We start from the raw sequence: 144179 nt of genomic DNA, 5'->3' as shown, positions 1-144179 counted from the left end.
CCCTACATCTCCTCATCATCTCTGTCTACCTCCCTACCCGTCCTCTCCACAGTGCTGCACCACCCTACATCTCCTCCTTATCTCTGTCTACCTCCTTACCCTTCCTCTTCACAGTGCTGCACCATCCTACATCTCCTCGTAATCTCTGTCTACCACCCTACCCTTCCTCTCCACAGTGCTGCACCACCCTACATCTCCTCATCATCTCTGTCTACCTCCCTACCCGTCCTCTCCACAGTGCTGCACCACCCTACATCTCCTCCTTATCTCTGTCTACCTCCTTACCCTTCCTCTTCACAGTGCTGCACCATCCTACATCTCCTCGTAATCTCTGTCTACCACCCTACCCTTCCTCTCCACAGTGCTGCACCATCCTACATCTCCTCATCTATGTCTACCACCATACCTGCCCTCTCATGATTTTTATCTGATTCTCCTGTCATAAAGATGTTTTTCAGGCTGCATCAGTTCCCTGGAATGCACTACCCCAGACAATCAAGGTAGTTAGAGCCCCAGAAACGCAGCACCTCGCTAATCCAACTCTTCTTGGTTCTCTTGTCCTACATTAAGATCTGTTCTGTCCTTTCATCTGTTCCCCACACCCTCTGTGCCCCCAATAGCACTTTGTATCTGCTGTGAGGGGTTGACCCGCTTAGCTGCTTCTTCAGGTCACACGGAACACTGTGGTGGCGAAGCACCTGCTGGTTTATTGGAGTCAGCATGCAACAAGGCAGGATTCATAAAACAAAGCACAGCCTTTCTGGCTTAAGGGAAAAAAACAAAAACAAACCAAGGGTAACAGAGTCCTTTCCTCTGTAGGTCTCAACCTGCAGGCACCTCCTTGGAGCTATGTGGGAGTACTTCCTCTCCCAAGACACCACACAGACTGTCTCACATGTCCAGGTATTTAACCAGGACCATGTCATGATCACGTGATTGTGACATCACCGCAGGTCCTGCTAGTACCCCTGCCGGTGTCGGCTGCAGGAAGAGATGTGGTGAGCACTCTACCGCCCACTCTATGAATGCTCACATAAAACCAGCCCATGTATGCAGCCTACTTTTACCATCCCAACACTTAGTGTTCTGGAGGAAATTTTCCTGGTTTCATACCACTGACACCACATGCGCAGTGACACAGTGACACATATCTCCCCTCGTACACTGTGCCAGTGACCCTGTCACACTGCACATAGACAGGTCTGACTGCCCGGTGATCAGTTCATGCAGATTTATATGAATACCCTCATTTATTATAAAAGATGTCCAGACCATATAAAATAAGAACTTTTTACCTCTGCAACATCATCAGAAAGTTTCACCTTCCAATATGGAAGTCATTGGTGCTAAAGAACCTTCTTAAAGGGATTTTTCACAAGTTTTTTGTCACCTAATCTGAGAGCAGCAAGCTGTAGAGACATAGACCCTGATTCCATCAATGTGTCACTTACTGGGCTGCTTGCTGTAGTTTTAGTAAAATCACTTTTTTATTAGCAGGAGATTATAACCACAGGACTAGTAAACCTGCTGTCCTCCATATTTCTGAGCTCTGTATAACCCCGCCCCCACCAATGATTTCTGCCTATGTACAGTGTACACAGGGAGAGGCCATTCAGTGGTGTGGGAGGAGTTATACAGAGCTCAGCATTTAGAGAACTGGACAATCTGCAGCACAGAAAGCAGGGATTTTACCAAAACTACAGCAAGCAGCCCAGTAAGTGTCACATCACTGGAATCAGAGTCTCTGTCTCTATATTATGCTGCTGTCAGATGGGAAAGCAAAAACCTATTGAAAGATTCCCTTTAAGCAGTGCTACAGGAGACTGGGCACCAAGATTTTGGGGATCTCAACAGCTAAAAAGCAGCGATCGGTGAATAATGTTGTATATGAGTCTTGCCCCTTCCCGTCTCCTCTGGCCAGTCCTGATGCCGCTTGTTATGGTTACTACTATTTGGCTGGGGATGGACCAGCTGACGCGTCGCTCGTGAATCGGTAATATTAAAACTTGTTCTCAGAATGTGCTGAGATAAGCGACTTCAGCCGGATAAGTCCTCAGCGATGAGGCTGCGGTGACGGATTTCCTGCTCGATGCTATAGGACCGTCCATCCAATACTTCTTAGAAATGTTCCTGTCAAGTTCTGATGATGCAACTTGATGAAGCGAGTCACAGACAGGATTATAAATCTTACTGCATGAAAGCCGAGAGCGAGGGTGATGTAAGCGGAGGCCATGAGTATCGCGGTCATACATTCTCTGCTGGATACAGTGTATCAGGAGGTCACTGACGAAGGTTCACCTGGTGAATTAGGATATAATCCAAAGTTCTGCAACTTTATTCTAAACTTTGTGTTTTTATTCCTGACCTTTGTGAGTGACGGGGAATATTCTTCTTTACATCTAAGCTGGAACTTGTTCAGACCTAAGGCTCTGTTCACACGTTTGCATTTTTGGCACATTTTTGGCACATTTTTGGCACATTTTTGGCACATTTTTTCTGCACAGATTTCTCACAAACCCTGAAGGATTTCATAGTATCACAAATAAAGTTTTGTGCACTTGTTGCTCATTTTTTTACTTGCAGATTTGCAGCAGATTTAAACCTACAGCGTCAATTCTTTCACGTTTTTCTAGCAGATTTCAGCCATACTAACGAGTAGGGAACAATCTGCAACAAAAAACACGTAAAAAACACGTAAAAAAATGCGTCACGGAGGCATGTATTATATGCTGCGTTTTGCCTGCCGATACATCAGTATTTGTAGCAGATTTGCAGCAAATTTTTCTGCTGGAAATACTGAACATGTGAACATTCCCTAATAGTTCCCACAGCTGATGGTCTGTTACAATTGTATCCAGTTTAGACAATCCTCTAACAACTTGATCTCCTGACTGATATATTTTATCTGCGCAAAATCATTGCTGCAAAGTTTCAAGGCAAAGACAGAGGTTTGTGCTGCTGATGTATTTTAGACTAAGTAGGGGTGTAATGATTGTGGTCGTAGAGGGTGGAACCCTGACCGTGCCAGTCTGCCGCTGATAGCGCATATTTCAGCTGGATGTATGTCCTTGGTCACACACTGAGCCTGCCGGGTCCCTGCAGCGCAATACAAGCTGCAGCCGATCAGAGGCTGACAGATGACGTTGGCGTGCAAACAGGGTCGGACTGGCCCAACGGAGAACCGGAGGTTTCTCTGGTGGGCCCAGGCACTGACACCTGCTGGCATACAGGGCCAGCAGCTGCCTAGGGCCCCCGCTGCTCCAGGGGCCCCCCAGCCAGTGTCGTGTTGCTAATAGCGGCACACCACGCAGCTGCTATGGGGGCCCCTGATGCCAGCAGAACAGCAGCGGGTGACAGGAGGCAGAAGTCAGCTGCTGCAGCTAAAGCCTGACCCCGCTGCTAAAAAAAAATAAAATTCACCCTTCCCCATGGGCGCGGACGGGGGTAAATATTCATTTCACTTTAATAATAACACTGACTTTTTTATGATTTTTGAGGGATCAATGATTTTATAAATAATTCTGTGCTGCTTATCTTTAAGAACAAATGTCGTCTTTGAGGCGGCCGCCAGGTGCAACATGGAGAATGGCAAGATTGCCATGCATGAGAACGCCGCTCCATTCATTTCTATGTCAGCTATGGAAGCGGCCAGTCCTCCGCGGAGACATCTCCATTCACCTTCCACCGCGACGTTGCGGCCACCTCAATAATCATAGTGTTTCATAATTAGGCAGCTTTACGCTTAGGCTAGCCTTGTAAAACTGTGACAACCCCTAAGGGACTTGTAAGGTTCTCAGTAAATATTGAAGTTTGTCTTTAGACCAGCGCTAATTTGGGATGTGGGGATTTTGAGCAAAACTAAAGCAGGAAAAAATAGTAAAAATGCATTATATATATATATTTAATATTATATAGTTATGTTTTTAATATCATGATATATATAGTATATAAAAAAAAGTAAACATTGTATTCTATTTTTATATAAAATGATGGCTAGCTCTGGCTTATAGCACGTGTGAAGTCTGGGATTTGTAGTTCCACAGTTCATCAGTGAGTCAGGAAACCATGAACTACAGATCCCAGATCTAGTCTTGTCCCCATTCGCCCCATATATGACAACCTCACCATCCCGCGTAGGACAGGACCTGACTGTGGCTCGTATTGTAACACATCGAACGCATTAGTTCAGTTTACATGTTTCTTCTCTGATGTCACAAAAATAACAAAGGAGAGGGCCGTGTTCCTGATTTTACATGGGGCCTTAATGGCTGGCCAAAATATTATTAGAAAAATTAGAGCCACATTTTAAGTGTTGTCTTTATCCTGGAAAGTAACAATGTTTCTAATAATGTGACTTTATCTAGAAAAAAAAGACCAATGACTCAGATCTGATTCATCATGATAAATACACAGGGATTCTGGCTTCTGACAGCAAAACAACCTGCGCCGAATATCATTGTAGCCGCAGTCTGAAAATGAGCCACACACATAATGCAAAGAAGAATAAACCTTCATTTGTTCGCTTGGGCAGAAGTTTGTTCTTCAGAGCAGCTCTTCATATAGGAAGCTGCAGGCAGAGTCAGTTGATTGGAGCCTGTGAAGCTTTATGGTCACACATGGACCAGCTGCCAAATATCAACTGCATTACTCCCCCGAGTAACGCTCCATCACATCATGTATGAAATGGGTATTCTCCAATGAAGCTAGGGAGGACAAGGCATAGAGCCTCTGTAGATGGATGGTGATAAATGAAGAACTAGCTAATAAAAAGCGACTCTTTCCTTCTATTTTGGGCATTAGTAGATAATTATGTTACACAGGGAAAATCCTACAAGGGCAACTCTGGATATGACATTGTCACAATGATTATAGCTTCATAAAATAGAATATAGAGAGCTCCCCCTAGTGGTGGCTGCAGACAGGATCTTATTATGTATCTCTGCATACAGGGAGCTCCCCCTAGTGGTGACTGCAGACAGGATCTTATCGTGTATCTCTATATACAGGGAGCTCCCCCTAGTGATGGCCGCAGGCAGGATCTTATTATGTATCTCTGCATACAGGGAGCTCCCCCTAGTGATGGCCGCAGGCAGGATCTTATTATGTATCTCTGCATACAGGGAGCTCCCCCTAGTGGTGACTGCAGACAGGATCTTATCATGTATCTCTGTATACAGGGAGCTCCCCCTAGTGGTGGCTGCAGACAGGATCTTATCATGTATCTCTGTATACAGGGAGCTCCCCCTAGTGGTGGCTGCAGACAGGATCTTATCATGTATCTCTGTATACAGGGAGCTCCCCCTAGTGGTGGCTGCAGACAGGATCTTATCATGTATCTCTGTATACAGGGAGCTCCCCCTAGTGGTGGCTGCAGACAGGATCTTATTATGTATCTCTGCATACAGGGAGCTCCTCCTAGTGGTGACCGCAGACAGGATCTTATCATGTGTCTCTGTATGCAGGGAGCTCCCCCTAGTGGTGGCTGCAGACAGGATCTTATCATGTATCTCTGTATACAGGGAGCTCCCCCTAGTGGTGGCTGCAGACAGGATCTTATCATGTATCTCTGTATACAGGGAGCTCCCCCTAGTGGTGACCGCAGACAGGATCTTATCATGTATCTCTGTATACAGGGAGCTCCCCCTAGTGGTGACTGCAGATAGGAGCTTATCATGTATCTCTGTATACAGGGAGCTCCCCCTAGTGATGGCCGCAGGCAGGATCTTATCATGTGTCTCTGTATGCAGGGAGCTCCCCCTAGTGGTGATCGCAGACAGGATCTTATCATGTGTCTCTGTATGCAGGGAGCTCCCCCTAGTGGTGGCTGCAGACAGGATCTTATTATGTATCTCTGCATACAGGGAGCTCCCCCTAGTGGTGGCTGCAGACAGGATCTTATCATGTATCTCTGTATACAGGGAGCTCCCCCTAGTGGTGGCTGCAGACAGGATCTTATCATGTATCTCTGTATACAGGGAGCTCCCCCTAGTGGTGACCGCAGACAGGATCTTATCATGTATCTCTGTATACAGGGAGCTCCCCCTAGTGGTGACTGCAGATAGGAGCTTATCATGTATCTCTGTATACAGGGAGCTCCCCCTAGTGATGGCCGCAGGCAGGATCTTATTATGTATCTCTGCATACAGGGAGCTCCCCCTAGTGGTGACTACAGACAGGATCTTATCATGTATCTCTGTATACAGGGAGCTCCCCCTAGTGGTGGCTGCAGACAGGATCTTATCATGTATCTCTGTATATAGGGGGCTTCCCCTAGTGGTGACCGCAGACAGGATCTTATCATGTGTCTCTGTATGCAGGGAGCTCCCCCTAGTGGTGACTGCAGACAGGATCTTATCATGTATCTCTGTATACAGGGAGCTCCCCCTAGTGGTGGCTGCAGACAGGATCTTATCATGTATCTCTGTATACAGGGAGCTCCCCCTAGTGGTGACTGCAGACAGGATCTTATCATGTATCTCTGTATACAGGGAGCTCCCCCTAGTGGTGAATGCAGGCAGGATCTTATCATGTATCTCTGTATACAGGGAGCTCCCCCTAGTGGTGGCTGCAGGCAGGATCTTATTATGTATCTCTGCATACAGGGAGCCCCCCCTAGTGGTGGCCGCAGACAGGATCTTATCATGTATCTCTGTATACAGGGAGCTCCCCCTAGTGGTGACTGCAGGCAGGATCTTATAATGTATCTCTGTATACAGGGAGCTCCCCCTAGTGGTGGCCTCAGGCAGCATCTTATTATGTATCTCTGCATACAGGGAGCTCCCCCTAGTGGTGACTGCAGATAGGAGCTTATCATGTATCTCTGTATACAGGGAGCTCCCCCTAGTGATGGCCGCAGGCAGGATCTTATTATGTATCTCTGCATACAGGGAGCTCCCCCTAGTGGTGACTGCAGACAGGATCTTATCATGTATCTCTGTATACAGGGAGCTCCCCCTAGTGGTGGCTGCAGACAGGATCTTATCATGTATCTCTGTATACAGGGGGCTCCCCCTAGTGGTGACCGCAGACAGGATCTTATCATGTGTCTCTGTATGCAGGGAGCTCCCCCTAGTGGTGACCGCAGACAGGATCTTATCATGTATCTCTGTATGCAGGGAGCTCCCCCCTAGTGGTGGCTGCAGGCAGGATCTTATTATGTATCTCTGCATACAGGGAGCTCCCCCTAGTGGTGAATGCAGGCAGGATCTTATCATGTATCTCTGTATACAGGGAGCTCCCCCTAGTGGTGGCTGCAGGCAGGATCTTATTATGTATCTCTGCATACAGGGAGCCCCCCTTAGTGGTGGCCGCAGACAGGATCTTATCATGTATCTCTGTATACAGGGAACTCCCCCTAGTGGTGACTGCAGGCAGGATCTTATCATGTATCTCTGTATACAGGGAGCTCCCCCTAGTGGTGGCCTCAGGCAGCATCTTATTATGTATCTCTGTATACAGGGAGCTCCCCCTAGTGGTGACTGCAGATAGGAGCTTATCATGTATCTCTGTATACAGGGAGCTCCCCCTAGTGATGGCCGCAGGCAGGATCTTATTATGTATCTCTGCATACAGGGAGCTCCCCCTAGTAGTGACTGCAGACAGGATCTTATCATGTATCTCTGTATACAGGGAGCTCCCCCTAGTGGTGGCTGCAGACAGGATCTTATCATGTATCTCTGTATACAGGGGGCTCCCCCTAGTGGTGACCGCAGACAGGATCTTATCATGTGTCTCTGTATGCAGGGAGCTCCCCCTAGTGGTGACTGCAGGCAGGATCTTATCATGTATCTCTGTATACAGGGAGCTCCCCCTAGTGGTGGCTGCAGGCAGGATCTTATTATGTATCTCTGCATACAGGGAGCCCCCCCTAGTGGTGGCCGCAGACAGGATCTTATCATGTATCTCTGTATACAGGGAGCTCCCCCTAGTGGTGACTGCAGACAGAATCTTATCATGTATCTCTGTATACAGGGAGCTCCCCCTAGTGGTGACTGCAGACAGGATCTTATCATGTATCTCTGTATACAGGGAGCTCCCCCTAGTGGTGACTGCAGGCAGGATCTTATCATGTATCTCTGTATACAGGGAGCTCCCCCTAGTGGTGGCCTCAGGCAGCATCTTATTATGTATCTCTGTATACAGGGAGCTCCCCCTAGTGGTGACTGCAGATAGGAGCTTATCATGTATCTCTGTATACAGGGAGCTCCCCCCTAGTGATGGCCGCAGGCAGGATCTTATTATGTATCTCTGCATACAGGGAGCTCCCCCTAGTGGTGACTGCAGACAGGATCTTATCATGTATCTCTGTATACAGGGAGCTCCCCCTAGTGGTGGCTGCAGACAGGATCTTATCATGTATCTCTGTATACAGGGAGCTCCCTCTAGTGGTGACTGCAGACAGGATCTTATCATGTGTCTCTGTATGCAGGGAGCTCCCCCTAGTGGTGACCGCAGACAGGATCTTATCTTATGTATCTCTGTATACAGGGAGCTCCCCCTAGTGGTGGCTGCAGACAGGATCTTATCATGTATCTCTGTATACAGGGAGCTCCCCCTAGTGGTGACTGCAGACAGGATCTTATCATGTGTCTCTGTATGCAGGGAGCTCCCCCTAGTGGTGACCGCAGACAGGATCTTATCATGTATCTCTGTATACAGGGAGCTCCCCCTAGTGGTGACTGCAGACAGGATCTTATCATGTGTCTCTGTATACAGGGAGCTCCCCCTAGTGGTGACCGCAGACAGGATCTTATCATGTATCTCTGTATACAGGGAGCTCCCCCTAGTGGTGGCTGCAGACAGGATCTTATCATGTATCTCTGTATACAGGGAGCTCCCCCTAGTGGTGACTGCAGACAGGATCTTATCATGTATCTCTGTATACAGGGAGCTCCCCCTAGTGGTGGCTGCAGACAGGATCTTATCATGTATCTCTGTATACAGGGAGCTCCCCCTAGTGGTGGCTGCAGACAGGATCTCATTATGTATCTCTGTATACAGGGAGCTCCCTCTAGTGGTGACTGCAGACAGGATCTTATCATGTATCTCTGTATACAGGGAGCTCCCCCTAGTGGTGGCTGCAGACAGGATCTTATCATGTATCTCTGTATACAGGGAGCTCCCCCTAGTGGTGACTGCAGACAGGATCTTATCATGTATCTCTGTATACAGGGAGCTCCCCCTAGTGGTGGCTGCAGACAGGATCTTATCATGTATCTCTGTATACAGGGAGCTCCCCCTAGTGATGGCTGCAGACAGGATCTTATCCTGTACCTCTTTATGTAGAAAGCTATTGGTGGCTTCAGGCAGGTAACACTTTATGTCTGTGAAGGAGACTCGAATTTCTGTGTCAGATATAAAGCTCCAACCACTATAATGGTATCCAGTAAGAATAAGCCAGAATTTTTACATATTTATCTAAACAATTGGTGATAAAGGCGGGTATTCTATTGAAGATGACATTTTTGGCTTCTCACAGCTCAGCTCTGTTGTACTCCCTTCCCTGGTGATAACTGTGTCCCGAACTATCTGGTCACAACCTTAGACAACAGCAGTAAACAGAATCTAACGCCATGCAAGGAAGCTACAGAAATAAAGCATTGTATTTAGTAAAGGTCACAGGATGCAAAAAAAAGACCTTTGTTTTTTTTAATTTTTTCATTCTCACAAACTTTTTCCTTAGAACGAGGAAAGGTAAAGTCATTGAAATGGGTCCGAGAAGACAGAAATGGACAGTTTGATTGGACGGCATTATAAAGAGGAAGCTGCTGAATACATTATGACATTGCCGCTCCTTCACAACCCTTTCCAAAACAGAAGAAAGCAAAGGCCGACGGCCAGGAGCAACCAAATGTCCATCGCTCTCTTGGCATCACTATGCGCAGCTATGGCAAGAATGATGATGATGACAGATGATATACTGTACGGTTTACAGGGAGGTCACAGCCCGCTCCACTGCCTTGGGTTTCAAGGAAAGTATTGCTCTGTGGAGAGGGAATATAGTCTGCATATAGAAAAAAATGTGTAAAAGGAATTGTGAAAACAAAAACAGAAGCCACATCACACAGAATAAATCATTGCTTCCTCCTTGGTGGAACATGCCGAGTGGGGGACGGGTGCAGTCGTGCCAAAGGTGTGCAAAAATAATGATGGAGGTGGCTCTGATGGAGCTGAAATCTCGCATGACGTCAAGGTCTATGGCAATTATTAACACAAAGAAAAAACAAAAAGTGAGTACATTTCCATATTTAATAAGGCAGGCGATATTGAGAGATATGCTAGGTGCAAACATGTACAGTAACTTTAAAGGGGAGCAGAAGATTGGAAAAAATGTTTACTTACCTACTAAAACAGCGCCACTCCTGTCCGCAGGTTGTGTTTGGTATTGCAGCTCTGCTATATTCACTTTCCCTCCTACTGCAATACCAGACACAACCTGTGGACAAGTGTGGCGCTTATCCTGGAAGAAGCCGTCATGTTATTCTAAATCTATCAATCCGTTTAAGAAGTTTTTCCATATTAGTAAATAATGGCAAATTTTTAAAGAACTCACTAAGCTTTTCCTTTTTTTTTTTGTAACATATTTTTCTTAAATTAGTGAAACTGTCAGGACTCTGAACATTTTTTACCTTTTGTGCATTACTGTCCTTTTCCAAGAGGGCATCTTTGGTCTCATGTGCACTGTGTCTTCCTGCTATAAAACTCCACCCCAGCCTTCAGTCTGTGCTACAGTATTCTGCCTTGCATCCAGCTCCTGACCTCTGATTACTCCCTGGCTATATACCTGCTCCTGTGAACCTGTGGGGTTATCCTGCTACTCTGCTCTGAGTTCCTGCTGCATACACAAGTTTCCAGTAATCCTCCTTCATCTGCTGCTCGTGTTTACTTCATCTGCATTTGCTGGACATGTAAGTTGCTGCTGCTCTGCAATAACCTGAGACTATTAACCAGGCCTCCCTGGTTGAGCTAAGATATTATTTGAACTGCCTTATAAGCATATCTATCTGTGTTTGGACTAAGACAAGGATTTATTCGTGTCAAGTTTCCTCAAGAATAACTGTGCTTCATAGACTTTCTGCTTGATTGCATTTTCCTCTGAAGTTTCCTATAGACTGCTAAGCTGCGTTTAATATTTACACCAAGTGTTGTGGACTTGAGTTTCTCTCTGCACCTGTTTAAATCACCGTGTGATAATATAGACTTTACCACTTATAAAACTGTGTCCTGTAGTTGTCTTGTTCCACGCAAAGAGTCTCCTGAGTTATCCCCTATAATTATTACGGGATACTCTAGCCATAAAAAAAAGGAGACTGCTGGAACAATGACTGCAGAGAGCAGATTAGAGCAGGTGTTTTCCATAATTAGATCACTGCAGAAAGATGTGGAAGGTCTGCAAAAGAAGTTTGGAAGCTTTGAACACAATCAACAAGTGTTTGAACAGACTTTGCAGGACTTGAGCAACCGCATGGCAGCCCAGGAAAACAAACTTGCTGGCATGGAGTCCCAGTATGGACGGGCTTTTCAGGACATAAGCACGCAAATAGCTGCACAAGTGACTTTACCCTCTGGGCAACCGCCACCAGCTAGCCCACCTAAGTTGCCCCCATTCTGATTTAATGGTGATCGCGACAAATTTCGTGGCTTTGTGATTCAATGTATGCTATATTTTGATGTGCATGCTGACCGTTTTCCTACTGATAGATCCAAAATATTGTGTGTAATAATGCTACTGACCTCACGAGCGCTCGCCTGGGCGAATCCGATGATTGAGTCTCATGACCCACGGTTAAATAACTTGGATGAATTCTTGGCCGCTATGGCATTAATGTTTGATGACCCTAATCGCCGTGCAACCGCTGAATCTGCTTTGTTGTCTTTACGTCAGGCTAAAAGTTCTGTTATTGAGTATGCCACTGAATTCAGGAGATTAGCGGTAGATACCAATTGGGACAGTTATGCACAATTGCCTATTTTTAAAAGGGGTCTGTCTAGTATTGTAAACGATGAACTAACTCGCTCTGAGTCACCACAAGAGCTAGATACATTTATACAGCATTGTGTGCGCATAGACATTCGCCTTACTGAGCGTAGGCAGGAGAAATTTGCTGCATATAACCGTGTTTCTAACTTTTCCCTTCCTTCCAAAGAGCCTGCAGGTAAAACCTCTTGGGAGGTGGAGAAGGTGCCCATGCAAATTGATTCCATTCAGAGGCGTGAGATCAATGAGCGCCGGGAGCATCGCCTTCGTGAAAGTCTATGTTTCTACTGCGGCCAGTCTGACCACTTTTTGATCAATTGTCCTAAGTGTCCTAGACGGCCTAACAAGGTGCTAGCAGCAATAGGGGAGTATGACAACTGTGATGATGAATCTGACATCTCTGAATGTAGCCTGCCTTTAAACGCTGTATTCCATTCACTTTCTATGACTTCACCCCCCAAGGAACTTAAGGAAAAGAACTCTCACTGTTCTCTCCCTATTAAGATCCTGTGTTCAGGACAGTGGATTTCCAGTTCAGCTATGATTGACTCTGGTGCAGGTGGCAATTTCATGGATATCGCATTTGCCAAGGAACATGGTATTGAAATTCAGCAAATAGCCTCTCCAATTACCATGGAAACAGTGGATGGGTCACCTTTAATCTCTGGGCCTGTGGATCAGAAGACCGTACCCCTTGAAATTTTGTTGGAGCCTAATCATCAGGAGCAACTTTCTTTCTTGCTAATTTCTTCTCATTTTCCTGTGATTTTAGGCATTCCTTGGTTGCGTACTCAGAACCCAATTATCGACTGGGAGACCAAGGAGATTATCTTCCCAACAAGGAGCAACTCAGCGCTAACAGAAGCTGTCCCTGAGTCCACGGCTATGGAACCACATGTACAGGTATTTTGTTTACCTCCAGCATATAAAGAGTTCTCTGACATCTGTGACAAGAAGAATGCAGATCAGCTTCCTCCACACAGGCATTATGACTGTCCCATTGAGTTGCTTCCTGGGGCAGCTATTCCTTTTGGTAACGTATACCCTTTGGTGGCACCTGAGCTTCAAGCCTTAAAGGAGTATATTGATGAAAATCTGGCCAAAGGCTTCATACGTCCTTCTTCCTCACCAGCAGGGGCACCTATCTTTTTTGTAAAGAAGAAGGATGGGACCCTGAGACCCTGTGTTGACTATCGGGAACTCAATAAGGTAACCGTACGAAACCGTTACCCTTTGCCTCTGATTCCAGAATTACTGGAAAGAGTCCGCCATGCTAAGGTGTTCTCTAAACTGGATCTTCGTGGGGCTTATAATTTGGTGTGTATTTGTCCAGGGGATGAGTGGAAGACAGCATTCAGATGCCGGTATGGACACTTTGAATCTTTTGTGATGCCCTTCGGGCTTTGTAACGCCCCTGCAATGTTTCAACACCTTGCTAATGACATTTTCAGAGATTTGTTGGACCAGTTTGTAGTGATCTATTTGGACGATATACTAATCTTTTCTGACTCTCTACAGGAACATGAAGAACATGTCAAAACTTTTTTAAGACGTCTGAAAGAGAACCATCTGTATATTAAGCCGGAGAAATGCGAGTTCCATCGTTCTGAGATACAGTTCTTAGGTTATATCATCTCTCCCCAGGGGCTGAACATGGAATCTGGTAAGATTCAGGCTATCCTTGACTGGCTGGTACCCAAGAACGTTAAGGTGGTCCAACGTTTTATTGTTTTGCAAATTTCTACAGACGCTTCATTCGAAATTTTTCTGATATTGTCCATCCCAGTACTTCCTTGACAAAGAAGGAAAAGCCCTTTAAGTGGTCATCACAGGCTCAAGAAGCTTTTGATCGGCTGAAGATCTGTTTCACATCAGCACCGCTGTTGATGCACCCAGATCCAACACATTCTTTCATTGTGGAGGTGGACGCTTCTGATAATGGTTTGGGGGCTATTCTCTCCCAAAGAACTGGAGAAAAGGGTCTGCTACATCCTTGTGCTTTCTTTTCCCGTAGACTAACCTCAGCAGAGAAGAATTACGACGTGGGAGACAAGGAATTGCTGGCTATTATTGCGGCTTTCAAAGAATGGAGGCATCATCTGCAAGGAGCTGCACAACAGATCATAGGGCTAACTGACCATCGCAATTTAGAGTTCCTTAGATCCGCTAGATGTCTTGTCTTTAAGGGTGGCATGTGGTTCAGAGATCGACATATCTATGTCCCTGAGCTGATCCGTCTGCAGATCCTCACGTTGGTACATGACTCCAAGTTGGCTGGTCACAGGGGGGTACAGAAGACACAAGAGTTCCTGAGCTGATTCTTCTGGTGGCCAACTTGCCTGAAGGATACCAAGGACTATGTTCTCTCTTGCGAGGTATGTGCCCATTACAAGACTCCTCATGTGGCACCTACGGGTCTTCTACAACCATTACCTGTTCCGTCCTGCCCTTGGAGGTCTATATCAATGGACTTTATTGTGGAGCTGCCTACATCGGTGGGCATGAATACAATCATGGTGGTAGTTGATCGCCTGACTAAAGCTGCTCATTTCGTTCCGTGCACCGGCCTCCCCTCAGCTAAAGATACAGTGAACTTGGTTATACAGAATGTCTTTTGGTTGCATGGGGTTCCGGATGAGATCATCTCTGACCGTGGAGTACAGTTCACTTCAAGATTATGGAAGGGGTTTTGCTCTGCACTCAATATTAATGTCTGTCTCTCTTCCGCTTACCATCCCCAGACAAATGGTCAGACTGAGCGGACCAACCAGACGCTGGAACAATATCTAAGATGCTATGTCAGCCATCTCCAGGATGATTGGTTGGAGTTGCTGCCGTTAGCCGAATTTTCATATAACAATTCTCAGAGCGCCTCCACTAAATTTACACCTTTCTTTGCCAATCTGGGTTATCATCCGTGTATCTTACCTAGGTCTCCAATTAATTCTCCGGTTCCGGCAGTGGAGGAAAGGCTGACTGCGATGAGACAAAATCTGGAGGTTCTGAAGGAATCCCTGACCGCAGCTCAAGAACGATATAAGAGATCGGCTGATAGATTCCGTAAACCTGCACCCATGTTCAAGGTAGGAGATTCCGTGTGGTTAGCAACTAAGAATCTGAAGTTAAACGTTCCTTTACAAAAACTTGGACAGAAATTCATTGGCCCTTTCAAGATCAACGGTATTGTGAGCTCTGTGGCCTGCCGGCTGAAGCTGCCTAGGACTATGAAGGTACACCCAGTTTTTCATGTATCATTACTAAAGCCTGTATCTCCTAATACCTTCTAGGGACGTGTTGTGCCACCTCCGCAGCCTGTGGTGATTGATGGGCAAGAACAATTTGTGGTGGAGGAAATTATTGATTCCAGGATTCGCAGGAATCGGCTCCAATATCTGATAAGATGGCAGGGATATCTCCCTGAGGAAGACTCTTGGGAACCTGTGGAAAACATCAATGCCCAACAGAAGATTTCTCGTTTTTATCACAGGAAAGAAATATATCTGGGTACCGTGTTAGCCAGTAGATAGAAAAATATTTAGAATTGAGAGTCCTCAGTGGTTGATACCTTTTAATGGCTAACTGAAAAGATGGTAACAAATTGCAAGCTTTCGAGACTACACAGGTCTCTTCATCAGGCAAAGACTAAAACAAATTCTGAAGAATCACATATTTATGCACAAGACAAGATATTTAAGACAAGTGACATGAAGCAGAAATCAACTGTATATCACCCATGGTAATTCTGCTTCATGTCACTTGTCTTATCTATGGTTTTTCCCCCTTTTTTTTTTTTCTATGCTGTTGTGCATAAATATGTGATTCTTCAGAATTTGTTTTAGTCTTTGCCTGATGAAGAGACCCGTGTAGTCTCGAAAGCTTACAATTTGTTACCATCTTTTCAGTTAGCCATTAAAAGGTATCAACCACTGAGGACTCTCAATTCTAAATATTTTTCGTTTTTATCAGAGATTCCCTGAGAAACCAGGTCCAGGATCGTCCTGAGGCCGCTTCTAAGGAGGCAGTAATGTCAGGACTCTGAACATTTTTTACCTTTTGTGCATTACTGCCCTTTTCCAAGATAGCGTCTTTGGTCTCATGTGCACTGTGTCTTCCTGCTATAAAACTCCACCCCAGCCTTCAGTCTGTGCTAGAGTATTCTGCCTTGCATCCAGCTCCTGACCTCTGATTACTCCCTGGCTAAACACCTGCTCCTGTGAACCTGTGTGGTGATCCTGCTACTCTGCTCTGAGTTCCTGCTGCATACACAAGTTTCCAGTAATCCTCCTTCATCTGCTGCTCGTGTTTACTTCATCTGCATCTGCAATAACCTGAGACTATTAATCAGGCCTCCCTGGTTGAGCTAAGATATTATTTGAACTGCCTTATAAGCATATCTATCTGTGTTTGGACTAAGACAAGGATTTATTCGTGTCAAGTTTCCTCAAGAATAACTGTGCTTCATAGACTTTCTGCTTGATTGCATTTTCCTCTGAAGTTTCCTATAGACTGCTAAGCTGCGTTTACTATTTGCACCAAGTGTTGTGGACTTGAGTTTCTCTCTGCACCTGTTTGAATCACCGTGTGATAATATAGACTTTACCACTTATAAAACTGTGTCCTGTAGTTGTCTTGTTCCACGCAAAGAGTCTCCTGAGTTATCCCCTATAATTATTACAGAAACATGTGAATACATTAAGCTTTATATTATTTTAGAGGGGAATATGGCTTCTTAAAACCTAGGAAAAGTCCATCTCAAACTGCAGTAATAGAAGACAGGGGTGAAGGAGGACAAGGAGGATGAAGGAGGACAAGGAGGGTGCAGCTGCAGCTTCCCTCTCTCTGAGACTACCTGCTGTGAGTGTGGAGGTGGAGCAAGTGTAAGGAGACATCTGATTGGCTGACAGTGCTGAGCCCCCAGGAACGGAGAGAGAATATGCATCTTCAGAACACAAAGTAGCAATATGGACAATTGTCGGAGATTTGATCTCTGAAACTTTCACAATACCTAGAATTAAAGGGCCACATCCCCTTCAAAAGTGCATCATTACCATCTACATGAAGAGTTGAAGAAACTGCTGGAGGCCGTGGCAGCAGTGACTATTGATTTTGTATTTGAATCCTAGCCCTGTCCTTGACTTTGTCATGCATTTTGCCTACCCCACCCCTTGCTTTGCTTCTTGGTACCTCTTCCTCTTTTCCCAGTGACCCATGGTCCATCCTTAGACCTTGGGTCCATCTTATTCCCCACCATCATTATCGCTTTCTTTTTGAAGACTCCTTCTTATATTTTAGGCAACACCGCTGTCCTCGCAGAGCTACGGCTGCCACTCGGTGACTGTTCTGGGCTCGAAACCTGGGATTCTCCAAACCCCACTTAGGGTTAATGGAGTATTATTATCATGGACATTTATGGCATATCCACAATGTATGAGATTACTGTAAGGGTCCCATCTCAGGGACTGCACCTAGCTCCAGAATTGGGTCCCTGAATCGTATTCTCTCCATTCACTTCTATGGGCATTCAGGATACGTTCCATTGGAATCTCCATTGAAGACAGTAACGAGAGCCTCCTGGGCTCGGCCACCTCTCCACTTGCTCCTCGCACTTGTTTTACTCTGTTTGGAGGCGCTAGTCAGTTTTTTGGGTTTTGTAGCAAATGCTCGGCCACCTCTCCAATCACCCTGGATAGGGAGACCCCTAATCTGATGTGGGGCACACAGGTGGTCTTACATGTTTACTAATAGAATATTCCTTTACAGGGAACATATGGGAAGATTCGTTAGCGTTCACTCTCCAGTCCGTCCAGCTGAAAACCATTAGAGGGTTTTCGTCTCTGGTGAGAAAACTAAAATGACTTTTCTGTTATTAAGGGGGTCTCCGCAGACACTTCCTGGAGTTTATTTTAGGTTAGGGTGGGAATGTTTAGAAACAAACTGAATATGCCAGAAAACTGCCCAGAACAGTAGGAGCTTGGCTGTTACATGTCTACCAGCTTGCTGACTGTTTCCAGCAATAACCAGAATTGTGAATGTAGTTTTTTCACATAATACCCATAATATATATATATGTATATATATACAATATTGTTGCAAATAAATCACAAAATCAACTGTATGTTTCTGATGAGACAATCCCTATAAAATGGCTGTGGTGTATACAGTAAGCTGAATTGCTGGGGAAAATTCCTGCAGGGACATTTGCAGCAAAAAACGGCACCTAATCCTGTGGATTTTGTCGCTGCTTTCTCTGCTGACTTGTTGCAGCAGATAGGATTGGACGGTATAGTCTCCTCCTCACCTCTGGATATTCCTCGCTCTCTTCCCTGGTCTTCTGCCAGTCTGAAAAGGTCACAAAGTCACCGGCAGGTGGGCGCTCACAAATTGACCAAAAATGTGCAAAATGAAGTAGTGTCCAATGCTGCAATTTGTTACCAGCTTTTCAGTTAGATATTAAAATGTATCAACCACTGAGGACTCTCAAATCTGAATATTTCACTAAATCCTGACATTTATAAGTACGGTCTGTACAGCAGTAATGCAACAGAAAATCTGCAAATTCAATGTCTGCAAAAACTTTAGTGCACGCTGCAGACAGTCTGCTGCCAGTCTCTGTACAACCTCAGCAGTGATGTCTCATCCCCTCACTGCAGCCAATCACTCTGTTCACATGAGATATCATCAGAGGATGCAGTTTGTACAGAGACCAGCGAAACACCAGCAGCAAGGAAGGCGAGTGCACTTGTTTTCCTTTTGTTTCCAAACTTGCAAAAAGTGTTTTTTTTCCTTGTTTGAGCTTTGCAATGGGGGCACCCCCCCCCCCCAAGATGCTGCTGTAATAACCAATCTGGATGGAAAATCTGGGGTGCATCTGCCCTAAGTGGACATATTCTAAGAGTGAAGTTCTCTGCTGACACCCTGAGTAACCAGAGCTGTTTATCTGCTGAGGGTTTGTTACTTTCTCTTTCCTACCAAATCAGTTTTTGAATTTTTCTGAAAACCATCTTCTCCATGGACCGCTGGCCGGACGTTACACCTCCAAACTCAGGAGTCTTTGCAAAGAATTCGATGCTAAACTCTTCAAACTTGGTTAATAATTTAGGGTCAAAGTCAAATTAGAAAAAGATGATGAGTTATTGTTTTTTCATCATCAACTATAAAGACTGGGAAATTCCAAGATGCAAATTGGATGAAGGACTGGAGACCTCCGCTCGCGAGGAGATCAGACCTGGTCTCTCAATGTTGGGATGGGAATTTTTGCAATTAAAAAAATTGCTCGGTCATCAACCCTCGTCCCCTCCCGGCTCTTCCACTCTCATACCAAAACACCCTTCATAATCATGGCCCCAAAATGTTCCCATGAAGCCAGCGCCATCCTACAAAACACATATCCATGGGTCATGTAACATATTATATCGTGTAATATCTCGCTGTGTTTAAGATTCTTTATAATGAAGGGTTTTTTTTCTTCTTGAGATGATGATACAATAGTGATATTATGCCACCAAGGAGCATCACAGCTTCTGCAGATGAAATCCAGAGTCCGACCGAGCACGAAGCCACAGTCCATTGTTTCCACCTCATTAGTAGCCTATCAGTAGGAGGTGTTGTATTTCAGGCTTCCATTATTTCAGATCATCCTAGTGAGATTAATGCTTGTACAGTTCCTTCTGCAGACATCACGAGACGACACATGGGGTCTGCCATTGTTCTCTTCTCCTGCGTGTTGACATGACTCGGCCGGAATGTTCTGTCGATTGTTGTCTAATTTATGTAAACACTCAAGTTGTCATCGTTTCTTTTAACTTGCTGTCCATTTGGAGATGTCGTGTTCCCAAAGTGTGACATCACTAGACACAGTGTCTGCCAGCAGACATAAGGTGATATCATAGCATGACCCTGTTCCTCCAATCATATGGAAATGTACAAGATAGGATGGAAGAATGTGCCCAGGATGGGGTCAACAACGCTTGGGGCTCTTCCATAGGAGGCCCGTGGTACCGACAAACTGGAGGTACACATTAGGACAACGTTGGGTCAAACTGATTTGGGCAGGAACGGCCAACCTTCAAAAATGTATGGGCTTTGGACTCTTCCCTGACAGACGATGTAGAGGAAGAAGATCAGGCATCGTGATTTTTAATTTCAGACCCATTTGTTCCCAAGGGAAAAGCCACCACCAGAGATATCTACCAATGGTCTAATCCATTAACACTTGCATGCTTGGACCAGCCTAGTGTGCACACTGCCCTCTTGAAATTGCCCAATGGCCATTGGAAGAACTCTCCCTCGTCTTTTCAACCTCGGACCTTGAGGCATGCGGACCAGGCTGGGGTGCATGTCATCCTACTGGAACTGCTGCTTGGTGGTTCAGGAGACCTCTTGCAGTCCTCCACCTCAGTATTTGATGCATCTAGACAAGCCAGGGGTGCATGCCGCCCAACTGGAACTGCTACCTGGTGGTTCAGGAGACATTTACAGTCCTCTACCTCAGTATTTGAGGCATCCAGACGAGCCAGGGGTGCATGCCACCCTATTGGAACTTCTGCCTGGTGGTTCAGGAGACTTCTCGCAGTCCTTCACCTCAGTATTCGATGCATCCAGATGACCCAGGGGTTCATGCCGCCCAACTGGGAATGCTGCCTGGTGGTTCAGGAGACCTCTCTCAGTCCTCTACCTCAGTATTTGAGGCATCCAGATGAGCCAAGGGTGCATGCCGCCCTACTGGAACTTCTGCCTGTTGATTAAGGAGACCTCTCACAGTCCTCCACCTCAGTATTTGAGGCATCCAGACGAGCCAGAGGTGCATGCCGCCCTACTGGAACTTCTACCTGGTGGTTCAGGAGACCTCTCCTAGTCCTCTACCTCAGGATTCAAGGCAGAAGGATCAGTCTAGGCGCAAGCTGCCCTCTTTGGCTAACAGCTGTTCCTTTTGAACCCTGTCGTAAACATGCATGTTTGGATAGATCAAGCTGGGTACGGATGTGTATAGAAAGGAAAGCATGGAAAGTTGTAATCCAAATTAGTATTTGGTTGCCAGCTATTAGATGTGTACGGCCAACATTAGGGCCATTATCCATGGTTGACTTTTCCATTTTTGATGGAACATCAAATCTTGATCTTGCCCAACAGAGATTTGTGAAACCAGATCATTAAAATTCTTTCTCAAGGACCAACCACCATTAATTGCACGAATCAGCCTGCAGGATAGGAGATGAGAATCATTGCATATGATCACACAAACTTTCCCAAGGGTCAATCATCGCACTCGCCCTCCAGTACATAATCCAGTCTTGGTTTTCCATCTAATTGACGTTCGTTGGGTTGAAGGTATCAAACTTCTTAAATTAGTTTTTCCTCCCAACGTAGTTAATGGGTTTTTTGGCTGCCCTGCTATAAATAATACGCGGAAGGGCGGCCAGTGATGGAGATTCAGGTAAATGGATCCCAAAATAGATATAGAAAACCAAACATAACCCTTATCTTATCTGAACTGCATCGTATCATTCATATCATTTCCTTCCTGTTGCTTTCTACGTACAGGATATTTCTGCCTCCACAACCGTGACTGGTTGAATAACAAAAATAAAAAAAATTTGGAAATGACTGACTTGGGTGGAGAGAAAAGAAAGAAAGAAAACGGGAAGTGTTTGGAGGTAACTTCTGTGACCGGGTGACAAAAGACACTTGTCCATAATTTCCAACATGGCGGGTAATTCTTCAAATTGGCAGCAAAAAACGATTGCAAATAGTTTATTTCAACGGTGAATTTCGTTACTGTAAATTATTCTCTATTTTTCAATAACTGAATGAATGGATATGCTAACACAGATTTACACAATCAGGGGAAGTGAGCAAAGCAGCTGTCCTCCAGGAGGTAGCCCTCCCCATAAAGGACAGACATGGGCTTCTAGTAGAGTCGTAGTTACCATTGTCTTCACCTTGGGCGCAGGTTCCGTTCACTGTCCGTACCCTATGGTTGGCTGATTGGCCCCCATGCTCCGGTAGCCCTCCTGCACTCCTGGCTTAGAGGGTAGACAGTTTTCTTCCTTTTCTCTAGCTTGTATACTTTTTTTTCCCAGTAGATCTCCCTATACAAGTAGGATTTTGGGATCTCCGCTAAAGAAAATCAGTACCTTCCATGATCAAGGCGGATATTCATCAAGTAAAAAGAAAGTTTCCATTCATTAATTACAAGACAATATGAATAAAACCAAGAGAAATAAATTCTTAAAGTATCTTGCAAAGTTGCATAACTGTTCATACCCTCGGTTTATTAAGCAATGAAGAGAGACTGGATGAATGTCAGGTCAAGACACGAAATGACAACTATCCCGTGTGCCGGGGAAAGAGTAAACTGTTATCTTCCATGATTGATGCCTTCCTGTAACCTTTAGGATAATTCTTCTTCATTGTTCTGTTTTCGACCACCCAAAGATTATCCGGGCCACTGCCCGCTCCGCTTAGCGGTCACACCTTTGATTGCACCAATTTTATCAGCACCCGGTCTCCCATGTCCTCCACGACTGGTGAAATCTTAATAGATGGAACATATTTATTCTTTACGCCCTGTACTCCACCCTCCATATCAGCTACCTGTCTGTCTGTGTAGCTGCTGACGTCCCAAATCTGGATGAAAAAAGAGTGTATGGAGTTCATGCCCCCGGAACCCAGACCACTGAGTGGAGAAACTCGAGGAATTTTAAAGAGTTTTGGTTGAGTCCTAGAAGTAATCGTGTTTATATTAGAGACCAGAACACTAAATTACTTTAATGTATGGAATTTAAAATTGGGTGAAGCATTGAGCTTCAATGGTGTTGGAAGACGGCCGGCCGTAATATATGTATTTTTAGCAATGTGCAATGCAAAGTATGTACAGTATGCAGAATATACAGAGGAGAACATACACAAAGGCAAAATCACTCCAAAAAAGCAATGCAGAAGAAACAGCTCAAAAAGAGATGAAAGAAGGGAAAAACGTCTGGGAATTTCATGCTAAAAAAGGAGAAAATGTACTTGTTACATTCAGAATATTAGCCTGTCCGGTATCGGCCTGATGAAGGAGCTGGATCGGCTCCGTAACGCGCAGCTCAATAAAACATGCTTTTTAAACCAAATCTAAATCTCCCTGGGGCCTTGGCAGCGATTTTGGAAGCCAATTTTTATTATTTTTTATTTTCTCTTGAATTCAGAATAATATTGAAAGTGTAATTTCCAGGAGACTATGGATGACTTATCCTCCGCACAGTTCACCAGTTCACCAGATCTCACCCGTGATACTTGTACATATATACATTTTTTAGCATCTCTTCCAAGCCCCATGGTCCTAAAAAGGTCCGCGTCACATTTCTTGGCCATCATGACAATAGATTGTAACTTATCTCCACTTTCTCCAGCTGCTGGCCCGGTCTAGTTGGTGGGAAGCCACCAATGTCTTCGACTTTCTGCCCTGCCCGATCTGGCCATAACTCTGTTCTGCTGCACAAACATTGACTTGGGTTTGTAAGGTCAACAGGGGCTACTGTATGACGCTGGGTCCAGTTCATCAGAGCTCCCGTTAGCTACTACCCTTTACTTAGAAAATGTGTATGGACTGATTGACTCCTCCTGAATCAGACCCTGACATTGACCTTCTTCCTGGATTATGTTTCTGCTTCTCTCTCTGGACTGTTCGGCCGGTAACTGTTCTACTCCTAATTCCGACCCATTGATGTCTACTGACTGCACCTCCATCTCATCCTCTGTCCTGGGGCATCCATTCTCCAGGTGACAACGCTTGGCTCCATTCTCGATATTCTACAGCTCCATCAATATTTCTGTCTGACACCGATCGGTGATCATTTTGGAGACCACCATCTGGAAATCCAATCAGAAGGGTACCCATCTCTGTGTGGTGTTTAAGGGAGAAGAATGGGGAGATTACATAGACCCTTCCTTCCTATGTACCCAAATAGATTTGGACTTTGAACATTCATACTGCCCACTACACTTAGTGGAGCCACCGGCACACCAAGACCAAAGACAGATACCACTGCTCACAGCATGATACAGGGATCCAGTGCCCTATTATCAGTGGGGATGACGGCAGTTCCCTGAAGGCTTGATTTCATTAGCTCCTTATAAGCATCTTCTTAGATACTGGAAGGCACCCCGAGTCCGACCCTATGGTTCTCCATATTGGCTTCTACAGTCAGGAGTGTAAGAAAAACAGGGTCCTAGTATAATAGAGACTCTATGTTATTAATGTGAAAACGATGCAGTTAAGGTTTGAAATAAGAAAGTGGACGAGGTCTTGTCCAGATCCAGAATTTAGAAAGAGGGCAAAACGTTTTGTAACGAGAGCGACCATGAAGTAGTGGACCACTACTGGCGGGTAGGACCAGAGGTAGTCTCCGTAGATAGCAGATTACTATACAAGAGTATCAGACAAATTGTTAAGCTAAAAAACGTAGTTAAAAGTCCATTTTCAGGGGCATAAAATACTAAGGAAGAGAGAAAAGCGCAATCGGATCTTATCAGGTTAAAAGTTGATAGACCGAATGAAGGTTAGGCTAACCTAATTATGTCGTGATCACACAACATTACAAACTCGTAGACATAATAGAAACCTCAGAGCGTATTTTCCACTTTTTTTTCCTTTCTACACATTTTCAGGGGCAGGAAGAGCTTGCTCAATTTGGTAAAACAAACAAAAGGTCAGGGCAGGCGGGAGACAAAAGACAAAGTCAAGTACACAGGCTGGGTCAATAAAGCTTATCCAGACTTGATAGAGGAACCTTTGAGGTCTCCTTAATAATTGGGGCATGAGCAGAATTGATTGGCAAAAAAGACTCTGAATGTGTAATGGCTGCACTTACATGTCCTAAGAGGAGGTCCCGGTGAACAGGGGCCTTAGGTTTTTGGAGCCTGAGCCTCTCTTTACTGCATGCACTTAGTGCCAAGTGAGGAGGTCTGGGAATTACTTCACCTGGCACTGCAACTGAATGGGCTGCATGAGCGGGGGCCGACATATCACTGGAGCAACCTGTGCAGCCGTACAGGGGCCCAGGAGGTCAGGGGGCCACATCACCTCCAAGGCAGGTGGAATTATGCAGGTGGCATTATTGGAGTGCACAGAGCCCAGATATTACTGCAAAGACGTCTTCATCTGTCTATTTCTGCCCATGCAGGAGCAGAAATGCACGTTATTGCTGCGTTTTTTACTTGCGTTTGGTGCAGATTGTTCCTCATTAACATGGGTGAAATCTGCAGCAAAAAACGATGAAAGAACTGACAGCAATTCTGCAAGTCACAAATCAGCACGGTGGGCACGAGACGTCAGGACCCTCATTCACTTTGCTGCATCAGGAATCAGGCTTTGGGACAAATCTGCACTCAGAAAAATGCAGTAAAAACACAGAAAAAACACAACGTGGGCACATGGCTTTAGTCACTATGGAGTAGATTTCTCATTTCAGATTTACAAGTGGAGCTGATGATGCAAAAACTGAAAACTCCCTTTATGTGACAACAATTACATCTACTTCCTAATTCCCACGTTCTCCACCCAAAGCAGAGAACAAAGTGCACCAGAACAAAGTAAAAAAAAAGTGAGAATAAGAATCACATGACTTTATGAAATCATTAGGCAAATATTGCCTCTTCCCGATGCAGCCCCCTACTAGGACCCTCTTCTGACTTCTCGTTCTCTAAGTTTTCCAATGTGCTGCACCTATTTTTTTTTCCATTTCAATAAATTTTTATTTATTTTTCCAAAAAGACAAAAAAAAAAACCCAAACCCCTTTTTTTTAACAATAATAACAAGCAGTGCATGTGGCATATCACATCTATCTTTTAAGTATATCGTCTCTTAATATTTTACTATACTTAAGACATATTATTTATGGTAATGGAAGAGAGAGGCAGGGGAAGGGCAAGAAGGACAACAGCACATTTTATTAGGGCTGTCCCACACGTCCAGATAATTCCGGTACCGGAATAAATCGGTACCGGAGTTATCCGTGTCCGTGTGCCTGGGAACTCACGGAGGCCATACGTGCGGCACACGTGTGCCGCCCGTATGGCGAGTGGGTACCACACGGAGCGTGTAGTACCCACTCTGCATGGTGCTGAAGCTGCGATTCATATCTTCCCTGCAGCAACGTTTGCTGTAGAGAAAATATGAAGAATAGTGTTAAAAATAAAGATTTAGGTGTCCGCCGCCCCCCCACCCCCCCACCCCCTGTGCGCCCCCCCGCTGGTCAGAAAATACTTACCCGCTCCCTCGCTGCTTCCTGGTCTGGCCGCGGCTTCTCCTGCATGCAGTCACGTGGGGCCGATCATTTACAGTCATGAATATGTGGCTCCACCTCCCATAGGGGCGGAGCCGACTATTCATGATTGTAAATGATCGGCCCCACGTGACCGCATACAGTAGGAGGCGCGGCCAGACCAGGAAGGAGCGAGGGAGCGGGTAAGTATTTTCTGACCAGCGGGGGGGCGCACAGGGGGTGGGGGGGCGGCGGACACCTAAATCTTTATTTTAAACACTATTCTTCATATTTTCTCTACAGCAAACGCTGCTGCAGGGAAGATATGAATCGCGGCTTCAGCACCATGTGGGGGGGACAGCGCTTACTGTAGCGCTGTCTCCTGCACGCACACGGACCCCAGACGGAGAATGTCCGTGTGAGGTCCGTGTTTTACGCGGACCCATTGACTCTATTGGGTCCGTGTAAAACGTGCGCTCCCACGAACACTGACATGTCTCCGTGTTTGGCACACGGAGACACGGTCCGCAAAAAATCAATGACATCTGCACAGATGCATTGATTTTTATGGGTCTACGTGTGTCAGTGTCTCCGGTACGTGAGGAAACTGTCACCTCACGTACCGGAGCCACTGACGTGTGAAACCGGCCTTAAGGAGGGTAATCAGAAGGGTAAACGGGTATATCCAAATCTAGAATAAAAACAAGAGTAAATGCTGTATAGTCCATTTTATAAAAAAAACAAAAACAAACAAAAAACAATGAAAATATCTATCTGTTTAAACAGTTATAAACATACTATGATCTATTATTAATTAAAGAAAATACATTTATACCAACTTTATATCCTCCAATAATACACAATATGTTTACTTCTACTTACGTTTCTAATAATTTTACATTTAATAAAACAATCTCTTTTATTCCAAGCCTACATTTATGTTGCAATTGTTAATTCTCCCATTGCACAGGAGGGATCCTTGTCAGCCACCCAAGGACTTGTACTGATTTTCTTCTTTTTTTTTCCTTTTTCCCTTTCTCTTTCCCTCTGTCCCGTTATTAGAGGGGAGTTGGTGAATGGTGTTGTGAATTCTTTATTCCTGGGGGGCAATTTTTGGATTATTTGGGGAATCTTGTGCATAAATATGTGATTCTTCAGAATTTGTTTTAGTCTTTGCCTGATGAAGAGACGTATGTAGTATCGAAAGCTTGCAATTTGTTACCATCTTTTCAGTTAGCCATTAAAAGGTAACAACCACTGAGGACGCTCAATTCTAAATATTTTTTTGGGGAAATCTATTGTGTCTTACGGTGTGATTACATTCGTGCTCATTATGTGTAGCGATTCTTTCTATGATGTCCTCTATTTTTGGAGGGTCTTTCCTTTTCCGATGGGATGCAATCAAATGATTTGTTACCATTATTATATGGGTGAATATATAGATACTTTCTTTTGGTATATCATTTATCCCTATTGCTAGAATTTAAGAATTGTGTGTGTAATCTGTTGTATCAGTTGTTCCACTTTTTTCCATGTTTCTGTAATCGAGGTACATTCCCAAAGGATATACTTGATTCTTTTTCATTCCTTCAAAGACAATGCTGACTGTGCTGGGAAGGTTTTATTAAGTCTAACTGGGGTAAAGTTCCATCTTGTGATCACTTTATAATAAATTTCATGAATGTATTGGATTCACATTCTTATTTTTATTCCTTTCGCGTTGGGTAGAATCGTAGGTATTTTTTTACATCCGTCAGTGCTACTTTCAGTGATGGTCCGTCCGGCTTTGTTATCTTCTCCCCAGCAACCTACATTCAGACAATTATGTAAAATGATGGTGTCACCGCCCTTTGGAAAGAATACCTCTTTTGTTCATCTGGAGAACCAATCCCTCCGTTCCCCCTACTGTCATAAGCAGAATTTCTGCTTGAATACTCAGCATCTTAAATATCTTGGACATTGTGAAGACCATTGTGCCTCCCTATGGGATCCTTTTTGGGACCCCCACTGGATAATCATCTCTTAATTGTCTTAATTGTACAAGTTTAAATACTCTTATATTGTGTTTGTGCCGCTTTGTAGCCGTACAGTGTCCCTATTATCTTCCTGCATCTCCCGGTAAACACGGCCTGCTGCGGTGAAGGCCTTTTCAGATTACAGATAATTGGATATGATCAAACATGCCAGGAAAAATACCCCCAAAAACTACATGTAGGTGGTGGGATCATACTGTGCTGTGTTCCAATTGTCCCAATGTGTGGCCTTTTTTCTACATAAACAGTTTCTATGTGTAATCATATTCACTCTAATGAGGTAAACTGTGCCGAAGAGACGTATGGGTCATGTCTACTGGGAAATGAATAAAACTGTGCACAAAGATGAAGCCAGGTCGTGTTCAGCTCCACAAAATTTCCAAAAGGCAAGCAATGGACTCAAGAGTATTTTATAGTAAGCCGTAAGACATCTGACATACGACCATCCCGGGCAAGGGACAAATGGGTCGTAGACCACACTATAAATGGGCTTACATTCCTGTGGCTAAAGGGGGCAGCATAGTCTGATTCTGTTCCAAAAAACTCCTCCTTGTGCAGTCAGTGTTACCAACCGAGAACACAACCCAACTCCATGGAATATTCCTTCATTACTCTCATAAAGCTGAGAATTGTATCATAAACCAACAATCCTTTCTCAGAAACTCTAAGAACTTGAAGCAAAGGCCACAAACCAGAGGAAGTCCTCGGGAAGTGTCCTGAGTGCTGAGGGGGCACCAACAGAACTTTTTGCCTTACTCAGGGTATTTAGAGATGAATTTTGTCTCAGTGGAAGGAAAGGGTAGGTAAGACTTTGCTAAAGTTATCCATAAACCTGAAGGTTCTGTCGCCTTTTATGGACAAGAGATTAATATTTATGTTTTTTTTAGAATCAAGTAATAATGGCTTAAGTTTAGAAAGGACTATTAGTTGTGACTGTCGAGGGTCCACCATCCACTGCGGGAACTCAGCTAAATTAATAGAAGGGAAGGGCCACGGCACACCCTAATTAGTAGCTGTTCCTGAGATTGTGGGCGCACGATACATATGGCCACGAGCCTACAGATTTGTCCTTTCCTACCTTTCCTCCAGGCACGAGAAATTCTGAGAAGAATGGAATGAGATGACCAACATAAAAATAAAATTAAATGGTGGGTTTCTCACAGCGGCCAACAACACTGGCACCACTCATCTTGGAATCTCTTCAACCTAAAGATAAAGAAAAAAAACACATTATATATAGGTTAATGTTTGCCGATCTAATAGTGCTTTTAGTTTACAGACATTGCCATAGAACTTCAGAAAAAACTACAGCGGAAAAAAGCATGTACATGACCAACACTGCTTGATGCCGCAACTTCTGATCTTCGTGGGCCATTTAATGAATCCTCCAGTTGGAAATGTTGAGGGCATACCTGGAGATCAGTTTTGTAATACTTAAGAAACTTTTTAGAACATATCGACCAAAGAAGACAAAGTTGAGTAATATTTTCCAAGAAAACTACTAAGACACCTGTCACAATTTAGCTTTATAATGAAGTGCAGAAAGTTGAGCCACGAGACAGTCAGCACCACGTTCCATATATTTAAGGTGTGTGAAACTTCATTATCTCTGTGAATTGTATGGAATTTACATATGCTCTGCCAAAAATACCTGAACAGACTAAAATATGTGTGAGCGTGAGCGTGGTGCTCAGAATGTAAAAGTGACTGATAGGGAGACAGTCCTTATCAACAGCAATGTTTGTAGTGAACGTGCCAAACCCAAGGAAGCAGCGGATTATTGCAACTGCTGCTGTATCTCACAGATGTATTACATGGATTTCCTGTTCATTTAGCTCACACTCAAAATGTAAGTGCATACACCCATGGCACACCCAGATATCTGACTTATGTTTATGGATATATCCAAAGTGGTTCGGGATAGAGATGGATAGATTTGGGACTGAAGGATCTAGTTGGCTACTGGATCACCCAAGAGGCTCCTCTCCTCAACGTGGAGGATCTAATGGGACCTTTTTGCCTAAGCTGGTTCTTCTTATCCATCTCACTTATTTACTAATGAAACCCTTGGCTATGACTATTACATGGTGTGATGGGTTTACTCATTTACAGAGGTAAACACAGGAATGCTTCTTAGGTAAGTCACTTACTGATTTATTATAAGAGAACATAAACTATGGCAGGGTTTAACAAAATAAACATGGCCTTTCTGGCATAAAGGCAAAATAAAAAATAAATCACAGCCTTAACCACAGTCCTTATGTCTGAGGGGTTCGCCCACTCAGACCACCATACATCTTCAGCTCCTCCTGGAGCCACATCTGGAGACTTTCCTCTCCAAACACACAACATAGAGAAACAAAAACAGTGGCTGAATATTTAGCTCCCCAGCCACAACCTTGTCACATATCTCCCCCCTCTGCCCAAAGCCTGGAGTTTTGGCACCTTCAGACACCAAACAGGTTTCGGGAGAGAGCATCCGTGTTACCATGTAACTTGACTGGCCTACACTCTACATGGAACCTGAAATCTTAGAGGGCTAAGAACCACCTAGTCACCCGGGCATTCTTACCCTTCTTTTCCCTTAACCATCTCAGAGGGGCATAGTCTGACACTAGCTTAAACCTACTGCCTAGTAGGTAATACTTCAGTGTATCCTCGACTCATTTTATGGCTAAACACTCCTTCTCGATAATGGCATAATTTTCTTGCAGGCAGATAGTTTCCGGCTCAGATACAGGATGGGATGCTCTCCCCCATTTATTTCCTGAGACAGCACAGCTCCCAACCCAACTTCTGAAGCATCTGTCTGGAGCACACATTCTTTGGTAATGTCAGGTTTAACCAGATGTTTACACAGCGCCTGCTTCAGTTCCTGAAATGCCCCCTCTGTATCAGTAGTGCATTTAACCATAGTCAACTTAGTGCCCTTAAGGAGATCCACTAGTCCCGTGACAAATATGGTGAGACTTGCGATAAACCACCAGTAATAGCCCACAATTCCAAGAAACCCTTTCACTTGCCTATTGGAAAGTGATTGTGTCCACTTCTCAATTGCCTTGATCTTTTTTAACTGTGGCTTGATTTTGCCTCTCCCAGTGACGTACCTTAAGAATACATTGTAGGAGAACGTGGTCTCTTGGCCTCTTCCTTCCCTATGGCACACTTTTTCAGATTTACGATGCACCCAGCTTTTCTCAATGCATCCAGGATCAGCTGTACCTTTGGAATGACTACTACAATCAGGGCTAAAGACCACAATGTCATCAAGGTAGGCTGCAGTATACTTCCTATGTGGAGCAAAGATCCAATGCATAGCCCTCTGGAAGGTAGCTGGGGCCACTTGCAGTCCAAAGGGCATTCTGGTGTAATGGAAACACCCATCAGGCATCGAGAAGGCCGTCTTCTCCTTGGCACTCTGGGACATAGGGATCTGCCAGTAGCCCTTTGTCAGCTCAAGGGTTGTAATGTGCCTTGTGGGTCCAAGTCTCTCAATGAGTTCATCCATGGGATGCATCAAAACTGGACAATTCGCTCAGTCTGCGGTAGTCATTACAAAACCGCCACTCACCGTCAGGCTTCGGTACGAGGACGAAGGGACTTGACCATCTAATTTTTTACTCCTCTATCACACAGAGGTCTAGCATTCTCATAACCTCATTTGATATTCTCTCCCAGCGTGCTTCGGGAATTCTATAGGGTTTGAGGTTCACCCCTACATGCGGTCTGTTAACACGTTATAATCCACCACCTGTGTACGCCCTGTCAACTCCGAGAATAGGTCCCAGTTCCACTGCAGCAGTTCCCGACACTGTTGCTTCTGGGCCAGCGTTAGAGTCTCTGCAATTGTCATCTCCTCCACTTTGGCTTCAGGACGGATTCACAGGCAAGGAGCTTTCAGTGATTCCTGAGCTCACCATGGCTTGAGCAATTTCAATTGATAAACTTGGTGTGGCTTCCTGGTGTACCTTGTAATTCACCTCACCCAGTTTTTCCACCACCTTGTATGGGCCTTGCCACTTGTCTAGGAACTTAATCTCCACCGTGGGGATAAGCACTAGCATGCAATCCCCGGGCTGGAACTGCCTCAGCCTTGGTTACATACCCTTGCATGTGCCTTCTGTGCCTGGAGAAAATGCACCTTCATGATAGGGATTAATTTTGCCATCCTCTCCTGCAACTCAGCGACATGCTCAATGACACTCCAGTGTGGCGTGACCTCGGCATCTCAGGTTACCTAGTCGATGTCCAAGAGTCCTCGAGGATGTCGACTGTAGAGGAGCTAGAATGGCGCGAAGTCAGTGGAGGCTTGAGGAACTTCTCTGATGTAGAAGAGCAAAAACGGAAGCAGATAGTCCCAGTCTTGACCATCCTTCTCAATGATATAAATACGAAAAAAGTAAATTCAGCTCACCCATTAGAAGTTAGATCGCTGTGGTGGTATCATCTGAGCACGGAAAAGACATCTCTGCCAAGACGTAGAATATATGAGTAGAAAAAATGTAGGAATCCAGCTCCAGGATGTAAAATATCAAAAAGATTATTTATTCAAACATTAAAAATTGGAACAAGGGCATACAAATGACCAGCAAAAATAGTTAGGGAGCAGCCATGAGCGACTGAACGCGTTTCGAACAACTGCTGTGTTTTTAGTCTTCAGTACCCACTGAAGACTAAGAACACAGCAGTTGCTCGAAACGCGTTCAGTCGCTCATGGCTGCTCCCTAACTATTTTTGCTGGTCATTTGTATGCCCTCGTTCCAATTTTTAAGGTTTGAATAAAGAATCTTTTCGATATTTTACATCCTGGAGCTGGATTCCTACATTTTTTCTACTCATCCTTCTCAATGACCTTCTTGAGCATGGCCTTTAAGGTGTTATTGAAGCATTTTACCAGGCTGTCAGGCTCTGGATGGTAAACTTAGGTTCTCAGCTGGGCAATCTGGAGGTCCTTACACAGCGCCCTCATCACTTTGCTCATGAAAGGGGTTCCCTGGTCCTTCAAAATCTCCTTTGGCAGGCTGGTCCTAGCAAAGATATGGCCAATCTCCCAGACAATACTCTTGGTGATACTGCTTCAGGGTACCAGGTCGCATAGTCCATAACCACTAGGATGTACTGATGTCCCCGTGCAGACTTAACTAGGGGATCTACTAGGTACATGGCAATCCTCTCAAATGGGATCTCTATTACAGGTAACGGGACTAAGGGACTTCGAAAGTGAGAAGAGGTAGCGGTTATCTGGCAGATGGGGTAGGAACTACAATAATTTTGGATCTCTGCATAGCATCCCGGCCAGTACAACCTCCACATTATCCTCTCCTGAGTTTTCTCTACCCTCAGATGTCCCTCCCAAAACTTGCAAATAGGCCATGTCTAAAACCTTCTGTCAGAGGGTCCTGGAACCAACAGCTGCTCTAACTCATCTCCCCCAAGTTTGGCCACCTGATAAAATAACTCTCCATTGACTGCAAAGTGTGGGAACCTGGCGTCAGCCCCTGGCTCTTGAGCAGCCCCATTGGATACAGTAACATTATCAAATGCCCCCTTTAAGGTTACGTCCCTAACTTGAGCAGTCTCAAAGTTCTCTTCGGGCCCTTCTAACACAGGGAAGTTGGGCTCCTCTGACACCGCCTCGCCCCCATCTCCAGAGAGGACACATAGGGGAAACTTCTCCATCTTTGATTTTGATGGAGTCTCTTCCCAAGGGATTTGGCTTTTGTCTGAGACACTCTGTACAGCCCCCTTTTTCCACAAGTCCCAAATTAAGGAAAAATCTCGCCCCAGTATGACAGGATGTATCAAGTCTTTTACTACCCCAACCTCATAGGACTTATTACCACAGTCTGTTCCCATGGCTATTCTGGCCACAAGGTAGTCCTTGGCATCACTGTATATGCAGTGGACGCCCACAAACTTATCAGGCATCAAGTGGTAGGGCAGTGTAGCACTAATTAGGGTCACTAGACTTCCAGAGTACAAAAGTCCAAGAACCAGTACCCCATTGATGGACACGGTACATGCCGGCTGCCCCTGGCCGGGTTGACAGTCCCCACTGCAGGCAGGATAGGTGTAATAGGAACAGCGCCTGCCTAGGCTGCAGTCCATTGGTTCAGGGGACATATGACACCGGGTGGCTACGTGTCCAGGATTGTGACATCAATAACACTATAAGCTCCATTACTACCACTAACACTACGAGCTCCACAAGACCAACTAACACTACAAGCTTTGCTACTACCACTAACACTACGAGCTCCGCTACTACCACTAAAGGTACCTTCACATGAAGCGACGCTGCAGCGATAGCGACAACGATGCCGATCGCTGCAGCGTCGCTGTTTGATCGCTGGGGAGCTGTCACACAGACCGCTCTCCAGCGACCAACGATGCCGAGGTCCCCGGGTAACCAGGGTAAACATCGGGTTGCTAAGCGCAGGGCCGCGCTTAGTAACCCGATGTTTACCCTGGTTACCAGCGTAAACGTAAAAAAAACAAACACTACATACTCACCTGCGCGTCCCCCAGCGTCTGCTTCCTGACACTGACTGAGCTCCGGCCCTAACAGCACAGCGGTGACGTCACCGCTGTGCTTTCACTTTCACTTTAGGGCCGGCGCTCAGTAACTGTCAGGAAGCAGACGCTGGGGGACGCGCAGGTGAGTATGTACTGTTTGTTTTTTTAACTTTTACGCTGGTAACCAGGGTAAACTTCGGGTTACTAAGCGCGGCCCTGCGCTTGGTAACCCGATGTTTACCCTGGTTACCAGTGTAAAACATCGCTGGTATCGTTGCTTTTGCTTTCAAACACAACGATACACGGCGATCGGACGACCAAATAAAGTTCTGGACTTTATTCAGCGACCAGCGACATCACAGCAGGATCCTGATCGCTGCTGCGTGTCAAACTAAACTATATCGCTAGCGAGGACGCTGCAATGTCACGGATCGCTAGCGATATCGTTACAAAGTCGTTTCGTGTGAAGGTACCTTAACACTATGAGCTTCACTAGACCAACTAATACTACGAGCTCCACTACAGTATTACCACTAACACTACGAGCTCCACTAGACCAACTAACACTATGAGCTCCACTACTACCACTAACACTACGAGCTTCGCTACTACCACTAACACTACGAGTTTTGCTACTACCACTAACACTACGAGCTCCGCTACTACCACTAACACTACGAGCTCCACTAGACCAACTAACACTACGAGCTTTGCTTCTACCACTAACACTACGAGCTCTGCTACTACCACTAACACTATGAGCTCCACTACTACCACTAACACTACGAGCTCCGCCACTACCACTAACACTACGAGCTTCACTAGACCAACTAACACTACGAGCTTTGCTTCTACCACTAACACTACGAGCTCTGCTACTACCACTAACACTACGAGCTCTGCTACTACCACTAACACTACGAGCTCCAGTACTACCACTAACACTACGAGCTCCAGTACTACCACTAACACTATGAGCTCCACTAGACCAACTAATACTACGAGCTCCACTACAGTATTACCACTAACACTACGAGCTCCAGTACTACCACTAACACTACGAGCTCCGCCACTACCACTAACACTACGAGCTTCGCTACTACCCCTAACACTAGGAGCTCCACTACTACCACTAGCACTATGAGCTCCACTACAGTATTACCACTAACATTACGAGCTCCAGTACTACCACTAACACTACGAGCTCCACTACTACCACTAACACTACGAGCTCCGCTACTACCACTAACACTACGAGCTCCGCTACTACCACTAACACTATGAGCTCCGCTACTACTATCACTACGAGCACCACTACTACCACTAACACTATGAGCTCCACTACTACCACTAACACTACGAGCTCCACTACTACCACTAACACAACGAGCTCCACTAATAACACTAACACTATGAGCTCCACTACTAACACTAACACTATGAGCTCCACTACTACCACTAACACTACGAGCTTCACTACTACCACTAACACTACGAGCTTCACTACTACCACTAACACTACGAGCTTCACTACTACCACTAACACTACGAGCTTCACTACTACCACTAACACTACGAGCTTCGCTACTACCCCTAACACTAGGAGCTCCACTACTACCACTAGCACTACGAGCTCCACTACAGTATTACCACTAACACTACGAGCTCCAGTACTACCACTAACATTACGAGCTCCAGTACTACCACTACCACTACGAGCTCCGCTACTACCACTAACACTACGAGCTCCGCTACTACCACTAACACTACAAGCTCCGCTGCTACCACTAACACTACGAGCTCCGCTACTACTATCACTACGAGCACCACTACTACCACTAACACTATGAGCTCCACTACTACCACTAACACTACGAGCTCCACTACTACCACTAACACTACGAGCTCCACTACTACCACTAACACTACGAGCTTCACTACTACCACTAACACTACGAGCTTCACTACTACCACTAACACTACGAGCTTCACTACTACCACTAACACTACGAGCTTCACTACTACCACTAACACTACGAGCTCCACTACTACCACTAACACTACGAGCTTCACTACTACCACTAACACTACGAGCTTCGCTACTACCCCTAACACTAGGAGTTCCACTACTACCACTAGCACTACGAGCTCCACTACAGTATTACCACTAACATTACGAGCTCCAGTACTACCACTAACACTACGAGCTCCGCTACTACCACTAACACTACGAGCTCCGCTACTACCACTAACACTACAAGCTCCGCTACTACCACTAGATGAAACACCCCAACTCGCTTACTGTAATCTCTGGGGATTTTAATCGGGCTAAAATTTCAACTGCTCTACCTAAATTCTATCAATTTGTTAAATGTACAACACGTGACAACATTATTTTGGACTTACTCTATGCGAATGTCAAGAATGCTTATTCATCGTCTACCCTGCCGCCCTTGGGGAAATCTGATCACAATCTTATACTATTGTCACCAGTCTACCAACCTGTTGTTAGAACACAGCCTGCTACCATTAAAACAGTTAGAATGTGGAGTCCAACAAATGAACAGGCTTTGCAGGATTGCTTTCATCTTACAGACTGGGATGTGTTGCTTGGGACAATGGATGAGTATACAAATGTTAATGAAGTGGTTGGTAGAGTGACTGACTACATTAACTTCTGCACTGATATGCTGGTGCCGGCTAAAAAGATTAGGTGTTTTGCAAACAACAAGCCATGGATAACAAAGGAATTGAAGCATTTGCTCAACAGGAAAAAAAAGGCATTTAAATTAGGCGACAAAGAGGAAATTAAAATGATACAGCATGAATTGAAGTATAAAATAAAGGAGGCCCAGAAAGCCTTCAGAATTAAACTTGAAAAGAAACTGTCCCACAATAATACCAGGGACGTTTGGTCAGGAATGAAATTACTGACTGGGCTTAAGGCAAGGTCTGATCACGGGGGAGGAAATCTGGACAAGGCTAATGAGATGAACGAGTATTTCAATAGATTTAGCAGTACATGTGTACTGCCAACTGGAAGTGGAGGGGAATTGGGTGCAAATTCTGCAACATCGATATTGGAGGAGGAGCAGACTAATTTTAGAGTTTCCGAAAATGATGTGAGGAGGCAGTTTAAGTCACTTAACATTGGTAAAGCTGCTGGACCTGATGGACTCAGCTCACGTGTCCTTAAAGTTTGTGCAGACCAGCTGTGTACTGTCTTTACACTCCTATTTAATGGAAGTCTACAAACACAGAGGGTACCTGTGTTATGGAAAACTTCCTGTCTGGTGCCGGTACCCAAGACTTCTTCTCCTGCAACCCTAAATGACTATCGTCCGGTAGCCTTAACATCTCACGCTATGAAGGCCTTGGAAAGATTAGTGCTTGCTCACTTAAGACCAAGGGTCAATGCTTTTATCGATCCCCTTCAGTTTGCTTACCGACATAGATTGGGGGTGGATGATGCTATTCTTTGTCTGTTACATAGTGTACATTCATTTCTGGAGACTGACGGAACCATGGTGCGAGCGATGTTCTTTGATTTCTCGAGTGCATTTAATTCCCTGCAGCCACCTTTACTACACAAAAAGATGACTGATATGAAGGTGGAGGTGGGGATGAGAAATTGGATAATTGACTACCTATCAGATCGGCCACAGTTTGTACAGATGGGAGCAGTTGTGTCAAGCAGATTATTGAGCAGTGTAGGTGCCCCCCAGGGAACGGTGCTTGCACCCTTTCTATTCACACTGTATACATCGGACTTTCAGTATAAATCTGATCTTTGCCACCTTCAAAAATTTTCGGATGACTCCGTGGTTGTGGGATGTATTAGGGGAGATCAGGGGGATGAGGAATATAGAAGGGTGGTGTCGAATTTCGTGGATTGGTGCAATGGTAACTATCTACAACTAAATGTTAAGAAAACCAAGGAGTTGGTGGCCAACTATAGCAGGATAAAGATGGAATGCTTACCGATCACTATTGCTGGTCAGGAGGTAGAGCAGGTGGAGAGTTATAAATATTTGGGGGTCCATTTGGATAGCAAACTGGACTGGAGATGCCACTCAGAGACTGTCTACAAGAAGGGGATGAGCAGATTGTATTTCCTAAGGAAACTGAGGTCTTTTAATGTGTGTAGCAAAATGTTAGAAATGTTCTACCAATCTGTAGTGGCAAGTGCCATCTTTTTTGCAATCATATGCTGGGGTAATAGTGTGCGGGCCTCTGATGCTAATAAGCTGAATAAGCTTATCAAAAAGGCAAGCTCTGCTGTCGGCTGCAATCTGGACTCTCTTGAGGAGGTAGTGGAGAGAAGAACTCTGAAAAAGTGTATGGCAATTATGAACAATAATGCACATCCATTATATGAGCTATTCATGAGACAGAAGAGCACCTTCAGTAACCGGCTAATATTTCTGAGGTGTAAGAAGGAAAAATTTAGGAAATCGTTTGTGCCAACTGCTATGGGGATGTACAACAATAACATTAGGGTTAAATCATAGAGGGGATTGTCTACTTTATTTCTTCTACTTTTCAGTTCACCCGCTGTGTTTGTCCTATTCTAATGTATAATGTCCTTCTGTCAACAAACTGTTATGTCAATTATGTAATTCATTTTATGATTCTTATGATGTAAGTTGTGCTGCTGTGATACCATAATTTCCCACGGGATCAATAAAGTGTATCGTATCGTATCGTATCGTACTATCACTACGAGCTCCACTACTACCACTAACACTATGAGCTCCACTACTACCACTAACACTACGAGCTCCACTACTACCACTAACACTGCGAGCTCTACTACTACCACTAACACTATGAGCTCCACTACTACCACTAACACTATGAGCTCCACTACTACCACTAACACTACGAGCTCCACTACTACCACTAACACTACGAGCTCCACTACTACCACTACGAGCTTCACTACTACCACTAACACTATGAGCTCCACTACTACCACTAACACTACGAGCTCCACTACTACCACTAACACTACGAGCTCCACTACTAACACTACGAGCTTCACTACTACCACTAACACTATGAGCTCCACTACTAACACTACGAGCTTCACTACTACCACTAACACTATGAGCTCCACTACTACCACTAACACTACGAGCTTCACTACTACCACTAACACTATGAGCTCCACTACTACCACTAACACTACGAGCTCCACTACTAACACTACGAGCTCCACTACTACCACTAACACTACAAGCTCTACTACTACCACTAACACTACGAGCTCCACTACTAACACTACGAGCTCCACTACTACCACTAACACTACAAGCTCTACTACTACCACTAACACTACGAGCTCCACTACTAACACTACGAGCTCCACTACTACCACTAACACTACAAGCTCTACTACTACCACTACCACTATGAGCTCCACTACTACCACTAACACTACGAGCTCCACTACTAACACTACGAGCTCCACTACTACCACTAACACTACGAGCTCCACTACTACCACTAACACTATGAGCTCCACTACTACCACTAACACTACAAGCTCTACTACTACCACTAACACTACGAGCTCCACTACTAACACTACGAGCTCCACTACTACCACTAACACTACAAGCTCTACTACTACCACTAACACTATGAGCTCCACTACTACCACTAACACTACGAGCTCCACTACTACCACTAACACTATGAGCTCCACTACTACCACTAGCACTACGAGCTCCACTACAGTATTACCACTAACACTACGAGCTCCAGTACTACCACTAACATTACGAGCTCCAGTACTACCACTACCACTACGAGCTCCGCTACTACCACTAACACTACGAGCTCCGCTACTACCACTAACACTACAAGCTCCGCTGCTACCACTAACACTACGAGCTCCGCTACTACTATCACTACGAGCACCACTACTACCACTAACACTATGAGCTCCACTACTACCACTAACACTACGAGCTCCACTACTACCACTAACACTACGAGCTCCACTACTACCACTAACACTACGAGCTTCACTACTACCACTAACACTACGAGCTTCACTACTACCACTAACACTACGAGCTTCACTACTACCACTAACACTACGAGCTTCACTACTACCACTAACACTACGAGCTTCACTACTACCACTAACACTACGAGCTTCGCTACTACCCCTAACACTAGGAGTTCCACTACTACCACTAGCACTACGAGCTCCACTACAGTATTACCACTAACATTACGAGCTCCAGTACTACCACTAACACTACGAGCTCCGCTACTACCACTAACACTACGAGCTCCGCTACTACCACTAACACTACAAGCTCCGCTACTACCACTAACACTACGAGCTCCGCTACTACTATCACTACGAGCACCACTACTACCACTAACACTATGAGCTCCACTACTACCACTAACACTACGAGCTCCACTACTACCACTAACACTGCGAGCTCTACTACTACCACTAACACTATGAGCTCCACTACTACCACTAACACTATGAGCTCCACTACTAACACTACGAGCTTCACTACTACCACTAACACTATGAGCTCCACTACTACCACTAACACTACGAGCTCCACTACTACCACTAACACTACGAGCTCCACTACTACCACTAACACTACGAGCTCCACTACTAACACTACGAGCTTCACTACTACCACTAACACTATGAGCTCCACTACTAACACTACGAGCTTCACTACTACCACTAACACTATGAGCTCCACTACTAACACTACGAGCTTCACTACTACCACTAACACTATGAGCTCCACTACTAACACTACGAGCTTCACTACTACCACTAACACTATGAGCTCCACTACTACCACTAACACTACGAGCTTCACTACTACCACTAACACTATGAGCTCCACTACTACCACTAACACTACGAGCTCCACTACTAACACTACGAGCTCCACTACTACCACTAACACTACAAGCTCTACTACTACCACTAACACTACGAGCTCCACTACTAACACTACGAGCTCCACTACTACCACTAACACTACAAGCTCTACTACTACCACTAACACTACGAGCTCCACTACTAACACTACGAGCTCCACTACTACCACTAACACTACAAGCTCTACTACTACCACTACCACTATGAGCTCCACTACTACCACTAACACTACGAGCTCCACTACTAACACTACGAGCTCCACTACTACCACTAACACTACGAGCTCCACTACTACCACTAACACTACAAGCTCTACTACTACCACTAACACTACGAGCTCCACTACTACCACTAATACTACGAGCTCCGCTACTACCACTAACACTACGAGCTCCACTACTACCACTAATACTACGAGCTCCGCTACTACCACTAACACTACAAGCTCCACTACTAACACTACGAGCTCCACTACTACCACTAACACTACAAGCTCTACTACTACCACTAACACTATGAGCTCCACTACTACCACTAACACTACGAGCTCCACTACTACCACTAACACTATGAGCTCCACTACTACCACTAACACTACGAGCTTCACTACTACCACTAACACTACGAGCTCCACTACTACCACTAACACTACGAGCTCCACTACTACCACTAACACTACGAGCTCCACTACTACCACTAACACTATGAGCTCCACTACTACCACTAACACTACGAGCTTCACTACTACTACTAACACTACGAGTTCCACTACTACCACTAACACTACGAGCTCCACTACTACCACTAACACTACGAGCTCCACTACTAACACTACGAGCTCCACTGTGACCATTAACACAACCACTACTTTTACTACCATCGCCCCCACCATCATGAGAACCATGACTGCTATCCCCACTGCCAGCAGCACCATCTCTACATTTCTACTACAATTACCTAGAATACGACTATTCCAACCATCTCCATCTACATTGTCTCTATTGCCAATGGGCCATGAGGAACAACATGAGGAGCATTAGAAACATTTAGGAAATCACTTGTTTTATTTTGCATCTTTTGAGCTTCCCAAATGATGGAGTCTCTTTTACTTTTGCTGCAGTGTAGATGGATGCAGAGCATAAAATATACAACATCATTATTAGAGATCTGGATTGTCACTAATCATGAACGATGGCCGTCAGTAACGCGACCACAAGACACTTTATTGCAAAATTGGAGGAAATGAAGAAGTAAACCACTATGAAAAATATACTAATTCTTTATATGAAGCATTCTGCCATCTCTAACAGCCGCTGATTGTCACACTAGTTTAGGTCCAGCTTTACAGACCTGTTTGGACCTTTTTTATATAAAAACAAAGCCAATCTATGATCTACGAGCGAACTCAGATTGTAAAGACTTGCCCGACATAGAGCTGTGTACAGAACACTTTACGGAGCACTTAAGAAATTGTCTTTCTGTCCTGGAGAGCGGGAGATAAGCAGAAATTCTCCCTCCAACACAGAATATAAACTGTTTATCCTCAATAGCAAAGTTATTGGACCCAAGTCACAAAAGCTTTTACCACCTGATGGTCCTGCCCTGCAAGCAGAGTAATGACGTGGCAGAGCCCATGTGTCATATTCTGACATCTTTATATAACCTTTATGTTGATATAATAAGTTCATGTCATAAAATGAGAGGTTTCAAGAGGCGTAAAGTGACATGGAAAGTGCCGAGCGCAGATATTTATGGTATAAGACAATGTATAGTCTGAATGGTGTGACGACAGTGCCGCATAGGGGCAGTATTATAGTAGTTATATTCTTGTACATAGGGGCAGTATTATAGTAGTTATATTCTTGTACATAGGAGCAGTATTATAGTAGTTATATTCTTGTACATAGGGGCAGTATTATAGTAGTTATATTCTTGTACATAGGAGCAGTATTATAGTAGTTATATTCTTGTACATAGGGGCAGTATTATAGCAGTTATATTCTTGTACATAGGGACAGTATTACTGTAGTTATATTCTTGTACATAGAGGCAATATTATAGTAGTTATATTCTTATACATAGGGGCAGTATTATAGTAGTTATATTCCTGTACATAGGAGCAGTATTATAGTAGTTATATTCCTGTACATAGGAGCAGTATTATAGTAGTTATATTCTTGTACGTAGGGGCAGTATTATAGTAGTTATATTCTTGTACATAGGAGCAGTATTATAGTAGTTATATTATTGTACATAGGGGCAGTATTATAGTAGTTATATTCTTGTACGTAGGGGCAGTATTATAGTAGTTATATTCTTGTACATAGGGGCAGTATTATAGTAGTTATATTCTTGTACATAGGGGCAGTATTATAGTAGTTATATTCCTGTACATAGGGGCAGTATTATAGTAGTTATATTCTTGTACATAGGAGCAGTATTATAGTAGTTATTTTCTTGTACATAGGAGCAGTATTATAGTAGTTATATTCTTGTACATAGGAGCAGTATTATAGTAGTTATATTCTTGTACATAGGGAGCAGTATTATAGTAGTTATTTTCTTGTACATAAGGGCAGTATTATAGTAGTTATATTCTTGTACATAGGGGGCAGTATTATAGCAGTTATATTCTTGTATATAGGAGCAGTATTATAGTAGTTATATTCTAGTACATAGGGGCAGTATTATAGTAGTTATATTCTTGTACATAGGGGCAGTATTATAGTAGTTATATTCTAGTACATAGGGGCAGTATTATAGTAGTTATATTCTTGTACATAGGAGCAGTATTATAGTAGTTATATTCTTGCATATAGGAACAGTATTATAGTAGTTATATTCTTGTACATAGGGGCAGTATTATAGTAGTTATATTCTTGTACATAGGAGCAGTATTATAGTAGTTATATTCTTGTACATAGGAGCGGTATTATAGTAGATATATTCTTGTACATAAGAGCAGTATTATAGTAGTTATATTCTTGTACATAGGAGCAGTATTATATTAGTTATATTCTTGTACATAGGAGCAGTATTATAGTAGTTATATTCTTGTACATAGGGGCAGTGTTATAGTAGTTATAGTCTTGTACATAGGGGCAGTATTATAGTAGTTATTTTCTTGTACATAGGGGCAGTATTATAATAGTTATTTTCTTGTACATGGGAGCAGTATTATAGTAGTTATATTCTTGTATATAGGGGCAGTATTATAGTAGCTATATTCTTGTACATAGGGGCAGTATTATAGTAATATTCCTGTATATAGGGGCAGTATTATAGTAGTTATATTCTTGTACATAGGGGCAGTATTATAGTAGTTATATTCTTGTACATAGCGGCAGTATTATAGTAGTTATATTCTTGTACATAGGAGCAGTATTATAGTAGTTATATTCTTGTACATAGGAGCAGTATTATAGTAGTTATATTCTTGTACATAGGAGCAGTATTATAGTAGTTATATTCTTGTACATAGGAGCAGTATTATAGTAGTTATATTCTTGTACATAGGGGCAGTATTATAGTAGTTATATTCTTGTACATAGGAGCAGTATTATAGTAGTTATATTCTTGCACATAGGGGCAGTATTATAGTAGTTATATTCTTGCACATAGGGGCAGTATTATAGTAGTTATATTCTTGTACATAGGGGCAGTATTATAGTAGTTATATTCTTGTACATAGCGGCAGTATTATAGTAGTTATATTCTTGTACATAGGAGCAGTATTATAGTAGTTATATTCTTGCACATAGGGGCAGTATTATAGTAGTTATATTCTTGCACATAGGGGCAGTATTATAGTAGTTATATTATTGTACATAGGGGCAGTATTATAGTAGTTATATTCTTGTACATAGGGGCAGTATTATAGTAGTTACAGTATATTCTTGTGCACAATACTAATATTATAGAAGATGTAGGTTGTAACATTGTTGCCTACATGAAAGGTTTCAGGTTATTTCTGTGTTTCACTGATTGACCTTCTGCCACTTCTTTCTCCTTGTCAGTATTATGGGTGCACATTTCTCTGGGTCCATTCGCTTTAGTCCAGCATCCTGGTAATATATTACTACACAATAATTATCTGTACGCTGAAGTCCTCTTCCGGCTTCTTCTTCTCCACTGATTTGCTGAATTCTGGGCTGAATTCCATAAAAAGTGATATTAAAATAGACGCTTATCTTGCAGATCAGTACATGGATTAGCGGCTTCACCTCCCAAACACATGCAGGCGGATCCCAAGGAACAGCATGCAGGTGGTTATCATTGCCTTATCAAGTATTCAAGCTATATTTGACTTTTTTTTGTTTATAGTATGAGAAATGAATTCCTTCCACCACTGGACATTCTACAATAAATCCAAAGCAAAAGTAACATTATTTATTTAATTCTGAAATGATTTTTTTTTCTCCATTAAATAGGAATACATTTAAATAGCTGATTAAGGAAAACAAGATCTCTTTTAAGTTGATTCCCATCCCTGCTTACGACACTGGATCGGATCATTTTTATCATTTTCATAGGTGCTAGTCTAGTGGACGAGGCCCGTGTTCTGGCCATTAGTGGGTTACATTAGGAGAGAAATAAGGCACTAAAATATGATGTTTCTCAGCCTCTTAGACCCTTGTAAATAAATGGAGGGTGGGAACGGACCTTATAAATGAAGAGAACCGAGATTATTCATAATAACCTATTATCTTGTACCTACTATGTAGTGACTGGTGAGAAGCGGATAGATGGCAGCCGACAGGTGGGAATCAAAAACTGCAAGTTTCTTTACACTTTTTGCCCAATTCTTCCGATTTGATGCTTGCACTCCAGTCTTGCACTGGAGTAAGATGTTAGTAAGAGTTGTGCTCATGAGACTGGAGTTCAGTTTTGTCGCAATCTGTGCCGCTTGTTCGGCACAATTTATTATTCATGTTTTGGCCCCCGCTCGGCCATGTCTACTCCCAGTTAAGCTCTGACAACTTTAAAAAAAAAAACAAAGAAGGCTTAAAATTGCACAGTTTTGCATAACTTAAAGCAGCTTTTTTGTGCCAGAATTCTTGGTAAAATGTTTGCTGAATTGGAGTTTTTGGCATTGAAGAGTTATGGAAATATACTTATTCCAGGAGCGCGGTAAAATCTGCAAAACGTTACATGCAATCGACCGAGTGTAAGATCCCAGGGTCGTCCGAAGAGTCGGTCACCGGTGTTACAAGAATATCTGTTAGTTCTCTGCCCTCACATCTAATACGCCCGGAATATGCAGAGAATTATCTCATTCATTGTTGTTGTAAGTTTTTCTTCAGTCTTCGACAAGTTGAGATGACGAAGTTTCTGCCATTTCCATCTTTCCCACATCTGATGAGTCTTTCATGGACATCACAGCTGGGTCTCTGGAAACACAATACAGTTCTGGCACCACCAGCAATAAACACTTTAGAAAAAAAATGCTTTTCCTCTTGGATCGTTACTTTGTAATTGTCGCAGTTGGAGTCATCCCTGTTGCGGCTGCAGGGCAGGTTATTTTTACAATCTTTTTTATTCTGTGTGACCTAATGCTAGTTATTTAATTATCTGTTTTGGAGAGTTTAGGATTTAGTTTGGACTCATAATATGAGTGCATCTGTCTCTGTCCTAAGTTTCCAAGTGTCATCAGTTCACAAACTTTGTAAGCAATGGTGCTTAAACGTTTCTGAAGCCTTTAGAATTTTCCACATTTCTGCATTAATTTGACCTGGAACTTTCACACAAGTCCTAACAATAAATAAAGAAACAAATCAAACAAATGAAAAATATTAGATTTTTGTAATTGAGGAAAATAATCCAATAACACATGTCTATGAGTGGTAACAGTATGTGAACCCTTTACTCTCAGTATCTGGTGTGACCGCCTGTGCTGCAAATACTGCACCTAAACAGCCCCGGTAATTGCTGATTGGTCCTGCACTTCGGGTTCGGGGAATTTTAGCCCCTTGTTCCTACAAAACCGCTTCACCTCTGCTATATTGGTGGTTTTCTCTCTCCTTCCACATTTCTATGGTATTAAGGTCAGGACTGTGACTCGGCCATTCCAACACTTTACCTTAATTCTTCTGTAACTACTCTTTTGTAGAACGACTTGTGGCTCTTGGTCATTTGGTCGTCTTCCTGTATGACCCACATTATCTGGGTCCAAGTTTCAGCTCATAGGCAGATGTCGGAACAATTCTTTTTAGAACGTGCTGGCATAATTCAGAATTGATTGTTCCATCAATGTGGGGTTTCTCCTTGCAATCCTGACATGCACACTCTGGTTGTACAATGTCCTACTGATAGACTCATGAATATTAACATTAGCGAATATAAGAGAGGCCTTTAGTTACTTAGAGAATACCTTGGGTTCCTTTGTGACATCACAAACTAATATATGCCTTGGTTTTGGAGTGATCTTTGATGGTCGGCCACTACTGGGGAGGGTAATAATGGCCGTGCAGTTCCCACAGTTGTACAAATGTTATGGAGTCATAATTCTACAGAGATGGTTATGTAACGTCTTCCAGCCTGATAAGTACCAACAACTCTTCTCCTGAGCTCCTCGGAAGTCTCCTTTGTTCTGGCCATGAGACACTTCTACAATGTGTGGTAAACATTAGACTTTGATAGATTCTTGTTCTTTAAATAAAACAGGTCACCCACTCACACCCGATTGTCATCCCATTGATTGGAAACATCAGATCCTAAATTCTGCTCCAAATTATCAGATAATCTTAAAGGGTCACATACTTTTTCCACTTACATACATGTTATATTGGATCATATGCCCCCTAAAAATGTCTAATATTTTTGAAGGATTAGATTCTCTCTATCTACTATGAAAATTTGATGACATTTTAGGTCAAATTTATGCAAAAATATGGATAATACTGAAGTGTCCACAAACATCCAAGTGTCATTGTCTTGATCCTCCACACCTCATTGTCCTACGGTTCAGACTTTACAATACCCTTATTCCATTGTCCTGATTCTTTATTTGTAGTTATTACTAGGTATTTTCATTTTGTGATAAAGTCTTCATGCTCCAAGCATCATTGTGCCCTTGTCTCGCTTCCCTTAGTATCATTGTTTCACAGTGTTGGTACTCCAGAGAGACAGTTGGACCGCCACTTTAATAATATGGCCGCCTCTCGCTCTCAGCCACCACTAGAGGGAGCTTACTGTATATTAAACTCAGAAAGCAGTGAGCTCCCTCTAGTGGTGACAGCAGACATGCACAATTCTAAAACCTGGAATCGTGTGTCACGCAGAAGATTTGGAGCTTTGTATCAGAAAAAAAAATGAAGCTCAAGTTGCTATAAAGATAAATTAGGAATCCAATCATTACAGTATGTGCACCGGGTCTCAAAGGTCTCTGCTATTTTTTAATGCAATAAATAGCTAAACTATAGCTCTGTAGTATGCAGCAAATGGTCGCAGTATCTATACACATGGAACTATGTGCTAAGTATTGTTTAACATCCACAAAGTAACTTCAGCCTCAATAATAAATGTGGCTGCATAGTTTCCACTCATGACACATGCACCTAGGGTGGGTATCATGTAACCTCAGTGGATTGGAGTTTGGACCAGTAATTTTGCAGGTAAGGGGTGTAACGTAAAACGCTGACTTCTGGCATCGGCTGGTGACACCGGGTTCATTAAGCAGCAGGGTCCTGACTAAAGCCCTCAATAATTGAGCAGACATGCCATGCTGGGGCAGCGTAACCGATATCTGACGCGCTTCTTAGCAGCTCGCTACAATCTAGTGCAAATGTCAACCGATGCTGTCGGCTTAATGAGATTCTTTGCGACCCATCAATCAAATGAAACACAAAATTAGCAAGACCTATAACCTGTCAGGGACAAAGTGGAAACCCCCCGGATCAATTTCCATGGCGAGTCCAGAGAGCCCAGCCGCTTTGCTCGCGGGTTCCAGCTCCACCAGGAATCACGACGAGCCGCTCCCCTCGCCCAATGTGTTTGTATCTCAGGCAATAAACACCCATAGTTCTGCAAGACTTGGCAATGCAACTGCTGCTAATCTTAGAAGGGAGATTTAGGAATATATATATACATTAGTTGCCAAGATTTTACTTTTTTTTTTTTGCTTGCTGACATTAGCAGCAACATTTTTTTAGCTCAGCACCAAAAATCTTCCGCTCCAGTAGTCTGGTGCAATACCTACAATATAACTACCTGATGATCCACAATGACGTAAATCTTATAGACAAAATAGAAGATACAATTAGAAGAGAAAAAAGTGGATTCATTCATGATTAGTAGGGGATCAATAACATGATAATTAGCAAGTGGCTGCAATATGACTTGCTCATTATCTTTGGTGCCATATACTCCGCCCAGGAATTTAGCAATGGGAGCAGTAGAAACATCTGTATTCTGTTACCAAAGGTTTCAAAAAATGCTTCTCTGCCACAAAGAAGCTGGAACTCTGGTATTATAAGAACCCGTGCACCTCTGCAGTCATGGCTCCATACAAAGTAACCATAATATGGCCACGAATGTGGGACAAAGGGTCTATTGGGTTATTTCTTGCCCCTTTCTTACATATTGTCATTATTATTTTACCCGATGCTTGCTAGCTCTCATAGAATTGTTCGGGGGGCTCCAGATACAAGGAGAGACCACCTGTGGTGTATGTTGACACCATTGGGTTTGGAGGAAGCCTCAGTCAGCGCTCCCCATAGGCACCGATGCCGTCATGATGGCTACCACCTAGGTGCACGCGTCCATGTCACAGAACACTTGACTTTCCTGTTCCTTATCTGGAAGCGAAAAAAACATCATTGTATCATTCACATATTTCTTTTCAGGTTTTGGAATTATTTTCTAGCACAAAGTCATCATTCATGAGCACCGCGTCTGCCCGATGGGAAGTAGGGTATATTTTTAACTTTCTGCCTGTTTTACCAGTGAATGCAAACAGAGCTGGTGATGAACTATTTCTACAGCTGGAATGCACGCTTCCTAGGCAAAGTTTATATGAACTTGTCTGTTATGTCAGACTTCTGCCGTTACTTTTATGGTCGGAATTTTAAAACGAACCGCACAGAAGATTGCGTGGCATGCGAATTATGCCGTTTTCCAGCATTGCTGGCTCAAGACTCAGGTTGCCCTCAACTCGCTTATTCCAGAGTTTGCATATTAATAGTTCATAAAACAGACTTTATACAAGTCCGGCAAAAATGCATTCTATGTTGCTTTGGAGGAAATCTCATCGAGGTTCACAAACTTACTGGACAGCAAACATCAGCAGATGAACACATGCGAACAACAGGTTGTGATGTCATAGTTTGCAGTGGAAATCTGTAGCAAGATTATTCTAAGTTACACAAAATTGTATAAATAAAAACCATCACTGGTCACTGGGGAAGTTTGTTGTCACGGGTTTACCATGACAGAGAGGGGCCAGAAGACCGCGGTGTCTGTGTTCTCTGACTCCTGCACTGATTAGAAACACTTCACCATCACATCAAACAGTGTAGGTTTGTGCTAGCAGTGTAGGGGTTAATCTGTTCAGTTGAAGCTCTTGGAGCTTTCCTGCTTTGATCTCTCAGCTGTTCAGTGTTGGCCACTCCCGTCTGCTATATATACTGGCCAGGGATTGCCAGTGTTAGTTTTATACTGCCTGGTTCTAGAGTTGGAGGTGTTGGTTGTTTGAGAGGTGTTTGGAGTGTTGTTCAGAAGACTGTTGCTTGTTGATTTGTCTGTGTGCATATCATCATCCTATCCTATTTGGTTTTCCTACATTTATTTCCCAGTATTGAACGCTGTTATTTGTGCGTGCATATTTGTATGGTTGGTATTTTCATTTATCGCTGTAAGTCCTCCCTTGTTAGTCTGGTTTGTGTATACTTTTACATTGCTACTCCACACATCCCTGTGTGTGGGAGGGAGACAGATAAGGGCTGATTTAGGAGCTCTGCAAGGTACGTGGCCCCCACATCTTCACCATTAGAAGTAATCCGGGGAGCAAAGATAGCTAAGCGCCCCTAGCTTTAGGGATAGTGAATGAGCCTCTAACACCAGGATATCTGGCAATAGTGCAGTGACATTTGTTTTATTTTTTCTCTTTTTTCAGCTCTATCCAACATTTCCCGAAATAAAATCTGCCCCATGTGCAAGAATATAACTACTACAATACTGCCCCTATGTACAAGAATATAACTACTATAATACTGCTCCTATATACAAGAACATAACTACTATAATACTGCCCCCTATGTACAAGAATATAACTACTATAATACTGCCCCTATGTACAAGAATATAACTACTATAATACTGCTCCTATGTACAATAATATAATTACTATAATACTGCTCCTATGTACAAGAATATAACTACTATAATACTGCTCCTATGTACAAGAATATAACTACTATAATACTGCCCCCTATGTACAAGAATATAACTACTACAATACTGCCCCTATATACAAGAATATAACTACTATAATACTGCCCCTATGTACAAGAATATAACTACTATAATACTGCCCCCTATGTACAAGAATATAACTACTATAATACTGCCCCTATGTACAAGAATATAACTACTATAATACTGCTCCTATGTACAATAATATAATTACTATAATACTGCTCCTATGTACAAGAATATAACTACTATAATACTGCCCCTATGTACAAGAATATAACTGCTATAATACTGCTCCTACGTACAAGAATATAACTACTATAATACTGCCCCTATGTACAAGAATATAACTGCTATAATACTGCCCCTATGTACAAGAATATAACTACTATAATACTGCTCCTATGTACAAGAATATAACTACTATAATACTGCTCCTATATACAAGAATATAACTGCTATAATACTGCTCCTATGTACAAGAATATAACTACTATAATACTGCCCCTATGTACAAGAATATAACTGCTATAATACTGCCCCTATGTACAAGAATATAACTACTATAATACTGCTCCTATGTACAAGAATATAACTACTATAATACTGCTCCTATATACAAGAATATAACTGCTATAATACTGCTCCTATGTACAAGAATATAACTACTATAATACTGCCCCTATGTACAAGAATATAACTACTATAATACTGCTCCTATATACAAGAATATAACTACTATAATACTGCTCCTATGTACAAGAATATAACTACTATAATACTGCCCCTATGTACAAGAATATAACTACTATAATACTGCTCCCTATGTACAAGAATATAACTACTATAATACTGCTCCTATGTACAAGAATATAACTACTATAATACTGCCCCTATGTACAAGAATATAACTACTGTAATACTGCTCCCCATGTACAAGAATATAACTACTATAATACTGCCCCTATGTACAAGAATATAGCTACTATAATACTGCCCCCTATGTACAAGAATATAACTACTATAATACTGCTCCTATGTACAAGAATATAACTACTATAATACTGCCCCTATGTACAAGAATATAACTACTATAATACTGCCCCTATGTACAAGAATATAACTACTATAATACTGCTCCTATGTACAAGAATATAACTACTATAATACTGCTCCTATATACAAGAATATAACTACTATAATACTGCTCCTATGTACAAGAATATAACTACTATAATACTGCCCCTATGTACAAGAATATAACTACTATAATACTGCTCCCTATGTACAAGAATATAACTACTATAATACTGCTCCTATGTACAAGAATATAACTACTATAATACTGCCCCTATGTACAAGAATATAACTACTATAATACTGCTCCTATGTACAAGAATATAACTACTATAATACTGCTCCTATGTACAAGAATATAACTACTATAATACTGCTCCTATGTACAAGAATATAACTACTATAATACTGCCCCTATATACAAGAATATAACTACTATAATACTGCCCCTATGTACAAGACTATAACTACTATAATACTGCTCCTATGTACAAGAATATAACTACTATGATACTGCTCCTATGTACAGGAATATAACTGCTATAATACTGCTCCTATGTACAAGAATATAACTACTATAATAGCTGTATACAGACCCATGTGAGTCGACCAGTATGCACCAACATAGGGAGCGTGTAGAAGTGACCTGGGATCAGATTTCAGACGAGACATGCTTGAATCTGATCAAGAGCAGCCCAGAAGGATTCAGGCCGTGGTGAAAGACAAAATTGAATTTACAAAATAATAACAAAATAATAAAAATGAAAGTGTAGATTTCAATGTAGTGACAAGAATCTGCATAACTAACCATATGCTAAATAGTTGCAAGTCAATCAATGTATGAGATAGCCGAGATGAGTATCTATAAAATGGCGGTAGTCTGACATTGGAATCAGTAGAGGATGGTGGGATATGGAGCCTGAAAGTCAAAAGGTCAAAACATTGTTACCCTTTTGCTCGTCAGTGTAACTACTATAATACTGTTCCCTATATAAAGTATATAACTACTCAGATACAAACTTTTCATGTTTTTTAAATAAAATAAAAAAAATAATTTCAAAACTTATAACTCTTAGCTGTTGTTGATCAGGCAGACCATTATTTACAGAACACTGACTCAAACTGACAGTGTCGCTATCAGTGGTAACATTGTCCTGCGTGGCTGAGACAACTGATATGCCACGTCTTCCATTGCGCCCTCTTCTTCCTCCCCACTACTATAATTAGCAGAGGCAAAGAAGACCAATTATAACCTGTGCTTGGTAGAATTTTGGCTGTTTTTTCTTTTTCTTTTATATGCCACCATGAACTGACACTTTTTACCATACATTTTGTACAATTAACTTTTAAAAATCTCTTCAACCAAAATTATTTCACCCTTTCCAGAAAGGATGTAACAATAAATGCATTGTACGGCCATGTACGGAAAGCAAAATGTGGCAGCTGAATGCAGTATAGGAATAGCGTGTATGGTTATCAAATCAGAATAGTAAAACAGAAGTGCAAAAAAAAAGACATGCACTGTGACATGACTCCATTTTTTTCAGGTTTTCTTTTTTTTAACAAAATTCAAATCTCTTCCCAAAAATGTCATAAGACATGCTCGGTAGGTACAAGGCCAAAAAGTCAGTAGCTGACACATGGCGACGTATTGGTGTGTAGAATTTGACTAGTAAAACAGATATGCAAAAAAAACCCCAATTGCTTGTGATACAGACACTTTGTGATGTAAACAGTTGCAGGTCAGTATCTGGATTCTGAAGAAATTTATTTTGTATTTTTTTAAATCCCTTATTCGTCCCTTTTCCAAAGAATTGCATAGAAAATGAAGAATCTCAGTGCAGACACTTGGGACTTTTGTATTTTCTGCAAAAACTATGGTGCTGTCTTGCTTCTGCTTTAAGTTGCATTAAGTATGAAGACAAAAATGAAGCCAGAGAGATACGAGCTACACCATATCACTGATCAGTCACACTCAGTCTAGTCCGACTCCTCTCCTATCTCTCTCTCCATCAATTGAACTTCTATTATTTGCAGACTACTACTCTCAGCATCCTCAGTGCAGCGGTTGTAGAACATTTTACTCTCTACAGTATTTCTTCAGAGTTTTGCGGCTTTCTTTCCTATTTCTATTGCTGAGCTCTGATGTCCTCTCGCTGTTCTGAATCAGCTGCATTCCCTGCCTTGGCTTTTATAGAGGCTCTTATAATTCTCCCGATTGGCTGGACTATACCATGTGATATGACAGATGACAGGCATTATGGGGAAGCTGCTGTATTGTCAGCTTTCTGTGATTGATGTGGTTTTCTGCAATGTGTAAAATGGCGGTAGGCATTTTTGGGCGATTTGTGCAAATCGAATTTCAGATTGTTGACTTTGACGGCACCTGCAAACTTCATTCATATAGGTGGATAGTGTATCACTCCCAGTTAGAACTCTGATAATGGATAAGTCGACAGCACATTCTCTTGAACAGATGCTTGGGTAAAGATATTCTTGGTATAGTGCTTGTCGCATTGCATCATTTGGGATGTTTTCATTGTTCGGGTTTTCTCGGAAGCTCTTGGCTGCTTTGTTTTTGTTTATTGTTCGTCGCTGTATAATTCTGTTACAGTTTTATTTCTGTATGAGACGACTTCTGCCTTCGTCTTCCCACCACTCCCCGCGTCTCTAATTCTCATTGAATCCTTCAAGGTTCCCGGACGAAAAAAAGTTCCACATTCACTCTTCATGTACTCCTCCGAATTCCTGTTCTATTTAAAGTCGTGTCTGCGTCCTTGGATTGTTAAATTGTACATTAAAAAATATATTATGGTCTCATAAAAGTGTTCTTGTCTCTCGGCAGCCTGCGGTGATCCATGGAGGTGGCCTTGTAACTGTAGCACTCGGTCATATGAGCGCAGCAGACACAACCACATCTCACGGCCCCTATGGTCCCGTCTGAGGACACGGCTCGTTCAGGAAACATGAGATACAAGTATAAATAGGGCTGACCCTATTATGGGATGTCCTTACATGAACTGTATATTTATTTTTTGGGCTATGGGGAAAGGCACGTGAACCCTAAACCCCAAAATATTCCATTTGGTTCCAGGCAGATATAACATGAGCATCTTGTGTATATAATTATATATGTACTGCTGGTATAACCTGGGCATCTCCTGTATATAATTATATATGTACAACTGGTATAACCTGGGCATCTCCTGTATATAATTATATATGTACAACTGGTATAACCTGGGCATCTCCTGTATATAATTATATATGTACAGCTGGTATAACCTGGGCATCTCCTGTATATAATTATATATGTACAGCTGGTATAACCTGGGCATCTCCTGTATATAATTATATATGTACAGCTGGTATAACCTGAGCATCTTGTGTATATAATTATATATGTACAGCCGGTATAACCTGGGTATCTCCTCTATATAATTATATATGTACAGCCGGTATAACCTGGGCATCTCCTGTATATAATTATATATGTACTGCTGGTATAACCTGGGCATCTCCTGTATATAATTATATATGTACAGCTGGTATAACCTGGGCATCTCCTGTATATAATTATATATGTACAGCTGGTATAACCTGGGCATCTCCGGTATATAATTATATATGTACAGCTGATATAACCTGGGTATCTTCTGTATATAATTATATATGTACAGCTGGTATAACCTGGGTATCTCCTGTATATAATTATATATGTACAGCCGGTATTACCTGGGCATCTCCTGTATATAATTATATATGTACAGCTGGTATAACCTGGGTATCTCCTGTATATAATTATATATGTACAGCTGGTATAATCTGGGCATCTCCTGTATATAATTATATATGTACAGCTGGTATAACCTGGACATCTCCTGTATATAATTATATATGTACAGCCGGTATAACCTGGGCATCTCCTGTATATAATTATATATGTACAGCCGGTATAACCTGGGCATCTCCTGTATATAATTATATATGTACAGCTGATATAACCTGGGCATCTCCTGTATATAATTATATATGTACAGCTGATATAACCTGGGTATCTCCTGTATATAATTATATATGTACAGCCGGTATTACCTGGGCATCTCCTGTCTATAATTATATATGTACAGCTGGTATAACCTGGGCATCTCCTGTATATAATTATATATGTACAGCTGATATAACCTGGGTATCTCCTCTATATAATTATATATGTACAGCCGGTATAACCTGGGCATCTCCTGTATATAATTATATATGTACAGCTGGTATAACCTGGGCATCTCCTGTATATAATTATATATGTACAGCTGATATAACCTGGGTATCTCCTGTATATAATTATATATGTACAGCCGGTATAACCTGGGCATCTCCTGTATATAATTATATATGTACAGCTGGTATAACCTGGGCATCTCCTGTATATAATTATATATGTACAGCTGATATAACCTGGGTATCTCCTCTATATAATTATATATGTACAGCCGGTATAACCTGGGCATCTCCTGTATATAATTATATATGTACAGCTGGTATAACCTGGGCATCTCCTGTATATAATTATATATGTACAGCTGATATAACCTGGGTATCTCCTGTTTATAATTATATATGTACAGCTGTATAACCTGGGCATCTCCTGTATATAATTATATATGTACAGCCAGTATAACCTGGGTATCTCCTGTATATAATTATATGTGTACAGCCGGTATAACCTGGGCATCTCCTGTATATAATTACATATGTACAGCTGGTATAACCAGGGCAGGTATTTACTGGTATAACATATGCGGTACATTCTTCTACATAGCGATGTAGTTCTTGCTGGTATAACCTGGGCTTCCTTTTCTCCATGGCACAGTGGTACGTGCACTGATGTTGCAGCAATGCTTCTGCAGATCTTCCCTCGTCCTCCTGACTTTATACAATGTTTCCTTATTCCGGCTGTTTATCCCGCACAGGATTGTTGGGCCATTACCAGACTGTTTCGCTCTTCTGCTCTGTGACCTCCGTTATTTTAATTTTCTCAAGGATGGCCGGGGTTTAGACTACATTCTCTCAGGAGATTTGTTTTATCTTATTAATTTGTCTCGTCTATTTGGATTGTGTGTTTGCTTCTGCTCTGCCGTTTCCCGTCTTAGGAGAAATAGTGTCTGCAATAAAGTATTTGTGAGCGACATTCCGGGATTATTGGAGACAGGAGCGCTGGACTCGGCCGTCTCCCGCAGATAATGAATGGAGCCGCGTTGTGCGTGTACGACCATCGCGCCCTATTGATTTATGCCCAGAGCTAAGAACCATGGGGTCTTGACTCCCTCTTTTTAGGGATCTTTGGGAGTCCTTGAACAGTGAACCCCAGTGATGATGATGAGACATTTATTCTCTAGGCTGTGGATAGGGAATACACATAAGTCGTGGTAAAACATCTTTATTAACACAACGGAGAATTAAAATCTTAATTATCTTTAATTTCACTCAAGTAATCAAATATTCTATTGTTTTGATGCTTCTTGTTTAGGCCGCGTAGGATCCACCATTCTTACATTCTTAGCAGATATAGACCGTAGTTGTCATCCTTGCATTACTTGCAGCACTGGCGCACACTGACAGACGAGGCCCCTGTGCAAAAACAATAAATGGCCCCTTTGGAGCCCAATAACTCCTCACAATGCACAATCCCACCAGCTTTAGAGGTGTCAGTGGCCCCTTTACCTCTTGGGCCCCTGTGCGGCTGCACCAATGATATGTCCGCCCCTGACTTGCAGAATATATTTTTAACAATACAAGCATCTCAAAATGTGCTCAAAATACGCTGTGAACCGGACCTGAAAGAAACAAACAAAAATGAATAAAAATATAAATAACAAAATAGTAAATGAATGAGATACTTTGAGTCACCTGCACCAAAATTATTAACAAGTGCGTTCCTCCAGCAAATCTATTCTATATGAAACCTACTTAACCAATATTATTAAAATAACGTCTTCACCATTACAAGCCAACACTTCATCCTTTTGAACTTTTTTGATATCGTTTATAAAGATATTTGTAACAAAATGATTAGAAAACGTTGGTCAAAATGTATCTCTGACCAGTGATGAAAAAAAACACAACAAACTTTTTATGAATCTTTTTTATGGGTCCATATTTGCAGAGAAGGCAGCACCTAATAAGCGTCTGTATGAAGTGTCCTGTCCACGATGCACTGTATTCTCCACTGGAACCAATGTGGACACTTTACACGTAAACCTTCTATAAAATAAGGTAAAAGCTGTACAAAGATCTAAACTCCAGCTTTAATATTCAACATTTTATACACATTTTTGAGCAATCTTGTCTCCGTATTCAGATGTCTGTCTCTTACAGCTTCTATCTCTTTGACAGGGAACAAATGATTGCGCTTAGTGATCCTCTAAAATTCCAGGAGGAACCTGATGAGGTGAGCCCAGCACATCAGGAAGTGTCTACTGCCAACATGGGGGACAAATGGGCATCCTATATGACCCAATCTTGACCCAATATGACCATTTTCGAGCAGTTGAAGGATTTTTGTCTTGGGACCACCATAAGTGAATGCAGTTGTCCCTTCTTGCCCGATGGTGGCTTCCTAAGGAACAGTTTACCTTACATAAATATCCACAGTAACATTTACTTTCTTCTTCTTTCTTTTCATTTCTTTCTCTTGCCCTCTTGTCCTTTTACTTCTCCACAATATCTCAATAAATTTTTTGTTTTTCCCATGTGAGTTAGGACAAGCCCCACGGCTTGGGTCACCACCGTTCTTCCAAGAAGCAACCTCATCGGGAGGGAAACAAACAGGAGCTTAGTCACCATCCTCCGTCTTTTTGTCCTTGCGTCACTGGAACGTTTCGAGGGACTAAACATAGAATGATTCACAGGATTTAGTGGTTTACTGCAGGATCCGGAGGTGGCGGCAAGACTTCACGGAGCACAGAGAGGATTTCATTTTCAGTTTGTTGTGGAAATGTAAAGATATTACAAAGCATCTGTCCCACTGGCACCAGGCCTTCATTTTTTTTGTGACTTCTGACTAATGTTAGACATGGCTCCATTAATAGAGCTTTTCCTGCCACCCACGCTGTGAACTGCATCAACAAGCCGTTGTCTTCTTGGAAGCTCCACAAATGTAACCATTTACTGCGCCTTTTGTTTTCATGATGAATGGAAACTAAGAGGAGGAAGCATCGATAATACTGAATATGACTTCCTGAGTTACACATCATTTTGAGACAACGCAACATTTCACCCACCTACGGCTCAAACAATCCCCGACAGCACAGTCAGAAGACGGCCAGACTTACAATGTTGGGTTTACTCCTATCTACCACAATGCGACTACAACAAGGTCAGACTGACTGAAGGTCAAGCGATATTGTATCCAATAGATTGTAACAATTGTAACTTTGTATCCAATGGTTTGTATTAGAGATGAACGAATCCGCCAGGAATCAAATTTGTCAAATCACGCAGATTTTACTGGGAAAATCGATTTACATCAAAGTTATTAACTTCGAGTTGAATGTTCCTTATTACAGTTTGGAACACAGAACATAATGATCATAGTATAAGTATAAAAAAAAAAAAGAATCAATTCTGACCTCTCCACCCACCTGTCTTGCTGTCTGGTCCTCCGCGTCTCTTGCCTTCCTTGGTTGCACACGTTTTCTTTGGCCTGCTTCATTCTGGACTGAGACTTCTCGCATTGACAGTAGAAATGGACTCCAGTGTCCGGCAGATGAAAGATGCTCCACTAAGAGGTGAACGCTTCCTGATGAATTTGTTGCATCTTCCTTCAGAGCATTCTTCATCGAAACTTCACTGGCATGTGCGGTACCAGTTCTGGGCAGAAGGACGATGGTCCTCACCACCCCAGCACCAGGCTCACTGTCTTAGTGCTCAGGTATGGTTTCCATATCACATTGTACTGAGGTTTCTCCATCTGGGGAGACCTGAATATTAATACTTCCTAATAACGACTCCTAAAATGAGAGGGGAATATTCACAGCTTGTAGCCTGGAATAAAGACCTATAAATCTTGGAGAAATATTAGAGCCTGAAGTCAGATTGAGATTTTCCTATGAGCCGCCTGCACTGCAGATGGTTTTGCACCGCTGAGGTTTTAGGAAGGGCGCAGCGTGTCCAACGTCTCAGCATTTCACCCTTCAGCCTGATCTTTGCTGCTGATATTTCTTGACAGATCCAAATCTTAATGACTTTCAATCAACAGTTAAGAGAAACTCTCCAGCAACTTCCTGAGGAAAGCAGCTCTAAATTCCTCCTGGAAACCACTTACATCTCGCCCAGGCAGCCACTTTCCGAGATTTCCTGGATGTGCTTGGCTCTGCAACTTGCAGCAGGTGATGAGAAGAAGCCAATATGTGGCCGGTACAGGAGTGCGGAGATTGGGTGTCTGATCCACCTGGGCTATTAGTATTAACATGTACAGTGCAGAGTGATGTGCTGGTGTCAGCGGGGGGCTCCATTAAAGGGACAGCACCCCATTGTCCTGTGCAGTGATTTCTATGTCTGAATCACCTGACGTAGGACAATGGGCAAAAGAGATTTATCTTGGAAAAGAAAACTCTCCCAAGGTCCCCACGGCTGTGTGCATGCACATTTTGCTATTCTGACTCCCTATTACAGCTCATATGTAAGATGAATCTCATCAGGCACCTGCAATTAGGAGCAGCCGTCTGCCACCCTCTACAGCAGTGCACCCCAACTTTTTGCTCTTCAACTCTCGTAAAACTACAACTTTCAGCATGCAGTGACAGGCAGAAGTGGTCAGGACTAGCTGGAGGAGGTTGTCACTTTTGTAACACAGAATTCAGTTTGGTAAGAAGGTAGAACACAGACCAGTGTAGGGATTGCAGCCAATTTTGCCATACAGATCTGAAGGTTTTCTCTAATCCAGCCCTCAGTCATTCATTGTGTGCATAAGACCCCATAGCAGAAGTTCTATTAGCCCCCCCCCCCAAAAAAAAAAAAAAACTTTATTATTGGGTGGGGTCACAGAAGAGCATTTCTTACAACTTTGTAGCCTTTATAAAGTCATTTTCATCCTATATAGTCCTATGTACAGTATTATGGGCACCACATAGTCCTCTATACAGTATTATGGGCCCCATATAGTCCTCCATACAGTATTATGGCCACCACATAGTCCTCCATACAGTATTATGGGCCCCATATAGTCCTCCATACAGTATTATGGCCACCACATAGTCCTCCATACAGTATTAAAGGCACTATATAGTCCTCCAAACAGTATTATGCGCACCACATTGTCCTCCATGCAGTATTCTGGGCACCACATTGTCCTCCATACAGTATTATGGAAATCACATAGTCCACCATATAGTATAATGGGCCCCATATAGTCCTTCATACAGTATTATGGGCACCACATAGTCCTCCATACAGAATTATGGGCACCACATAGTCCTCCATACAGTATTATGGGCACCACATAGTCCTCCATACAGTATTATGGGAATCACATAGTCCACCATACAGTATTATGGGCATCTCATAGTCCTCCATATAGTATAACGGGCCCCATATAGTCCTCTGTACAGTATTATGGGCATCACATAGTCCTCCATACAGTATTATGGGCACCACATAGTCCTCCATACAGTATTATGGGAATCACATAGTCCACCATATAGTATAATGGGCCCCATATAGTCCTCCATACAGTATTATGAGCACCACATAGTCCTCCATACAGTATTATGGGAATCACATAGTCCACCATATAGTATAATGGGCCCCATATAGTCCTCCATACAGTATTATGGGCACCACATAGTCCTCCATACAGTATTATGGGAATCACATAGTCCACCATATAGTATAATGGGCCCCATATAGTCCTCTGTACAGTATTTTTTTTCTTCTCCCTTTAAAGCTGCCCCACCCAAATAGAGGAGAAAGAGAGGGAAAGAAAAAATATCAAATGAATAAATAAATTAAAACTGTCAATCAATGATTTTTGGTAATTTTTCCAAGACTCTTTGTTTATATGTATTATCCCAGATACTAATATATTGGAGCCTATAACTGAGAATAACCTGTCGTTTCCATGCATAAAAGAGCACGTTTGTAGAATTATCCTATTCTTAGCAATAACTACTCTTGCCAATAGTAACAGCAAAGAGATGAGATCCGTAGAGATACAATCCAGCTGTAGGATTGGCACATATAGGAAAATAGAATTACGGCATGTGGCAAAGCAATATTCAGCCTCTCAGCCACGGGATGATCTGATCTCAAAGTGTTTGTCCTTTTTAAGTCTTTTTTTCTATGTGTTCACCTTTTTTTTTTAGTTTAGGATTTCCAGATACTTTCTGCTGATTCATCATCTTTGATTTTCCAGAAAGAGGGAAAAATCCAGCAATCCCATGAAGGAATACAAAAAAAACACATTTATTTCAAAACATAAAAGAAGGAAAAATGGCAGAGGGGAGGAGAAATAGCTAAAATCACACGGATGATGAGCATCGAAACACACTGGTTTTTAATCATAGCCATATTTTTTTTTTATTTAAATCTTTTCTTGATTTTTGAGAAAGTTTCTAAATTTGTTTCAGTATTCCACTAGAATCTTTTTATGTACGTTGGATATTTTTGCAAAAATGTTTGTTTCATTATGAGAAACGTGACTTTTTCAGCTAAAAAAGTCCCAAAGTTTTTTAAGCCACATCTTCCGTATTGTGGTATTCATTGCAGATTTGTTGTTTTGTGCCAAATTATTCAAAATTGCGCGAACGGTTCATCAATTTTAAGCAGTGTGAAAAATAGTCATTGGACCTGTTTCATCATTTGCAGTTTTTTTTAGGTCATTTTTAGTTTTCTAGGACTTTTGCAACAAAATCTTCAAAGTAGATCATGCAGTTCATGAATTATACGCAAAATCAAAAATGTTATTTGTACTTCTCTTTGATATTTTCAGCAACTTTTACATTTGCAGTTTTCTTAAAATGGTGAAAAAATATCCGGATCTACTTCTGCTCTGGAGAATATTTGCGACATATTTTGTAACTTTCCAAGAGTTACAATCGATTAATCAACTGAAAACATCTGGAAGTTGTCAGCTTTGCCTGCAATGGCAAATGTAAAAAACAAACATAGGATAGGAAGCTAAAAAGGTGCAAATAGAAAAATAAATATGACGCAAACCCAAAAAGCACAAAACCCCCCAATAATTCAAGATAAAACACAGGTGGTTATAAAGTAACAAATAGGAACCAACAAGCATTTTTTCCTTTATCTAAAATTCATGAACTGTATGCCCATTTTGAATGATTTGACACAAAAAAGCTAACGAATATCACAAGACAAAAAAGAAAAGCCAACAAATGATCGATCGGTGCCTGAGAATTTACAAATGTTTTTTGAGTGGGTTTATTCCAAAAAAAATGACTGTAAAATGTTTTAATAAATGCTTTCGAGACTCTTCCTTTCTTTTCTAAACCACTCTGTTATTCTTAGTTTCAGTGTTTTGAGCATTTTTTTTTACTTTAGGTTTTGAAAAATGGCCAGTGTAAAAAACGAGGATGTAGTCACTCCTACGTAGCACCGCCTGATGGAAACCACTCCAAACCAGGCAGTGTCCCATCGAAAGGCTGAAAAACTGCTTCTGGAAATGAAAAATTCACCCAAAAACTCCTCATTTTTGACCACATCAAAAATTTCCATCTGCTCATTCCCTTACTCGCATGGAAAACCGCTCACCATCGAAATGCCACCCATGTCTGACAGCTGTTCTGCAGTGATGAATGTTTCAACAATCCTCAGATAACCGCTGCAGCCAATCACTGGCCTCAGTTGTGATGATAGCACAGTCATTATTTAAGAAATGAGGCCCGTGGGACCACCGGAACAGCAGTGCTGGAACAACAGGAAAGTTACTAGGTGACTAATGGGTTTATGGGTATCCACTGTTTTCTGTCCATTTTTGTAAAATTTTGGACTGACCCAAAAAATTGAACACGTTCAGCCTCAGGATAACAATTTCCATTTAATTATAACAAGACGAGATCTTAAAAATAATGATAAAATTAAACAATGGGGAAAATTTATTGAGCAAAATGCTGCAGAATTCTTGCACAATTTGTGTAAACTAAAAGTCTTTGATTTGTGTGACAACAATTATGAATGTTAAACATTTTCTGCACTTATCCAACAAGGACCGTGGCCGACAAATGAGCAGCAGCCTGCAGTAGGTGCCAAAATTGTGTTTTTATAAAGAAAGCCAACCAATATATAGTGAAAACTTAGATCCCAGTTTTTCATTCTGTTTGTGCCTTTTTTGGCATTTTCATTTTTGTGCTTAGTTTATTCTGTCTGTTGTGCCATTTTTACGCAATTTTTTTCAATCCTCGTCATTTTTTTAACTTGTTCTACAACGTGAGCTCAGTTTTTACCCTCCAGATGCCTTCAGCTAATCTATTATTTCAGAGCTTTTACGTTTTGGCGCCATTCTACTGGACAGCGGCTGTGGAGCACAAGATCTGGATAACTTTTCAGTGTGTAGTTGATGACTAACGAGCGACATTTTCATGCTTATTGAAAATCCTGTGCAACACTTTGCTCAACAAAGTGGCAAGGAAAGAAAAAGAGCAAAAATAAAAGTATTTTTCGGTATGCGCCACGTTCATCAATCATCATGCTCCATTTTGATGAGTTTGACACCAGATTCACCAGTGCAAAAACAAAAAAAAAGTGCAAATGATGAATCGGGGGCAAAGTCTAGTCAACTGATGACCCAGATGTTTTCAAAGTCAAGTTTCTAAACGGAAAGTACATGGATATTGTAAAATTTTTTTTACCAGTGGGGTCATTTAAACCTCGTGGTTCAAAAATATCCAACACTCCCCAAAGAGACCTTTAGGCTCCAAGGATCAGGGTGAGACTGCAGCCCCTGCGCCCACTATAGCTACCTCCTACCTTTACCCTCTGGACCCAGATTTCAGTCTCTATGCCTGGTACTTCTGTTCTTTGGTTGGATACAATGTATCATTCCATCTCCTGCTCTTCTCCCACGTCCTCCATGACTCCATGACATTCAGGTGGTTTTTATTCTCCTCTATTGGTTTTATAAATGATGAGCAGATGTCCTGGCCTGGCCGATTCTGCGCCACATGTTCTGCTGCTCTACATCACTGCCTGTACATCCCGGTGATTACCGTCCCACCGTTCCCTGAAATGACGAACCCCAAACCGTGGGAATGTTTGATTTTTGCCGTCACAAGTGTTCTACTTAACCCCGTAGATATTTCATTGCAAAACAAGTTTGGGAGGCGAGAGATAAATATTTACCTTCTGCCTTCATATCTGTGGCTATTTCAGTGACAAGAAGCATGCGGAGGGCGCGGGGGCCTTTCTGTACTTCTGCCCAAATATTTGGAAACCTAATCTGCGGAGGTGAGGGCAGCATCCGGGTAAGTGGAACGGTTATGATCATGGCCTCGGTCACTCTTGGATTTCTGCTTATGCCGTAAGGGATCTGAGGAATACCGAGCCTTGAATATAGGTCCCCAAACCGTATAGAGGGGCCCGATTGGTGCGTAGTTGTGAGGACCCTTCTCCTGGGTATGTTATTCAATAACACAAAGAAGGAGAGGAACCATCATGCAGCTCTGGATGTGACTGGAGTTTAAGACAATGAAAAGTCCAAATGGAAAAGAACCCCAATATTTTCCGTAGGTTTAAACTGTAACGTGATGTCTGAACTGGAGCAAAGGTTTTATTCCAACCAAACAAAGAATCAGAAATGTCTTCAGTCCCAATATCCGGCTCCCCTCTTCGTCTCATGTATAACCATGTGGCCTCGTCTGACTCTCATTTCCATTTTGCTTGGAAATATTGAAATCTCGAACAGTGCGACTGTTAATGGACGTCACCGCGGTTTTGGGCAGAGATCAGTGTAGACAAAGGCGGAGGAGCGGCCGTGGTTCTTCACTTGTGACTCTGCGCCTCTCAGGAAGTCGCATCATTAAATAAAGGAGGTAATCTGCAGGTAAAACACAGGAGCGATAGAGATAAAACAACATATAACAGGCATATTAAAAATGGAAGTAAGCCAGAGGAGCAAAACATGGCACAAGAACGTGATCTAAATAATAAATGTAATACAGAAATGAAAAAAACAATGCCACAAGGGTGATTTAATAAAAAAATGTAGGTCTAATCCCATGGGTGCATAATACAGACAAAGAAACATGTGCAAATGAATCAAGACCATTGATCCAGACCTGTGGTCATGTTAAATGGAGACTTCATGCTCCCGTGCCGTGCGCCACAATTTGTGTTTCGCAAGTTGCTTCCTCAGGGAGTGATGGCTAAAGAAATATATATGCTGTATATTTGTATTATAATTAACTTGTTTATTATTTACACTGACATGTAAAAGTTTGGGCACCCCTGGTCATAATTACTGCTATTGCAAACAGTTAAATAACTTAAAGATTAAATCATCTCTATAAGTTACAGATGACACATTTCCTTTTGTATTTTAGGCAAGAAAAAAAAATATTGTTATCTTTTACATTTTAAAAATTACAAAAAAGAAAAATGGGTCTATGCACAAGTTTGTGCACCCTACATGGTTAGCACCTAGTAGCGCTCCCTTTTACTATTATGACAGCTTAGAAACACTTTTTGTAGCCAGACAAGAGTCTTTCAGTTCTTGTTTGAGGGATTTTCCTCCTTTCTTCCTTGGAGTATTCCTCCCGTTCTGTGAGATTACTGGGTCATCTTGCTACCTCTACTATTTTGAGCTCTCGTCACAGATTTTCAATGATGCTAAGATCAGGGGACTGTGAGGGCCATTGTAAAACGTTCATCTTGCGCCTTTTGAGGTCGTCTATTGTGGATTGTGACGTGTGTTTAGAATCATTCTCCATGTGCTTTTCACCTTCAGCTTTTTTACAGATGGTGTTATGTTTACATCAAAAATTTGTTGAAATTTAATTGAATCCATTCTTCCCTCTACCCGTGAAATGTTCCCCGTGCCATTGGCTGCAACACATCCCCAAAGCGTCATTGATATCCCCCATGCTTAATGGTTGGCGAGATGTTCTTTTCCTGAAATTCTGTGCCCTTTTTTCTCCACACATACCTTTGATCATTGTGGCCACAGAGATCTATTTTATCCTCATAGATACACAGGACTTGCTTCCAAAAGGTTTTCTTCTGATGACTCTTCCATGACAGCAATATTTGTGCAGGTGTCTCTGAATAGTAGAACAATGTACCACAACTCCAGAGTCTGCTAAATCTTTCTGAAGGTCTTTTGCAGCCAAGCAGGGATTCTGATTTGCATCTCTAGCAATCCTATGAGCAGCTCTCACTGAAATTTTGCTTGGTCTTCCAGACCTTATCTTGACTTCCACTGTTCCTGGTAACTGCCATTTCTTAATTAAATTTCAAACTGAGGAAAGGGAAACTTGGAAAGCTTGCTATCTTCTTATAGCTTTCTCCTGCCTTGTGGCGTCCACCATTTCTATTCTCGGAGTGCTCGGCAGCTGCTTAGAAGACCCCATGGCTGCTGTTTCTTGGCACAAGGTTAGATGAGGCTTTGTTTTTATAAAGCTGGAAATTTTGCATCACCTGGCTTTTACTAACGATGATAGTGAATAAGTCATAACCCTAACAGGGTAATTAGGGTCTGAAACCTTGGTCAAAGTTAACTGAGCACACAAATCTCCAAGGGTGTATAAACTTTTGCATCAGTCCATTTTCCTTTTTGTAATTCTTAAAATGTAAAAGATGAAAATATTTTTTTGTGCCTCAAGCACAATGTAAATGTGTCATCTGTAACTTAAGATCTTTTGGAGATCATTTCATCTTCAACTTGTTTAACTGTTCACAATAACAATAATTTTGACCAGGGGTGCACAAACTTTTACATACCACTGTAGCATTTATTGTGTCGCCTTCTTAATATGGTCATTTTGTCAGTTGTTTTAACTTTCCATAGTCTTCATTTTTGTGTTACATTTATTATTTACATCACGTTCTTTGGTTACTTTTTCCTCCTCTTGCTTACTTCCATTTTTACATTTTCGATACGTCTTTGTTACATTACGTTTTTTTAACTCTTTTTGTGCATCAATAAATAAACATAATTAACAATACCGTTGGTATAATAATTAATATTTACTGGAGAATTTTTCTTTTGTCTATCTCATTAGGAAACTTTAGTAGCTTTTTTCATTTTTTTGTCCATATATATTTTTGGTATTTCCTTCTTTGGTAAAGATTCATGGAGATTATACGAGGACCGTTCACATAAGCTGTGAGTAAGGGCAAAGCAAATGTCCTGTGATATAACAGGAAGTCACACGTCATAGAACCTGAGCGACGCCGACTACAGCCAGAGGCAACGCCAAGTATTTCCATGATGGCGGCTGCACGTTCTTATATCATATTACCTTCTTAGAACTAGAAGTCCCTGATCAGTCATTGATGAGGATCCTCATGTGACAAAGTCCTCAGGTGTCCCTGTCCCAATCATTGACTTGATAAGTACGGACCCTTTTTACCAAGGTTGTTCTGGGTTCTCATGCCCACCAGGCTCGGACTGGCCCACGGGGGAGCAGGAGAATCCCCCGGTAGGCCCCTGCGATGGAGAGCTAACGAGCAGTGCTATAATGTAACCATTCATTAAACAAGCCAGACAATTTAATATTCCATAGAAGTAAAAGTACATTTGTGCACTGGGTCAGGATATTTTTGCATGTAGCTAACAGTGGGGCCCGACAATCACTGTTACTGGTGGGCCCGAGACAATCCAGTCCGACACAGAATCCCACTGTGCCCTGTTGTGCACGATACCATTGTGCAGGAAATTTTCCGATATAATATTGCGGCGTTCGCTTCTGCATTAGTCCGTGTGCATTTAGTTTTTTCACATTACTCTTATAATACGCCAGTCCTGTCCGGACTATAGAGCAGACCGCTGCTCCGTGCAGCCATATGGCGGCATAAAGTCATTGTGGCTGTGTAACACAGCAGTGCCTTGTCTCAGAGCACCGAGCCCGGAATACACGGCGCCCTATAGCGAGGCGGATCACAATGCACGTGCACCGCGTGAGATCAGCGGAGGAGCCGCATCCAGTCAGTGTTATAATAGGATGATGAATCCTGGCGCTGGCACAACAACTCTCATCGTGGACAAGTTACAATTATGTAATGAACACATCAACTCAGGAATTTTATAGTCTGAAGCGGCTGAGTAACGCGTACTAGGAACATGAGGTCAGTCCTTTCCGCGGGAATAAAACCTTTTGCTTTTTTCATCTTGATTATAACTCGGGCGTCTCTGACTTCACTCATCATTGGGGAATAAACCCAGAATGAAACGGATCCAAGTGTTACATCAGAGAAGGCTCAGGGTCGAGCAGTCATCTGGATGGGATGATAAACCATAAACTGAGCGCCGTCTCACTTTATTTCTCCCTAATCATCATTGGTCTCATTGCTTGTAACTCCCTCCCCCGAGAAGCTTTTTCCAATTGTATCCATGAACATTATGTAATTATGTTTTTATTCTTCTTTTTACATTCTTTTTATTGTGCAATGGATCACCATTTATTTAACCTCTTAAAGAGTTTACTTACAATTTCCAAATCTTTTCTTATTGTGGATGGTCTAATTGTTTAGATTTCCTTCTTCTATGGAAATGATTCTAGTTATATCCATGAACTAATGTATTCATTCATTTGTTTTGGGTTTTATTTTCCATTTTACAATAGACCATCAGATATTTGTCTACTTAACTGAGTTACCTTCTTCGGACAGCTCATTTTCAGCTCCTCCCTAATTTTGGGAGGTCTCATTGCTTCAAAAGCCCGCCCCTGAGGAACTGTGTCAAGTTGTGTCCATGAATGTAATGCATTTAGTTGTTTATACATCAGTTTTGGATTATGTTTTATTATTTTGCAAGTTCTTAATCCCTTCAAAAGAGATTCCTGACCTGTAAGAATAAACTGTAACATGATATTAATATTTTGCTGCACTACAACTACAAGTGCAACTGGGGTAAATGAGATCTTGGTAAAATTAATGAAGACCTGATATACATGAATACACTGCAGCATTTACATCATTGTCCGTCACCATAAAATACTGATCTGGATCAGGGTCCTGATAATCGAGTCTCTAAAAAAAAAACTCTCTTAAAAATAAATAATTTCAAAATAATATTTTTCTAAACAAAAGAATCAGCAGAACAGAGAATAATTTCCACTTCATTCTACTTTAGGAAACCGCCTATAAATATTTATTTTTGTGGAAGAATTTGGCTGAACTGCAGCCTGGAGATACAAACACTTAAGTAGAAAACGGGGTCAGATGTTCGCCCGTCACATATTTGTGAAAAACAAAAAAAGAAACTGAATCCTGCAACAGCAGACATTGGAGACCATGTTTCTAATACATTCCTCTTACATTTATTTTTTATGAATTTAAAGAAACAATAATTTTTGTCTTGGAAACTGTCAGCAAGTGGATGTTGCCGGGTCTGTGCTTGCCCCTGATGTTTAGCATTTGTTGTCCATTCATGTCTGGTTGTAGACAGTTGTAGATCCAATAAGGGCCATGTGCACACAGAGGTTTTCAGACGCACAAGTTTATGGTTATTTGATGTCGGAATGTTTTCGCCGAGTTTAAAGAGCAGAAGCTGGCTAGGTGAACCCGACGTCTTTTCAGGTGGATTCTGCCTGTAAAAACTATCAAAAACAATCAAAAAGTTTGAGAATACGGAAAAACAACTTGCAGTTCCTGCGTTCAGACATCTCAGGTTTCTAAAATCGGAAAGCTCAAAAGATGCTCAGGAAATGCTCTCTACTTTACAAAACAAGTCAACGGGAAAGCGCAAAAGACACAAAAAACTGAATGTTCGGCTTAGTTTTTGCCTAATGGTGCTAACGGCTTCTTCATTATTTATTGGAGTAAATAAACGACAGTAAAATAAGCCATCGCCAAAACTATGGGAAAGCTCTTCAAAAACCTGCCGGCTGGGAAAACATCTGAAAAAAGTATTTGGCTTGATAAACTCCTCGAGCGCACTTAGTCACATTAACATTTAGAGAGTTTCTTTTCAATTTTCATTCAGTTTCTGCTACAAAAAAAACCCTCCTCCTTGATTGTGGAGTTTTTGGAGAAGGTTTTCATTTCCTGAAGTGTTTTTTGAACAGTTTCTAAAGTTCTATGGAACAGTTTTTGTTCCTGAAGTGTTTTTTATTTTGCAGCCTTTTGATGATCGTATAGGGTCCAGCGTAGAGCGGATTCCATAATGAACCGCTTCCTGTAAGTGACTACATTCTCCTTTTTAACTTGTTTTTAAAAACTGGAGTAGAAAAAAATGCTCACAAGACTGAACCTAAGAACAAGAAGGTGGTTTTCATATTAGAAATGAACAGGGGGAGTCTCAAGAAGTTTTGAGCGATTATTCAGGCGTTTTCTGTGTGCACCTGCCCTACCTGGCCGACCTGTGGACCGGCACAACTTTATCAGGATAGCACAACCTGGACAATGGTGTTCATTTTATACTGAATAAGACCCTATTGTGCTTTCTTGCTCTCCAGCTTCTGTATCAGGATCCTCGGAAGAATCTGGCCTGCTTGCTGACACTTTCCAGGTAGCAATACATTTGTGTATACTGGAGTGATTTCGGAAGTTGACTTATACTTTCCTTAGATATTTTTCCTAGGCTCTAAATTCAGGTCCACATGACGTGAACATGGCACGTCTTCACTGTGATTTTATGAACCGGTTGTTTTTCGGTAATTTCATAAAATTGTGGCAAAAAAATTGAACAATGCCACAGCGTTTTGAGCTTTTCTTATCCTCGTCTAATTGGATATTTATTCCCACTAAAAATTGTCCAACATGTTTCCGTTGTTGGGACTTTGAGATGCCAAAAACAATAGCTTCTTTCTGTTTCTAAATCTTTTCTCCCCATCCGAAGATATCACACCAGCGCCACATCGGCCATATCTGTAGCACAGGAGCATGCGGGGCTGCTTGGCTCCCGGTACCCAGATCCCATAGAAAACTGACTTGTCTCTTCCAAATGTCTCAGTCCATCGCAATCCCTCAGCACCATCTCCATCATGCAGTCCCTGCTCCATTGGTCCCCCGTATCCAGTACATGCACTACCTACTGGCAATTATTGGTCCCGGAGGGCAAGATGACACCCATGACCGACCACTACAATTGAATACTGGGTTAATGTGTTGCATCTCTTCCTCTGCATGTGGACCCCATAGGCGGCGACGAGCCCTGCATGTTGTATTCCAGGTCCTCATGGTCATCGCCTCGATCCAGAGACCACGACTGTCAGCACCGCTGGTTATACACTGCCGATTTCTGCCGTCACCGCAGCACATGGTGAAAGCGTCATTATAAAGAAATGAACCCAGAAATGATGGCTTACTCTATTCTTCATCACTGACACATCCGCAGACGCGAGCAATAAGTGCCGACCATTATAGCGAGGACAGAAGGAATGAGATCCCGAATTTCCCGAGATAACACACTAAATCCGTCCCTAATAAACAGCTGAGAGAAGCGAGAGGCGCCGAGAACGTCCCCTGCTGGAAATAATCCGCTATTGCTATACACTATATATATATATATATATATATATATATATATATATATATATTTACAGCCGGTATAACCTAGGTATCCCCTGTATATAATTATATATGTACAGCTGGTATAACCTGGGTATCCCCTGTATATAATTATATATGTACAGCTGGTATAACGTAGGTATCCCCTGTATATAATTATATATGTACAGCTGGTATAACCTGGGCATATCCTGTATATAATTATATATGTACAGCTGGTATAACCTGGGTATCTCCTGTATATAATTATATATGTACAGCTGGTATAACCTGGGCATCTCCTGTATATAATTAAATATGTACAGCTGGTATAACCTGGGTATCTCCTGTATATAATTATATATGCACAGCTGGTATAACCTGGGCATCTCCTGTATATAATTATATATGTACAGCTGGTATAACCTGGGCATCTCCTGTATATATATAATTATATATGTGTACAGCTGGTATAACCTGGGTATCTCCTGTATATAATTATATATGCACAGCTGGTATAACCTGGGCATCTCCTGTATATAATTATATATGTACAGCTGGTATAACCTGGGCATCTCCTGTATATAATTATATATGTACAGCTGGTATAACCTGGGCATCTCCTGTATATAATTATATATGTACAGCTAGTATAACCTGAGTATCTCCTGTATATAATTATATATGTACAGCTGGTATAACCTGAGTATCTCCTGTATATAATTATATATGTACAGCTGGTATAACCTGGGTATCTTCTGTATATAATTATATATGTACAGCCGGTATAACCTGGGCATCTCCTGTATATAATTATATATGTACAGCTGATATAACCTGGGTATCTCCTGTATATAATTATATATGTACAGCTGGTATAACCTGGGCATCTCCTGTATATAATTATATATGTACAGCTGATATAACCTAGGAATCTCCTGTATATAATCATATATGTACAGCTGGTATAACCTGGGCATCTCCTGTATATAATTATATATGTACAGCTGGTATAACCTGGGCATCTCCTGTATATAATTATATATGTACAGCTGGTATAACCCGGGCATCTCCTGTATATAATTATATATGTACAGCTGGTATAACCTGGGCTTTTTCTGGAACACAATGACATAATTATCTGTGAATGTAAGGAGAGGTACTTACTATGTACTTATTTGAACAGATGGTTGATACAAGACCTTTATGATGTCATTTACAGCACATTAACCTTGTTGCCCTTCTGTCCATTATTTGGTGATTCAATGATCTGGAGAAGTAATTGGTGACAAAGTGTTTTTGTCTTTTCTGCTTCAGGAATCAGTATAATGAAGATGTTTTATACTGTGAATAGGGATGATCGAATAGCTGATTATCAGGAGCGCTCTAGGGATCCAGGTTACCGAGGCAGCTATTCGATCAACCCTAACTGTGAACATTCAGTTAAAATGGTCACTTAAAAATCTACTTCAGTTATTTAAAGGAAATTAATTTATAATGTAGAACATGAGGTGATTTCAATTATTTTCATATTAACTGATTATTTACAGGCTAAGTTTAGTTAAATATAAGAAAAAGCACATAACACATAACATCAGACAGGAAAATAACTTTTTCTACTGGTTTCCTTATGGCAGATTCTTATGTGGAACAATATTGGTAAATTCTGAAAATGATTGTTAGTAAACCTTCACCAAATTTACAGAAATATAACTACTATAATACCGTCCCCTATGTACAAGAATATAACTGCTATAATACTGCTCCTATGTACAAGAATATAACTACTATAATACTGCTCCTATGTACAAGAATATAACTACTATAATACTGCTCCTATGTACAGGAATATAACTACTATAATACTGCCCCATGTACAAGAATATAACTACTGTAATACTGCCCCTATGTACAGGAATATAACTACTATAATACTGCCCCATGTACAAGAATATAACTACTATAAAACTGCCCCTATGTACAAGAATATAACTACTATAATACTGCCCCCATGTACAAGAATATAACTACTATAATACTGCCCCCTATGTGCAAGAATATAACTACTATAATACTGCCCCTATGTACAAGAATATAACTACTATAATACTGCTCCTATGTACAAGAATATAACTACTATAATACTGCCACTATGTACAAGAATATAACTACTATAATACTGCCCCCTATGTACAAGAATATAACTACTATAATACTGCTCCTATGTACAAGAATATAACTACTATAATACTGCCACTATGTACAAGAATATAACTACTATAATACTGCCCCCTATGTACAAGAATATAACTACTATAATACTGCTCCTATGTACCAGAATATAACTACTATAATACTGCCACTATGTACAAGAATATAACTACTATAATACTGCCCCCTATGTACAAGAATATAACTACTATAATACTGCTCCTATGTACAAGAATATAACTACTATAATACTGCTCCTATGTACAAGAATATAACTACTATAATACTGCCACTATGTACAAGAATATAACTACTATAATACTGCCCCCTATGTACAAGAATATAACTACTATAATACTGCTCCTATGTACCAGAATATAACTACTATAATACTGCTCCTATGTACAGGAATATAACTACTATAATACAGCTCCTAAGTACAAGAATATAACTACTATAATACTGCCCCTATGTACAAGAATATAACTACTATAATACTGCTCCTATGTACAAGAATATAACTACTATAATACTGCTCTTATGTATAAGAATATAACTACTATAATACTGCCCCTATGTACAAGAATATAACTACTATAATACTGCTCCTATGTACAGGAATATAACTACTATAATACAGCTCCTAAGTACAAGAATATAACTACTATAATACTGCCCCTATGTACAAGAATATAGCTACTATAATACTGCCCCTATGTACAAGAATATAATTACTATAATACTGCCCCTATGTACAAGAATATAACTACTATAATACTGCTCCTATGTACAGGAATATAACTACTATAATACTGCTCCTATGTACAGGAATATAACTACTATAATACAGCTCCTAAGTACAAGAATATAACTACTATAATACTGCTCCTATGTACAGGAATATAACTACTATAATACTGCTCCTATGTACAGGAATATAACTACTATAATACAGCTCCTAAGTACAAGAATATAACTACTATAATACTGCCCCTATGTACAAGAATATAACTACTATAATACTGCCCCTATGTACAAGAATATAACTACTATAATACTGCTCCTATGTACAAGAATATAACTACTATAATACTGCTCCTATGTACAAGAATATAACTACTATAATACTGCCCCTATGTACAAGAATATAACTACTATAATACTGCTCCTATGTACAGGAATATAACTACTATAATACAGCTCCTAAGTACAAGCATATAACTACTATAATACTGCCCCTATGTACAAGAATATAACTACTATAATACTGCTCCTATGTACAAGAATATAACTACTATAATACTGCCCCTATGTACAAGAATATAACTACTATAATACTGCTCCAATGTACAAGAATATAACTACTATAATACTGCCCCTATGTACAAGAATATAATTACTATAATACTGCCCCTATGTACAAGAATATAACTACTATAATACTGCCCCTATGTACAAGAATATAACTACTATAATACTGCTCCAATGTACAAGAATATAACTACTATAATACTGCCCCTATGTACAAGAATATAATTACTATAATACTGCCCCTATGTACAAGAATATAACTACTATAATACTGCTCCCTATGTACAAGAATATAACTACTATAATACTGCCCCTATGTACAAGAATATAACTACTATAATACTACCCCCTATGTACAAGAATATAACTACTATAATACTGCTCCTATGTACAAGAATATAACTACTATAATACTACCCCCTATGTACAAGAATATAACTACTATAATACTGCCCCTATGTACAAGAATATAACTACTATAATACTGAATAATCAGCCGTATGAGTTACGTATTTTTATATCCTACTTGAAATCTCTAATTTCTCATTTGTTACTCTTTCTGTTTGCCTCTTATGTCCATATTGATATTTTACTATGGCAGTGATGGGATCTTACACGTGATGTCACTATTATTTGGGGCACACATATGGGGGATGTTTTTTATAGTAACAGATCTCACTTATCCAGGTATTACATGTATTATATCACCTGTATTACTATGTTGGATGTTACAAGATTACAAACAGCTATCATGCGCACTCCTCATTTTTTTTGCATTTTTGTATTATAATTTGACTATTTCCATACTTTCACTCCTTCATCCACCATTTTTGTGAATTTGATGTCTCTTCTTTTCTCTCCTTTTGCCATCTACGAACTTTCAGGATCGCATTCCCACTTCTATAAGTGCCCACGGCCTGAGCTACTCCGCAGTGTCAGAGACTTCTCAGTCTTGCTCGGTCTTGTGGTGGGGGTTTGGGTGGGGGGCATTTTCGGCACCTGCTTAAATTTCACCCTCCTGCTCTCTTAACTGGCTTAATGAAAGCCCACTGGGCAAATGCATCGAGGTTTTGCAGCTGGTAGAAGCTTAATCACTTCTCCTCTGGAAAGCTGTACATATAGTAACAGGATCCCGCTGCCTGATAGGAATCCCGGGCCATCGAGCGCTGCACTCAGTGGACACTGCCGCATTGTTCGCTCGCCCTGGTTCTTGGGTTACAGTCGCTGGAATATTCGGTTTTTGGAAGGATCCTTGTTACATTTCTAGGAAAAGATGTGACAAAGCATTTTAAGAGTGGGAGACCCGTATACAATTCCAGCCTAAGTCTCCCTTGTCCTGACTTACTGATTAATCTGCGTGGTATTTCCATTGTCTGGCGCGGTGGGCTATGAGCGTTGGCTCCCCAGCTGTTCCATACTACAACCCTCAACCTATCGGGAGTGGTAGCTTTACAACATCTGTACTATGGATGTGAAGACTGGTGACTGACGGACTACTGATCGCAATCTCTACTTGGCACAGATTCAGCATGGAAAACTGGGCATTGGGTTTTGGTGTTTTTCTTTTATGTACAAAAAAAAAGATAAACTTTCTTCCACTAAATGGATCTGAAAAGTCTAGAAGTCAACAGCACCAATCACCTGACAGGTCCCTTTATAAACACATGGGAAAGAACGCACATAAAAATGCCTGAATGCACTGCGTGACCTGGGTTTCGTGTATCTTTTTCGATAGATAGATAAAAACTACAGACAGAAAAACAGGTCTGGGTGCAAAGCATTTGCCCAATCTGACAATAGACCTAAAAAGTGAAAGTGGCAATAGAATAAAGCAGCTCACTGGACTTTACTGGCCCATATCACACCACGTTGGCCAATAAAGTCCAGGATATTGCACAATTATTTTGGAATTTTACTTCTATTTCGTGCATCTAGATAGATAGATAGGATCCATATCGGGTCCCAATAATTACAGTGCCTTGCGAAAGTATTCGGCCCCCTGGAACTTTTCAACCTTTTCCCACATATCATGCTTCAAACATAAAGATACCAAATGTAAATTTTTGGTGGAGAATCAACAACAAGTGGAACACAATTGTGAAGTGGAATGAAATTTATTGGTTATTTTACATTTTTGTGGAAATTCAAAAACTGAAAAGTGGGGCGTGCAATATTATTCGGCCCCTTTACTTTCAGTGCAGCAAACTCCCTCCAGAAGTTCATTGTGGATCTCTGAATGATCCAATGTTGTCCTAAATGCCTAATGATGATAAATATAATCTCCACCTGTGTGTAATCAAGTCTCCGTATAAATGCACCTGCTCTGTGATAGTCTCAGGGTTCTGTGTGAAGCACAGAGAGCATCATGAAGACCAAGGAACACAACAGGCAGGTCCGTGATACTGTTGTGCAGAAGTTTAAAGCTGGATTTGGATACAAAATGATTTCCAAAACTTTAATCATCCCAAGGAGCTCTGTGCAAGCGATCATATTGGAATGGAAGGAGCATCATACCACTGCAAATCTGCCAAGACCCGGCCGTCCCTCTAAACTTTCATCTCAAACAAGGAGAAGACTGATCAGAGATGCAGCCAAGAGGCTCATGATCACTCTGGATGAACTGCCGAGATCTACAGCTGAGGTGGGACAGTCTGTCCATAGGACAACAATCAGTCGTACACTGCACAAACCTTGCATTTATGGAAGAGTAGCAAGAAGAAAGCCATTTCTCAAAGATATCCATAAAAAGTGTCATTTAAAGTTTGCAACAAGCCACCTGGGAGACACCAAACATGTGGAAGAAGGTGCTCTGGTCAGATGAAACCAAAATCGAACTTTTTGGCAACAATGCCAAACGATATGTTTGGCGTAAAGGCAACACAGCTCATCACCCTGAACACACCATCCCCACTGTCAAACATGGTGGTGGCAGCATCATGGTTTGGGCCTGCTTTTCTTCAGCAGGGACAGGGAAGATGGTTAAAATTGATGGGAAGATGGATGGAGCCAAATACAGGACCATTCTTGAAGAAAACCTGTTGGCGTCTGCAAAAGACCAGAAGACCTGAGACTGGGATGGAGATTTGTCTTCCAACAAAACAATGATCCCAAACACAAAGCAAAATCTACAATGGAATGGTTCACAAATAAACGTATCCAGGTGTTAGAATGGCCAAGTCACAGTCCAGACCTCAATCCAATCGAGAATCTGTGGAAAGAGCTGAAAACTGCTGTTCACAAACGATCTCCATCCAACCTCACTGAGCTCGAGCTGCCAAGGAAGAATGGGCGAGAATTTCAGTCTCTTGATGTACAAAACTGATAGAGACAGGCCCCAAGCGACTTGTAATCGCAGCAAAAGGTGGCGCAACAAAGTATTAAGTTACAGGGGCCGAATAATATTGCACACCCCACTTTTCAGTTTTTGAATTTCCACAAAAATTTTAAATAACCAATAAATTTTGATGAACTTCACAATTGTGTTCCACTTGTTGTTGATTCTTCACCAAAAATTGACATTTGGTGTCTTTATGATATGTGGGAAAAGGTTGAAAAGTTCCAGGGAGCCGAATACTTTCACAAGGCACTGTACATGGGCTTTTTCTCGTGATTGTCACACTCATGGTTTGGAGTCATGAACACGTTGATACTTGTGTGACCTGGATATGTCTCATCCTCACAAAGTCACAAAGTTGTTGGAAACTAATGTCCCACCCTACATATTAGAAATATACCATGGACACCGGCATGATTGTGATATGGTTGAGCCCAGATTGACCTTTCATGGATTCTATGTCTTGGATCCCAATGACTCTGTTGACCCGTGACCTCCATTGCGTCCAACATCTCTTCTTGGACCAGTGCCCTTCACATCTTCATCCTTCTATGTATTTATGTATTGGAAACTCTGTAATCTCCATGGAAGATGACTGCAGAACACTGTGGATTATTGGCTTTCTTTCCATCACTCAGGGCACTATTCATAACCTACCCAGCGAGGCAGCTGTCCAACAAGAGCGCGGAGTTATTATAAGAGCGGAGCGAGGACGTGGCAGCAGGTGACCCTGAGGGTCTTCTCAGGTTGGTAAAGAACCTTGATCAAGGTTTATTAAATCACATTAAATTTCCAATGGCCGATCCTTTTTCTCTCCAGATCAGTCACTATGGGGGTATGGGGGAATTCTGGCGGTAGGGGGCTCACTTGCCACATTTTTTCTGGAATTTGACCCTATCTGTAAGTTGGCGGTGGACTTTGGTCATTGCATATCTCGTCATTACACCACCCCCAGGATACAGTCATAAGTGTCTACCCCTTTAAAACAGTGCTGTTATTTTTGTGTAATAATTGACCTGTCCGGTGGCCGGCAGGAATTTGCCGTCTCCCTTTAATGTCAGTGTTGGAATATCAGCATTGCGGATGTTGGTTAGCCGGAGGATCCCACTCCAGGTTTTCTGACCCACTAAAGCACTTTTTGGCAGAGAGGATGGCTATTAACTGCAGGATATGCCAAAAAACGCTGAGCGCTGACACATATCATACACTGGATATGAAGGGAAACAATGTATCTCTTGTCACACACAAATATATAGAAGCCATAAATCATCAGAGCGAGCAGAGCAAGTGAGGAAGCAGAAAGTGAACGGACCCCCCTCCTCCGCCCCATGATGAGAAACACAGAGCTCACAGTCTGGGGGTCTTACATTAGGGCTGGACATTTAAAAGTCATGTTTTGTCAGCTGCTATCATTAAATGTATCACTCCAGGTTACAGAGCAGCAAATACAAAACATCCGGGGAAAATGAGCCTTTCTGGGATTCTCCCATTGTTTCTGCTCCGGAGGATCTTACACTTTAATGCCACATGTTCCCTGATGCCGGGACATCTAATAAATGTGCTAATAGTCTCTGCGTCTAGTTCTCTCACAGATCTCTGCTTGCTGACAGCGAGGGTTTGTGACACTGTAACCATGTCCTCCATCCAGCAACAGGGGCATACTAATAGAAACCATGGGGCTCCATGGCAGAAGTCCTAACAGCCCCCTCCCAAAAAAATAATATTCTGTGGGGTCACAGAAGAGCAAATCTTAGAGCTTTGCAGACCCTAAAATGTCATTTTGCCCCTATTGAACTATTAAAGTCCCGTAGTGTTCCCACGTACTAAGGTACCCATTTCAAGGCCCCCTGTAAAGTATGATGCCAATAAATGTGCCCCCCAAAGTAAATACCCCCACAGTGAATTGCCCCACAGTACCCTCCATATGCACAGTATAATGACCCTACAGTGCCCCTCGCCCCACAAAATATGATACCCATACAGTGACCCCAACACAGTATGATGGCCCCTTAGTCCCTTACACATAGTATGGTGGCTCAGACACAGCCTGTCACACAATATGACCCCCACACAGCCCTCCATACAGTATAGTGGGCCCCACATAGCCCTCCATACGGTGTAGTGGCCCCCACACATCCCTCCATACAGTATATTGGCCCCCACACATCCCTCCATACAGTATAGTGGCCCCCACACATCCCTCCATACAGTATAGTGGCCCCCACACAGCCCTCCATACAGTATAGTGGCCCCCACACAGCGCTCCATACAGTATAGTGGCCCCCACACAGCGCTCCATGCAGTATAGTGGCACCCACACAGCCCTCCATACAGTATATTGGGCCTCACACAGCCCTCCATACAGTATAGTGGGCCCCACACAGCCCTCCATACAGTATAGTGGGCCCCACACAGCCATCCATACAGTATAGTGGGCCCCACACAGCCCTCCATACAGTATAGTGGCCCTCACACAGCCCTCCATACAGTATAGTGGCCCCCACACAGCCCACCATACAGTATAGTGGCCCCCACAAAACCTACACACTGTATAATATCCCACACAAATTAAAATGACCCCCACTAGCCCTCTACACAGTATAATGTCCCCCACACAACCGTCTACACTATACAATGGCCCACATTCAGCATTATGGCCCCTACATAGCGATCCAAACAGTATGATTGCCCTGCACAGCTCTCCAAATAATATAATGACCCCATATATAGCCCTCCAAATATTATGATGACCCCCACAAAGTACTCATTCATTGATAAAACCCTCTCCCCTGTCCCCTTCTGGTCGTGTTTCTGTAGTGTTTGTTCTGAAGCTCCGCACTGCTCGGCACAAACGTCGCAGTGAAGTGATGTCACCGCGCCAGCTGCGCTGAGACCCCCGCTGCACATGAAGAATGATGGAGGAGGGAGCAGACGGCTCCATGTTCCATCATTGCTTTCAAATGTAACTTCATCAAGGATGCGGATACAGGAGAAAGTGCAATGCTGGGGGGCTGGGGGGATGGCACCGGGCCTCCTCACCCTCAGCAGCCATGTGGTCGGCCGCTGTTAGTCCAGAAGCCGTACATGACATGTAGTGCCCTGTGTTCCCCGGTTGCATCGTCTGTCACACTTCTTGCACTCAGGTGACCTGGGTTTGGTGGATCTCCATCTCTTAGTTAGTTCTCAGATGTTTATGTCTGGAGGAAGGAACGCAGATCTGATACTTGAGATGGTATGAAGCAGAGTTGTGTCTGTTCTTGGCTGGGGATGGAGACAATAAGCAGGGGTCGCTGTGAAGATAAACGTTGTCTTTGTTTGGTAATTAGATCTCAGTCTTGGGCGACACTCTCTGTCTCTTGCGCATGCGCCGGCGATGGCTGAGGAATCTCCTTCTGTAATGTGCCGGGGTGAGAAGACTGCGAGGATTAGGTATTTGAGTCACTGATGATTTTAATTGTTTGGATGTGACACATTTTGTCCAGTCGTTTCCTGGTCCCCGTCCACACTGCACTCAGCAGATAGGAAGCCCTTGTAGATTATTGTAGCAGCGCGCACGATACATTGTAATATCTGCTGTCAGGGAATCCGCCATCTTCTGCACCTTCCGGAAGCTTGAATGCCTCTTCCCGCAGTGTCAGCCTGTGCCCACGGCTTAATCTAAGCACTGAGTCTAGCAGGTAAAGATGAAGGAATCTACCAAGACTCAAATTTGGCAGGAAAATCGATTCACGCGAATGTAAAGTTTTTCTTATTCTGTTCAGTGGCCAAGTGTGAACGTGCTCTTACACACTGCATCCACACCAGTTTATATCCCAGTTCATACCTTTGTTTTTTTTACTATATACACATAATCTACTCTATATATGGTATACATATACTATATGGAGTGCATTATACTCTATGAGGGACTGCATTATACTATTTGAGGCTGCATTATACTATTTGGGGCTGCATTATACTCTATGCAGGGCTGCATTATACTATATAGGGCTGCATTATACTATATAGGGCTGCATTATACTATGTGGGGCTGCATTATACTATATAGGGCTGCATTATACCTAATGGGGCTGCATTATACCTAATGGGTCTGAATTATACTATATGGCGGTGCATTATATCTAATGGGGCTGAATTATACTATATTGGCCTGCATTATACTTTATGGGGGCTGCATTATAGTATATGGGGTGCATTATGCTATGTGGGGCTGCATTATACTACATGGGGGCTGCATTATACTATATGGAGAACTTTATTATACCTCTGTGGGGCTGCATTATACTATATGGAGGGCTGCATTATACCTCTGTGGGGATTGCATTATACTATATGGGGACTGCATTGTACCTCTGTAGGGTCTGCATTATACCTCTGTGGGGGCAGCATTATACCTATGTGAGGGCTGCATTATATTCTATCTAGGACTATGGAGAGTACATTATACGCTATGAAGGACTATTGGGAGTACATTGTACTATATGGATGGCTATGGGATGCATCATACTATAATGAGGTGTATTATCATATATGGAGGACTATGGAGAGTGTATTATACTGTGTGGAGGACCATGGGGTGCAATATACTAAACAAGCAAAATGCTGCCTATTCATTGAGTGATTGGATTGTTTATGCCGGAACAGAAATCATTGTTCTCAGCAGCACATCGCCGGTGAAAGATGCAGTTGTGCTGCTGATAACATGATCCTGTATGAGGACAGATTGATCTACTAGTGATCATTCTGTGCCCATCATCCTTCCTCAGCTGGTGTAAAGAGGCTGGGAAACCAGCACTGAACAACATCAATACTATCAATCGCACTCGATTAACGGCCTGAACTCAGTGCATGGAAATACAACCAAAATGTTTCTGTGTGATGGTGCAATATGTCAACATTTTTGGCCCCACTTTAAACTTTTGCCCAGGGCCCAACTTTGTCCCCACTTCTGGCCCTTGAGGTTTAGCGTCTTTGTGCAATCACTCACTTTTCTTCTGCCTAACACATTTCACTAACCCGGCCTCCCTGAGAATTTTCCGGTCCTGTGACCGGCGAGTCTGATACGCTCAAAGACCCTTTATATGTGTGATCAGGGGGAGCAGGAAAAGCTTTTTCCATGTCTGGGCAGAGAATGAAGAACTCACAGGATTTGGCAGAATAAAATCAAGTAAAATTTAAGATTCTTGAGGAACGAAACATTCTTACATCCAGAGACTGAAAATCCTTCTTATTGATACTCAAAGGAAAAGGTTTGCTCCAATTATATTCAGCGGTGACAATCTTTGGAGAGATGATGAGCCTGGAGCCTAAACAGGAACGTCCCCATTCACTGCCAGCGACATCTTTACAGTGGTGAAAAACAAATATACATTGTAAGGTTTCAGAAAACCCTTCAGCCAGTCCATAGATGAAGACGTGGTTCTGTCTGTGCAGGGTGTAATGGCCGCTCGGGGCCCCCCTGGTGCAGCTTCTTCATCTGCGCACAGTAGATCTCGGTGTGAGGGACGTGCACCCCCCATAATTTGCTGAGTAGTGATTTTTATTTGCCTCAGTTTCTTTGTCCTCGGTGTTCCCGGCCAATTTTCCATTCGTTCCACCTAAGACATTTATTCCGCAATGGAATGCTGTCAAACATTCTCCTCCAGCGGAGAGCAGCCATAGAGAACAGCAGCGAGAAGCGGGTCCTGCCGAAATAATCAGGGCTCTGTGCAAAGTAGCCCACGGAATAAGACCTGGGGCAGCAGCAGCATCTGTCCACCATGACACAAAGTAACAATGCGGGTACAAGTGGGAATTCATCCAAAAATAGGAGACGAGAAACCACAAGGCGGTGCAAGGATCTCCATCATCATCATCATTAAAAAGAGCGACAAAACATCACTCTAGTCTGACAGAATAGTGAGTGCAGCTCTGGAGTATAATACAGGATGTAACTCAGGATCAGTAATGTAATGTATGTACACAGTGACTGCACCAGCAGAATAGTGAGTGCAGCTCTAGGGTATAATACAGGATGTAACTCAGGATCAGTAATGTAATGTATGTACACAGTGACTGCACCAGCAGAATAGTGAGTGCAGCTCTGGTGTATAATACAGGAGGTAACTCAGGATCAGTAATGTAATGTATGTACACAGTGACTGCACCAGCAGAATAGTGAGTGCAGCTCTGGAGTATAATACAGGATGTAACTCAGGATCAGTAATGTAATGTATGTACACAGTGACTGCACCAGCAGAATAGTGAGTGCAGCTCTAGGGTATAATACAGGATGTAACTCAGGATCAGTAATGTAATGTATGTACACAGTGACTGCACCAGCAGAATAGTGAGTGCAGCTCTGGTGTATAATACAGGAGGTAACTCAGGATCAGTAATGTAATGTATGTACACAGTGACTGCACCAGCAGAATAGTGAGTGCAGCTCTGGAGTATAATACAGGATGTAACTCAGGATCAGTAATGTAATGTATGTACACAGTGACTGCACCAGCAGAATAGTGAGCGCAGCTCTGGGTATAATACAGGATGTAACTCAGGATCAGTAAAGTAATGTATGTACACAGTGACTGCACCAGCAGAATAGTGAGTGCAGCTCTGGAGTATATTACAGGATGTAACTCAGGATCAGTAATGTATGTATGTACACAGTGAGTGCACCAGCAGAATAGTGAGTGCAGCTCTGGGGTATAATACAGGGTGTAACTCAGGATCAGTAATGTAATGTATGTACACAGTGACTGCACCAGCAGAATAGTGAGTGCAGCTCTGGAGTATATTACAGGATGTAACTCAGGATCAGTAATGTAATGTATGTATACAGTGACTGCACCAGCAGAATAGTGAGTGCAGCTCTGGGGTATAATACAGGGTGTAACTCAGGATCAGTAATGTAATGTATGTACACAGTGACTGCACCAGCAGAATAGTGAGTGCAGCTCTGGAGTATAATACAGGATGCAACTCAGGATCAGTAATGAAATGTACACAGTGACTGCACCAGCAGAATAGTGAGTGCAGCTCTGGGGTATAATACAGGATGCAACTCAGGATCAGTAATGTAATGTATGTACACAGTGACTGCACCAGCAGAATAGTGAGTGCAGCTCTGGGGTATAATACCGGATGTAACTCAGGATCAGTAATGTATGTATACAGTGACTGCACCAGCAGAATAGTGAGTGCAGCTCTGGGGTATAATACAGGACGTAACTCAGGATCAGTAATGTAATGTATGTATACAGTGACTGCACCATCAGAATAGTGAGTGCAGCTCTGGGGTATAATACAGGATGTAACTCAGGATCAGTAATGTAATGTATGTACACAGTGACTGCACCAGCAGAATAGTGAGTACAGCTCTGGAGTATAATACAGGAGGTAACTCAGGATCAGTAATGCAATGTATGTACACAGTGACTGCACCAGCAGAATAGTGAGTGCCGCTCTGGGGTATAATACAGGATGTAACTCAGGATCAGTAATGTAATGTACGTACACAGTGACTGCACCAGCAGAATAATGAGTGCAGCTCTGGGGTATAATACAGGATGTAATCCAGACAGATCTGATGCCCTGTGTTTAGTGAACTAACTTTCATGTAGATCTTATTAATCTGATCGTATTCCCGTGGATTTTTATGGCAGTTGTGGATGACGATGCACATTTAGAATCGGATTGCAATGTTGGAAACACAATAAGGGAGCTACAGCAGCCGTTCCACTCTCCATTTAGAAAGTAATTATGTTTTCTGTTCCTATTTGGCGCTGGTGATACATTATCCTTTGCTGCTACTTGTTACACGGCCACATTGTTCTCCTCCATTACATAACCTGTCCTTGAGCTCCATTAAGAGTCCTTCTTTCATCACTTCAAATCTTGTTCTTCCTTAAAGAGGCAGATGGAGAATTATCTGCTCGCAACAATACAAAACGATTTTTTCTCCTGAAGTTTTAATAAATGAGCCAGTAATCTGAGACATAGTCTGTATTATAATACGATTTCCATAGAATCAACCACTAACCACTTCTGCTCCAAATCAATCACTTCTTGGGAGAGGTCAACATTTTGGAATTTTTCTTTAAGTATAGATAAATTAATAAAGTAAAGCATAATGTTTTTTTAATTCCCTGTGATATGTGCATTTTATTTATTTATTTACTATGCTTTGCTTATATGGAGCGCCCCCACATGTAGGGCAATGGGGTACTCGGCACCGGGTCTATCTCTCTCCTTCTGGGGATGTCACGGTGGCCCGACCCGGTCCGTGGCCCTTCTGAGGGGCGTCCAATTAAAGGTGTAGTTTGTCTGGTGTTCGTGACGCCACCTGTGGTATTCGGTCAGGGTGACCAACGATGCTAGGGATCCGCTGGGGTGATGGAATGGCAGCTAGATGGTATACCTTCCCACAGGTGAAGTATGTCCCCAGGGCTTCCCAGATGTGTAGGTGGTGATGGTGAACGTGGTAAAGCGCAATGAATAACGAGGACACAAGGTTGCAGTCTCTTTACCTTTTACTGAAGACTTCAGGGTCCACAGTCCAGGGTACAGATCACAGGGCAGGCAGAGTCCGGCCGGTCCGAAGGCACATCCAGAGTCCCCTTATCCAGGTGGAAATCAGTAGCCTTCCTACTAGCGCCTGGGTGTTGTAGTACCTCCCTGCTGAGCACCACGGGAAAGTCCTCACAACTTTCGTGAATGTTTCTGATCTTCTCTCTCTCTCTGTCCCCCAGATGGTATGGATAGGACAACCCGTATGACGGGGTAGGCCTGGAGCTTATTTATAGGGACCCTAGTGATGCCCCTCTCCCACAATTTGCTTCCGTGTCTTCTTAGGTATTAAGGTCGGGCAGCCAACTTGGAATTAACTCTCCTGCCGGTCTCTGAAGTAATGCGTAGAGCCTATTACTCCCTCGGTGTTCCGGCCACCGGCTACGCGCCTCGGAAGGAGGCTGCCGATCTCGGGGCAGGACTCCTCCCGGTATTATCTCCTTGTGCTGTGACTTCGTTGCTTACTCTCCAGAATATACTTTGCTTCGTGTCCTTTCTTAGGATGCTGCCGCAATGGAGTGCAAGCGCAGCTCCGTAACGTTCTATCTCGTGCTTGACCTCTGTCTGCAGCTCAGATGTTCCTCCTCCTTTCCCTGTCTGCCTGACAGGTTGCCTCTGGGTCTAACCCAGGTAGCTCCCGACTCGATGTTATCGGGTCGAAGCCCAGTCTGCTTCTTTCTGACTTCCTATCCAACCCACCAGTTTTACCCGTGTGTGAGGAGTGCCCTAATAGATAGAAGCAAGGCTACCCCTGGTGGCCGGAGTGTAAAGTGTAGTGTGTGACTGTGATACCTGGCAAGGTGAACTCCTTTAGTACCATCAGACGTAATATCACTCCCCCTGGTGGAAGAGCGACATTACTGCAACGACCAGGACTCTGGGGCGCTGCACTCCCCCCACCCCCCAACCCCCGTTAAATCCAGTACTCCGGGACTGGGAAAAGAAGAACAACAATACATGTTAGCAAAAGACATACAACATTTTTGGAATGCTGTAAACAAATTAATTTAACAGTGCTTCCCTTTATGGGAGGTGAGGACAATTGAACGTTACAAACAAGAACATATTTACATGGTGCAAAAGGTAAATTTGCAAACAGTTACTATCTATCTATGAACCACAATTACCCATACAGGTATTCTATCTACTAAGTGCAAGTACAAAACAGTATTTTTCCTTTAAGGGCGAGTACCCTCTAAAGGTATACTATAAAACTTCAAAGTGCAAATCAATATGCTATTCTTCTTTCACTTTCACGTATGCAGGACTATCTGTCTACCCCTACGGGCCTACTGCATTTTTCTTTAGCTTACTCTCATAAAACCTAATAATTACTTTAACTTCAATTTTATTTAAAATACATCATTAAACATTTTCTATGCTTGGCTACATACTACTACTATGTAAGAACAGTATTACTATCTAACTATTTAAGGCAACATTATCACTTTTAGGCGAAGTGCAACAACTAACATTCCCTTTAAGAGGAAACCAAGTATTTTCTGAGGTAGTGCAAACAACCAATTTGCAAGTCAGTTTAAAGCAAGAACTTTCACGCTGTAATCAGGAACAGTCTCTTCAAAAAGCTCCTCTTTGTAAAACCAGTAGAAAGCACCCTTAAGAAGGTGCAAACTATGTACAGCAACAGTTTGTGATCATGCGCAGTTCATGATTCTGCAGTTCTTTAAAGATGAGAAAACTTGTGCAAAAACATAAAACAACAGGGATCCCGGGTCAACAAAGGGATCCCTTTAAGAGTTAACCCTAGACGGGTTCTAGCAGCAGAAAACAGGAAAAAAAAACAGTTAACTATTTACATTCCTTTTTCAGGGTTTCGAGGTTTATTCAGGTGGTTTCCAGGGCTTTACCTGGCACATAACCCTTCTTGGCCTGGGAAGGGTAGAATCCAGGGCTACACCCGGTGCTGGATAAACACCATTAGTCTGTCTTTCGTGGATTGCCATGTCATGAGCAGCGATGGAAGTCTGCGCAGCTTGAGTAGGGGCATTTGCTGCAGCAGAGGTAGCGGCTGCTGCAAGATCAGTCACTGGAACGGAGTCAGTACCGGTGGCACGAGCAGTCGCTAGAGTGGTGTCGGTCATCAGGGCAGGGTCGTTCTTCATACCTGCTTCAGATGTGGTCCCTCCGGTGCTGGTCTGCTCCGTCTCGGCTGGGGTCTGGAACGCTGGTTGCGGGGCCTTGTGCTGCGACGTTGTCATCTCTGTTTGCAGCATCCCGCTTTCCGGCAGGGCCTTGCTTTCTGGCTTCGGAGCGCTGGAACTTCTTTCTTGCTCCGGACCAGATGAGGCTGCCGACAGACGTCTGGTGAGGCTCCCGATGAAGGTCTTCTTCCACCCGGCCACAGCTTCCAGCTCCTGGCGCACGAGCTGACAGGTGCGTTCTTCCTCTTTCTTCCGCAGGAGGTCCGGATTCATCGTCGGTGAAGGGTGCAGTTCTTGCAGGCCCTGGCTGGGAGAGTCCTCGTGCTCCATCCCATGCCCCGGGGTCTGCTCACCTCCCTCTACCATCTTGACTACCGGTTCTCTGCGGCCACACGCGCACGCTGCTCCTCCATTTTCTCGGGGTGGAGCTCCTTCTTCCCCTCGTTCCCGCCGTTGCAAATCAGGGGGCGGATCCCCTATGCTTCTGGGCACGTCGTCCTCTTGCAACAGTAGTCGGAGGGGGCGGTCATCACTTCTGGCGCCACTTTGGTAGTCTCCTCCCATGGCACGCCCTTCTTCTTCTCCTGCGCTCCTCGTGGCGCGGTAATGGCGGCAATTTTGGCGGTAAATGGCAACACACAGTTCTTGCAATAAATCACAGTTCAAGCACAATTCTGACAGTTCTTAGGCACACATGACCCGATTCTTCAGGCTTAAGTACATCCTGTTCATGACGCCAAGATTTTGGAGCGCCCCCACGTGTAGGGCAATGGGGTACTCGGTACCAGGTCTTTCTCTCTGGGTTCTGGGGATGTCACGGTGGCCCGACCCAGTCCGTGGCCCTTCTGAGGGGCATCCAATTAAAGGTGTAGTAGTTTGTCTTGTGTTCGTGACGCCACCTGTGGTATTCGGTCAGGGTGACCGACCTGCTAGGGGTCCGCTGGGGTGATGGAATGGCAGCTAGACGGTATACCTTCCCACAGGTGAAGTATGTCCCCAGGGCTTCCCAAATGTGTAGATGGTGATGGTGGACGTAGTAAGGCACAATGAATAACGAGGACACAAGGTTGCAGTCTCTTTACCTTTTACTGAAGACTTCAGCGTCCACAGTCCAGAGTACCATTCACAGGGCAGGCAGAGTCCGGCCGGTCCGAAGGCACATCCAGAGTTCCCTTATCCAGGTGGGAATCAGTAGCCTTCCTACTAGCGCCTGTGTGTTGTAGTACCTCCCTGCTGAGCACCACGGGATAGTCCTCACAACTGTCGTGTATGTTTCTGTTCTCTCTCTCCGTCCCCCAGATGGTATGGATAGGACAAACCCGTATGACTGATGGCCTGAGGCTTGTTTATAGGGACCCTAGAGACGCCCCGACCCCCACAATTTGCCTCCGTGTCTCCTAGGTATTAAGGTCGGGCAGCCAACTTGGAACTAACTGTCCTGCCGGTCTCTGAAGTAAAGCGTAGAGCCTATTACTCCCTCGGTGTTCCGGCCACCGGCTACGCGCCTCAGAAGGAGGCTGCCGATCTTGGGGCAGAACTCCTCCCAGTATTATCTCCTTGTGCTGTGATCTTGTTTCTCACTCTCCACAATATACTTCGCTTCGTGTCCTTTCTTAGGATGCTGCCGCAATGAAGTGCAGGCGCAGCTCCGTAACGTTCTATCTCGTGCTTGACCTCTGTCTGCAGCTCAGATGTTCCTCCTCCTTTCCCTGTCTGCCTGACAGGTTCCCTCTGGGTCTAACCCAGGTAGCTCCCGACTCGATGTTATCAGGTCGAAGCCCAGTCTGCTTCTTTCTGTCTTCCTATCCAACCCACCAGTTTTACCCGTGTGTGAGGAGTGGCCTAGTAGATAGAAGCAAGGCTACCCCTGGTGGCCGGAGTGTAAAGTGTAGTGTGTGACTGTGATACCTGACAAGGTGAACTCCTTTAGTACCATCAGACGTAATATCACTCCCCCTGGTGGAAGAGCGACATTACTGCAACGACCAGGATTCTGGGGCGCTGCATGTATAGTCCTATCTTATTCCTCAGCGCTTTATATACATATCTGCAAGCCTTTTTAGGGGCCATCTAAACTTTGTACACTTTTCTGGGTTCTGTATGGTACTGTTTTATTTTTTTCGATGTGTGGCAGTGTGATTTGGGTATTTTCACCTGGCACTGTATGGCGGTTATATTTAGGCACTAAGTCATTACCTATCCATAGCTTTGTTCTAACAGGACAACCTCTTGAACATTGTATCACAACTGTATTGAGGCGCTTTTTGTACTATAAGTTTATGTTGAGCTTTTTTGAGACTTTCCAAAAACTTCTTAAAAAATGCATGGAAAATTCTTAACGATCATTTTTGTGCTGTTTATATGAGGATTTTTTTCAGTGCTTTTTTGTGTGAAGAGGTGCTAAAAAATAAGTGGAGAGAAATACAATGTAAGGCTGGTTTCACACTTGCGTTTTTATCTGCATGCGTTTTTTAAAAAAACGCATGTGTGAAAAAACGCATGTAAACGCGGTAAAACGCATGCGTTTTTTAGACGCATGCGTTTTTATAGAAAAACACAAGAAAACAAGAAAAAAACAAAAAACCCTACCCCTAACCCTACCCCTAACCCTACCCCTAACCCTAATCAGTGGCCACTTATATAAGTGCCACGTATTTAAGTGCCACGTATATAAGTGCCACGTATATAAGTGCCACGTATATAAGTGCCACGTATATAAGTGCCACGTATATAAGTGCCACGCATTTAAGTGCCACGTATTTACGTGCCACGATATTTCAGTGCCACGTATAACCACGTAGTTATAGTATTTATAGTATGTGGCACTTAAATACGTGGCACTGAAATACGTGGCACTTAAATACGTGGCACTTATATACGTGGTACTGAAATACGTGGCACTGAAATACGTGGCACTGAAATACGTGGCACTGAAATACGTGGCACTGAAATACGTGGCACTATGACTGTCAGAAAATGTTCAATAAACAGGGTTGAGGTTTGGGGTAGATTAGGGTTAGGGTTTGGATCCCTTTATCACCTTGATGGTGGTGGGTGACTTTTCAGTGTGTTTTCTGGTTTTTTTCTATAAAAACGCATGCGTTTTTAACGCAAACAAACGCATGTGCTTAAAAACGCATGCGTTTACATAGACAGCAATGCATTTTTTTGCCGCGAAAAAACGCATACGTTTTTTCGCGGCAAAAAAACGCGCAAAAAAATACTACAGGTTGCATTTTTGAAAATGAACGCATGCAGAAAAAAAACGCATGCATTTGAAAACGCGACCAAACGCATACAAAAAAACGCATGCGTTTTCAATGTTAAATATAGGGGAAAAAACGCATGCGTTTTTTTGCAAAAAACGCTGCAGACAAAAACGCAAGTGTGAAACCAGCCTAAGTCATTTAGTTCAAGCGCGTCCTGATGGAAACCTCTCCAGACATAGAGAAGGAATATTTCAGGGCCCGATTCATTAAGACTGGCATGGTACGCCGCAGTCGTTACGATGATCCTGCAGAGGAACTTATTAAGTCTATGTGCACATGTTGCGGATTAGGCTTAGGAATTTCTGGTGCGGATTCTGCCTCTCCTGGCAGAAAACGCACCTGCAGTTTTTTCTGTGGTTCCGCAGCGTTTTTTTGTGCGTTTTTGCTGCAGTTTCTTGCGGATTTGCTGCGGTTTTTACCCCTGCGGTTTTCTATAATGGAGTGGGTACAAAAACGCTGCAGATTCACAAAAAAGAAGTGACATGCTACTTCTTTTAAACTGCAGCGTTTCCGCAGCGGATTTTCCGCAAAGTGTGCACAGCATTTTTTTTCTCTCATTGATTTACATTGTACTGTAAATCAATTGCGGATCTGCAGCGTTTCTGCACCTCAAAAAACGCTGCGGATCCGCAGAAAATCCGCAACGTGTGCACACACCATTAGAGGAGCTCACCACTTCATGACTCGGGGCATCGTATCACTGTAACGATCCTCCACCTGAAACGTTACTCCAGTCGGGGATCGGAGTGTATTCCTGACATACATTTACTCTGCTACATCCCCGATCTGCACGTGCGACAATGTTCACAATATGTTTATGCAATGTTGAGTTGTGCAAAAGTTTTGCAAATTTTCAAAGTGTTTACCCCAGAGATCTGTCAAAAACACTTTTGCTATATCGGAACCTTAGTTTTTTCAGGATTTATCTGTGCAGAAACTCTAATAATATGTTCACACAGTTTTTTCCTAGGTACTTTTTAGAGTAAAATCTCTCTAAGGGCTGTCCCACACGTCCAGATAATTCCGGTACCGGAATAAATCGGTACCGGAGTTATCCGTGTCCGTGTGCCTGGGAACTCACGGAGGCCATACGTGCGGCACACGTGTGCCGCCCGTATGGCGAGTGGGTACCACACGGAGCGTGTGGTACCCACTCTGCATGGTGCTGAAGCTGCGATTCATATCTTCCCTGCAGCAACGTTTGCTGTAGAGAAAATATGAAGAATAGTGTTAAAAATAAAGATTTAGGTGTCCGCCGCCCCCCCACCCCCCCACCCCCTGTGCGCCCCCCCGCTGGTCAGAAAATACTTACCCGCCTCCCTCGCTGCTTCCTGGTCTGGCCGCGGCTTCTCCTGCATGCGGTCACGTGGGCCCGATCATTTACAGTCATGAATATGTGGCTCCACCTCCCATAGGGGCGGAGCCGACTATTCATGATTGTAAATGATCGGCCCCACGTGACCGCATACAGTAGGAGGCGCGGCCAGACCAGGAAGGAGCGAGGGACCAGGTAAGTATTTTCTGACCAGCGGGGGGGGCGCACAGGGGGTGGGGGGGGCGGCGGACACCTAAATCTTTATTTTTAACACTATTCTTCATATTTTCTCTATAGCAAACGCTGCTACAGGGAAGATATGAATACCGGCTTCAGCACCATGTGGGGGGGACAGCGCTTACTGTAGCGCTGTCTCCTGCACGCACACGGACCCCAGACGGAGAATGTCCGTGTGAGGTCCGTGTTTTACGCGGACCCATTGACTCTATTGGGTCCGTGTAATACGTGCGCTCCCACGAACACTGACATGTCTCCGTGTTTGGCACACGGAGACACGGTCCGCAAAAAATCAATGACATCTGAACAGATGCATTGATTTTTATGGGTCTACGTGTGTCAGTGTCTCCGGTACGTGAGGAAACTGTCACCTCACGTACCGGTTTCACACGTCAGTGATTCCTATGGGAGGTGGAGCCACATATTCATGACTGTAAATGATCGGCCCCACGTGACTGCATGCAGGAGAAGCCGCGGCCAGACCAGGAAGCAGCGAGGGAGCGGGTAAGTATTTTCTGACCAGCGGGGGGGCGCACAGGGGGTGGGGGGGCGGCGGACACATGGATCTTTATTTTTAACACTATTCTTCATATTTTCTCTACAGCAAACGTTGCTGCAGGGAAGATATGAATCGCAGCTTCAGCACCATGCAGAGTGGGTACCACACGCTCCGTGTGGTACCCACTCACCATACGGGCGGCACACGTGTGCCGCACGTATGGCCTCCGTGAGTTCCCAGGCACACGGACACGGATAACTCCGGTACCGATTTATTCCGGTACCGGAATTATCTGGACGTGTGGGACAGCCCTAAGGAGCCACTGACGTGTGAAACCGGCCTAAGTGTATGTGCACAAGGGAACTTTCCAAATCCTCCTCTAAACTCCTCAAAAACCTACCTACAAATTCCACTCAGTTTCAGCTCCAAAAACTCTCCAATAAAAACTTGTTTTTTTGGGAAAGTTTCTGTTCCTAAAACCCTCAGTGTGAGCATACCCCAAGGATGGGTTCACAGTGTGTTTTTTGCTGAGTATTTGGAGAAGAGATTCTCCAATAACCATAAGGAGCTCAAAAACCACAAGTTTTGATTGATGAGCTGAAGTGTTTCTGCTCCATAAGCTCAGCAGGAAAACTGTCTGCACACACCTCATCGTCACACAAGACACCACACCTTTGTCTGATTGGACAAATCAGAACCCATCATTTTTTTAACTCCTCATGGTTATTGCAGAGCTTCTGTTCCAAAAACTCTTGAAAAAACTCACCCAAAGAACTCTTCCAAAACTCTTCAGGAAAAGGAAAACTCCTCAAAAAAATGAAAGATTTTCTGCAGCAGTTTCTGCCTCGAAAGCACATTGTCTTTGTAAAAACAGTTCAAGGTAAACAAAGCCTAACAAGGGTGCAGTAAAGTTCTGTATTTTTTTACATTTTTCAGACTTGATACAAATGTATAAATATCACATTTAGAGAAATAGTAGAGACGTTCGCGGCGTTTTATCCCCGGTTTATTGCACAGGATACATTGTAGCGATCCTGGTCCCGCTCCTCATCTTCCTGTCGCACCTGCATTCTCGCAGACATTCCTGCTCACATAACGCTCCTCTTTTCCCCGCACTTTACTCCTGTTATTTTAAGACATTTTCTATATTTTTGCCCATTTACGAGCGTCAAATAATGTCCAGAGAGTAAAATGAATGGTCGTCCCGAGACCTCACAGGAGAAAGGGCTCTTGTCACGGACTGACATGCCTTTGTTTGCCCGCACACTGCCACTTTTATAGTCCCGGCCGGCGCTGAATTTAACAGATATGTGTAACAATTAATTCCATTTTGCTTCTCGCCGGCGGTCGCTGTCAGGTGACTTTGGAGGCAGCACAAGAGGCTTAGTGTGTGAGCGTCATTACAGCCGGGAGTATAACCCCAATCATTATCAATCAGTTCATCTATAGACGCGGGCGGCCATGCACAGGGGCGGGCGGCTTACAAAGGGGTCCTGTTCACCTACAATACCCCCGTGTGCTGCACAAATCCCACATTTCCAGCCTGTTGTGTCTCCCGCAGGATTCCTCTGGAACCCTCTGCCGCATTTCCAGAGGTGTTAATTGACGTCCTGACTATATCGATATTAATGCACTTTATTCATTAGGGTTAATGGGGTTTTCCCATCTGGCTAGAGCCCACTGACATAGACGCCATATGGGGGTCTGACCACCTCGGCCTGGGGTGCAGCACCTTTGCTAACAGAGCGCATGATATGACAAGTTTAAAAAATGGTAATTTAGCCACTACCCCATAGGAGACAGGTATTTGTCAAATGTACTAATTATTTGCTACTTTATTATGGCCCCATTACAAAACAGATTGGATCAGTGAATCAGCTAAGCTTCTTTGTCTATTAAGGTCTGAGATAGTGGAAAGCGGTCTCATGTCTCGCCTAAGATACAGGCTGCTGTTATACCCCCCCATGCTGCAGCGTTGCTTGTTCTGAATGGTTATGGGGTATTTGCACAATCTCATAAGTGCATGGATAGAAGATATATTATGACAATGACAGAATTATGATAAACTAGAAGTTACTACAAGCTGCTACAATAATCATTAATCATTACACAGGCGGCCATTGATCCCAATGAGAATGTGCAATGCCGTATTTTCCCTGTAGGGGCACTGCAGGAGCTGGGGACAGACGACAGGCTAGGGCGAGGTTCACATTGTACGTCTGCACATTCATTGGACGTATGCATCAAAAATGTGTCCAAAAGTGTCCACCATCGATCCACTTGTCCCTAAATGTGGATGTTTATGTGATATATCCACGTGTGTCTGGACTGATTTTTATTTTAATTTTTTACAGAAAAAGCATATCTCCCTTGATTTATGAGTGACCTCCGTGGAGGGGCAGAGAATAAGTTTATAGCGAACCCTTTGTCTCCAATTATTTCATTAAAAAAGTTCATTTTATATGCATGAAAATGTGTGGTGTTACATTTCATAGAGTTCTTATCAAGAATAATGGGGAAAAGATAAATGTTGTTTTTTGTGGAGGGGAAAGAAAACTGCGGTCAACAAAACCCGCAATATGACGTAAAACCTACCGTAAGGCGCTCCTAAAATAATAATGGGACACGTCACTGATATATGGGGTGGAATATAAGTGCCGTACAGCCCTGTACCTGGCGGAAGAGCCGCTGTTCTCATGAATCCGGCCATGTTTTTCTTTTGTTCCTGCTCGGATGCTCCGCTCCATTCCCGAGATAGGGCATCTTTTTCTCTTTATGTAAATTGTAGGATTTTTAGCCAAGTGGGTGTTGTCTTTAATGCTGTTTGGGCATCTCCTTGAGGACAACGCCCACTTGGTTTACAAGACAAAATTTATACACAACGAAGAGGAGGCGATATCTCAGGGTTGGAACAAAAGAAAAACATTGCCGGATTCAGAAGAATAGTGGAATTAACATCAAAACTAAACAAAAAACTATCACAGGTGAGAAGAAACTGGGAGAGTTGGGGCTGGGACCTGTGGAGAGGAGACTTAAGACCCTCTAAGTGCAGGGTCATTATATAGAAACAAAGTTTGTGTAAAAGTAAAAGGGGCTCAGTTTGGAGAGAAATAACCCGGTGAGACTGAGTAGCAGGTGAGACCCCGGTTGGGGCAGCGGGACCCTAAGATAGAGGATTTGGCCACTTCTGTAATGTTGTGTGTATTGTAACCATCAAGAGTCTGCGCCTCATCCAAGTGTTGAAACTACGAAGCGCATTGTGTCCCTTAAAGCGACAGCAACTAAAGCGATATAATGCCGATGTATCTGTATCTTATTAAAGGGGCCCATTAATATGCGACACAAGCCAGAAACCCCAGTATTGGAGGGTGGAAAAACCCAACATGTTTCATTTTCGGGTCAAACGTGGTTAATGTGGAGGGCAGGGGAATTTATTTGGGACTTTTCAGCTTGTTCTGTAAAGATGTCAGGGTAACTCGTCTCCACTATGGATGACTTGCCAGTTACAATGACTGATACGCAGGAACTATTACAATGAAACATTGTTGCAAGCGGATCAGTTATAAATCAGAGCTAATGATCAGCAGAGATACGTGGTTCCCTCTCAGTCCAGAGATTGGAGCAATTAGTCGGCCATGTTTAATAAGGGTCTTGTATTCTGCCACCAGATATCATTAGAGACCATTCGGGAGGATGGAAAGGGTCATCTGTAACCATGAACCTGCAGCAGGACGCCACGGCTGATTATGGTCTACACTTATGTATGACCCCTACTGAACGTGATAAAATAGTCTGCAAGGCGGTTTGTGCCCTATCAGCGCTGCAGCTGCTGCAGAACCTCTTTGCAAGGAGGTGAACTCTTCATGATCTGCCTGTTTTCCCACAATGTGCCCATCATACAGTACCAGCCACAATATTCTCACCATGACTAGTCAAAGTACTCGTCAATGCTCAAGGTACAGCCACCTGCCCCTAAGGATCAGCTATAAGTCCCCCAATTCCTGCCACGTTGCTTCTAGTAACAGTCTCCCCACTCCTTGTCAGCCACAGCGCCCCGCCAGTGCCAGTCACAATAAACCCCAGTATTTGTCAACAGACCCCCAGTATCTACCATTAGTGATGAGCAAATCCGCAAAAATTCAAATTTGGCCAAGAAATTCGATTTTAAGATTCTCAAACCCCTGGAGCAAAATGAAGATATGGAAAAAATAATAATAAAAATAACAATACCCACCTGTCCCGCCATGCAACCCTGCTGTGGTCTGGTTTTGTTCTTCGGTCCGGTTGCCTCTACGATCTTCACTGCGCCATCTTTGGTATCTTACTCTGTCCATCTGCTCCTCCTGCGCTGGCGCCAGAAAATGCATAAAATGGTGCAGTGAGGAGCGCTCCAGCGACTGGACCGATGGGCACAGGTGAAGACCTTTTTGCTTGCTGGAGGGCAGTGCACTCCTGAAGATTGACGGTCGCACCAACGGCCCGGTGTGAACTGAACGCCAATGTTCCTTCATGCTGAAACCAGAGACAGCTTTGATTGCGCAGCATCAGAAGTGCGAGGACAGTGAAACCGTGCGGATCCAGTGGTCCAGCCTGCGTCAGAGCAGCACTGAAAGCTTTATAGCATAGGACTTGTAAGCGCTGCGCTTCATGCCAAAGATGCCTCTGATAGACTGCAGAGGTGGATGGTAACCGAGGCAATGAGCAATGAACCGATTAATTAAGAATCATTCTATTCCTGAGAACTGAGATGGTTTTTGTTCCAAGTGAATCGCAAAGTTGTGAAATTTAGCAATTATAACCATTTACGAAAATGAGACAACCCCTTTAAGATAAGTGATGTCCCCTTTATGATGGACTCACATGCTGTATGCCTTGCAATGTAAATCATCTCAGGGTCGGCTTGTTTAGAATTTCTCCCTTTCTGCTATTTCCATTAATCCACTACTGATTTCCACCCAGAAAGCTGCACATGTGCAATAAAACGGCTTCTGGCATCCATTTCCACTGTCGTTAGATTTTACAGCCTTTGATTTTAATAATTTTGATCCCATTTGCTCTTTTGCAGATGCAGCTGCTGCGCCGAGCGTGCTGAGTGCATTATGTGGAGGCCTCGGACATTCGCAATGAGTCTGCTGTCAGCTGCTCGCAGGGGTCCGGGTCACCGGGGTCAGGTCATTGCCCCCAGAGATCAGGCTATGGATGGTTTGTTAAAATCAGATTAAATTAACATTACTGAACACTAGTAACGTTCTAAGGTCATGTTGTGTTATGGGCTCACCTGCTGAGAAGGATCCTGTAAGTCATAGGTCAGGGTGAGCAGCACGGACAAGAGGAGACGATGCAGCAGATCTGGACTGGCTGAATTGTGCAAGGACTGATAAAGTCCAGGTCTACACATGTGAAAGAGGAGCTGTATGCACTGGATGCGGCAGGAGTAAGGCGACTCAGGAACAGCAGGGACGGATATGCAATCTGGTATCTTACAACAAGAGTGAAATTACAGACAGAAACAGCAGATTAGATTAATAAATGTGCAATAACACCAGAAAAGCAGAAATAAATTATCAGGACCATTTTCCCTGTCTCTGCTGCCGAAAAACATCCCCACAGCATGATGCTGCCACCACCGTGTTTCACTGTGGGGATGGTGTTTTTGGGGTGAGGAGTTGTGTTGATTTGGTGCCAGACGTAACATTTACTTTGGTGGCCAAAAGTTAAACTTTGGTCTCATCTGACCACAGCACCTTCCTCCGTACATTTGCACATGTCCAAAATACCCAGCAAAACGGGGTCCAGACATATTTACCGATGGGAACATACACTATAACAGTGACAGCAGAGCGGACGTGCGTTCTGCCGTGTATCATTTTCGGGTATGTACCCCTACAGGAGGCGCACACTCAGACGTAGTAGGCTGCATATGAGCTCATGTTTGCAGTTACAGTATATTGGACCCCCGTTGGTAAATGCGACATTTTGCCGTGGATTTCGGATGGCTTCCTAAAGCACCTACAGAAAGGGTATAGATCAATTAGTATTCAAAGCAGGAGGCAGAGCCTAATGTGTGATGAAATATAATGTGGACGTCACTGGGGACAAAAATAACACAATCAGCAATGTCTGTCTGGTGAGATAATCAGAAGCCGACAATTATTGCCCCCTTACCCATACTGGACACCAGGTACGGACTGGGGCTGAAATTCAGCCCTGACATTTGAAATCACACAGACCCATGTTGTCCTCGTCACCAAGCACCAGATGGGAAATATTACTAATATTACCCTGGATGGAGGAAAGCAAGATTTACTACAAGACCAATATGTCTCATGATACCCGTGGCCTGCTGGGTAAGTAAAGGAGTCAGCGACTTTGTGCTCCGTCACAACTCTTAACAGTATGGGTGTCCTGATAACACAGATTTTGTTAACAATGCAGCAGCAAGGCGGCCCACAACCAGACAGGCCCTTCTGGCATTTGCCAGAATTGCCAAATGGCCAGTCCGGCCCTGCTGGACACCAAGTAGAAAGAACAGAATCCCAGTGCGGTTGTTGTAACCCTTTTATATCATGTGTGTGTTTATGTTGAAAAGTGTAATAAAGTTTAACCTGTTCCTTGCCTTAAGCCTCCGTCGTCGTGCTGTGTAATATACTTTGGCTGCTGTATGCTTTATATTATAGATAAATAGATACATTGTAGATACTGCTGTATGCTTTATATTATAAACTAGATGGTGGCCCGATTCAAACGCATTGGGTATTCTAGAATATACATAGTATATTGCACAGCCCACATAGTATATTACCAAGCCACGTAGTATATTGCCCAGCCACGTAGTATATTGCCCAGCCACGTAGTATATTGCCCAGCCACGTAGTATATTGCCCAGCCACGTAGTATATGGCCCAGTTACGTAGTATATTGCCCAGCCACGTAGTATATTGCCCAGTGATGTAGTATATTGCCCAGCCACGTAGTATATTGCCCAGTGACGTAGTATATTGCCCAGCCACGTAGTATATTGCCCAGTGACGTAGTATATTGCCCAGCCACGTAGTATATTGCCCAGTGATGTAGTATATTGCCCAGCCACGTAGTATATTGCCCAGTGACGTAGTATATTGCCCAGCCACGTAGTATATTGCCCAGTGACGTAGTATATTGCCCAGCCACGTAGTATATTGCCCAGCCATGTAGTATATTGCCCAGCCACGTAGTATATTGCCCAGTGACATAGTATACAGCACAGAGCCACGTAGTATATTGCCCAGCCACGTAGTATATTGCCCAGTGACGTAGTATATTGCCCAGCCACGTAGTATATTACCCAGCCATGTAGTATATTGCCCAGCCACGTAGTATATTGGCCAGTCACATAGTATATTGCCCAGCCACGTATGTCACAGGTTAAAAAATAAAAAATGAACATATACTCACCTTCCGAGGGCCCCTTGTAGTTCTGTCACCTGTGTGCGGTGCAGGCGGCAGCTTCCGGTCCCAGGGTGTGATGACGTCGCGGTCACATGACTGTGACGTCATGGCAGGTCCTTCTCGCCTACCGTCCTTGCCACTGGAACCTGCCGCTTGCATGGAGCGGTCACCGGAGCGTCGTGAGGAGCGGGAAAGGCCGGTTCTGGATCCGAGGGGCCGACGGATGGTGAGTATATAACTATTTTTTATTTTTTTAACATTAGATCTTTTTACTATTGATGCCGCATAGGCAGCATCAATAGTAAAAAGTTGGTCACACAGGGTTAATAGCAGCGTTACACCGCGGCATAACGCGGTCTGTTACCACTGCCATTAACCCTGTGTGAGCGCTGACTGGGGGGGGAGTATGGAGAGGGCGCCAGGCACTGACTGCGGGGAGTATGGAGCGGCCATTTTGCTGCCGGACTGTGCTCGTCGCTGATTGGTCGTGGCCATTTTGCAGCGACCAATCAGTGACTTGGATTTCCATGACAGACAGAGGCTGCGACCAATGAATATGACAGACAGACAGACAGAAGTGACCCTTAGACAATTATATAGTAGATAAATAGATACATTGTAGATACTACTGTATACTTTATATTATAAATAGATACATTGCAGATACTGCTGTATGCTTTATATTATAGACTAGATGGTGGCCCGATTCTAACGCATCGGGTATTCTAGAATATGCATGTCCACATAGTATATTGCAGAGCCCACGTAGTATATTGCCCAGTTACGTAGTATATTGCCCAGCCACGTAGTATATTGCCCAGTGACGTAGTATACAGCACAGAGCCACGTAGTATATTGCCCAGCCATGTAGTATATTGGCCAGTCACGTAGTATATTGCCCAGCTACGTAGTATATTGCCCAGTTACGTAGTATATTGCCCAGCCACGTAGTATATTGCCCAGTGACGTAGTATACAGCACAGAGCCATGTAGTATATTGGCCAGTCACGTAGTATATTGCCCAGCTTCGTAGTATATTGCACAGCCACGTATGTCACAGGTTAAAAAATAAAAAATAAACATATGATCACCTTGCGAGGGCCCCTTGTAGTTCTGTCGCCTGTGTGCGGTGCAGGCGGCAGCTTCCGGTCCCAGGGTGTGATGACGCCGCAGTCACATGACCGTGACGTCATGGCAGGTCCTTCTCGTGCAGGACCTGTGATGACGTCGCGGTCACATGACCGTGACGTCATGGCAGGTCCTTCTCGCCTACCATCCTTGCCACCGGAACCTGCCGCTTGCATGGAGCGGTCACCGGAGCGTCGCGAGGAGCGGGAAAGGCCAGTTCTGGATCCGAGGGGCCGACGGACGGTGAGTATGTAACTATTTTTTATTTTTTTAATTATTCTTAACATTAGATCTTTTTACTATTGATGCCGCATAGGCAGCATCAATAGTAAAAAGTTGGTCACATGGGGTTAATAGCAGCGTTACACCGCGGCATAACGTGGTCCGTTAACGCTGCCATTAACCCTGTGTGAGCGCTGACTGGGGGGGGAGTATGGAGAGGGTGCCGGGCATTGACTGCGGGGAGTAAGGAGCAGCCATTTTGCTGCCGGACTGTGCCTGTCGCTGATTGGTCGTGGCCGTTTTGCCGCGACCAATCAGCGACTTGGATTTCCATGACAGACAGAGGCTGCAACCAATGAATATCCGTGACAGACAGACAGACGGAAGTGACCCTTAGACAATTATATAGTAGATACAATGTAGATACTGCTGTATGCTTTATATATTATAAATAGATACATTGTAGATACTGCTGTATGCTTTATATTATAGATAAATAGATACATTGTAGATACTGCTGTATGCTTTATATTATAGATACATTGTAGATAATGCTGTATGCTTTATATATTATAGATAGATACAATGTAGATACTGCTGTATGCTTTATATTATAGATAAATAGATACATTGTAGATACTGCTGTATGCTTTATATTATAGATACATTGTAGATACTGCTGTATGCTTTATATTATACATACCGTAGATACAATGTTATATGTTATATTATACAAAGATAAAATGTAGATACTGCAGATTCTTTCTAGTGAGCAGTACAGGCTCCTGGGAGGACCATCACCCGGAGGAGCAGCAGACCTGGACTTGTGTCTGGACAAATGTCTTGAGCTTCTTTACAGAAATGAGAACCAGTTCAGACATCTTCAACTGATTTAACAAACGTAAATTTCCTGTTCCTTTCAAAGGGATGCCTGGGATGGCTGCATGTGCGATCACATCAATATCCGCGGCACCTCAGCTGGAAAAATGTCATAAAGAACATTTCTCTTTGTTGTGCTTTGTTTTAGGAAATATTCTATGATGGGAGCGGCGCCTTTTATAAACTGTGAGTGAATGGCTGCTGGGTGACAGAGGCTTTGAGGTTTCTTCTGCTGAAATCAATCACAGCCTTTCCTTCTAATGCACTTGCAAAAAAAATGTTCTTCTTAAAAGACTTTTCCTCCATGAGACATCATCTTCCCAACTTTCCCAGGGTCCTGAATGGTACTTCTCAACAGCTACTCAACAATTACATAGATGGAAGTGACACTATGTAACCAGGCAGCTTAACAAATTTAGACACCTGGGAAGACAACTGGTCAATATTTACAGTTCACAGTCTCCTGAGTATTGCAGCAGAGAGACTTGTGCGGCCACAGACTCCACAACAGCCTAACCAAGCAGCAAGAGTGCAGAGAACAGGTCTCAAGAGGACGGATCATAGTCTGCGCATTTTACAAAGCTGCATTATTCACTCCTTACGTGATCGACACTATGGCCACATATTGCACAAAACTAGGCAAGTTTCTACAGACACTGCCCACAAGTATCCATGCTGGAAAAGATATTAATGAGGACGAATCCAATTGCAATCTGATAAAACAAAAATGTATTGTCTTTATTTGCATACATAGATCAAGGGCAATATTGTACTGCATTTTTGTACTTATAGCAAAAATAAACCTTTTTTTGATACTGTTCGTGTGTTATTGGTCTATGATTCCAGTTATGCTTTGGTCCATCATCTCTATCCAATATTATAATGCCTTATGGATAGTTTGGATATAATGAGCAATACTTGAATGATTTACATGATACTGTTATTTTGTATTTGTTTTATAACGTTGAGTATTTGCACATTTGTACGACCGCATTATTATATTTTATTACATTAATTAGTTACCATTATTAGAACATTCCTTTATGTCATGGGCGGCACTCACTTCCTGTTCTCTTTTACATCGTTTGAAAGCCTCTTAAAATGTGAGACGTCTTTGAACTGGATGAGACATTTTACACTGATATTTTTAGATTTTGGGGGTTTATATAGTGTCCAGAAGTGTTGGGAATTTTGACAATAAAGACAAATGAGTCAGAACTAAAGAATGTGGAATGTCAAATTGACTTTCTAGGAAATGAACATTTTGGTTTTCGAGGTTAGGACCAATGTAAACTGGCCAAACCTACAGTATTGCAGCTGAGCAGAGAAAATCCCTCTTCTATGCTTCACGAATACAGAATCCTTTTTCTCCGTCTCTTTTCTGTCTTTTCCAATCTTTTATTGCTATGGAGATATTCTGTATTGTCCATCATCAGAGTATTTATGGTCCGTCGTCCTTGTGTTATCTCGTCTGTGTTCTTACAGATGCCATAAACCAGATAACTAATCTTTTGTATGATCTCATCCAGAAGGGACACGAGAAGCTTACCCGTTTTTACAATCCCCCACAAAAGGACAAAAGTTATATTTCTTAGATTACATTGCTATTAAGTTACATTCTGTCCATTGTGATGAAGTCAAAGGATCCCACTCCCAGGCATAGGTGCATGCAATTCTAACCAAGTGCCAGCTACGTTTTACTTTACTGAAAAGGATTTCACAAATTGATGTCAATATTGTTTGTTCATTACATAATAAAAAGGGCAGCAGCTTTTTTTTAATATTCTTTATGGTGAAATTCCTCTCTGTTTGCAAGGTCACTGCTTTGATTTGCATGTGAATGTCGTGGTGACTATCCCCAGTTTCAGGGTCACTCTCTAGCAAGGTGCCAGCACAGCCAGTACTCACTTTTCTTCAACCATCCTCATAATCTTATCCTAGAGTACCACACACGAACCTCAGTTCAATCATGCTTCTCCCCAGTATCTTTCTGATTCTGACTTTCTTCTGTCTACAGCCTGTCTGGAAATCACAGACTCCCCAGACTTTCCATGTGGTCTCAACCACTCACTTACTATCTTTGTTTTTCACTGCTCATTTTATAGTTTATAACACTGCAGTGGACTACTAGTGCCACATGTAAAATTGCAGTTTTATATTGACCATTTTCATTGTGCAACGTAGAGTACAATGCACACATTACACATGAATATAACTTAAACTGTCCTCCTCACCTGTCACCCATGTCCAGCACCATGCGCACCCACACAGGAACCTCGCACACTTAGACACCCACACACTCTCTGACTCTATCCTACCACTGTCCTCTATATCCTCACTCCACGACACAGACACTGCCACTGCTTTCTACGATGCCACTCTTACATCAACTATTGACACGGTCGCCCCTGTCATGCATAGCAGAGTGCGACAAATCAATAGACACACTTCACAACCCTCGTATCTTCCTTATCCCACAACCCCAAACAGTTGTTCAACACTTTTAACTCCCTCCTCCGCCCACCACTGCCCCCTCCGTGTTCCCTAATCATTGCCGAGGACTTTGCCATGCACTTCAAAAATAAGATAGACCAAACAAGGCAAGTCTTTGTTGTCCAACCACCACACCCCCTTTGTATGGGAGACCAATGCCCAAACCCCATAACTTCACTCTCCAAAATCTCTGAAGGGGAGCTTGCTCATCTTCTCACAAAATCACACCTCACCACTTGTGCACTTGACCCCATCCCATCCCACCTCCTCCCCATCCTCACCACCACACTAATCCCATCCCTAACCCATCTCTTCAACCTTTTCACAAACTTCTGGTACCTTCTCCTCTGCCTTCAAACTGCAGCGCCCCCACTGCCGCAGGGCCGAGGGGTACCCGGTACCGGGCCTCTAAGTCTCTGTTCTGGGGTTGTCACGGTGGCTAGACCCGGTCTGTGACCCTGCTGAGGGGCGCCCAATAATAGGTGTGGATGGTGGTGGTAGTGCGGTGCAGTACCGGTCGCAGTAAATAACGAGGACACCAGGTTGCAGTCTCTTTACCTTTTTACTGAAGGTTTGGAGGTACCCAATCCAGAGCACTGTTAACAGGGCTGGCTGAGACCGGCCGGTCCAACGGCACATCAGGAGTTCCCTTTGCAGGTGGGAATCAGTGTCTACCTTCTAGCACCTGTGTGTTGTAGTCCTTCCTTGCTGAGCTCCCCAGGATAGTCCTCACAACTGATTCTGTCTGTCTCTGATGTTCGTTCTCTCCGTCCCCCAGATGATATGGTTAGGACGCACCCGTATGACGGGGTAGGCCTGGAGTTCTTCCGGGACCCTAGAGTCGCCCCTCTCCCACAGCTGCCTCCGTTGTCTGCTTAGGTGTTTCAGTGAGACAGCCAACCTATAATTGACTGTCCTGCCGTGGTTTGAAGTAATGCTTAAAGTCTCTTACTTTCCGGCCACCGACTGTTTGCGCCTCAGAAGGATGTTGCCTCGATCTTACAGCATGACTCCTTCTGGTCCTATCGCCTCTTTGCTGTATTCCCGTTTTTCTCTCTCTTTGTCCTTTCTTAGGAATCTGTCAGGATCCCATCCCTGACAGGTCCTCTCTCTAGCTCTTCCTAGTTACTTCTCCCTGTCTTCCTGTCCAACCCCCAGTTTTACCAGAGTGTGAGGAGTGGCCTACTAGATAGAACCACTCCCCCTGGTGGCCGGAGTGCGAAGTGTAGTGTGTGTTACCTGGTCAGGTGAACTACTTTAGTGCAATCAGACGCAACATCGCCCCCCTTAGTGGCAGAGCGACGTTACTGCAGCGACCAGGACTCTGGGGTGCTGCAAAACATGCCACAATCACACCTATCCTTAAAAAGCCATCCCTTGACCCAAGCGCTATGTCCAGCTATTGCCCCATATCTTTGCTCCGATTTGCTTCCAAACTCCTTGAGCAGCACGTCCATGCTGAACTTTCCTCTCACTTTGCATCTAACTCTCTCTTCGACAACCTACAATCTGGCTTCCGTCCCAACCATTCCACTGAGACTGCCCTAACCAAAATTACTAACGACCTACTTACAGCCAAAGCTAACAGACAATTCTCTATACTCCTCCTCCTAGACCTGTCCTCTGCCTTCGACACAGTTGACCACTGCCTCCTACTACAGATCCTCTCTTCCTTTGGGGTCAAAGACCTTGCCCTATCCTGGATCTCCTCATACCTTGCCAACCGCACATTTAGCGTTTCCTACTCCCACACTACCTCTTCATCTCGCCCTCTCTCTGTTGGAGTCCCTCAAGGCTCCGTCCTAGGACCCTTACTCTTCTCAATCTATACACTCGGCCTGGGACAACTCATAAGGTCCTATGGCTTCCAGTACCATCTATATGCCGATGACACTCAGATCTACCTCTCGGGTCCAGATGTCACCTCTCTGCTGTCCAGAATCCCAGAGTGTCTATCAGCCATATCCTTTTTCTTCTCCTCTCGCTTCCTCAAGCTCGATGTGGACAAATCTGAACTAATTATCTTTCCTCCATCTCGCATATCTTCCCTACCTGATCTATCTATTAAAATAAATGAAATCACACTTTCCCCTGTCCCCAAACTCCGCTGCCTCGGAGTAACCCCTGACTCTGCCCTGTCCTTCAAACCGCACATCCAAGCTCTTGCCACCTCTTGTCGCCTCCAGCTCAAAAATATTTCCAGAATCCGTCCTTTCCTCAACCCACACTCTACCAAAATGCTCGTGCATGCCCTAATCATCTCCCGCCTCGACTACTGCAACATACTCCTCTGTGGCCTACCTTCTAACACTCTCGCACCCCTCCAGTCCATCCTTAACTCTGCTGCCCGACTAATTAATCTTTCTTCTTGCTACACTCCTGCTTCCCCTCTTTGTAAATCCCTTCACTGGCTCCCAATTTCCCAGCGTTTCCAGACTGACCTACAAAGCCATCCATAACTTTTCTCCTCCGTATATTTCCACACTAATCTCTCTATATCTTCCCTCATGTAATCTCCGGTCCTCCCAAGACCTCCTCCTCTCCTCCACGCTTATTCGCTCCTCACCCAATCACTTCCAAGACTACTCCCGAATATCCCCCATCCTCTGGAATTCAGTGCCCCAACACATCCGGTTATCCACTACTTTTGGATCCTTCAAAAGAAACCTGAAAACCCATCTCTTCAAAGAAGCTTACAGACTGTAAAGACCACACGGCCTCCTCAACACCATTGGAGCTACTGCAACCCTCGACCTACTGTCTCCTTAATCCTGTAGAATGTAAGCCCGTGGAGGCAGGGTCCTCTTCCCCCTGTACCAGTCTGTCATTGTTAGTTTTGTTTACTGTAAGTGATATTTGTATTTTGATGTAACCCCTTCTCATGTACAGCACCATGGAATCAATGGTGCTATATAAATTAATAATAATAATAATAATAATAATAATAATAATAATAATAATAAAAAGACAACTTTTTTATATTCTTTACTGTTAAATCTCTCTAGATTTGCAAGATTGCTGCTAAGATTTTCAGGTGACTGTAGTGGTGACTATCCCCAGTTTCAGGATCACTTTCTAGCAAGGTGCCAGCAAAGCCAGTACTCAGCTCATTTTAAATTTTATGACACTGCAGTGGCCACTAGTGGCTACATGTAAAATTGCAGCTGTATATCTATTGCTTTAGACTACTTTCACTTTGCAATTTGGAGCACATATAAGATAAAGGCAAGTGAACATACAGGGGCAGAGGTTGTGGGTAAGCATGCTGAGATGCATTTGGTAAATGCTTATTAGAAGCTACTCCTCCCAATTTCCTCATAGGCACGCATGCTCCTTTAGCTGAGCATGGATATCTTTCCAATACACAAAATTAAATCTATTATCTCTTCTTGGAACAAAAGAGCTGACATGTTGAGATCCAATGGTTCCGTCTGCACATTGGTCTTCACTCGTAGCACTACAGGACTTGGTCTCCGAACATCTCGTTCTGAGCGTTCCAGCCATTGGCTTGCTTTTCCGGGTTTATTGAGTTTTTGTATCCTCTTCCAAGGTCAGTCGTCTTCAGCTCATACAATGGACGTTCGGATCTTAGCATGGTCAGAGATGTCATCCAGTGCCAACTTTTAATAGCAGCATCAAATCCCTTCCAGCGCTTTCTCCTCCGCTGGTTCGCTGTCTGCAACCTTCATGGCTTGCTGTCTGTTTTTCTTATTCCGAGAGGCCACAATTACAGTCTTTGACCACAGGCCACTTGACAAAGCCAGCAGGGAAGCATTGGATTCAGTTTCAAAGTTTTGAGGGAATTGGTGCCATTCCGACTTTTCCGAGAAAATCTAGTGGTGAAGTGCAAAGACCGTGCCGGATCATATTATTGCAGAATCAGCGTTTGCACCGACGTTTCATATCTCTCGAGTCCCGGGATTCTATACGTTGCCAGATGTAAACATATTAGTGATCTGGATGAAGCAGTGCACAATTAGCAGAATACCATGAGATTGTTTTACAGAGGTGCTTGGACAGGAACACGGGTTACATTTTTTTTACTTACGTCGTGCCAGGAGCTTGGATGAAGGGAGTCTGGTTTCTCCTGGCCCATGGAGTGGAAGCCTCAGCCCCATTCACTTCATCATATGACAAATGGAAATGCCTTTAATTTACGTCCAGACACCTTCACATTGTTCCAGCAGATGCAAATCAGGAAAAGAAAGAGATATTTTGTCAACTCTTTATATAGTTTGGTAAATCTTTTAAATCTTTGGGAATTGGAACCAGATTTCATCTGGACATCACAAAGATTGAAGGGAAGATGAAGTATGATGATGAGGAGGAAGAATCCGGAGATGGAGTGCAACACAATGGAGGAAGCAAGATAGTGAAGACAAAGACCACAAGCTTGGCAGTCATTGCAGAGTCCACAGATCACAGTCCGCAGAGCTGAAATCTCCCATCATTCCCGGCTTATTTGCTTATTTTGTATTGCGGTCATTGCTGCATCTACAGATCACAGTGCGCAGAGCTGAAATCTCCCATCATCCCCAGCTTATTTGCTTATTTTGTATGGCGGTCATTGCTTCATCCACAGATCACAGTCCGCAGAGCTGAAATCTCCCATCATCCCCTGCTTATTTTGTATCGGCACAGGATTTTTAATTCTGAGAAGTTCAGTTATTGCACAAGGCACGCAATGCAGAAAAAAGTAACTGCCCCCATTGACCAGAAAGTGTTTCCTTGATCTGGTTACATCGGTAACATTTTAGTTGCAGCTGACTTAGATACATCCTTGGATGCCTTTCAGTAGCCAACACATTTCTTCTTCTTACCAGTAGTTATGGACCCTCGGTGTTCATCACCCCATTATACACCGGCCCCAGAATATCTAGAACATTCTGTTCGGTGATGGAATGTGAAGTTGTGTGAAAACTCTAGTAAAGGACTTCCGTCCATTTGCTGTGATCGGTATCAGGCTAGTAGATCTGCGTTCACACAGACAGCCTTGCACTTCGGCACTTATCTTTCTCCAGCCTCACCTGACTTTACTCATGAACTTCCATGTTTTGGCTCAGATGCCGCCGGGGACATTTCTTCTGTTTTAAATGTTTCAGGTTTGTCGTAAGCAGTTGTAAAAAACATTCTTTGTATCAGCTTCAAGGTGACTTATTTGCAGGAAGGAGCAAGCTGCAGACCATGCTCCGGGATACATATATATATATATATATATATATATATATATATATATATATACAGGTCAGTGGTGTAACACGAGGCTCATGGGCCCCAATGCAACATCTCCAACAGGGCCCTCAACTATCACAAGTCTATGGTAGTAATTAGCTTTTCATACAGGTCCGATTGCCCCATGTGGCCAGTGCGGTGTTAGCGGTGTGGACCTTGCGTGGCTTTGGGCATTGTGTGAATAGTGGCCCTCAGCTTGCCTCCTACCTTATTGGGCTTTCCATCAAATGTGTTTTATAGCAAATTACTAGAGACGAGCCAACCGGAACTTAAAAGTTTGTGGTTCATACTGTTCAGTCACTGTCGAGTGCTAAACGCAGAATACGGACCTCTCCAAAGTTTAGAGAGACAGAGTTCGGTTCTGGTTCAAATTCGGGTACAGTTCCGCTACCCAAACCGAACTTTGTACTACAATTCGGGTCAAGTACCAGAACCCAAACTTCCACGGGTCCGCTCATCCCTACAAATTACTCAGACATGTATGCAAATTAGCTCACCTCCAAGAGGAAGAAGGATGCTCTATAGCGCCACCTGCAGTCCATTAAGTCATTGTGCAACCATTTAACAAGTCTTCCCGCATATTAAACCATTGACTTCTCCGAGTTACCTCCATCTTCAGAAATGTGCTTCAGGGTTCTTGTCCCTTGTCAGTGCAGAATTGGGTAACATTGGCTGGGCAAATGAAGGTTTGGGGGGCATCTACTCCATGCTGACGTAGAAAAACAAGGGATCGGGCAGGCTACCTCCAATAGGTGGCACTAGAGAGCTGGGTTTCTTCCACTTGGAGAATAGCCATTTTGAGGAGCCTTTTCCCAGGAAGCATTGCCCGACCTATACGTCTCCCTACAGCTTTTTGGTGGTCTCTGTAGGAGGATGCATTACCCCCTAGATGTCCAGTAAATTTGCAGACATAACATACCATAAATGAGGGCCAATAGCTAGTTACTGACACATGCCATCAGCCATAGTTTTCTACGTGGAGATGTTTTCCACCGCTCATTATAGATGAGTGAATCGATCCGAAACTAATCAACTTACGATTTTTCTCAAATGCTTCAAATTACAAAATGTTGCAGATTTCATTTTCACGAATCAAACAAAATTACGCCATTTTCTGTCTTGACTTGTAAACACAGGAAGGGGTTAAATATTAAAATACATTGCACTCACCTGTCCTAGGCCCTCACATATCTGTATGCCTATGACACAGTTTTGTTGTCCTCTTTGCCGGTCTTTGGTTCTTATGATGCACCCAATGATTCGCCTCAAGGGGTCACATTGACATCAATGACTTCCATTAACCCTCGAACTAAAAATAGTAATGAGAGTATTACATATTTTCTCCACTATTTGGCGCACTATTGTGCTGCATTAGTGCTAAGAGCACTCCTTGTGGTGAGGCATGGTACTACAAGTGTAAAATGTTGGGGCTTGAGACAAGTTTCACATGAATATTTTTCAAATGATTATCTTACAGTACAAACTCTAGGAAATGTTACGACCCTAAAGAGTTAAAGGACACTCTTCCTCCTCAACCCAGATGGATCATAGTGTGGACGAGTTACAGCTCCCTACGTGCCCCAGGCCTTATAAATCCCAACAAGGAAGGATTGTTCTTATCTGTTTATAGTTTGTGCTGGATACGACACGACAGATACACTTGTTTCCCGTTATACAAATTTCAGTATATACAAAATTTAATGATGTTTCTGCCTGTGGGTGCGTTCCCTGCACAGGAAATGAGAGCAGGTGCGGTGGGCAAATGCCGCGCGTACAGCTGACTTAATCAAGGAATGGAAAACTATGGAGTGGTGTCTACGAGCCAGCTGTACAGATGGTCCTATTTATGGAGCGGAGTGTTGTCCCTGATGGAGTGTAACGAGGAACATGGATGATGGGAAGGAGAATTCTATATGGAGGGGTTCACGCTAAACACAGGATGGAGCGAAAACACATTCAATGTTGTATCTGGTCCAGTATCAAAGTCATGGACAAGAACAATCAGGGAAATGGTTCACTCGATGGGTGAGCATCTTACTGGATACACTGGCCGTCAGCCATCATGTGCTGGGGTCACTTTGGGTCATTGCCCCTTGTTCCTATAGTTCGAGGTCCGCGGTCACGCAGGTGCCTAAAGAGCAGAAGCCGTCTCTCCACCGGACACAGTAAGCAGAAATCTGTGCTACTCACTCATAGGAAGTGGAAATTGCTACATTGTTACATAGTATGGCATAAAATGTACGAACATGGGAGAATATGGATGAAAAGATGGGAAAAAAGAGGAATCTCAAAACTTTAGACCTCAAAGTACATTAGATAAAGTTGTCAAACCCAACATTTTCGGAGGGCCTTGCTGACCATCTGATTAGTATGTATCTGTACCGATAGATAGTGTCAACAAAGAGATGGACCGGGCAGTTGAATGGTCAATGGCCAAAATGTTTTCTTTTTAGGTGAGATAATCCAAAACCAAAAGGTATCTGGGAACATCGTTCTCCTCTCTTCTCATGGACACAAATGCTAATGTGTCTGGTGGAGTCGGGAGAGACATCGATCCACCAAACTAACCGGTCCAAGAAAGGGGAACTAAAATGCCTCAAAGGAAAGGAGCATAAGAATAAATAAATGGCTTGGTGGCATTCAGATGGGCCAATCCAGAAGATCATTCTCAGGTCCTGCTTTCGGACCCTCAATGATCCGTAAGTTGTCACTTATTCTCTGGAGAGTTGAAAACTTTTAATGATGGAGATATGGTCGTTCACACGACAGTATTTTCGGTCAGAGTGCTGACCGTGAAAAAAAAACGGGCAGCACTCGGACCGATGTTATTCACTGGGGAAACAGACAGCACTCGGACCGGTGTTATTCGCTGGGGAAACAGACAGCACTCGGACCGATGTTAGTCACTGGGGAAACGGACAGCACTCGGACCGATGTTATTCAAAGGGGAAACGGACAGCACTTGGACCGATGTTATTCACTGGGGAAACAGACAGCACTCGGACCGGTGTTATTCGCTGGGGAAATGGACAGCACTCGGACCGATGTTATTCACTGGGGAAACAGACAGCACTCGGACCGGTGTTATTCGCTGGGGAAACGGACAGCACTCGGACCGATGTTAGTCACTGGGGAAACGGACAGCACTCGGACCGATGTTATTCAAAGGGGAAACGGACAGCACTTGGACCGATGTTATTCAATGGGGAAACGGACAGCACTCGGATCGATGTTATTCACTGGGGAAACGGACAGCACTCGGACCGATGTTATTCACTGGGGAAACGGACAGCACTCGGACCGATGTTATTCACTGGGGAAACGGACAGCACTCGGACCGATGTTAGTCACTGGGGAAACGGACAGCACTCGGACCGATGTTATTCACTGGGGAAACAGACAGCACTCGGACCGATGTTATTCAATGGGGAAACGGACAGCACTCGGATCGATGTTATTCACTGGGGAAACGGACAGCACTCGGACCGATGTTAGTCACTGGGGAAACGGACAGCACTCGGACCGATGTTATTCACTGGGGAAACAGACAGCACTCGGACCGATGTTAGTCACTGGGGAAACGGACAGCACTCGGACCGATGTTGTTCACTGTGGAAACAGACAGCACTCGGACCGGTGTTATTCACTGGGAAAACAGACAGCACTCGGACCGATGTTATTCACTGGGGAAACGGACAGCACTCGGACCGATGTTATTCAATGGGGAAACGGACAGCACTCGGATCGATGTTATTCACTGGGGAAACGGACAGCACTCGGACCGATGTTATTCACTGGGGAAACAGACAGCACTCGGACCGATGTTAGTCACTGGGGAAACGGACAGCACTCGGACCGGTGTTATTCATTGGGGAAACAGACAGCACTCGGACCGATGTTAGTCACTGGGGAAACGGACAGCACTCGGACCGATGTTGTTCACTGTGGAAACAGACAGCACTCGGACCGGTGTTATTCACTGGGAAAACAGACAGCACTCGGACCGGTGTTATTCATTGGGGAAACAGACAGCACTCGGACCGATGTTATTCGCTGGGGAAACAGACAGCACTCGGACCGGTGTTATTCATTGGGGAAACGGACAGCACTCGGACCGGTGTTATTCATTGGGGAAACAGACAGCACTCGGACTGGTGTTATTCATTGGGGAAACAGACAGCACTCGGACTGGTGTTATTCATTGGGGAAACAGACAGCACTCGGACCGATGTTGTTCACTGTGGAAACAGACAGCACTCGGACCGGTGTTATTCACTGGGAAAACAGACAGCACTCGGACCGGTGTTATTCATTGGGGAAACAGACAGCACTCGGACTGGTGTTATTCATTGGGGAAACAGACAGCACTCGGACTGGTGTTATTCATTGGGGAAACAGACAGCACTCGGACCGATGTTGTTCACTGTGGAAACAGACAGCACTCGGACCGGTGTTATTCACTGGGAAAACAGACAGCACTCGGACCGGTGTTATTCATTGGGGAAACAGACAGCACTCGGACCGGTGTTATTCATTGGGGAAACAGACAGCACTCGGACCGGTGTTATTCATTGGGGAAACGGACAGCACTCGGACCGGTGTTATTCATTGGGGAAATGGACAGCACTCGGACCGATGTTAGTCACTGGGGAAACGGACAGCACTCGGACCGGTGTTATTCATTGGGGAAACAGACAGCACTCGGACTGGTGTTATTCATTGGGGAAATGGACAGCACTCGGACCGATGTTAGTCACTGGGGAAACGGACAGCACTCGGACCGATGTTGTTCACTGTGGAAACAGACAGCACTCGGACCGGTGTTATTCACTGGGAAAACAGACAGCACTCGGACCGGTGTTATTCATTGGGGAAACAGACAGCACTCGGACTGGTGTTATTCATTGGGGAAACAGACAGCACTCGGACCGGTGTTATTCATTGGGGAAACGGACAGCACTCGGACTGGTGTTATTCATTGGGGAAACGGACAGCACTCGGACTGGTGTTATTCACTGGGGAAACAGACAGCACTCGGACCGGTGTTATTCATTGGGGAAACGGACAGCACTCGGACCGATGTTATTCATTGGGGAAACGGACAGCACTCGGACTGGTGTTATTCACTGGGGAAACGGACAGCACTCGGACTGGTGTTATTCAATATCGCTGCGGATGAGCAATTTTTATCACTGACCAAATCCGTGTGTGAAAAACAAATCTCCACTCGCAGAAGTTTCTTCCGAAACTCATAAGAGACTCAACCATTCAAGTCTGTGGGTGCATTAATAAAATCAGATCCCATATGGAGCCACAGTATAACATCTGATTTTTATGATGCATTGCAGTTCTGTAACATAGGAAACTGTAAATGGTCATGTAAATGATTAACAGCTGCTGTATAAGAAACAGATTTCATATGAATGACAAGTGAGAAAAAAATAATCCCACGTTTTTCATGAAACTGATTTTTTATAGGCTCATGTGAACCTACTCTGAAAGACACGAGCCAATCTGCCATGAGACGTACAGTGCATCCATCCTGCGCTCACTCCCTTTACGAAATAGCATCGTAGGGTCCAAGGAGAAGACAACTGATGTTCTTCACTTTTGCAAATGGAAAATGTATTAAATAATTGTCTTATTTCAGCCTCCAGATTTCATAGACCTGAAAGGTGATTATGATGAGGATTGATACAGATTTGTTACATTTCACTCCTTTCCATTGCATAAAGCAGTGTGAAGTATGCAAGCTATGAGATTGATGTCATTGGCCAATTTTATGGATTTTGCCGCTCAGTAGTAGACGAGGCTCAGAGGTCATGCGGGTTGTTTTATAGCATTGAAAGCTTTCTGCTAAGTCATGGTACGAGAATCTCATCATAAACTGTGGTGGAACAATCCAATAGTGATCAGACTGAGGGCAAGAGATATGGTATCCAAGTCTAATCATTGCTTATCGGTCACCAGAGATACTGTATCAGCCACAAGGAGATTCAAAGCTAATAGAACTATCGTGTTTCCAAGAATCATTTTTCAATTTACAACTGGGAATTTAAGAGGTCATAAAGGGATTTTATATTAGTTAGAAGTTGCCCTCCGTTCAACTGGTGGAAAACCAACTGTGAGAAGTCACGTCACATGCCAACCAGGAGAACGCAATCATATCATGGGATGACCAGAAGAACTCCAGCAAGCAAAGTGCCGACCAAGGAATTGTGTTATGTGTCAGATGGAAAAGCTCATTCATATGATATCCCATCCAGGAGAACACAATCACATCATGAATCAACCAGGAAAGCTCAATCATTTCTTGTAACTCCCCGTAGGAGTTGTGGTGAATGACTTCTACTCTGAATGGTCTCCAGTGGTAAGTGGTGACCCCAAAGTTCAGTGCTGGGTCAAGTATTATTCCTCTTTATCATTAAGGATATTGAAAATGGGATTTATAGAGTTGCAGGCTGACTTGGATAAACTGATACAGGAAAGATATATATCTTGGTACCGTGTTAGCCAGTAGATAGAAAAATATGCCAAAATACTCAGTTTATCCAAGAAAAATATTTAGACGTGAGAGTCCTCAGTGGTTGATACCTTTGAATGGCTAACTGAAAAGATGGTAACAAATTGCAAGCTTTCGAGACTAAAGGTACCGTCACACTAGGCGATATCGCCAGCAATCCGTGACGTTGCAGCGACCTGGATGGCGATATCGCTGTATTTGACACGCAGCAGCGATCTGGATCCCGCTGTGAAATTGCTGGTCGCTGCTAGAAGGTCTGCACATTATTTGGTCGCTAGGTCGCCGTGTATCGCCGTGTTTGACAGCAAAAGCGACGATACCAGCGATATTTTACACTGGTAACCAGGGTAAACATCGGGTTACTAAGCGCAGGGCCGCGCTTAGTAACCCGATGTTTACCCTGGTTACCAGCGTAAAAGTTAAAAAAACAAACAGTACATACTCACCTGCGCGTCCCCCAGCCTCTGCTTCCTGACACTAAAGCGCCGGCCCTAAACTGAAAGTGAAAGCAACAGCGGTGACGTCACCGCTCTGCTGTTAGGGCCGGAGCTCAGTCAGCGTCAGGATGCAGAGGCTGGGGGACGCGCAGGTGAGCATGTACTGTTTGTTTTTTTAACTTTTACGCTGGTAACCAGGGTAAACATCGGGTTACTAAGCGCGGCCCTGCGCTTAGCAACCCGATGTTTACCCTGGTTACCCGGGGACCTCGGCATCGCTGGTCGCTGGAGAGCGGTCTGTGTGACAGCTCTCCAGCGACCACACAGCGACGCTGCAGCGATCGGCATTGCTGTCGCTATCGCTGCAGCGTCGCTTAGTGTGACGGTACCTTAAGTCTTAAGTCTTAGACTTAAGACTAAGTCTTAAGACTTAGACTTAGTCTAATTCTAAGACTTAGTCTCGAAAGCTTGCAATTTGTTACCATCTTTTCAGTTAGCCATTCAAAGGTATCAACCACTGAGGACTCTCACGTCTAAATATTTTTCTTGGATAAACTGAGTATTTTGGCATCCGTGAGGTGGAAGAGGTGCAATATGGAGTAATGTAACATTGTACATATCATATCAGCACTAATAATATGAGGCCAATATATGTTCTAGGTGGAGAAACAAGGAGAGTCACTTTTAGGGAAGAATCTGAGTGTACTTGTAGACCACAGACTAAATAACAGCACAATATCAATCAGCGGCTTCTAAGGCCAGCACAATATTGTTAATAATAGAGCCATGCATTATTTTATTAACACATAGCAGTAGAAATGTGCACATCTGGAATAAGGAGTTTAGTTCTGGGCATCAGTTCACGGCAAGTAGGCTCAGAAGATAGAAAAGGTACGAAGAAAAGCCACAAAACTGATAAAGGGCATGGAGAGTGTTAGTTATGTGGAAGGACATGATTAACTTGTACAAGTTCATAAATAACCAATACAAAAAGTATGAACAAAAGGTGTTTCAAGTAAAATCCCCTCAAATGACAAGAGGCGCTCCTTCTTGCATGCAGAAAGAAAGTTTCAATCTCCAGAGGAGACGAGGCTTCTTTACCAGTAGAACTATTAATCTGTGGAATAGTTCGGCTGAATGGCTGGTCACAGTGGGAACCAGTGATGGTTTCATACAAGGTGTGGATGCTTTTTTAGGAGAAGATAACATAAATGTAAGTAAATGTATAAAGTTGTTTTCTGAATGTTTGGTCCAGTAGATTGACAATTGTGGTCAAGAGGGAATGATTAGCTAATTTGGCGGGGCAGACTAGATCATGTGCCCTTTCTTTGTCTTTTCCCATAACTTGGTTGAACCTGATGGACATACATGCCAACCCGGAGAATGCAATCGTGTCAGGAGAACACAATCTTAACACTTGCCACCCAGTAAAACCATTGTGATACCAGAAGACCTAAATCATACCATGTGCCAACCAGAAGACCTAAATCATATCATGTGCCGAACAGGAGAACTCAATCATGTCATGTGCCAACCAGAAGACCTAAATCATATCATGTGCCAACCAGAAGATCTATATCATATCATGTGCCAACCAGGAGAACCAGAAGACCTAAATCATATCATGTGCCAACCAGAAGACCTAAATCATATCATGTGCCAACCAGAAGATCTATATCATATCATGTGCCAACCAGAAGACCTAAATCATGTCGTGTCAACCAGGAAAACTCAATCATGACACTTGCGAATCAGGAGAACTCTATTTTGATCCCTGCCATCCATATGGACTCAATCATGTAATATACCACCTAGTGGAACTAAATCATGTCATGTACCAACCAGGAGAACTTCATTGTGACACTTTCCAACCTGAAGAACTCAATCATGTCCTGTTTTAATCAGTAGATCTTAATCATGTAAAGTACCATTCTGTAAAACAAATCATGTCCTGTTACCCCATCGACTTAGGCTTCCTTTGCTGTTATTTTAGAGGTTTGGTTTCAATCCCCCTTTGCAAATTGTTTCAGATTGAATTGTAAAAACAACACTGTCCTAGGCCTTCTTCACACGTGCGATTTTTTATATTCATATGCGGTCCATTTTTTAAAGACTGCAAATACGGACATACGCACACCCATAGAATTCAATGGTGGTTCGAACATGTCAGGTTTTTCATACTGACCGTGTGTCATCAGGGTGATACGTACCGGTGCCTGGGAAGAAGTGGTATAGTTTGCGCTGTTCCCTGGTGCCATCCGGCTGCTAAAGGAAGCTCTCATCATTGTTTCCTGCTTGCGCTGAGATCAACGTAGCCAGGAGACAGATGGAATTTGTATTCAGAAGCAGCTGTGTCCCCCCAGTGTAATATAAAGAATTAAATTAAAATAACGGCGTGGGCCACCGCACGTCACTGAAGCTGTGCTTTCAGCACCTCATTCTGTCCTCGGTTTCAGCGTAGACGGTCACATCATGGCACCGTTCATGTTGAAAACCATATATCACAGATATGGATTACGGCATGGACAGTGAGACTTATCTGCTCTTCGGACAGGTGAGGGATATGGTTGTTTATTATTTAAAAATTTTTTTACAGGTGACATGAGCATCGGTGGATTAGGCATAAGGTGAGTATTTTGCTTTCCTACTATTTTCATTTTTTTTTAAAAAAAGGGGACAAGGGCTTCAATTGAATAGGTGTATCATGAGAATAACTATGGTTTTTTTTTAATAAATGTGTAAAACAGGGTGTTGATTTTTATTAAAAATAAAGGACTTTATTCTTGTTGTGTCATTTTTACAATATGGCTATGGGGTTAGGTAATGGGGGTGTCTTATAGACGCCTCTCCACTACTAACCCCTGGGATTAATGTCACCTGACAATACAAAGGTGACATCAACCACAAACTGATTACCTCACTTTCCACCACCAAAGGGTAAGTGGGTAGAGCGAGGCTTTGCACCAGATTTAGTGCATCTTATGGATGCTCAATTTCTGGGGCAGCTGAGAGCTGATGTTGGTGGCCTGGGGAGGAAATATCTCTGACCCCTTCCCAGGCTATTAATATCAACCCACAGCTGTCTGTTTAGTCTTTGCTGGTTTCAATTTATAGGGGGACCCTATGTCATTTTTCTTCTGGAGTCCCCCTGTAAATTCATCAGGAAAGGCTAAGCAAACAGCCTTGATCTGTTATTAGCAGCCTGGGATCATTTTGGGATATTGTCCCTTGTCCCAGAATATTAACATCAGTCTCCACACCGTGGGCTTTTCCAATGCTGGTTATACGTGGTGGTCCCCTGTAATTTTGATAAGCAGCAGAGAGAAAGTCGAAAGCTGAGGGCTGATGTTAATATTATGGGAAGGAGGGCAATATCCCTAAAGGTTCCCAGGCTATTAATATCAGCTCACAGCTATTTGGTTAGCTTTTACTGGTTATTTCTGAGAGGACCACAGAAAAAAAATGATGTACGGTCCCCCCATTTTTTCAAACCAGCAAAGGCTAAACAGATAACTGAGGACTGATATTAATAGCCAGGGAATGGGCGAGGGAAATTGGCCCTCCTCCCAAGCTAAGAACATCAGTCCTTCAGCTGCCCCAGAAATGGTGCATCAAATTGATGCACCAAATCTGGCGCTTAGCCTTGCTCTTCTCGCTTGCCCTGTGGTGGCAAGTCGGGCAATATTTGTGGGGTTGATGTCATCTTTGTATTGTTAGGTGAGATCAAGCCCAGAGGTTAGTAATGGAGAGGGGTCTATAAAATGCCCTCACTACTAACCCCTTAGTAAATTTGGAAATAAACACAGCAAGAATAAAATCCTTTATTTGAAATAAAAATCAACACCCTGTTTTACACATTTATTAAAAAATAAAAAATAAAGTTATACTCACAATAAGCCTATTCCATTGAAGCCCTTGACCCCTGTAAAAGTCAGAAAATAATAAACAACCATATACTCACCTTACACCCAATCCATTGAAGCCCTTGTCCCCTGTAAAAAGACAAATCAGAATAAACAATCGTATCCCTCACCTGTCCAAAGTGAACATTAGCAATACTGTCCCATGCCATAATCCATCTCTGCGATAACTGTTTTTCAACCTGAAAGGTTCCATGATGTGACCGTCCAAGCTTAAAACCAGGACACAATGAGGCACAGCTGCAGTGACGAGCAATGACATCATAGAGGTAACCATGGATCACTGCAGCTGCATTTCCACTGGCACTTCACTGAGCTGGGACGATGAATTACGGTGACCTCAATGAGATCAGCGCAAGCACCGTGAGAATTTTTCACGGTGCTTGCAGTGATCTCATTGAGGTCACTGTAGTTCATCGTCCCAGCTCAGTGAACTGCCAGTGGGAATGCAGCTCCAGTTCATGGTGAAGTGTGGGAGTGCAGCCACAGTGATCGGTGGTGACCTCTATGATGTCACTGTCCATCACTGAAGCTGTGCTCGCAGCACCTCAATGTGTCCTGGCTTTCAGCCTGGACAGTTGCATCATGGCACCTTTCCAGTTGAAAACCAGTTATCCAGAGATGTATTACAGTATGGTACAGTATTGCTTATCTCCACCTCGGACAGGTGAGGAATATGGTTGCCTATTATTTTCATTTTTTTTTTTTTTACTGGGGACAAAGGCTTCAATGGAATAAGTGTAAGGTGAATATAACTTTGTTTTTTATTTTTATTTAAAAAAAGGAGTCTGTGTAATTTATTTCAAATAAAGAACTTTAATCTGGCTGCGTCTTTTTTAAAATTTAACAATGGGGTTAGTAATGGGGGTGTCTTATAGAAGCCTCTCCATTACTAAACACTGGGTTTGATGCCATAAAACAGCTGAGATCAACCCCACAACCATTACTCCACTTGCCAACACATCAGGGCAAGTAGGAAGAGTCGAGCAAAGTGCCAGAATTGGCACAATAGATGCGTCTTTTCTGGGGTGACTGATGGCTGCTATTTTTAGGCTGGGGGCCAATATCCATGGCCCCTTACTACTCTGAGAATACCAGACTGCAGCTGTCTGTTTTAGCAAGGCTGGTTGTCAAAAATGGGGGTGACCTCACACTGTTTAAGTTATTTAAATCATTTAAAAAAAAAACAGTGTGGGGACCCCTCTATTCTTGATAACCAGCTATGGGAAAGCTGACAGTTGAGGGTTGCAGCCCACAGCTGTCAATTTTGCCTGTGCTGGTTATCAAGAATAGAGGGACCACATGTCATTTTTTTTTAAATGTATTTTTAGCACAGGTGCCGACTGATGAATACTCCAATCAAGGGTGCCTGCTCTCGCTGTTATCAGCGACAGCAGGTGTAGGATAATGGGAGTAGTACTTACTCATTACATGTCACATCAACATGTGGGACCGGAGGTAACCTTTTTACCGCTGCTAACAGCTGAGTTGCTGTCTCACGCTGTCATCTGACAGTGTGAGAAAATCAGCTCTCTGACCAGCGGTAATGATCAGAGTCACCGGTGTTTCTCACGCTGTCATGCGTATGGCAGCATGGGGAACATCTGATGTTTGGAGTGCCGAACCCGAACAGTAACACGGACCTCCTGGAGAAGTTAGTGTTCGGGGTCCACGCCCGAACACTAGGTGTTGGTACGGATCCCAAACTGTTCTGGTTCACCCTTATCTATCCGGGACCTATAGTTCCCAGACATAACACACCCTGTTATATGGATGCACATTGCATCATAAATGCTGTTAAACTAGTCCACATGACGTCTAGCAATATATCCAGTAGCCAAATGCTACACACCCCTCTCTTCTGCTTATCCCCCTCCTTTAACCTTTGCACTGCTGGCACCCGGTTTTATCAGGTGAAGTGATTTCTGTACATGGCGCCATTCTGTGCTGTGACATACATCATTTTCCCATGCAGTTTCTCACAATCCTCTCCTGGACGTCTGCAGCAACAACAGATATCTAAACATGCAGCATCTATATTTAATGGCATCGGCAAGAATACACAATCATGAAATCCCAATGACTCACAGTTGTTCACTTTTTCCATCTTCCCACAAGCCCAAAGTGGCATGGATATGCGGCGCGCCCCCACACCGCCGCAGGGCCGAGGGGTACCCGGAGCCGGGCCTCTAGTTCTCAGTCTCGGGGTTGTCACGGTGGCTAGGCCCGGTCCGTGGCCCTGTCCGTCAGTGGGGGACGTCCGGTGCAATAGGTGGTAGCAGGGCCGGACTGGCCATAGGGCACTTCTGGCAAATGCCAGAAGGGCCGGTGCCAGTGGTGGGCCGCTCAATCCGCCGCCCCCGCCGTCGCATTCAACTATACCGGCGTATAGACGCCGGTACAGTTGAATGCAATGATGGAGGAGAGAGCGTCTACAGACGCTCCTCTCCCATCATTCCCCGCTCTGCCTCTGACACTGCGGGTGCGCGATGATGTCATATCATCGCGCACCTGCTGTGTCCCGGGCAGACTGCAGCTGCTGAGACAGGAGCAGGAACCAGGAAGCAACGCTGGGCACGAGGAGAGGTGAGGAGAGTTTTTTTTTTTTCTGGACTGTGGGGCCATTCTCGGAGGAGGTGAGGGGAGGAAGAGAAGAGATGTGGGCTGTATATAGTTCTCTGTGGGCTGTGCTGTATACTGCTGTGGGCTGTATATAGTTCTCTGTGGGCTGTGCTCTGTGCTGTATACTGCTGTGGGCTGTATATAGTTCTCTGTGGGCTGTGCTCTGTGCTGTATACTGCTGTGGGCTGTATATAGTTCTCTGTGGGCTGTGCTCTGTGCTGTATACTGCTGTGGGCTGTATATAGTTCTCTGTGGGCTGTGCTCTGTGCTGTATACTGCTGTGGGCTGTATATAGTTCTCTGTGGGCTGTGCTCTGTGCTGTATACTGCTGTGGGCTGTATATAGTTCTCTGTGGGCTGTGCTCTGTGCTGTATACTGCTGTGGGCTGTATATAGTTCTCTGTGGGCTGTGCTCTGTGCTGTATACTACTGTGGGCTGTATATAGTTCTCTCTGGGCTGTTCTCTGTGCTGTATACTACTGTGGGCTGTATATAGTTCTCTGTGGGCTGTGCTCTGTGCTGTATACTGCTGTGGGCTGTATATAGTTCTCTGTGGGCTGTGCTCTGTGCTGTATACTGCTGTGGGCTGTATATAGTTCTCTGTGGGCTGTGCTCTGTGCTGTATACTGCTGTGGGCTGTATATAGTTCTCTGTGGGCTGTGCTCTGTGCTGTATACTGCTGTGGGCTGTATATAGTTCTCTGTGGGCTGTGCTCTGTGCTGTATACTGCTGTGGGCTGTATATAGTTCTCTGTGGGCTGTGCTCTGTGCTGTATACTGCTATGGGCTGTATATAGTCCTCTGTGGGCTGTGCTCTGTGCTGTATACTACTGTGGGCTGTATATAGTTCTCTGTGGGCTGTGCTCTGTGCTGTATACTGCTGTGGGCTGTATATAGTTCTCTGTGGGCTGTGCTCTGTGCTGTATACTACTGTGGGCTGTATATAGCTCTCTGTGGGCTGTGCTCTGTGCTGTATACTGCTGTGGGCTGTATATAGCTCTCTGTGGGCTGTGCTCTGTGCTGTATACTACTGTGTGCTCTGTGCTATATATAGTTCTCTGTGGGCTGTGCTCTGTGCTGTATACTACTGTGGGCTGTATATAGTTCTCTGTGGGCTGTGCTCTGTGCTGTATACTGCTGTGGGCTGTATATAGCTCTCTGTGGGCTGTGCTCTGTGCTGTATACTACTGTGTGCTCTGTGCTATATATAGTTCTCTGTGGGCTGTGCTCTGTGCTGTATACTACTGTGGGCTGTATATAGTTCTCTGTGGGCTGTGCTCTGTGCTGTATACTGCTGTGGGCTGTATATAGTTCTCTGTGGGCTGTGCTCTGTGCTGTATACTGCTGTGGGATGTATATAGTTCTCTGTGGGCTGTGCTCTGTGCTGTATACTACTGTGGGCTGTATATAGTTCTCTGTGGGCTGTGCTCTGTGCTGTATACTACTGTGTGCTCTGTGCTATATATAGTTCTCTGTGGGCTGTGCTCTGTGCTGTATACTGCTGTGGGCTGTATATAGTTCTCTGTGGGCTGTGCTCTGTGCTGTATACTGCTGTGGGATGTATATAGTTCTCTGTGGGCTGTGCTCTGTGCTGTATACTACTGTGGGCTGTATATAGTTCTCTGTGGGCTGTGCTCTGTGCTGTATATAGCTCTCTGTGGGCTGTGCTCTGTGCTGTATACTGCTGTGGGCTGTATATAGTTCTCTGTGGGCTGTGCTCTGTGCTGTATACTGCTGTGGGCTGTATATAGTTCTCTGTGGGCTGTGCTCTGTGCTGTATACTGCTGTGGGCTGTATATAGTTCTCTGTGGGCTGTGCTCTGTGCTGTATACTGCTGTGGGCTGTATATAGTTCTCTGTGGGCTGTGCTCTGTGCTGTATACTGCTGTGGGCTGTATATAGTTCTCTGGGCTGTGCTCTGTGCTGTATACTGCTGTGGGCTGTATATAGTTCTCTGTGGGCTGTGCTCTGTGCTGTATACTGCTGTGGGCTGTATATAGTTCTCTGTGGGCTGTGCTCTGTGCTGTATACTGCTGTGGGCTGTATATAGCTCTCTGTGGGCTGTGCTCTGTGCTGTATACTGCTGTGAGCTGTATATAGTTCTCTGTGGGCTGTGCTCTGTGCTGTATACTACTGTGGGCTGTATATAGTTCTCTGTGGGCTGTGCTCTGTGCTGTATACTACTGTGTGCTGTATATAGTTCTCTGTGGGCTGTGCTGTATATAGTACTCTGTGGGCTGTGCTGTATATAGTACTCTGTGGGCTGTGCTGTGTATAGTACTCTGTGGGCTGTGCTGTATATAGTACTCTGTGGGCTGTGCTGTATATAGTACTCTGTGGGCTGTGCTGTATATAGTACTCTCTGGGCTGTGCTGTATATAGTACTCTCTGGGCTGTGCTGTATATAGTACTCTCTGGGCTGTGCTTTATATAGTACTCTGGGCTGTGCTGTATATAGTACTCTGGGCTGTGCTTTATATAGTTCTCTGTGAGCTGTGCTGTATATAGTTCTCTGTGGGCTGTGCTGTATATAGTTCTCTGTGGGCTGTGCTGTATATATTACTTTGTGGGCTGTGCTGTATATATTACTTTGTGGGCTGTGCTGTATATATTACTCTGTGGGCTGTGCTGTATACTACTGTGTGGACTGTGCTGTATACTTCTACATGGGCTGTGCTGTATACTACTGTGTGGTCTGTGCTGTATGCTACTGTGGGCTGTATATAGTTCTCTGTGGGCTGTGCTCTGTGCTGTATATAGTTCTCTGTGGGCTGTGCTCTGTGCTGTATGCTACTGTGGGCTGTATATAGTTCTCTGGGCTGTGCTCTGTGCTGTATATAGTTCTCTGTGGGCTGTGCTCTGTGCTGTATACTACTGTGGGCTGTATATAGTTCTCTGTGGGCTGTGCTCTGTGCTGTATACTACTGTGTGCTGTATATAGTTCTCTGTGGGCTGTGCTGTATATAGTACTCTGTGGGCTGTGCTGTATATAGTACTCTGTGGGCTGTGCTGTATATAGTACTCTGTGGGCTGTGCTGTATATAGTACTCTGTGGGCTGTGCTGTATATAGTACTCTGTGGGCTGTGCTGTATATAGTACTCTGTGGGCTGTGCTGTATATAGTACTCTGTGGGCTGTGCTGTATATAGTACTCTGTGGGCTGTGCTGTATATAGTACTCTCTGGGCTGTGCTGTATATAGTACTCTCTGGGCTGTGCTGTATATAGTACTCTCTGGGCTGTGCTGTATATAGTACTCTCTGGGCTGTGCTGTATATAGTACTCTCTGGGCTGTGCTTTATATAGTACTCTGGGCTGTGCTGTATATAGTACTCTGGGCTGTGCTTTATATAGTTCTCTGTGGGCTGTGCTGTATATAGTTCTCTGTGGGCTGTGCTGTGTATAGTTCTCTGTGGGCTGTGCTGTATATATTACTTTGTGGGCTGTGCTGTATATATTACTTTGTGGGCTGTGCTGTATATATTACTCTGTGGGCTGTGCTGTATACTACTGTGTGGACTGTGCTGTATACTTCTACGTGGGCTGTGCTGTATACTACTGTGTGGTCTGTGCTGTATACTACTGTGTGGTCTGTGCTGAATACTGCTGTGTGGGCTGTGTTATCTCCTACGCGAGCTGTGCTATAGTATGCAGGCTGTGCTGTATACTATGCGGTTTGTGCTATATAATATGCGGGCTTTGCTATATACTATGGGGAGTATATTATATTCTATGGGGGAGGCCATGTTATGTACTATGTGGCTGTGTTATATACTATTGTGGGGGTATATTATATTCTATGGGGGAGGCTGCGTTATATACTATGGGGGGCTGCATTATATTCTATGGGGGGCTACATTATATATTATGGGGAGGTGGGCTGTATTATATTCTATGGGGGTTACATACTCTGGGGTGGCTGCATTATACTCTGTGGGGTGGCTGCATTATACTCTGGGGTGGCTGCATTATACTCTGGGGTGGCTGCATTATACTCTGGGGTGGCTGCATTATACTATATGTGGGCTGCATTATACTGTATCGAGGACTATGGGGAATACGTTATACTATATGAAGAACTATGGGGTGCATTATACTATGGGAAGTGAATTGTACTACATGGATGACTGTGGCGGTGCATTATACTATATGGAGCACTATGAGGATTGTATTATGCTATATGGAGGACTATGAGGAGTGTATTATACTATGTGGAGGACTGAGCAGTGTATTTTAATATATGGAGGACTATAGGGAGTGTATTATACTATATGGAGGACTATGGAGCACATTATAATATATGGAGGACTATGGGGTGTATTTTACTAAACAAGTAAAATGCTGAATATTCGGATTGTTTTTGCTGGAACAAAAAGCCTTGTTGTCAGCAGCACATTGCCAGTGTAAACTGTAGATGTGCTGCTGAAAACATGATACTGTATGGTGATCTATTAGTGATCGTTCTGTCTCATCATTATTCCTCAGCTGGTGGAAAGAGGCCGGGAAACAAGCGTTGAACAACTTCAGTATTGTCGATCAAACTCGTTTAGCGGCCTGAACTCAGCGCACGTAAATACAACAGAAAGGCTTCTGTGTGATGTGCAATATGTTAGCATTTGGGGACCCATTTTAAACTTTGCCTAGGGCCCCACTTTGCCTAAAACCGGCCCTGCCTACAAGTGTACAAAGATATTATACAGTCACCATGTGACAAGTGGGCCTGTGTAACTTCAAATGCCAGGGCTGAATTTTAGTCCCAGTCCGGCCCTGGGTGGTAGTAATGGTAGCGATGTAGCGGTGCGGTTGTGGGGTGTAAGTCGCGGTAAATAACGAGGACACCAGGTTGCAGTCTCTTTACCTCTTTACTGGAGATCTCTGAGTCCTCAGTCCAGAACACGGTTCACCAGGCTACGCAAGTCCGGCCGGTCCAATGGCACCTCCAGAGTTCTCCTCTCAGGTGGAAATCTGTGCCTTCCTTCTAGCGCTATGTGTTGTAGTCCTTCCCTGCTGTGCTCACGGAAAGTAACCCCACAACGGTTGTGTCTGTTTCTTAAGTTCCCTCACAACTCGATTTGATGTTCCTCTGTAATCCACCCCTTCCCTGTATTCAGGTTGGAATGGCACCCGTTTGTCAGGTAGGCCTGGAGTTCTTCCGGGACCCTAGAGTCGCCCCTCTCCCGCAATTGCCCCCCAAGACTTCATAGGTGATATGTGGTAGACAGCCCGCCTGAGACCGACTGTCCTGCCGCTGTTTGGAGTATGGCTTGAAGCTGTATTCTAATCCACTCCCTCGGCGTTCCGGCCACCGGTATTGCGCCTCAGCAGGGTGCTGCCTCTTTCAACAAAACCCCTGCTGGTATTCTCCTTCTGCTTGATCTCGTTTCTCACTCAGCACAATCTATCTCGCTTCTAGTCCTTTCTTGAGTCCCGCCGCTTCCAGGAGCCTGCGCGGACCCGTTACGTTCTTTCAATGCCAAGCCTCTGCCAGGATCCCACCCCTGGCAGAGACCCTACAGTCTCTCCCTTCACAACACCCCCTGCCACAGGGTGTTGCTCCGTTCAATCCCGTCAGCGTTCTCACTAACTTCCTGCCTGACCCCCAGTTTACCCACTATGGTGGGGAGTGGCCTAATGAATAGCACCCTTAGCTCCCCCCGGAGGCCCAGCTGTGAAACATATTGGTGTCTGTGATACCTGATTGGAGGAACTCCTTCGGTGCCATCGAACGTACCATGGCTCCCCTTAGCGGCGAAGCCACAGCACTGCAACGACCAGGACTCTGGGGCGCTGCACTCCCCCCTGGTTAAACACAGTACTCCGGGACTGGGAAGAAAAACAACAATACAGATTAGCAAAAAGACATACAATTTTGTTGAGTGCAAAACAATAAGTATACTTGAACAGGCTTCCCTTTATGGGAGGTGAGGACACTTTTAACGTTACAAACATAGTCAACTTTATAAATTACAGGCTATACATAACTCCTGTTACCCAACCGGGTATTCTACTTAGTGCAAATTCTGGAACAATAAATTAACATTGCCTTTAAGAAACATACACTCTTAGTTTACCAAAGGCCTTCCTATAATCACATTACAGGGTAAGGTAACTTCACATTCTCCTACTTTGAACCTGCAGGACCGCCTGTCCCTATGGCACCAGACCTACTGCCTCTCCTTTCTTTTACAGGACCGCCCCGTTCAGCCAGGGCCTACTGCCTTTCGCTACTATACATAGTATAGACATAACATTCCTTTCGTTTAAAGAACTCTGAGCCCGCTCTACTCGGCTCCTTTAAGGACTCACTCTCTAACCCCTACGGGTTCGCCTTCTGTCCTTAGTAACAAAGTAACTTTCTATGGGGACGCAGGGTTGACCTTCTATCCTCACCTTCATCATTACTTCCTTACTTTCAGCTATGCAGATCTCTATCTCTACCCCTACGGGCTCTCTGCATCTTTTCTTTCTGCAAAACATTATTTAGATTTCACATTTCAACAAATTCAACACATATAATAATAATAATAATCTTTATTTTTATATAGCGCTAACATATTACGCAGCGCTTTACAGTTTGCACACATTATCATCGCTGTCCCCAATGGGGCTCACAATCTAAATTCCCTATCAGTATGTCTTTGGAATGTGGGAGGAAACCGGAGTGCCCGGAGGAAACCCACGCAAACACGGAGAGAACATACAAACTCTTTGCAGATGTTGTCCAAGGTGGGATTAGAACCCAGGACTCCAGCGCTGCAAGGCTGCTGTGCTAACCACTGCGCCACCGTGCTGCCCTCACATATAACTTAGCATGTAAAACAGTTACATTTCTTTTTCAAGCTTCATTATCACATTACTGTTCTGCAACAGTATCTTTCTCAAGTTCAATTTCACACATCCCCTTTAAGAGGGGACCAAGTCTTTCTGAGGTAGCTCGTCTTCTCAGCCTACCAGCCCACGCAAAGGTTCCGGTATGGTATCTTCGCAAAGTGTCTTTAACTAGAACCGGTAGGAAAGGTATCTTCACAAAGTGTCTTTGGCTCAAACCAATAGGGCAAATATCTTCGCAAAGTGTCTTTGGCTAAAACCAGTAGGGAGCACCTTTAAGAAGGTGCAAACTATTTACAAAAGAAAGTTCGAATCATGCACAGTCCATGATTACTGCAGTTTGTGTAAGGGCCCCTTCACACTGTGCAATCAAAGTCTGAACGAGCGTTCGATTTGTGACGTTTATCCGTCCTCGTTCCGAGGTTGCAAAGTGTGACATGGCGTTACGATTTGCGACGCAGCCCAGCATCGTACGATGTGAAAGAAAGAGCAGAACTTTCTTTCGTCGTAAATGTCTCGCTGTGGCGGTCGAAATCGTAGTATGTGACGGCGGTCATACGAGCTCGTAATGCGACTACGTGGGTTGGGCTTCCGCATACCTGTCTCCTGATTGGGCGTGACGTTTTAGCACGCCCATGCTGGTAATACGTCACGCTCGGAGTCGTAGGACTATGGCGGTGTGAAGGGTAGCGTACGATTGCGACGCGTGACGTTCACATCGCAACTACGTCAGAAAAAGCGTTAACATCGTAGAGTGTGACCGCTGGCTACGAGCTCGTACTGCGATGTCGAATATGACGCAAATGCGTCGTAATCGTAGCAGAATCGACCAGTGTGAAGGGGCCCTTACTTGGTGCAAAAACTTCAAGAAAAAGAAAAACAAACAAAGGGGATCCCGGGTCAACAAAGGGATCCATTAACCCTGGACAGGTTTAGCAGCAACTTAAAAGAACAAACAGTAACTATTTACATTTTCATGGTATCGAGGTTTATTCTTCTTCTGGTGGCTTGGGTTCCTGAACCCCGGCCACTGTAGCACGGACACCAGCGGCAAGCTCCGCAGGGACCACCTGGTCGCCTGCTGTCTGAATTTGAAGCCTAACTCTGTCGGCAAGTTCAGGAGCTGCTACAAAGCGTACAGTGGAAACAGTAACAAGGTCTGGCAGCCCTGGATTGACCACAGTTGGGGCCACAGGTGCCATTCTCTCAGACTCGTATCGCTGAACTTTCCGGGCACGCCATCCTTGTGTGTTCCAGTGACGGGTATACGTCACCTGATCCCCCTCCCGGAGTGGTTCACCTTCTCGATCACAGCAGGGAGTCTCCACATCGTAGCCGGCAACGAAGATGCCAGTAGGTAGACCCGACTCCCAAATGGAACCCCACCCCTTCTTTGGGTGGAATGCCGCCACCGTCCCTCGCCTGACAGCATCCGTCCCATCATAGATCATTTTTTTTGCCCTGCAGTTCCCGTTTTTCAACTTCAGTGCGCTGCCCCCAATGCTGGAGCACGCATTGTTTGTATTGGTCCCAGGTAAGTATCGCAATAGTGAGACCTTCCATTGGAATCCCATCCTGCTCGACCCAGGGAACATCCCATCGGAACATCACCCCTCCTGGGTCCATTTCTATGGGCTCTCCCCACCTGGTTGGCAATGGTGGTAACAACTTCCCCAACGCGCCGGGGGTGAGAACCGCCCGGTCGATTGTAAACGCGGGGTTACTGTTGTGGGGAGGATCGGTCGGGAGAGCAGAACCGTCCAGGGGAGTAGGGGCGCCGCCCATACCTGCGCCTGATGTGGTTCCACCGGCGTCGCTCTGGTCCATTAACGAGGACGCTGGAGTCTGCTGCAGCCCGGACCGGGGCTCCTCCAATGGGATGCTCGGACTCCGCTCCGCTTGCTGTGGTTCCTCCTCCTCTAACTCCGAGGTCAGGATTGGTGGACGTAGCTTCGCTGTCGGATCCGCAGGCTTCCGGTCCATCTCCGGTGAAGAAAGGCAGGCCTGAACCGCTTCTTCCTCGCTCAGGCACTCGCCGTTCATCATCGCCACCTGATAGTCGCTGGCAGTGCATGCACCTAACTCCGCCATTTCTCTGAGGTCGGGCTTCTCCGTCACCAGCCTCTCGCCGTTGCATATCAAGGGGTGTTTCTCTTCTGCTTTGGGGCAGGTCATTCCTCTGCAGCCAGAAGTGCAGGGGGCGGTAGCCATTTCTCGCGCCACACTGGGAGTCTCCGCCCATAACACGCCCTCCTTCCCCTTGGGTGTAGCAATGGCGGCGCCTTTTGGCGGGAACTTTTGGCGGCTAATGGCGCAGCACAGTCTTACAATAAAGTACAGTCCAAGCACAACAAATCACAGTCTCTAGGCACACATGACCTGATTCTTCAGGCTTAAGTAGATCCTGTTCGTGACGCCAAGTCTGCGGCACGCCCCCACACCGCCGCAGGGCCGAGGGGTACCCGGAGCCGGGCCTCTAGTTCTCAGTCTCGGGGTTGTCACGGTGGCTAGGCCCGGTCCGTGGCCCTGTCCGTCAGTGGGGGACGTCCGGTGCAATAGGTGGTAGTAATGGTAGCGATGTAGCGGTGCGGTTGTGGGGTGTAAGTCGCGGTAAATAACGAGGACACCAGGTTGCAGTCTCTTTACCTCTTTACTGGAGATCTCTGAGTCCTCAGTCCAGAACACGGTTCACCAGGCTACGCAAGTCCGGCCGGTCCAATGGCACCTCCAGAGTTCTCCTCTCAGGTGGAAATCTGTGCCTTCCTTCTAGCGCTATGTGTTGTAGTCCTTCCCTGCTGTGCTCACGGAAAGTAACCCCACAACGGTTGTGTCTGTTTCTTAAGTTCCCTCACAACTCGATTTGATGTTCCTCTGTAATCCACCCCTTCCCTGTATTCAGGTTGGAATGGCACCCGTTTGTCAGGTAGGCCTGGAGTTCTTCCGGGACCCTAGAGTCGCCCCTCTCCCGCAATTGCCCCCCAAGACTTCATAGGTGATATGTGGTAGACAGCCCGCCTGAGACCGACTGTCCTGCCGCTGTTTGGAGTATGGCTTGAAGCTGTATTCTAATCCACTCCCTCGGCGTTCCGGCCACCGGTAATGCGCCTCAGCAAGGTGCTGCCTCTTTCAACAAAACCCCTGCTGGTATTCTCCTTCTGCTTGATCTCGTTTCTCACTCAGCACAATCTATCTCGCTTCTAGTCCTTTCTTGAGTCCCGCCGCTTCCAGGAGCCTGCGCGGACCCGTTACGTTCTTTCAATGCCAAGCCTCTGCCAGGATCCCACCCCTGGCAGAGACCCTACAGTCTCTCCCTTCACAACACCCCCTGCCACAGGGTGTTGCTCCGTTCAATCCCGTCAGCGTTCTCACTAACTTCCTGCCTGACCCCCAGTTTACCCACTATGGTGGGGAGTGGCCTAATGAATAGCACCCTTAGCTCCCCCCGGAGGCCCAGCTGTGAAACATATTGGTGTCTGTGATACCTGATTGGAGGAACTCCTTCGGTGCCATCGAACGTACCATGGCTCCCCTTAGCGGCGAAGCCACAGCACTGCAACGACCAGGACTCTGGGGCGCTGCAGATACATCACCAAGGTCGTCAATGGTTTTTGTTCACTCATGGCGGCCAATCTAACCCCAACATGAGCCATGTGCTCCCCAGACTTCTACCAAAGAGTGGTGCATTGTAGACAGAAACAAACAACTAAGGGGTTATCATGACGGACATCAGTATAGGAAAGGGTTCTTTACAGTTAGGGCAGTGAGTGTGTGGAATTATCTAGGTGATTAAGGCAACTTCAGGAACACCATTTAAAAAAGTAAGATGTCTCAATGGATGATGTCCAACATCAGAAGGTATTTACCAATAAGTTTGGCAATTAATAATATATACGCTATACATGGCAACTATGTAACATGTAGCCCCCATAAATGCCCCCTGTTATCAATTTACAAAGCCTTTTGAAGCCACAATCACAAATGGCCCCTAAGGCTGCTTTCACACTAGCGTCGGCCCGACATACCGACGCATACTGTGAAGAAAATGCCCGACGTTGGCAGCGGAAGCAGTCTTAAGACGCTTCATTGTAAGGTCCGGGGAGGAGGGGGTGGAGTTTCGGCCGCGCATGCGCAGTCGAAAATGGCGGTCCCGCCGCACAAAAAAGTTACATGCAATGTTTTTTTGTGGTGGCGGTGCGCCAAAACACGACGCAACCGTCGCACGACGGTTGCGACGTGTGGCACTGCGTCGCAATGCGTCGCTAATAAAAGTCTATGGAGAAAAAACGCATCCTGCAGACAACTTTGCAGGATGCGTTTTTTCTCCACAACGACGCATTGCGACGTGCAGTGCACGACGCTAGTGTGAAAGTAGCCTAAGACAGACAGAATTGCTGTACTGAACATCAGATGTGGAAACTGCCAGAGGACATGTGCAGCTGGTGCCTAAGACTTGCCATTCCACTGATACCAGGGCACGGGCAGCAGAACCAGAGCACAGGCAGAAGGATCAGGTTGCGAGCAGCAGGTCCAGAGCATGGGCTGCAGGACCAGAGCACAGGAAGCAGGACCAGAGCATGGGCTCAGGCAGTAATACCAGAGGGCGGGCAGCAGGGCCACAGTGCAGGCAGTAGGACCAGAGCATGGGCAGCAGGACCAGAGTGTGGGCAGCAGGACCACAGCGCAGGCAGTAGTACCAGAAGGCGGGCAGCAGGACCACAGTGCAGGCAGTAGGACCAGAGCATGGGCAGCAGGACCAGAGTGTGGGCAGCAGGACCACAGCGCAGGCAGTAGGACCAGAGTGTGGGCAGCAGGACCACAGCGCAGGCAGTAGGACCAGAGTGTGGGCAGCAGGACCAGAGCATGGGCAGCAGGACTAGAGGGCGGGCAGCAGGATCAGAGTACAGGCAGTAGGACCAGAGGGCCGGCAGCAGGACCAGAGGGTGGGCAGCAAGAACAGAGCACGGGCAGCAGGACCAGAGCATGGGCAGCAGGACCAGAGTGCAGGCAGTAGGACCAGAGCACAGGCAGCAGGACCAGAGGGCGGGCAGTGGGACCAGAGGACTAGCAGCAGGACCAGAGCACACGCAGCAGAACCAGAGCACAGGCAGAAGGACCAGAGAGCAGGCAGCAGGACCAGAGAGCAGGCAGCAGGATTAGAGGGCAGGCAGCAGGACCAGAGCATGGGCCACAAGATCAGAGCATGGGCAGCATGACCAGAGTGCAGGCAGCAGGACCAGAGCATGGGCAGCAGGACCAGAGGGTGGGCAGCAGGACCAGAGGACTGGCAGCAGGACCAAAGCATGGGCAGCAGGACCAGAGGGCGGGCAGCAGGACCAGAGGACTGGCAGCAGGACCAGAGCATGGGCAGCAGGACCAGAGCATGGGCCACAAGATCAGAGCATGGGCAGCAGGACCAGAGCACAGGCAGCAGGACCAGAGCGCAGGCTGCAGGATCAGAGCATGGGTAGCATTACCACAGCACGGGCAGCAGGACCAGAGCACATGCAGCAAGATCAGAGCGTGTCCTGCAGGACCAGAGCACAGGCAGCAGTACCAGAGCATGGGCAGCAGGACCAGAGTACAGGCAGCAGGACCAGATGACTGGTGGCAGGACCAGAGCACGGGCAGCAAGATCAGAGCGCGAGCAGCAGGACCAGAGCACAGGCTGCAGGACCAGAGCACAGGCAGCAGTACCAGAGTACAGGCAGCAGGACCAGATGACTGGTGGCAGGACCAGAGCAAGGGCAGCAGGACCAGCGTGCAGGCAACAGGACGAGAGCGTGGGTAGCAGGGGCGACAACTATCTGTAACTGCTCTTCACAATGCTCCCAGCTATTCATATCACCAGGAATATTCTGGAATGAGGAAGAAACCTTGCAGGTGGGTCAAGGTCTTATCTGTTGTCATGTTCTGTGTAATATCCACCCCACTCAGTATTTATGATCCACACCGATCTCTATCGTGATTTTATAACTTTAGATATTTACGGCGGGGTCAACAGTTTCCTTATCAAGGTCACATAGAAAAATGGGATTCTTCCATGCAGAAATCAACTCCTCAAATCACTGTTTCTTTATTCTGCAGCATATATCAGTCATTCATAGTAACACTGCAAAGAGGAATTCCAGCAGAATAGTGACTGCAGCTCTTGCGTATAATACAGGATGTAACTCAGGATCAGTAATGTAATGTATGTACACAGTGACTGCACCAGCAGAATAGTGAGTGCAGCTCTGGAATATAATACAGGATGTAACTTAGGATCAGTAATGTAATGCATGAACACAGTGACTGCACCAGCAGAATAGCGAGTGCAGCTCTGGGGTATAATACAGGATGTAACTCAGGATCAGTAATGTAATGTATGTACACAGTGACTGCACCAGCAGAATAGCGAGTGCAGCTCTGGGGTATAATACAGGATGTAACTCAGGATCAGTAATGTAATGTATGTACACAGTGACTGCACCAGCAGAATAGTGAGTGCAGCTCTTGCGTATAATACAGGATGTAACTCAGGATCAGTAATGTAATGTATGTACACAGTGACTGCACCAGCAGAATAGTGAGTGCAGCTCTGGAGTATAATGCAGGATGTAACTCAGGATCAGTAACCTAATGTATGTACACAGTGACTGCACCAGCAGAATAGTGAGTGCAGCTCTGGGGTATAATACAGGATGTAACTCAGGATCAGTAATGTAATGTATGTACACAGTGACTGCACCAGCAGAATAGTGAGTGCAGCTCTTGCGTATAATACAGGAGGTAACTCAGGATCAGTAATGTATGTACACAGTGACTGCACCAGCAGAATAGTGAGTGCAGCTCTGGAGTATAATGCAGGATGTAACTCAGGATCAGTAACGTAATGTATGTACACAGTGACTGCACCAGCAGAATAGTGAGTGCAGCTCTGGAGTATAATACAGGGTGTAACTCAGGATCAGTAATGTAATGTATGTACACAGTGACTCCACCAGCAGAATAGTGAGTGCAGCTCTGGAGTATAATACAGGATGTAATTCAGGATCAGTAATGTAATGTATGTACACAGTGACTGCACCAGCAGAATATTGAGTGGCTGAGTGCAGCTCTGGAGTATAATACAGGATGTAACTCAGGATCAGTAATGTAATGTATGTACACAATGACTGCACCAGCAGAATAGTGAGTGGAGCTCTGGAGTATAATACAGGATGTAACTCAGGATCAGTAATGTAATGTATGTACACAGTGACTGCACCAGCAGAATAGTGAGTGCAGCTCTGGAGTATAATACAGGATGTAACTCAGGATCAGTAATGTAATGTATGTACACAGTGACTGCACCAACAGAATAGTGAGTGCAGCTCTGGAGTATAATACAGAATGTAACTCAGGATCAGTAATGTAATGTATGTACTCAGTGACTGCACCAGCAGAATAGTGAGTGCAGCTCTGGAGTATAATACAGGATGTAACTCAGGATCAGTAATGTAATGTATGTACACAGTGACTACACCAGCAGAATAGTGAGTGCAGCTCTGGAGTATAAAACAGAATGTAACTCAAGATCAGTAATGTAATGTATGTACTCAGTGACTGCACCAGCAGAATAGTGAGTGCAGCTCTGGAGTATAATACAGGATGTAACTCAGGATCAGTAATGTAATGTGTGTACACAGTGACTTCATCAGAAGAATAGTGAGTGCAGCTCTGGAGTATAATACAGGATGTAACTCAGGATCAGTAATGTAATGTATGTACTCAGTGACTGCACCAGCAGAATAGTGAGTGCAGCTCTGGAGTATAATACAGGATGTAACTCAGGATCAGTAATGTAATGTGTATACACAGTGACTTCATCAGCAGAATAGTGAGTGCAGCTCTGGAGTATAAGACTGCAGAGACCCGTGTGTCGTAAACCGTGCCTTCCCCCGTCCCACCACTCCGTAATAAAAGATACCGACAAGCCTGGATGGGTTGAACAGGTCGGTCACAGTTTATTTTGCAAAGTAGAGAAGGGCAATTACATTTCGCAACGGACTCATTGCTGAAGGCCCCAGCCGACGACCGCTGGGCCAGCAAGCCGATGAGAGGTTACGAACCTTTGCCCCCCTCTACCTACCGCTGTGACGTGTAAAAAAAGAACGTCAAGATTTTTGTGTTTTTCTTTTTTTTTTTTTTTTGAATAATTTAGGACAATTACAAAGTAACAACACAGTACAATTACAAGTTCATAAGGGAGGGCGGGTGGGACAACCGCTTCCAAAGGTCAGCCGGGGAGAAAGAGGGAGAATCCGGCCCCGGCACTAGAATTTAACCCCTGAGGGTATGGCCTGACTCCCCTCCCGGGCTGGTCCGCTGGGCGTCCCGATCATGACATCACCTGGGAAAGTAGTGGGAGGGGGGAATTGGGCACTGCACAGTTTTCCCCTCTAGCTATCCCTTAAAGGGCTCTGCAGTCAGAGGCACATTCCTTATACAGTACCGTGCCTACCATACAGGATGTAACTCAGGATCAGTAATGTACTGTATGTACACAGTGACTGCACAAGCAGAATAGTGAGTGCAGCTCTGGAGTATAATACAGGATGTAACTCAGGATCAGTAATGTAATGTATGTACACAGTGACTGCACAAGCAGAATAGTGAGTGCAGCTCTGGGGTATAATACAGGATGTAACTCAGGATCAGTAATGTAATGTATGTACACAGTGACTGCACAAGCAGAATAGTGAGTGCAGCTCTGGAGTATAATACAGGATGTAACTCAGGATCAGTAATGTAATGTATGTACACAGTGACTGCACCAGCAGAATAGTGAGTGCAGCTCTGGAGTATAATACAGGATGTAACTCAGGATCAGTAATGTAATGTATGTACACAGTGACTGCACAAGCAGAATAGTGAGTGCAGCTCTGGGGTATAATACAGGATGTAACTCAGGATCAGTAATGTAATGTATGTACACAGTGACTGCACAAGCAGAATAGTGAGTGCAGCTCTGGAGTATAATACAGGATGTAACTCAGGATCAGTAATGTAATGTATGTACACAGTGACTGCACAAGCAGAATAGTGAGTGCAGCTCTGGGGTATAATACAGGATGTAACTCAGGATCAGTAATGTAATGTATGTACACAGTGACTGCACAAGCAGAATAGTGAGTGCAGCTCTGGAGTATAATACAGGATGTAACTCAGGATCAGTAATGTAATGTATGTACACAGTGACTGCACCAGCAGAATAGTGAGTGCAGCTCTGGAGTATAATACAGGATGTAACTCAGGATCAGTAATGTAATGTATGTACACAGTGACTGCACAAGCAGAATAGTGAGTGCAGCTCTGGGGTATAATACAGGATGTAACTCAGGATCAGTAATGTAATGTATGTACACAGTGACTGCACAAGCAGAATAGTGAGTGCAGCTCTGGAGTATAATACAGGATGTAACTCAGGATCAGTAATGTAATCTATGTACACAGTGACTGCACCAGCAGAATAGTGAGTGCAGCTCTGGAGTATAATACAGAATGTAACTCAGGATCAGTAATGTAATGTATGTACTCAGTGACTGCACCAGCAGAATAGTGAGTGCAGCTCTGGAGTATAATACAGGATGTAACTCAGGATCAGTAATGTAATGTGTATACACAGTGACTTCATCAGCAGAATAGTGAGTGCAGCTCTGGAGTATAATACAGGATGTAACTCAGGATCAGTAATGTAATGTATG

General features: G+C 44.0%; 1 protein-coding gene and 2 long non-coding RNA genes across 3 annotated transcripts; 2 read left to right on the top strand and 1 right to left on the bottom strand.

Annotated features, from left to right (window-relative positions):
- The first annotated feature begins 14306 nt into the window (after positions 1 to 14306).
- On the top strand, positions 14307 to 15606 carry LOC143786043 (chromobox protein homolog 6-like). Its single transcript, XM_077275216.1, has 3 exons — positions 14307 to 14352; positions 14719 to 15060; positions 15265 to 15606. The coding sequence occupies exons 2-3, from the start codon at positions 14959 to 14961 to the stop codon at positions 15502 to 15504; spliced, it is 342 nt and encodes a 113-aa protein (XP_077131331.1). The 5' UTR covers positions 14307 to 14352; positions 14719 to 14958; the 3' UTR covers positions 15505 to 15606.
- A 32542-nt stretch (positions 15607 to 48148) lies between these two features.
- On the top strand, positions 48149 to 102221 carry LOC143786044 (uncharacterized). Its single transcript, XR_013218221.1, has 3 exons — positions 48149 to 48328; positions 81353 to 81460; positions 101812 to 102221. It is a non-coding gene; the product is annotated as an uncharacterized LOC143786044 (long non-coding RNA).
- On the bottom strand, positions 102095 to 125170 carry LOC143786045 (uncharacterized). The gene is made up of 3 exons (XR_013218222.1): positions 125122 to 125170; positions 115299 to 115437; positions 102095 to 102225 (listed from the first exon to the last, which is right to left on the bottom strand). It is a non-coding gene; the product is annotated as an uncharacterized LOC143786045 (long non-coding RNA).
- Between the last annotated feature and the right edge of the window lie 19009 nt (positions 125171 to 144179).

The sequence above is a fragment of the Ranitomeya variabilis genome, chromosome 7, assembly GCF_051348905.1.
Source record: "Ranitomeya variabilis isolate aRanVar5 chromosome 7, aRanVar5.hap1, whole genome shotgun sequence".
Lineage (NCBI taxonomy): Eukaryota > Metazoa > Chordata > Amphibia > Anura > Dendrobatidae > Ranitomeya > Ranitomeya variabilis.
This window is presented reverse-complemented; position numbering and strand designations above follow the sequence as displayed.

Coding starts and splice junctions, on each gene's coding strand:
- LOC143786043 (XM_077275216.1), top strand. CDS start 14,959: ATGAGACAAAATCTGGAGGTTCTGAAGGAATCCCTGACCGCAGCTCAA. Junction 15,061..15,264: donor AACCTGCACCCATGTTCAAG/GTAGGAGATTCC, acceptor AATACCTTCTAG/GGACGTGTTGTGCCACCTCC.